We start from the raw sequence: 144,179 nt of genomic DNA, 5'->3' as shown, positions 1-144,179 counted from the left end.
CTCCTCGATGAACATTTTAAATAAGTAAGATGATAGAAGAGCCTCCCCCCCCCCCCCCCCCCGGCGCCCCGTTACTCGGCTTCTCAGTTTTTCTTCTTTCTTGCTATCATTAATATCCAGTTCTATACTTTGAGTTTTGTATATACTCAAAATTAATCGCCTGCCCTTTCAGTCAACTGTGCATACAGCATCCAATCAACTATATCAAATGCTTTTTCGAGGTTAAGAAATGTTATGTATGTTTTTCTGTTTACTTCTAATCGTATTTCCGAAATTTGATGTGCTAATAATGCTGCTCTAGTTCCTTTCCCTGATCTGAAGCCAAATTCATCACTGGCTAAGTTCCTAACTATTTTTTTTAATCCTTTCTTTAAATTTGGCAGTACTATTTTTATGCATGTGACAATTTTCTCTTTTGAATAACGCACTAGTTCTACTTATTGTGAAGTCAGGTGGTATGATACCTTCATCATAATAATTCACTTTTGATGTTGTCACTGCTCTTTTGTAGCAGCTCTTTAGACATGTTATCTACATCTATAGCTTCGTTTGATTTTTAACCTGTACATAGCAAGGAAGAACTCTTCTTTTCTCTTCAATGTACTCATCTAAAGTTCCATTTTCAGCACAGCTGTACAAGTCTTCAATCTGCTTTCCACCTGTCTCCTCCATATCCTATGTTAAACAGCAACTTCCCATTTTTCTCTCTCACCTTGTTAGTGCTGGTCCTCTATCAGTTCTGCAAAAGTGTAATCTTGGAGTAAGCTGCATCCTCTTTTCAATACTTACAATCATTTTCTACTTGTTTGCTAACTTTTCCCAAATACTTGTCTTTCTCTAAACGAAACTTTGTTGCTTTATATTGAGCATTTTTATTTTAGTGTGTTACTTTTGTCAGTGAGTTGCAATATTTCTGGGGTCATCCAAGTCTTTCAGGCTTCCAATATCCTTATTTCTAAAACGTCTGCAGGTCGATTTTTTGTATTTGACTTGAGAACATATCAGCTGCTTTCTTCTATACCTATTTCCACTGTTGTATGTTTGAATTCCTTAATTCATAGTTCCGCCATCTTGGACTTTATAGTTTTTTTAAGTTTTCTGTCATCGTCTATTTCTTAAATTTCTCACTAGCACCATCTTGCGTTTTTAAATTACCCACCCATCGCTTTCTTGACGACGTCATACATTCAAGGTCATTGACGACATCACTGCCCCTGGCATGTAGGAAAGCCTCTTCCCCTGGATGTAGGCAACCCAACAAACATAGGTCGAAAGGCGGCCAGGTAGAAAGCAACTATGCTACTGCTGTCCATTGAATGTGTATAGAAAGCGAAATATTCTTGTTCATTGCTTAGCATTCTGAGGCGTTCCAGGCCACGCTAGTAGGGGAGGTGGAGAAAATACAAAGAAGAATGGCGCTCTTAGTGTTAGGTTTGTTTCGTAGGCGTTACGAAAATGTTTGTCCAACTCCAGCAGAAAACTATACAACAGATGCGTTATGCGCCAAGAACAGTCAAAACTCCTAGAATACAAATTTCAAGAAGAATCAAACAATACATCTCCAGAAACAACCAAGACTATAAAATTAGAGTAATGGGAGCTCATATTGAGGTTTACTTTCAGTCGTTGCTTCCAAGCACTAACCGCGTATGGAAAAGGAATGGAGAAAAGAGTTAATGGTAATTTTAAACATTGTTATACGCTGAAGTCTCGCAACCGTGCGTTAACTTAATTATAGAATGTGCACATTCTATAATTAAAATAATGGTAAGGTAACACCACTGCCACGCGCCTTAAGGCGTCTTGAGGCATATATTATTATGTAGATGAGGAGCATCTGGGTTCTCAGTGATGCTAGATGGAAGATTAGCTGTCACAGTGTATTAAATTACGCTCAAGAGCCAAAAGTCATGGGAAGGGACTAGATGTAATAACGGCCGTTAGGTTCTAACGCCCACGCGGAGAATTTGTGTCCATACAGTCCCGGTAGAAATTGGTTACAGAAGCCCCACGGCGGTGATCCGACTAAAAATAGATCGTCTAACGTCCCATTTCGCTCTGAGACGCATCCTGACGTCCGTCCTCAAGACACTTGTGTTTTATCCTACGCGGCGGTTTAGGTGTGTGGAGACATTCTCTCTGCCATATTGACGATCCACCTTGGACACTTGTGACCTCAGAGAAACGAATTCTTGTGTAATCTCTGATAAGCTATCACGCACGCGTCTTGCTACATTTAATATTCTAGGCCCAAAGTGGGCTAACTCCTGACCTGACTACACATCCACAGAAAGGGACTTGTGGGGTGGCGGGTGGAATTAATTGCTGCTGTTATTTAATGTTTAGAATGTAATGTAACTGCAGAAAAGATGCGTTTCCCGGCCAATTAACCATATGTGGGGCGGCTCGTGGAATTAATTTCTGTTATTTATAATAATGTGGAATGTTCCTATTATTTATGCTGTCTTTTGCCGTTCTCAACACTGGCTCTCTAACTACAATATTGGCAACCAGAAAGTGATTAGCAAAACGTGAAGCCTGTAATTAGAATTCCTAGTGCCCACTTCATCTGAGAAATACACTTATAGCTACAGCTTAAAGCTCTGATGAATTAGGAAATTGTCTGGGATTCATAATCAAAAACGATCGTGTAAAAACGTTCGCTATATTCTGAAAGTCACAGATGAAAAAAAAAAAAGAATCCACACAAACTACCAGAGCAGTTCAGAGTCTAATGCGCTGATACAACTATAACTGTTCAAATTAAATGTTTAAATGAATGCTCGCCATAATTTGATGAATATGCTCATCAAACGCCACGCTAAATAATGGTAGAATGTCTGTCCCGCGACGGCACGTGAAAATACGACATACGCAAACTGAAGATGGATCATTAAAGTCATCCCAGAATTAACACTTCACTCGAAAATGATTTCATGGTTACGCATATCCCGACGAACTTAATACGGCATCAGAGGCTGTTTATATCAATGATACCGACGCGACGCGACTCCCGAGACAGGTGGCGTGCTATTCAGCGTCTGGAGAGAACTGGGGCCTTCCTCTCTCGCGCAGCGTTCTTACATATAAAACCGCGGTGCGGACGGCTAAGGGAACGCCTGATCAAATCGGCTCTCCCGACTAGCCGCTGGGCTAGTAATGCACCACTTTAAGTTATTGAATAAATCATCGCTTCCTTTGCTGATGGCCGATGAAGCTCTCAATTTAAATGTGCATTCAGCACACAGGTAAGTAATTATAATAAAAGTCTGACGTGCCTAAGTCAAATATTTTGGGCGAGAGAATTAATTTAATTACACTACACGCAGTAGACGAGCTCTGAAGTTGCCCTTTGGAGATACGCTATCGCTATAGTTTTATAGTTATTCAATTGAAACTTCTCATATCTTTATGATTATAGCGGATCTCCCTTCTACTTAAATTTAAACATCCTAGCCTTATTTATTTGCCTACTTAATCTATCTTGCTTCCTTAATTATTAAGACAAAAAACATAAAATCATGAATTTCAACTAAAATCTTAATTTGTGAGATCCAGAAGACTGTTTCTACTAAATTATTATGAAAAAGGAATCTAAATATAAATTTTTAAGTCTCTAGCTCTTTTCTGTGGCGCCAATGATTTTTACAGGAAAACGTCCAAATTTCGAAAATGGTTAAAGTTATTGAACTGACATTCAACACATATTGATTTAGTATTATTCCTGACATGCTAGAAACGTTTCAGGTTATTTACTTGATTTTTAAAAGTATTGCGCAACATTTATGACGTCAGAGCTAGTTACAGCGGACTGGCTGGCATACAATGGAAAGACTGATGTGAATTTTATACGACGTGAGTAGGCTGCTTCCCTACAGACTGGACAGATAATGTGTCTACACTCGCACCATACGTCGCATCTAACTTCAACATTCGGGCGTCATACAGACCTCATCTTCAAATGTGATAACCTTTCCGTGAATTTCAGCTTATTTCCCTCTCCTTCATTACGTGGTGTTGCGATTTTCAGAAAAAAAAGTGGTGTAATAGACGGAAGTAACGGAGAAGACCAGTGTGTGGCAGGTACCGGAGTGGAGTGCCTCAGTTGGTGACAGACACTTTGTAGCGCAGCGGCCGGAAGCCGACTGCCTATTTCTACCTCGAGTTGCCGCCGATGGGCGAGCCGGAAGCCCTCGGCTAACAGGGTGTCGTGTCCGCTCACTAATTGTGTATCCCAGGCGGAAGCTGCTCTCTTCTCTCCTCTCCATGTCCAGACCCCACTATATTTAGGCTCCCGCCGGCCGTGTTGTTACCTGAAACTCGTCTGTAGGCTCAACGTGAAAGTGGGCCACGTAGAGCGAGTGCTTTTCATCTATCGCAGGATTGTTCCATGCTCACCGCTAGTCACATGTTTTGATCACAGACATTCAGTTGTGAATCGCCTCAATCAGGTATCATAAGGTATCATTGCCGTAAGCAAGAAAGTGCAGAACTTTCTTGGCGCAAGCTAAGGTCCTTGTAGTCATCAATTGGTATGAAAACCTGCAACTTCGCAAAATAAGTGGGTGGCTTACAAATGTAAAAAATCGTTTATTTAGTTAGATAAAAGTGAAAAATATCACTTCCCAAAGGCCCAACACAGAGGAAAACTATCGTGTAGATGAGGGGTGACTAGATCATCTTGAAAGTAACAGCGATCAAAGGGTCGAGAATACGTGGAACACAAAACAGTCTATCCTTGCGAATTTTTTTACTAACTTTATTGAACTGAGTAAACAAATTTTCGATTGGAGACTGTTTTGGCTTCCACGTATTGTCGTATACCCTGTTTGCCTTAACGTTAAGAAGGGGACATTATTCGTACTGTACACCGCTAATTCCAGTGCTCACTGCGATTGAGACTGAATTTTCCCTGACGTATCTTGAATTTGTGCAGATAATTGAGAATGCGCTCGCAACAAAGATTTTCCGAATATGTCATGCATCACTTGCGACCACTTCGTCAATTACTGTACCAGGCGCTGGCTAATAATTCCGGAAGGAGTTCTGCAGTGACGTAACGTTCCACATCTCCAACGCTTCCGAAACACTTCTCGCTGGTATCGTTAATTTCAGCATAAAACCCGGCCTCAGTCCTTCTCAGTTAAGGCAACAAATGTGAATTATTCAGAATCCCCTTGTAGTCGCACGCTAACACCGTCGCAGTTTTAGAAGCCTGTCAGTGTTTTCAGTTATGTGTGTTAAACAACGGAACTAACACTATATGTGCCCCCGTGTACCCGTTCAATTACGTGTCATAGAAAACGAAACAGCAAGGATGAGATAATGTATAGCCATCTCCACTGTGTCGTTGGGTAACTGAAGTGCCACAGACCACAAGCGGAGAATTAACATGGGTCGGTGTAGCCAATATTTATGTGGCACCAAGGATGACCTATGAATAATTTAACATCTCTGTCAAAACTAACAAGCTTTAATTAGGTACATCCTTGTCAGCGTTGCTGTTGAGATTACTGCTGTAGCTCATTTGTACGGCGCAACCTCCTCTGGAGACAGAGAGTTTGAGATAAGAGCCCGCCCCAGGCGGAGGCCAAAGCGTTGAAGAATGACATCCGGAGCGCAGAGTGCGAAGGGCACCTCAAGAAAGAATTACTCGTCCTGACCCCTCATCCCAGGAGGTTTCTTTCGGGGGGGGGGGGGGGGGCGACTTTTTCGACTGCTCCTGCGTTATCTCTCGGTACAATCACCTCATCTCTTCTTCTTACAAGGGAACCTCCCCATCGCACCTCTCTCAGATTTACTTATAAGTTGGCACAGTGGATAGGCCTTGAAAAACTGAACACAGATCAATCGAGAAAACAGGAAGAAGTTGTGTGGAACTATGAAAAAAATAAGCAAAATATACAAACTGAGTAGTCGATGCGTAAGATAAGCAACATCAAGCAAAACATTAACGTAGACGTGCCGTGGTCCCGTGGTTAGCGTGAGCAGCTGTGGAACGAGAGGTCCTTGGTTCAAGTCTTCCCTCGTGTGAAAATTTTATTTTCCCAAAGTTATGATCTGTCCGTTCGTTCATTCACGCCTCTGTTCACTGTAGTAAGTTTAGTGTCTGTGTTTTGCGACCGCACTGCAAAACCGTGCGATTAGTAGACGAAAGGACGTGCCTCTCCAATGGGAACCGAAAACATTTCATCGCAAAGTCATAGGTCAACCGATTCCTCCACAGGAAAACATGTCTGATATATTCTATACGACACTGGCGACGGCATGTGCGTCACATGTCAGGAATATGTTGTCGATCCACCTAACTTGTACACTAGGCGAATGGGTAAAAAGATTCTTCTACCTTTCCCGATTTAGGTTTTCTTGTGGATGTGATAATCACTCCCAAAAAAGTGATCGCATCGGACGGACGGACGGACAGATAATAATTGTCTGAAAAAAAAATTAAACTTTTCACTGCCGGCCGAAGTTGCCGAGCGGTTAAAGGCGCTACAGTCTGGAACCGCACGACCGCTACGGTCGCAGGTTCGAATCCTGCCTCGGGCATGGATGTGTGTGATGTCCTTAGGTTAGTTAGGTTTAAGTAGTTCTAAGTTCTAGGGGACTTATGACCACAGCAGTTGAGTCCCATAGTGCTCAGAGCCAAACTTTTCACTCGAAAGAAGACTTGAACCAAAGACCTCTCTTATGCAGCTGCTCACGCTAACCACGGGACCACGGCACGTCTGAGTTCATGTTCTCCTTGATGTTGCATATCTTGTGCATGGACTACTCAGTTTGTATATTGTGCTTATTTTTTTCATAGTTCCACACAACTTCTTCCTGTTTTCTCGATTGATCTGTGTTCAGTTTTTCAAGGACTATCCACTGTGCTAACTTATAACTAAATCTGAGGGGGGTGCGATGGGGACGTCCCTTGTTAGCACTTTCTGACGTAGAGAGGAACACATAACGAACAAAAAGACATCAGCCTTCAAAAATGGTTCTAATGTCTCCAAGCACTATGGGACTTAACATCTGAGGTCATCTGCCCATGCCCGAAGCAGGATTCGAACCTGCGACCGTAGCAGCAGCGCGGTTCCCGACTGAAGCGCCTAGAACCGCTCGGCCACAGCGGCCGGAGCATCACCCTTACAAAAAACGTTAGTTCATAATTGCAATTGGAAATCTAAATCAATTAATTAATGGAACCTACATGCCGTCCATAATTATATTCTCTGTGTTCCATGTTAATATTACCACGAAAATGTGCACGTTCATGTTGCTATACTAAGCATGTACGCTGGCTCCCCGAGGCCAAGCTATTTCGAATAAACTTTTCCAATTGCAGCAGTGGTTGACAACCTGGCCTTAATTTCCCGTCGAGGTGTAAAATGAAATTTTCTTCCGGGAAAAACAAAAGGGTTAAGTTGTATTTTGGTCACGAAGCTATTTTTAAAAGAGCATTACTACACATCTCAACAAAAGTTTGGAATATCATAGAGTTTACTACAATGGCATCTTACAGAACATCCACTGAACGTTGTACAATATCTTACTAACAAGATAAACATAACTCATGCTTAAAACAAGGTTGATTTTGGTTAGTTACAAAAAAAATCATTACAAAACAAACTCCCTCCAAAATATACATCTTGAAAACAAAAACAGTGAAAATCTTTACCTCATGATGACGATTATCGGTCGTTTTTAGTGAGTATGTCCTCACAGCACACGGATTAATTCTTCCACTCTGCGAAGAATGTGCCGGATGAGACCATCAAGTTAATCTTGTGGTACGAGATCCCACTCCTCAATTGCTGCTTCAGTGAGGTCCTGAAGATTGTCAGGTGGATTCGGACGCTGTGCAGTGACCACCTTCAACAGGTCCCATGCATGCTCAATTACATTCATGTCTGGGAACTGTGCTGGCCAATGCTTTCGGTTGATGTTGCATCTTTGAAGAAACCGAGACAATGTTAAGAGTGCAGTGCGGTCTTACATTGTCGTCGACTAGGATGAAGGTGTCACCGACGTAACGTCTGCAGGGCCTTACAACCGTTTGCAGGACCAATTGGAGGTATCGGGTATTAGTCAAATTGCCGTAGATGGGAATTGGGGTCCGCCGTTCCATCATTACTTCCACCCAGAAATTAAACTTCCACTTGAAAACGGATGGGCTTCCTGAAAGTATCGGCGTTCCTGGCGTCATCTAGCGCTTCTCCAAACCCTACCACGTCTCGTATCCGGTCGCAAACCAGTCCTGGTCTCGCCAGCAAACATGACGTTACTCCATTCCGCAATGATCCAATGTTGACGTGCAAGAGCCCAAGGCCTTCGACTGCGTCGGTTCCGTTGGTTCAGTGCAAAACTCCTCATTGGTGTTCTGATGAAGACCACCCTGATGCAATCTTCTAGGTACTGTTTGGTCTGGGATATGAGTCCCTGTTGCCTGGGAGAGTTCATTTCCAATATTTCTGGCAGCGTTGGGCGCCTGCGATCTGACAGTTGGACGAAACGATCCTGCATTGGTGTTGTCATACGAGGAAGACCACAGCGAGGCCTATTGTTCACATTTTCCGTCTCTCTGCACTTTCTCCACACCTCAAGCACATCACTTTGAGTGATATGTAACCGATCGGCAACATCGTGCTGTATATGATCTGCTGAAAGTCAAGTCGCTATCGTCATTCAATCAAAGTGTCGTGTGTCTCTACGTGACATGTTACTGCAGTGCTGAACACAAACTGAATGAAGCTCTTGCTGGTACTGGACTACTCGCATTATGTCGCTCCGGCAGCGGTATGTTTACATGACTAGGAAATGGCTACAAAGCATGCCACTAGTAAACACCGTACAGTATACGGACTCTACATCTACATCTACATCTACATTTATACTCCGCAAGCCACCCAAGGGTGTGTGGCGGAGGGCACTTTACGTGCCACTGTCATTACCTCCCTTTCCTGTTCCAGTCGCGTATGGTTCGCGGGAAGAACGACTGTCTGAAAGCCTCTGTGCGCGCTCTAATCTCTCTAATTTTACATTCGTGATCTCCTCGGGAGGTATAAGTAGGGGGAAGGAATATATTCGATACCTCATCCAGAAACGCACCCTCTCGAAACCTGGCGAGCAAGCTACACCGCGATGCAGAGCGCCTCTCTTGCAGAGTCTGCTACTGGAGTTTGTTAAACATCTCCGTAACGCTATCACGGTTACCAAATAACCCTGTGACGAAACGCGCCGCTCTTCTTTGGATCTTCTCTATCTCTTCCGTCAACCCGATCTGGTACGGATCCCACACTGATGAGCAATACTCAAGTATAGGTGGAACGAGTGTTTTGTAAGCCACCTCCTTTGTTGATGGACTACATTTTCTAAGGACTCTCCCAATGAATCTCAACTTGGTACCCGCCTTACCAACAATTAATTTTATATGATCATTCCACTTCAAATCGTTCCGCACGCATACTCCCAGATATTTTACAGAAGTAACTGCTACCAGTGTTTGTTCCGCTATCATATAATCATACAATAAAGGATCCTTCTTTCTATGTATTCTCAATACATTACATTTGTCTATGTTAAGGGTCAGTTGCCACTCCCTGCACCAAGTGCCTATCCGCTGCAGATCTTCCTGCATTTCGCTACAATTTTCTAATGCTGCAACTTCTCTGTATACTACAGCATCATCCGCGAAAAGCCGCATGGAACTTCCGACACTATCTACTAGGTCATTTATATATATTGTGAAAAGCAATGGTCCCATAACACTCCCCTGTGGCACGCCAGAGGTTACTTTAACGTCTGTAGACGTCTCTCCGTTGATAACAACATGCAGTGTTCTGTTTGCTAAAAACTCTTCAATCCAGCCACACAGCTGGTCTGATATTCCGTAGGCTCTTACTTTGTTTATCAGGCGACAGTGCGGAACTGTATCGAACGCCTTCCGGAAGTCAAGAAAAATAGCATCTACCTGGGAGCCTGTATCTAATATTTTCTGGGTCTCATGAACAAATAAAGCGAGTTGGGTCTCACACGATCGCTGTTTCCGGAATCCATGTTGGTTCCTACATAGTATATTCTGAGTTTCCAAAAACGACATGATACTCGAGCAAAAAACATGTTATAAAATTCTACAACAGATCGACGTCAGAGATATAGGTCTATAGTTTTGCGCATCTGCTCGACGACCCTTCTTGAAGACTGGGACTACCTGTGCTCTTTTCCAATCATTTGGATCCTTCCGTTCCTCTAGAGACTTGCGGTACACGGCTGTTAGAAGGGGGGCAAGTTCTTTCGCGTACTCTGTGTAGAATCGAATTGGTATCCCGTCAGGTCCAGTGGACTTTCCTCTGTTGAGTGATTTCAGTTGATTTTCTATTCCTTGGACACTTATTTCGATGTCAGCCATTTTTTCGATTGTGCGAGGATTTAGAGAAGGAACTGCAGTGCGGTCTTCCTCTGTGAAACAGCTTTGGAAAAAGGTGCTCTAACTGGACAATGCATGAAGTACGGTATCTAAGTCATTGACACCTCTAGTATCGTGGACTACAATTTACGATAGTATTCCAATCTTTAGTTGAGCAGTGTATTATCACTATTTAATAAGACTGTGATACTGATTGCATATGACGGATACCGAGTGCTTATAATTAAACTGACGGTGTTCCAAGTGCTGCAGTGCAGGATGCATACATTGCAGGTCCCTGAAACATCGTAGGTGTGTTCGTTAATCGCTCTCGAAGTATGCTGAAAGAAACTAAGAGTTCCACTTTCTGCCACGATGTGAAAATATGACTCTGTAAGAAGTCAGAATGTGGTGTGGGTCCAGGAAAAGGGAAGGAATGGTCAAACACATGGTGACTGTGGTTCCGACACATGTATTAGGATATGGTACCAAATTACAGCCTGTGTTCAGCATGGTCTTCCGACTCAGCAACGGGCTGTTTCCATATTACGGCATAGTCGAGAATCGCTCGCAGCATATCCGATGAAAACAGAGCGATGTGTCGCCGTATACTATCCTTCAGATTAGGAATAGACGGTGAACATCCCTGATAGACAAGACCTTTCAGATATCGCCACTGCCAGAAGTCACATGGATTTAGATCAGGGGATCTGGAAGACCACAAATCTTGGAATTGCCTAGAGATGATTCGTCCGTTACCGAAGATTTCTCGAAGCAAATCTTTCACCTGACAAGTGACATCTGCTGTCACCCCATCTTGCATGAAAATAGTGGTGTGGACTGAGTTGTGTTCTTGCAAAGCTGGAATCACGTGCTACCCAAGGAAGTCATTACAACGTGCAGACGTCACTGTACACTTAACAGGCCCATGAGGTGTCATCTCCTCGAAAAAAGACGGGCCGAGAATGAAGGAGCTCGTGAAACCATAAAACACAGCCACATAAGCTGAGTGTAGTGGACGCTCCTCCACAGTAGGAACATTCACTGCTACATATGTGACTGTTGTGTGCACCACGACACCGAGCACAGTAAAATGCGCCTCTTTTGTCCAAAGAACCTCTTCTGCCACATGTCATCCATTTCCATGCGTGCAAAGAAACGAAGGACAAAGTCTATCTTGGGGCTACATTTGTTCCACGCTCTGAATTTCGTGGGGATACCAGTGTAAAATGCGCCTCAGAATCTTTTGAACCGTTCACCAGGAGAGAGAGAATTCCCGTGACAGCTCGAGCACTGGGTGCAACATGAAAGGCATGTACTGCACGGTCGCTTTAGCTACAACAACCTCGCCGTGGGAATGGGCCGCCTCTCTATCCCTGCTGTACCACATAATTCACCCGTTTCTCCAAATTTATTGATCATATTCTTTATCCTATACATGTTGACATGGTGCCCCTTCGCAGCTGTTTGTGTTAGTAATATTCTGACATTGGAGCACTGCTATTACTGCCGTTCTGATAAAACAACAGCAGTGCACACACTTTCTTCTCAACATTCGCCGGCCGGAGTGGCCGAGCGGTTCTAGGCGCTACAGTCTGGAACCGCGCGACCGCTACGGTCGCAGGTTCGAATCCTGCCTCGGGCATGGTTGTGTGTGATGTCCTTAGGTTAGTTAGGTTTAAGTAGTTCCAAGTTCTAGGGGACTTATGACCTCAGCAGTTGAGTCCCATAGTGCTAAGAGCCATTTGAACCATTTTGAACTCAACAGTCGTTGCGTTTTGTACGGGAAACTTCAGTCTTGTTTCTTCAGCACACTCTGTGAGCGCGGTGAATACTGAAGATACCTACAGACCTGCGATGTATACATCCCACACTGCAGTACTCAGAGCACAGTCATTCAATAATTAAAGACACAAATTGGTCTGTGGAAAAAACTGTTAGTAGGGCAAGTTTGGAACTTTTATGGCTTTAAGTTGCCATCACTGAAATGAGTCCTAACCAGCTGATGTATCAACAGTGTTTTGCTTATAACCTCAAAAACACTTTACCAAATAGCGATTCCACATTAGTTGAACAACGTTCTGTTATTCGTTTTTTATTTGCTCAAGACGAGAAACCGGTGAATATATACCATAGAATGTCTAAAGTTTATGGTGAAGGTTGTATGAGTCATACAAATTTTTACAAGTGGGTAAAGCAGTTCAAAAACGGTCGCGACTCAGTGACTGACGAACACCGTTCTGGCCGACCAGTTGCAGTTTCAACACCCTCACTTCAAAGTCGAATTGATGACATTATTCGTGCCGATCGCCGTGTTACTGCGGAAATGATAGTTGATAAGGTCCAAGTTAGTACTGGTACATTTCATAACATTATCTGTAACAAGCTAAAGTACCGCAAAACATGTGCAAGATGGGTCCCAAAGGAGATGGCGAGGCTGCAGAAGAAAACAAGGTTGAGATTGTGCACAGAGCTAACGGAACGTTATGAAAGAGAAGGTGAGCACTTCCTCAACAAAATTGTAACTTGTGATGAAGCTTGGGTTCACTATTATGAGCCAGAATCAAAAAGACAAAGCATGGAGTGGAAGTACACCAACTCACCTGTCAAGAAAAAATTCAAAACCCAAGCACCAGCAGAAAATGTTGACGGTGTTTTGGGATGCTGAAGGTCCAGTTTTTTAAGATTATCTCGAAGAGCAGCGTACTACTCTGATTTGCTTTTAAGCAAGTTGAAGCTAGCCATAAGAGAGAAACGTCGTGGGTCTCAGAGGAGAGGAGTGATACTCCAGCAAAACAACGCACGACCTCATATTGCTCAACTAACCCGTGAAACCATCGACAAAATGGGCTGGCAAGCACTGCCTCACCCCCCTTACAGTCCTGATTTAGCAGCTAGTGATTTCCATTTGTTTGCTACACTGAAGGAGGCATTACGTGGGAAGAGGTTGCAGGACAACGAGGACGTGAAAAAGTTTGTGCGAAATTGGTTCAAACATCAAAATAAAGAGTTCTTCGCAGCTGTAATAAAAAAAGCTTGTAGCCCGTAGGAACAAGCGCATAAATGCTCAAAGGGATTATGTTGAAAAGTAGAAAAAGTATTGTTTTGTAAAAATAAACGTTTTTTCCTCCAGACCAATTTGTTTCTTTAATTACTGAATGACCTTCGTATAACCACACGCTACCAAAAAAACATTTTTTTTTCAAATGCAAACATTAATGCGTGGCACAAGGTTGTGGAGGTCACAGCTTGTGAAATTAATGTGTGAGCAACATCTTTCTCACTTACCCATCCCGCTACACACTTTGTACTTTGTACCATGTCCACCTCCGGTAGCTGAGTGGTCTGCGCGACAGAATGTCAATCCTAAGGGCTCAGGTTCGATTCCCGGCTGGGTCGGAGATTTTCTCCCATCAGGGACTTGGTCTTGTGTTATCCTAATCATCATCATTTCACCCCCGTCGACGCGCAAGTAGCCGAAGTGGCGTCAAATCGAAAGACTTGCACCCGGCGAACGGTCTACCAGACGGGAGGCCCTAGTCACATGACATTTGAATTTACTTTGTACCATGCATCTTTGACAGTATAATCGAGACACAAGGTACATTACAAATGCTTAAATATCTCATTGAAATGCTTTCGCGGAAGTGTAGATATTTCCTATAACAGACCAAAACCTGCTTCATTATTGACTTCCCTACTATAAACAAAGTAATTGACAGCACAACACATCAGTAACTTTGTAATGGTTACTATACTGCTCTAGGGTCTACGCTGTGTTATTATGACTGTTATTATTATTATTTCTTTCCTTTCTCAGACGTTATGTCTGGTTAAAAATGGAAACTGCCGCGGACCTTGATCAAGCGTGACTTCCTTTTAACTGTACGGTATATGTTACATTGCATTTAGGAACTTTCGGGTAATTGAACATGTATCAATAATTACAGATTTCTGTAGTTGTATATATACGTTTGGATGTAGCTGTATTGCGTTGATGTACTGGTGGATATTGTGTGGTATGACTCCTATAGTTGATAATATAATTGGTATGATGTCATCTTTATCCTGATGCCACATGTCCTTCACTTCCTTAGCCACTTGAATGTATTTTTCAATTTTTTCTCCTGTTTTCTTCTGTAGAATTGTTGTATTGGGTATGGATATTTCGATTAGTTGTGTTAATTTCTTCTTTTTATGGGTGAGTATGATGTCAGGTTTGTTATGTGGTGTTTTTTATCTGTTATAATGATTCTGTTCCAGTATAATTTATATTCATCATTCTCCAGTACATTTTGTGGTGCATACTTGGATGTGGGAACATGTTGTTTTATTAGTTTATGCTGTACAGCAAGTTGTTGATGTATTAGTTTTGCTACATTGTCATGTCTTCTGGTGTATTCTGTGTTTGCTAGTATTGTACATCCACTTGTGATGTGATCTACTGTTTCTATTTGTTGTTTGCAAAGTCTGCCTTTATCTGTTGTGGTATTGGGATCTTTAATAATATGCCTGCTGTAATATCTTGTGTTTATTGTTTGATCCTGTATTCCCATCATGAATCCTTCCATCTCACTGTATATATTGCCTTTTCTTAGCCATGTGTTGGATGCATCTAGATCGATGTGTGGCTGTGTTAGATGATGCGGGTGCTTGCCATTTAGTGTTTTCTTTTTCCAATTTACTTTCTTTGTATCTGTTGATGTTATGTGATCTAAAGGGTTGTAGAAGTGGTTATGAAATTGCAATGGTGTAGCCGATGTATTTATATGAGTCATTGCTTTGTGTATTTTGCTAGTTTCTGCTCGTTCTAGAAAGAATTTTCTTAAATTGTCTACCTGTCCGTAATGTAGGTTTTTTATGTCGATAAATCCCCTTCCTCCTTCCTTTCTGCTTAATGTGAATCTTTCTGTAGCTGAATGTATGTGATGTATTCTATATTTGTGGCATTGTGATCGTGTAAGTGTATTGAGTGCTTCTAGGTCTGTGTCACTCCATTTCACTACTCCAAATGAGTAGGTCAATACTGGTATAGCATAAGTATTTATAGCTTTTGTCTTGTTTCTTGCTGTCAATTCTGTTTTCAGTATTTTTGTTAGTCTTTGTCTATATTTTTCTTTTAGTTCTTCTTTAATATTTGTATTAACTATTCCTATTTTTTGTCCCTATCCTAGATATTTATAGGCATCTGTTTTTTCCATCGCTTCTATGCAGTCGCTGTGGTTATCCAATATGTAATCTTCTTGTTTAGTGTGTTTTCCCTTGACTATGCTATTTTTCTTACATTTGTCTGTTCCAAAAACCATATTTATATCATTGCTGAATACTTCTGTTATCTTTAGATATTGGTTGAGTTGTAGATTTGTTGCTGCCAGTAATTTTAGATCATCCATGTATAGCAAATGTGTGATTTTGTGTTGGTATGTTCCAGTAATATTATACCCATAATTTGTATTATTTAGCATGTTGGATAGTGGGTTCAGAGCAAGGCAGAACCAGAAAGGACTTAATGAGTCTCCTTGGTATATTCCACGCTTAATCTGTATTGGCTGTGATGTGATATTATTTGAATTTGTTTGGATATTAAGTGTGGTTTTCCAATTTTTCATTAGTATGTTTAGGAACTGTATCAATTTAGAATCTACTTTGTATATTTCCAATATCTGCAGTAACCATGAGTGGGGTACAGTATCAAAAGCTTTTTGGTAATCAATGTATGCGTAGTGTAGCGACCATTGTTTAGTTTTAGCTTGATATGTCACCTCTGTATCTATTATCAGTTGCTCTTTACATCCTCATGCTCCTTTGCAGCGGCCTTTTTGTTCTTCATTTATAATTTTGTTCTGTGTTGTATGTGTCATTAATTTCTGTGTAATGACTGAAGTTAATATTTTGTATATTGTTGGTAGGCATGTTAAGGGGCGATATTTTGCTGGGTTTGCTGTGTCTGCTTGATCTTTAGGTTTCAGATAAGTTATTCCTTGTGTAAGTGTATCAGGGACTGTGTATGGGTCTGCAATGTAACTGTTAAATAATTTAGTTAGATGTGAATATGTCGAGGTGAACTTCCTTAGCCAGAAATTTGCTATTTTATCATTTCCAGGGGCTTTCCAATTGTGCATAGAATTAATTGCTCGGGTGACTTCATGTTGCAAAATTATCACTTCAGGCATTTGTGGTATCATCTTGTATGTGTCTGTTTCTGCTTGTATCCACCGTGCATGCCTGTTATGTTGTACTGGGTTTGACCATATGTTGCTCCAGAAGTGTTCCATGTCTGTTATGTTTGGTGGATTGTCTAGTTTAATGTGTGTGTTATCTATTGTCTGATAAAATTTCTTTTGGTTTGTGTTGAATGTTTGGTTTTGTTTCCATCTATTTTCACTTTTTTTGTGTCTTCTAAGTCATTTGGCCAATGAATGTAATTTCTGCTACTTTTCATCTAATTGCTCTATCACTTCTTGTTGTGAGATTTTACCTAACCTTTTTCGTTTTTTATCTGATATTTCATTTCTTATAAATTGTGTTAGCTGTCTGATGTCTTTTCTCAGTTTTTCTCTTCTGATCTGTAGCCTGTGTTGCCATGCTGGTTTTGTTGGTTTCTTCTGTGTGTTGGTTGGTTCTGATCTCTGCCTAGTGTGTATATTTAGTGCAGTGAGTGCTCCTATATAAACCAGTAGTTGTAAATTTTCCATAGTTGTATTTTCATTTATTTTGTTGTGTATGGTTGTGTTGATAGTTATTATTGTTGTTTCGACTTGTGGGTTATTTGGGGGTCTATGCAAGAATGGTGTAATGTCTGTATTTGGGTCTTTGTATTCTATATACGTCAGCTGAAATTTTTCTTCTATATCTAACATGTGTGTCACTTCGTGTTCTATTTGTGCTTGTTCTGGTGGCTGTCTTAAGATTTCGTTTTCCTTTGATTGTTTAATTGATGCGTGTTGTTCTTTCTTTGTTTGCTCTGGGAGGTTTGAGTCCATTACTGTATTTTCTTCTTCTTCTGATTGCACATTATTTTGTTCCAGTATTTGTTGTACTTGTTGTTTGATGTTTTCTAATTCTGACTGGGGTATCCTGTTATTTTTTATTATTACACGGATCTGATCAGCTAGTCGTTGTTCTGTTAAAAATTTTAATTCTGGGTATCTGGTAATAAATGTTGTGTATACTTGTGACCTGTATCCAGTTGTGTTGGTTCCTAAGTTTGTTGCTTGGTAATAACAGAACATGAGGTGTCGGTTAATTTCATCTGACCATCTCATCCTCTGTCTCTGTTTTTCTTCTAGAGTGGTTGCAGGAAGCATTTCCTGCAAAACACCTCTATTTGGATTTAAATCATTTTCCGTGTGGCTAGCACTATCGTTACCATTGTGGACGGGCATAGGGTTCAAGCGTCGTCCCCGACCGTGACAGCGCTTGTCCGAGGCTTCTTTAGTCCTGTCCTGAACCAACTAATCACACTAAAAGGGGGGTTAGCCCTATTAGCGGTTTGTTCTTTTCGTCGCCTTTTACGACTGGTAGAACATACCGGAGGCCTATTCTTTTTCCGGGCCTCCAAGGGTTTTATTATTGTTATTATTATTATTAATGACCGTGGTCAAAGCATTGAAGACTGAAGTATTCCAGTTTCTGCCGTTTCAGAAGTAAGCAGTCCAACAATCAAGTGTTTTACAATCAGGAAACATAGTGCACACATTTTCACTTGGTTGATCGTAGATGAGACAAGCGTCGCTAGGGAGAGGAGTGGTGCAGAGGTAGCATGTTTTGTAACAAGTATCTGCAATCAACGAGAGGACTGTTTCATCATTCTATTAAAAAAATAGAAATGAGCATTAGCAATTGTCTCGCAGACTCAGTTTCTTATTTCATAAAACACCTACAAAAATGTCCTGACAAACATAACTGCAGATTTCTCGAAAGCACCACAAAGCATACACCACCAAAGCAGCATTAAAAAACTACGACTGAAAATTCCATACCACAAAGTGCAATGTGCGTAAATAGGCAATGATGGAAATTTTACGAGGGCAGTAAGTAATTCAACACATTTTTTTCTGAAACTGGGGTTGTTTTATTCAGCATTGAAATACACCAGGTTATTCCCCAATCTTTTAGCTACACAACACTATTTTTCAACGTAATCTCCATTCAATGCTACGGCCTTACGCCACCTTGAAATGAGGGCCTGTATGCCTGCACGGTACCATTCCACTGGTCGATGTCGGAGCCAACTCCATTGATTGCCGTTTTGTTTCAGGTTCGAAGTGATGAACCCATGTTTCATCGCCGGTAACAATCTTTGACAAGAAATTGTCACCCTCAGCCACATGACGAGCAAGCAATTCCGCACAGATGGTTCTCCTTTGCTCTTTATGGTGTAGTTCGACAACGAGGGACCCAGCGGGAACAAACCTTTGAATATCCCAACTGGTGAACAATTGTGACAGTACTACCAACAGAGATGTCAACTTGAGCACTGACTTGTTTGATGGTGATCCGTCGATCATCTCGAACGACTGTGTTCGCACGCTCCGCCATTGCAGGAGTAACAGCCGTGCACGGCCGGCCCGCACGCGGGAGATCAGATAGTCTTGCTTGACCTTGCGGCGGTGATGACACACGCTTTGCCCAACGACTCACCGTGCTTTTGTCCACTGCCAGATTACCGTAGACATTCTGCAAGCGCCTATGACTATCTGAGATGCCCTGGTTTTCCGCCAAAAGAAACTCGATCACTGCCCGTTGTTTGCAACGCACATCCGTTACAGAGGACATTTTAACAGCTCCGTACAGCGCTGCCACCTGTCGTAAGTCAATGAAACTATACGAGACGAAGCGGGAATGTTTGAAAATATTCGACAAGAAATTTCCGGTTTTTTCAACCAAAATTGGCCGAGAAAAAAAATGTGTTGCATTACTTATTGAACTGCCCTCGTAACTGGTAAGAAATGTCTTCTGACAAAAGTCAAATCAAACTCTATAATCAAACGCAATGCGTTAAAAAATAAATTTAATATTCACAATAGTATTTACAAAACATGACTTTAAGAAATAACTTTGAGCAAGGGGAATCTCATTTTTCTATCAGGGCAATCCATATAACAATTCCATTATCTGGGCTTCGTTGCTACAATGTCAGTAACACAAGACAATGTTACGTGCTTGCACACTTACCTCAATCTCTCAACATTCCATAAGAATTCACAAATAATCTCCTTAGCTTCTTTCCCCATAACGCCATAAAAATATTCATATTCCATTTCCTGACCATTCTTCGTAAGACGTCTGCTACTGAACAATGCTCAACTCTGAATGCGTGTAACTTTACTTGCACTCCCAGGCAGAGGCTTCAATTTGCAGAGTGGAGTAAATCAAGTTAAGTCTTTGTATAATTCAGTATAGTCAGAGTTTTGGATAGTACCGGTACACGAGTTTTGAGTTAGGAATTTGTTTGGTAATTATTTTTGAGAAGATTTAGGAGTCGGTCTCAGGGAGATTCACTCAGATCGGGAGAAGCAGACGAGTAGTTAAGTTATACTTGTCGACCCTTCTGTCTAGGATAGTTCTCTGGATCTTTTGAAAATACGTAGTCAGATAGTGTTGGATTTTTGTAAAGCAAAAATACCGCTTGGCCTATTTTTACTAATATTGTACTTCTTTAATTTTAATGCGTTTAAACTTTTGTTTGTAATCAACGAAATTTCTGTGCAAATACGTGTAGTGATTATTGAAAACTTTATTACGTAAACGCAAGGCACTATAGCATAGGTTCTGCGAATACTTTATTTATTGTTGAGAATTTGTGTGAATTATAGTATCAAAAATCAGATTCTTTCTCTCATTTGGTTATTATATAGTAATTTGTTTTTCGATTTCATCATGTTTGGCACAACAGATAACAATGCCAAATTTCATCGTAGCGCAAGACAACAGAGGTTGTTCCAAAATAATGGTTCAATACAGGATGAAACAAACCACTTTGAACAATTGGTACCAATCAGTAATTTACACGAGATCGCAGAAACCATCGCGGACTGACAATCGCCAACCAGCTTAGTGACAACTGATGATACAGAACAAATGATGAGTAGTGAAAACTTAAATTCTGAAGAAGAATCTGTTATGGCTTAACCGCAAGCGCCGGCACGAAGACGAAGGACCGAAAAGGCGGTAAGGAAACGTCAGCCAATAGCCCGCTGACAAGGGCCGAGCCGTGCTAGGAGCGAATATAAGGGCCGCTCTTGCCAGCCTCGTCCGCCCAGGTCGATCACGGAATTATTTATCAGTGACGTGTGTCAACCTGCAGGAACATTCTCTATAGCAATGACTGTTAGTATTTGCATGTTACTTGCGACACCGATGCTACTCCAAAGTTAAGTATCAGCTGCTTTATAGAGATAAAACTACTAATGTTATTTGTTTGAATTGTTGTACAGGGTGTCCCAGCTATCTTGTCCACCCAAAATATCTCTGGAACAATAACAGCTATTGGAAAACGACTTTCACCGGTATCAATGTAGGGCTGGGGCCCATGAATGTACATATTTGGAAACATTCTAAAACGAAAGCATATGTGTTTTTTAACACAAAATTATGTTTTTTTTTTAAATGGACCTCCTATAGTTTTTCTTCAGTAATCCGTATCATGACAAAGCACGTACACAATGGCGTTGATTGCATCGCAATATTCCCATTACATCCCGAGATATTGAGACGCGAAGTTGACGCTTGAAACACCCGACATGCGCTGCTAGCGCACGTCCTGAGGCTCAGGCGTGAACCCCATGCTGCCCGTAATCGCGGTGTGATTGACATGCGTAATCACACTTCCATACTTATCAAGAAGTCCGAAACGAATAATACGGTCTGCTGCCATCCTGCATTAACGTCGTACATTCCAGCAGGTATTTATCCCATAGGCTAGGGGTGATGCGGTTCTGTAACATATCTGTGTACCGCAACGTTAGTCACAAAGTTAACTTCGCTTAGCGTTAATCCGTTACTAAAAAGGTAATGCCGTTCAACGTTAAAACTTTACTTTACTGTAGATCTAGCGCAAGTGACAGTTAATCATTCACTCGTGATAGTAAAATTCATGTTGATGGTTTTAGTGAAAAGAGCAAGTGGACTAAAAGTTTTACCGTTGTTTAGGTAAAAAGTTTTGATTTGGGAAGTTCAGGTAGGACATAGAAGATGAATGTAAACATATTTAACCAATTAGTTTTATTATCACATAATTATCAATGTTATGTTTATCTAATGCGTTAAATGACAAATTGTTGCAAACAAATATTTCTTAACATCACTGTGTAAAATGACCCTTTGTAGAAACTTCCACTGTGATACCAGCACTACATACTAAACATAGTGTTCACATCTCATGCTCAAAGTGATGCCCATTGGCTTGCATACATAGGGTCACTCTGAGGATGAAGGATGCCCTATTTCGTGCTACTGTTTCCTCTTTGATGGCTGTACAAGCATCAATAATGCTTTGCTTCATGTGATGTTGTTGGTTCATGTTGATAAACAGCATCCCTCACTGCTCCCCAAAGAAAATAATCCAGCGGTGTAAGGTCCGGAGATCGGGCAGGCCACCTAACTGGGCCACCTCGTCCAATCCACCAACCAGGGAACTTACGGTTCTGAAGTCGTCGTGCTCGTAAGTCGTTATGTGCAGGGCATCCGTCATGCTGATACGAATGGTCCGATAATGGTATCACCAATAATCCCACTCCAAACATTAACTTTCCACGGACGTTGATGCTCTACCTGACGGAGCCATTTTGGATTGTCTGCGGACCAATAATGCATGTTCCTTATATTGACAATTCCTTTGTTGGAGAATGATGCCTCGTCGTTAAAGAGAACATCTGCAAAAAAAATTTGGATTAGTCAGAAGTTTTTGCTGAGCCCACCGACAAAATGTTACCCTATTGCGGAAGTCATTTCCATGAAGATCCTGGTGTAAATGAACATGGTAAGGATGAAATTTATGACGTTTAAGAATACGCTGTGCACTTGATTTCGACACACCAACTTCACGTTCAATTTGACGTGTGCTGATTTGAGGATTCACAGCTATGGTAGCGAGTACAGCAACTTCAGCACGTTCATGTGTGCGTGTTCTAGGACGATGCCGAGGTCTTGGATTTAAGCTTCCCGTTTCACGTAGACGAGATGTGAGACGACCAAACATCCGGCGCGAAGGCGATGGCTTGTCAGGGAATCGTCGTTCTGCCTGAACAGCATTTCGTCCACCTACAACAGGGTACAGTACAGGTATGTAGAGTAGGGTAGAAAACAAACATATTAACTTAATAATCATAAGGTTCGCTAATAGTACTATCAACAAACAAGCAATCTCATAACGCATTTCCCGTCAACGTACATTCTCCATAGATCAGCAACATTTCTACCATATCTTCATGTGCGTACATTATACTGTACAGTATAAGTTCCACAACACAACGTTTATTCACAATGTGTACTACCTCCGTGCCGTCACTAGATTACTCTGATGCACGACTACACTGGCAAGCGGTGTACTGCACGCCAAAGCAACAATAAATGGGATGCTCGGAGGGTAGTGGAGTACAGGAGTTTGCATGGGTCGCAAATCGTAAACAAGGCGAAGTGGTAACTGTGGCAGTAGTGGGAACTACGTTGGACACTTGACTAGGTAGAGCCAGGCCCTGCGTGACAGGCACAATGGGTCATATAACGCATTAGATAAACCTTATTTTGGGTGTGCAGGATAAATAAGACAACCTGACGGGTGTACACCGATCGGTACTGGTTCGTATTGTGTACGTAGATACGTAAAACGTGCAAGAGGGAAACCATTATGTGCTTATGAGAGTTGATGGCAGCAGACCGTATTATTCGTTTCGGACCTCTTGACAAGTATGGCGGTGTGATTACGCATGTCAATCACATCGCGATTACGGGCAGCATGGGGTTCACGCCTGAGCCTCAGGACGTGCGCTAGCAGCGCATGTCGGGTGTTTCAAGCGTCAACTTCGCGTCGCAATATCTCGGGATGTAACGGGAATATTGCGATGCAATCAACGCCATTGTGTATGTGCTTTGTCATGCTATGGATTGCTGAAGAAAAAATATAGGAGGTCCATTTAAAAAAAACATAAGTTTGTGTTAAAAAACACATATGATTTCGTTTTAGAATGTTTCCAAATATGTACATTCATGGGCCCCAGCCCCACCTTGATACCAGTGAAAGTCGTTTTCCGATAGCTGTTATTGTTCCAGAGATATTTTGGGTGGACAAGATAGCTGGGACACCCCGTATAGCATCCCGAGAATGCTGCATCCCTTAGGTACCCTATAAGCGACGAGTGGGCAAGATATAACAGAGTCGGTAGGCAATAGGTCGCCACGCTCTTGCGAAATTTTACAGTAACTGGTGAGAGGCACCCACATGCCTTGCTCATACTGTGGTATCAAGCAGTCAGGTCTGCAAGATGAGCGGTCTGCCAAGGGAGTAGATTCATTCTTATTTCTCGAGTAACATCAATGACTGATTATGAGCTCTAGTACCCACAATTAAGCTACAAATTATTCAAAATGGTTCAAATGGCTCTGAGCACTATAGGACTTAACTGCTGTACTCATCAGTCCCCTAGAACTCAGAACTACTTAAACCTAACTAGCCTAACGACATCACGCACATCCATGCCCGAGGCAGGATTCGCACCTGCGACCGTAGCGGTCACGCGGTTCCAGACCGTAGCGCCTAGAACCGCACGGCCACTCCGGCCGGCTACAAATTATTCTCCTGTTTGAATATTACTCAACGGAAATGGATAACGCACATCTGACTATTAGGAATTTACAAAACTCATTGTTCACTACGCTCTGGCAATACCACATTTTCTTTCTTATCCAGCGGCTTTGATCAACACGTGGCCATGCACTGAATATGAATGGTGCACATATTATAAATTCTGGATATCATGAGTACACACTATTCGAAGAACAAGGCCACCAATCTTTTTCTTTTCACTATCTTTTTTTTTTATTCCGATAAATTCTATTATGATTCAAAGATAACCTAAGCACACCATTACATTCTATACAACAATTACAAATGAGAAACTCCGCCCAGTGGGCATGGCTTTACATTGGTGATTCTCTATCTTATGGTCTCGTAATTATCTAACGCTACAGTGCACTTTCTGAATAGGATGGTGGATCTTTTGCTATATCTCACACTTCGACTCTCACACCCATCATCACGAAAATTTACTCTAGACCGAGCGGTACCAAGAGGAACATGCATAACCCACTGCCTCTGAACCTATCTTGCTAGTCTCCCATGCAAACCACACATAAATTACATGAAATACATCACACTGGCAACATAGAATACATCACAAAGAATAGTCACAACGTTAGAATCACTTCACTTCCAGCTTTCCCACTTCAATTAGTATTCATCCCAGTTTCACACGACACTGCACTACTTCGTAACTTTTCTTTCCTACTATGGACTCTGGAGGATATATGCACGTCTTCCTGTGCAATGCAAGCCAAGTGGCGTTGCTGGATAGATGGTTGACTCACCTTGCTTCTCTCTCAGAGTATTAGAGTTTGAATCTGGCGTCATACGGAAACATAACACGCAAAGTAATATTAAGATCATATTCGTCACACATGCGAGTCCTCAACTGATACCTTAGACGAGTACTTCTCTTTACCCTTTGTCTCATACACAGATTGAGACTCACACAGTGCTCACCACGTGGAAGTCCTCGTCCCTAATTTCAAGTCCTGCACACGCCATTTCTTAAATATTTCCAACTTATAGTACACACACCAGTAATTCAGCTTAACTTAAGCACTCGGAAGTATTTCAACTTATTGCTACACGTGGTTTCATTGTGACCGTTGGTCACTTCTGAAGATTATTACGGTCCCCTTAATATTACCTGCCTGTCATTTAATTCTCCCCCCAAAAGTTCCTGAAATAGAGAAATAATTATTCCAAACTACTTTAAGTTTTTCACATGCATACCATTCTCTCCACTCTTTTGTCTTTACGGAGCACACCTAAGACAGGTCTTACCAACACAAGATCCAGCGCCAGAGTGCTGAAACATGGCCGTTCTTCAAGTCCTCTGGCACCTCCGCCGAGGTGGGGGAGCACCATGCTACCATATTGGTCAGCCACATTTCAGGCGCTCGAAGCTCAGGTAAATTTCATCTCTTTGGTTCCACCAAAGGTGACCAAAGGACAATCTCAAAGATGATCATACATTGCACATTCACTATCTGCGATTCATTTCACAGATCTCACCAAATTGGATTTAGGGATTTATTTTGTGGGAGTGCACATGTGATCAATTAAATAAATAAATTGTCCTTCTTTCCTACACTGGTATCCGGCTTTGGTGTATTAAGTGAAATGGAGTTATTATTACAAAAAATATGTTGTTCTGACAAGAATAACGAAGAATGTTGTACCTGTTTTCAATGGCGGGCGGTACTGTACCCTTTCACTGGTAACAGATACATCAGACTCTGGTTCTGCGCCAATGACTTTTGAACCTACACCTTCAGTCAACAATAATGTAGAACAACCCCACGCGAACTCGATAATATCGTCAGATACCTAAAGAAACGCAAGATTTAATGAGTAAGGAAATAGGCAAATCAGAGGAAGGGAATAGAAAATAGCAGGACGAGAACAGAAAATCACAGAAAGAAATAAAACTGAAAATGCAAAATTTATCAGTTGAGATTAGGGGGGGGAACTTAAAAATGATCTTCAACCAATCATTAGCAGTTTTGCAACTACATTACATAACATTGGATCAGAACACAAAGACACGGAAAGAAACTTGCATAATAACAAGGACGAACTTGAGCCGTGTTGCGGCTCGCGTTGGTACCATTAGTAGGTTGGCATCGTGGAACAGGGATAGTGACGTCTCCTTTTCTTCTTATATTTACTGGCGCCACTACGTTTGCTAGTGTTGTCTGTCCACGAGTGGCAGCGGCGGCGGTTATCGATATCTAGTACCATGATACTGTCTTTGGAAGGAGGTCAAGTGTTTTCCAGGTCGGAGTGTGTCAGGTAGTTCGGTTGGGACGGAGCAGCAGTGAGGTCCAGCAGTGCGAGAACATGTCGGGATTGCTGATGGCACGCAGGCACTGCCGGATCGAGGGGCTGTAGTTGCGAGGGCGACAACCTCGTTCTCCACTGGACCCACGACGTTTGAGTTGAGTGGACATTAACCCAGTAGTGAAACCACCACTATTTTGAGATCATGGCTGCTCGCAGGGTCGCTGAGACAAAGAGCAATGAGTGTAGCGTTTGAGGTTGGCGATATTAATTAGCCGTCCTCCATTTCTTATTATTAATCATTGAATTACTTGTGTTTATTGATGAAGTTCAACCAGCGGTATTTTTCTGCCTAGTGGTCGCTAATGCCCCAGTTACCTGCCCTGCAGGTCAGCGTGTTTTCGCGGCAGTGTACCTTTCCTTGGCTTGCCGCTGCTGTCTGGTAAGGAGAGTAGTTCGACAGCCTCCATGATTGTGGTTCGATATTTTGTTTCTTTTGGGCTATTTTGGTCGTAGTGGTTCCTTCTGCTTTTGGATGTTCTAAACACCAGATTTTGAAGACCCAGTGCTGCATGCCGGTTCCGCCTTGCCTGGGTTGTTCCATCCTTGTATTAGTTGTCAGACGTTAGGTAGATTTTGCAAGAGTGTTGGTCTGCGTTTAAATTGTCACTAGTTTGAGTTGCCATCGGATTAAGTGAATACAACTCTTGGATGCCTGTCTCATCGTTTACGAAGTTGAGCGACTTTCCCAGGTCGATCCCTGGAGCACTGTCTGAGGCTCATTTCTCTCTTGATTTGGTCAGATTGTGGTGATTGTTTTTTTTAATATTTTAATTTTGAATTATTACTATTGGGGCCTTTAGCCAACAAATAATTTTAATTTCTTGTTAATAAGGACTTCAGCCATAAGTGTAACTTGTGTTAAGAAATTTTAATTAGACAAATACCTGAACACTGAAATGTTCATGATTTTTCTTAAGAATTTGCTATCCATGCCTTCAGCCGTCAAATTGTTTTTGTGTTATTACTATTGGGGCCTAAAGCCGACAAATAATTTGAATTTCTTGTCAATAAGGCCTTCAGCCGTGAATGCAATTTGTCTTAAGAATTTTTAATTAGATATTGTCTCTTAGTAATGGAAATTTGATGATTGCCTTATTTTTTAAATATATTTTAGTATTTCTTTGAGAAGTTTAACTGGATCTTAATAATTTGCTATCCAGGCCCTCAGCCATCAAATTATTTATTATTATTATTATTATTATTACTATTGGGGGCCTTTAGCCGACAAATAATTTGAATTTCTGGTCAATAAGGCCTTCACCAGTGAGTGCAACTTGCTTAAGAAACTTTTTATTAGACATTGTGTCTTAAAAGTCAAATCTGATAATTGTTCCTTATTGTCAACCTTAATTGCAGTTGTTTCCAAATAAAGTGTACGTGATTTAAAAGAAACTGAGCAACCAACAGTAACCGAGTACGGCCCCATCCACACTGAATCCTGCCTTTCCCTAAGTCTCAGGTCTCAGAATTGTTAGCTAAACTCAACATTGTTGTTCCCAGTGCGATAGTAACACAGATAAAAGAACAGATCGAATTGCTTAACACTTAACACAGCTGCAAAAAAAAATCATCGATAATATGGAAACTTTTGACATTAAATTGTGAAGAACAGAAAGAGCAGTTAATCATAATTAAAGAAAAAGTTGATGACCTAACAATGAAAATGGCAATTTTGTCAATCAGTGCAGACAGAGATTCAAATGAGACACTACCAGTACAATTTTCATACACAGCGGAATACCAGTCATTGAAAAACTTTAAAGGCTACCAGGTGAAAGTCAGTCAGCAACAAAAGCGCAATATTAGCTCTGTGTACGAACAGCACAAACACGCAAAAAGAAAGCTTAATTGCAACGACGAAAATGACGAATTTGACCGTTCACATTCACATTCTTATTCAGAAAATTTTGAAGACAGTACAAATTGATGGCGTCTAGGTGATTTTCCGGGAGAACGGTACCATACATCCAGATATGACAACGAATTTAAGATGCAATGCAATAGCGAAAAGGCCGGTTCACATAAAAACTACAAACACTGTTTGACACTGAAACTTCCTGGCAGATTAAAACTGTGTGCCCGACCGAGACTCGAACTCGGGACCTTTGCCTTTCGCGGGCAAGTGCTCTACCATCTTTTTTTTTTTTTTTTTTTTTTTTTTTTTTTTTTTTTTTTTTTTTTTTTTTTATCTAATGAACCGCTGCAGGAGCAGGACGACGGGTAGGGCAGGGGTCGACACCCGAAGCCTGGCCATCCCGCCGCCACGCCCAAGCAACGTGTTCGAGTTCGAGGATCGAAGGATCAGGAAGAGGATGTAGTGGGTTTATCGATGTTGTTTTATTTATTTATTTATTCTTTTTTATTTTGTTTTTAAATTTTTATAACTTTTTTTTTATAGATTTATTTTTGTTTCATTACAAAGAAAGATCCTACAACTGCCGTAGCCGTGCGTCCGAGTCGTCTTCTCGTCTGTTGGGAGGGGTTCCCCCCTATTCCGTCCGTAGAGGATCAATATGCTCCAGGATTCTTCTTCATTTTCAGCTTCTCATACCCGGAACGCCCCAGTGAGCAGGAGGATCCGCAAATAATGAACCTAAATAATTTGCGAAACGGGTTCTGTACTTCGGGTGGCGGCTGAAAGCTGCATGTGTCGTCATCAATAGGGACCAAAAGTCGAGGGTGCCCATCTGAGCTACCGAAGCACGACTCACGGCCGGTACTCACAGCGTTACTTCCGCCAGTATCTCGTCTCCGACCTTCCAAACTTTACAGAAGTCTCCTGCGAACCTTGCACAACTACCACACCTGAAAGAAAGGATATAGCGGAGACATGGCTTAGCCACAGCCTGGGGGATGTTTCCAGAATGAGATTTTCACTCTGCAGCGGAGTGTGCGCTGATATGAAACTTCCTGGCAGACTAAAACTGTGTGCCCGACCGAGACTCGAACTCGCAGGAGAGCTTCTGTAAAGTTTGGAAGGTAGGAGATACTGGCAGAAGTAAAGCTGTGAGTACCGGGCGTGAGTCGTATTTCGTTAGCTGAGATGGTAGAGCACTTGCCAGTGAAAGGCAAAGGTCCCGAGTTCGAGTCTCGGTCGGGCACACGGTTTTAATCTGCCAGGAAGTTTCATATCAGCGTACACTCCGCTGCAAAGTGAAAATCTCATTCTGGAAACATCCCCCAGGCTGCGGCTAAGCCACGTCTCCGCTATATCCTTTCTTTCAGGAGTGTTAGTTGTGCAAGGTTCGCAGAAGAGCTTCTGTAAAGTTTGGAAGGTAGGAGACGAGATACTGGCAGAAGTAAAGCTGTGAGTACCGGGCGTGAGTCGTACTTCGTTAGCTGAGATGGTAGAGCACTTGCCAGCGAAAGGCAAAGGTCCCGAATTCGAGTCTCGGTCGGGCACACAGTTTTAATCTGCCAGGAAGTTTCATATCAGCGCACACTCCGCTGCAGAGTGAAAATCTCATTCTGGATACTGTTTGACACTGTATTTCCATTGCTGCTATCCGCCATCCGTGCACATCTATTGATGCTTGGTTTAAATCTTCATAGAGGCCATCCCTCCAACGCTTCTTGGGTCTCCCTGGAGGTCTCTTTACTGTAGGCGTGAAATCCAGGAGCTTCCGAGGCCTTCTGTGGTCTTCCATCCGGGCCAAATCGCCGGCCCACTGCATTCGTTTGGCTTTGACAGTTCCTGCTATGTTGGGCTGCTGGTATAGTTCCTCAAGCTCTTGGTTGTGTATGATCCTCCATTCCCCTGTGTGTACATCCAGAACCGGACCGAAGATCTTCCGAAGCACTTTTCTCTAAAAAACCAGGAACTTATGGAAGTCCTGTTTCCGGATACTCCACGTCTCACAGTAATATAGAACGACAGGCTGGATCAGGGTTTTATACAGTAGTATTTTGAACTGAGAGATTTCCAGACCGAAGCAGTTGTGCTAGGCCGTGGTAAGATCGGTTTCCTGCTTGTATTCTGGCATTGATCTCTGCTTCACATGTCGAGTTCTCAGTGAAGAGCGCCCCCAGGTATTTGAATTCATGCACTCACTTGTAGGAGTGGTCGCCAACCTGCAGTGATTGTAGATGACCAGCAGTTTGACAATTACCACGCGTCATAACTAGGTACTCTGTCTTGGCTTCGTTTATGTTTAACCCAAATTTGCTGGCAGCCTCCTGGTCATTTGCTCCAACTCCTCTTCAGACCTAGAGAGTAAACAGATGTTGTCTGCAGAGGCTAAGTATGCCAGTCTCCTTTGATTTCAGTCCCTTCGTTCTCTTCGAAGGTCTCGCTTGCGAGGGATAGGGGATCATCTCCTCACCTCAGTCCTGTCACAATTTCAAACTCCTCAGTTACGCGATTTCCCATCTTCACCTTTGCACCTGTTTCGCTCAGACAGATCTTTATCAGATTTATGGGTTTCTCTGATACACCAAACTCCTTTAAACTGCTGAGCAGGCTCTTGCGATGTATACAAGCATAAGCCTCCTTAAAATCAACGAATAAAATATGCAAATCTTTACCATATTCACTCAGTTTCTCAGTGAGCTGCCGGAGACTGAAGATGTGATCTACTGTTGACCTTCCTGGCAGGAAACCTCCCTGGTACTACCCAATCACCGATTCTGCCACTGGTTGAATTCTATGTATGAGGCAATTGGACAGGATCTTATAGTAGACGTTAAGCAGGGCGATTCCTAGATAGTTGTCACATTTCAGTTTGTCGCCTTTCTTATGTATTGGACAAATCAGAGCTGTTTTCCATTCTGCTGGTAGTTCTTCTTTGGTCCATATTGCCTGTATCAGTCGGTGTATTCTTTCTGCAAGTTTCTCTCCTCCTTTCAGGATCATTTCAGCCTATATTCCATCTTCACCTGGACTCTTATTCTGCCTAAGGTGTCTGATTCTGCTTTTTATCTCATCCAGGGTAGGTGGGGGATAATCTGCATCGGCTGTAATTGGGTACTGGAAATCAAACAGCAGTTTGGGTTCATCACAATTTAGCCGCTGTCGAAAGTACTCTTTCCATCTCTCGGCTATGTCCCTATCGTTCGTCAGGATCTTATCATGGGAATCTTTGACAAATTTCTGTTTCGCCTGGTGACCTTTGCAGAGGCACTTCACCTTCAGAAACATTTCCCTAGTCTTTTATCCTCTGAGGTCTGTTTCTGCTTCAATGATGATATCCCTTATATATTTCCTCTTTGCTCTTCTCAGACTTGCTTGAGTAGATTTTCGGACCTCCTAAAACTGTGCTTTGGTCGGTGCCAGATTTGTCCGCTTCAGCCACTTGCTCCTGGCGACCTTCCTCCTTTCCAGGACATCTGTACATTCCTTTCCAAACGAGATATTGTAGGCCACTGTGTTTACCATAAGCGTTTCCTTTGCCGTATCCCTAACTGAGCTCTATGTTTCCTCACATTAGTTCAAGGTCCTGATTCGCGTACATTTCACTGAGTGCTTCAAAGCTGTTACTAAGTTGCACCTGGTATTCGGTCTTCTTTGCTTCATCTTTTAGTTTCTCTACATGGTGCCTTTCAACTCTTTTTAACTTAGGCGCCGTTCTTCCTTTACACTGTGCGTTTAAAAGGCCTCTGACCAGGAAATTATCACTCCCACCTTCAGCAACCCGTGCTGTCTTAACGTCTAACACCCATCTCTTGGCTCTTAGATCAATGGCAACATGGTCTATTTGATTTATAGTTCTCGTTGGTGATGTAGCGAAGCTGATAAACCTCACCCCATTATCATTGCTTAGGTTGTGTAGACTGTGCCTACCTGTTGGAATATTTGATCTTTCCCAACCCTGGCATTCACATCACCAAGGAGGATACTCAGGTGTCCATTTGGTATAGCGTCCCTCACTGCCTCTAGCTGTACATAGATGTTTTTCACTTCACTTTCGCTCTCTTTCGTGGGAGTATGACAGTTCGCAAAAGCCGCCTTAACATGCTTTACGTCCACTGCTAGAATATTCTTGGATTGACTGACACGATCTCTGAAACATTAGCGGCCAAAGTCTTATTGGCGCAAAAACCAGTACCTAACAGATGACCTCGTTCATAGACTCCGTACAAAATAGTACAGATCTCAACGTCCATGCTGCCAGCATCCTTCCACCGGATTTCTTGCAGTGCAACTACACTCCTGGAAATGGAAAAAAGAACACATTGACACCGGTGTGTCAGACCCACCATACTTGCTCCGGACACTGCGAGAGGGCTGTACAAGCAATGATCACACGCACGGCACAGCGGACACACCAGGAACCGCGGTGTTGGCCGTCGAATGGCGCTAGCTGCGCAGCATTTGTGCACCGCCGCCGTCAGTGTCAGCCAGTTTGCCGTGGCATACGGAGCTCCATCGCAGTCTTTAACACTGGTAGCGTGCCGAGACAGCGTGGACGTGAACCGTATGTGCAGTTGACGGACTTTGAGCGAGGGCGTATAGTGGGCATGCGGGAGGCCGGGTGGACGTACCGCCGAATTGCTCAACACGTGGGGCGTGAGGTCTCCACAGTACATCGATGTTGTCGCCAGTGGTCGGCGGAAGGTGCACGTGCCCGTCGACCTGGGACCGGACCGCAGCGACGCACGGATGCACGCCAAGACCGTAGGATCCTACGCAGTGCCGTAGGGGACCGCACCGCCACTTCCCAGCAAATTAGGGACACTGTTGCTCCTGGGGTATCGGCGAGGACCATTCGCAAGCGTCTCCATGAAGCTGGGCTACGGTCCCGCACACCGTTAGGCCGTCTTCCGCTCACGCCCCAACATCGTGCAGCCCGCCTCCAGTGGTGTCGCGACAGGCGTGAATGGAGGGACGAATGGAGACGTGTCGTCTTCAGCGATGAGAGTCGCTTCTGCCTTGGTGCCAATGATGGTCGTATGCGTGTTTGGCGCCGTGCAGGTGAGCGCCACAATCAGGACTGCATCGACCGAGGCACACAGTGCCAACACCCGGCATCATGGTGTGGGGAGCGATCTCCTACACTAGCCGTACACCACTGGTGATCATCGAGAGGACACTGAATAGTGCACGGTACATCCAAACCGTCATCGAACCCATCGTTCTACCATTCCTAGACCGGCAAGGGAACTTGCTGTTCCAACAGGACAATGCACGTCCGCATGTATCCCGTGCCACCCAACGTGCTCTAGAAGGTGTAAGTCAACTACCCTGGCCAGCAAGATCTCCGGATCTGTCCCCCATTGAGCATGTTTGGGACTGGATGAAGCGTCGTCTCACGCGGTCTGCACGTCCAGCACGAACGCTGGTCCAACTGAGGCGCCAGGTGGAAATGGCATGGCAAGCCGTTCCACAGGACTACATCCAGCATCTCTACGATCGTCTCCATGGGAGAATAGCAGCCTGCATTGCTGCGAAAGGTGGATATACACGGTACTAGTGCCGACATTGTGCATGCTCTTTTGCCTGTGTCTATGTGCCTGTGGTTCTGTCAGTGTGATCATATGATGTATCTGACCCCAGGAATGTGTCAATAAAGTTTCCCCTTCCTGGGACAATGAATTCACGGTGTTCTTATTTCAGTTTCCAGGAGTGTATATCTAGTTCGTACCTCTGATTTACTTTGATAACACTGATTGCAGCTCCTGTCTTGTACAGACTCCTTACATTCAACATTCCAAATCTTGCCACTGACGTCGTCTAGTTTTATCAGTAATGTTCTGAGGCTTACTTGTAATCTGAAATCATGTTTTAATTTTTTACGAAGAGATGGTGCTGCCCTCTCGTCCAGCCTGCGGTGTTACCCTCACAGCTTACAGGACTGCTGGCTTTTCTTAAGGGGGGACGTTGATGAAATTGACCAAAAATGTCAACTTTCGACTTATTTTCTGTTTGTTAGCACAAGTCATGGACAATAAGTTCCCAGAGTTTCAATGTTGAAATCGCATCCGATGTGCCTGAAAATTGATTAAAAGTGTGACGCGGCCTCACAGCCACGCCGAGCTCAGAGGGATAACAATCCCTACATTCACAAGGAGAGGCTTCCAAATTGTATCCTGGATCTTGTCAAGCCCACTTACAGGTTTCTGGCCGATCCTGCACTTCTCAAAAAAGTGTGTTCATGACAAAACCCAAAATCCCAATGAGTCTCTAAATTCACTCATATGGAAACGATGCCCTAAAAACATATTTGCATCTGCTACAGTTGTCAGATTGCAACTTATGATGCAGTTATTGTATTTAATTATGGGAACGTCGAGCGGATGAAGGTATTAGAAAGAATGGGTTTCAAGATAGGAAATTTTACTCAAGACATCCTGAGAAAAATAGATTTAAGCGCGTCTCTTCAGCTGAAAAATCAGTTGAAGACCTGGTAAAGGAAAGAAGACGACAACAAGAAACCAGATGAGAAGCGTTGAAGGGAAAGACGACCCAGAGTAAAAATGTGGTGCCTTCTGAAGAAGTGACTTTAAATTGCGTTTCCTGAAAAGTTTGTTTTTTAAAGTATATGTACCTCTTCCTCAGATTCTATGAATTCTAGAATTATGAAAGTTTGTACACATATTTCTGTAAACCGAATAAACGTTGTCTCAAGAGCCATTTTTGAAATTCTGATCGCAACCTGAGATATGAGGCAAAGTGCTTGGAATTTTGCATGAATTTAAAATTATACTAGTGGAATTATATCTAAAAAATTATGAAAATTCTCCTATTTGCCCTATTCTAAAAACCTCATGAGAGAAACTTACAACATATAAAGAGATGAAACAGAGAATTTTTTGTAGAAATCTCTTGGATACTTTCTGAGAAAAAGGAACACATATTACTTTTTGAAAATAAAACTTCAAATTTCATTCAAAAAGAACTTGAGTATATATAATCAAAGGATTTTATATATACATGTGTTACTTTCATGTAAAGCGTGGAACAAAATTTCATTGCCATATCTCCAAAAGTGTGGATTTGGTGCATTTTTGAAATAGTGTGTGTTTTTCATCGACGTCCCCCGTTAAGGGATGGGCTCCCCTCAGGAGCTAGGTTAGAGATAGGAATAAGAAAATTGGAATGACGTCCTCGGGCCTCTAAACCTAATACCGTTGGGGTCGAAAAAGCAAGCATTGGCCAGTGGAGGCCGGCAGGGTAGGGAAAAGAGGGAGCCTGACACAAGCAAGTTGAAGCAACGTGAGACTCAGCTCGGGTCCCCACGGACGCCACCCGCGTACTTCTAGCTAAAGTCCCCTCGGAGCTATGTGAACTTCAGCTTCTCTTCGAAATTGTTCGTTGGCGTCTTCCGTTGGATACTCAATGTTTAGATTGAATAATATAAGCAACAGATTGCACCACTATCTCACTGTGTTCTGAACCACTACTTCCCTTTCATGTCCTTTGACTCTCAGGCTGCAGTGTGGATTCTGTATAATTGTAACTAAAGTTTCATTACTTCAAAGAAGTTATTCCAGTCTTGACAAAAGCCAGTATATGATGTTAAATCCAGCGATTTCGTAGTTACTCGTATACACAGCCGCTTCGACTACCGCCCGCAAGAATACAGAAGTCATTTCGCGTCACAGCGGCAGTCGGTAGCCCTCTTATTACGCGACTCAAATATTTAAGACGATCGAGCGACCCGCCAGCTGGGTGGATCTTGAATCTTCGTCGACGTAATGTTTTTGCGTCATTCCCTGACCCGTGTAATGTACGGTTCTAGAACCACTGGAGGTGCAAAGATTTACAGAAGGAAAGGGAGATTAGGTTTTAGCGTCCCATCGATGACCAAGTCATTAGTGACGGAACGCCAGCTCTGATTTCGGAGGAAGGGAAAGGAAATTGGTAATGTCCATTCCAAAGAACCACAGCAGTGTTTGCTTTGAACGGTTTTCGGATACAGCCTGCATGGGGATAACTGAACAGGGAATTGAACCGCAGTACGTCCCGATAGCAAGTCCAGTGCCTTTCCACTGTGCTACATCAGTCTCTACAAGTCGGTCTGGTTGTTCAACAATGACTATAAGAAAGTGCGAGATAGATTGTGGAATCAATGACAGCCGCGTCCATGCAGCAAACAAGTTTATCATGAAAAAAAAAATTTCGTACAGAATTTCTAAATTTACCTTAAGTTTCGAGATCAATTTTTTATAAAACCACATCGGAAATTTTGGGTAAATGGCGATATTTCACCTGTTAGAGCATAAGCGGTTTCAGGACCCGTAGTTCAACAAATCCATATTATCTGCTTTAATATTATCGTAATGGGCTGATGAAAGTTTTTTCTTCAAACATCTTTTGCAGAGTGGATTGCTGATACCTTATTACGTGATCTTCCCCTCGTATCTTCGTTTTCATCTCCATTAAACACGAGGCTTTTTCCTAGATACTTAAATTTATGCAATACGTGAACTTTTGTCATCGATGATAAAACCTTCCGAGTTGTAAGTCCACATCACATTTTTCTTCAAACTTCTTCAGTGCTCGAAGTTTTGATCCCCCTGCTGGGATCCCACTGATGTCCCTGCATGTATGAACATTGTCGAAGGATGGCCCACCAATATCAGCCTGAAGATTTTATACCCAGTAACTGCGCTGGAAAAATCTGTGACAACAGCCTTTTATAAGTGAATGCAACACTCCTCAGACAATATTCAATCATTCAGAGACACCAGTGGAATCCTGAAGAAGATCCCAGCGGAGCGTTCGAAACGTCGATCGCTGAAGGAGTCTGAAGAAGAATGTGAAGCGACCTAAGGCCTCAGGAGATTTTACCATCGATCCCTAAATTCCTCTGTTCTGATATTTTCATATATTGTACTTAATTTTGATGACCCAGACTTGTTGTTTGTCAGTATCTCTTTGCTTTTTAGTCCTGCTTTTGTGCTGTTTAAGTGTTTCTTCTGCTTTTATATTGCCCCTACACTGTATTACAGCACTGTTAAATTATTTTCAAGTGCTAAACTGTCATGTACGAGTTTACCCCTGCAACTTTGTTGTTTATTTTTTATTTATCGTTTCTGTTTATTCATCGAAGATAATTTTAGTATTATTATCATTAATTTTCAGGTCGTACTTTCAGACTAAGTTCTTCCGTTCGTCAGTTTTTTTTCTGAAGCTCGTCTGCACTAGAACCAAACAGTACAATGTCACCTAGTATGTTTCCTTGATACCTATTCCTTCCCAGTTTACGAAGTTTAAGGATCTGTAAACGTCCTCTAGATCTAATGAGAATAGTTTTGAGGAGATAGAAACCTTCTCAGTTTGAAATCTTTCTGTTGTGGTGTAGTCTAATGGAGGCTGAAAGATTCAGAATAATAACGTAGTCTAATACAATGCTTTGCTTCTAAAGGGCTTTTATAACACATTTTCTGAAGCTGAGCCGAAATCTTTCACAAAACCTCAAAGTGGAAGATCCAAACCAAATGCCCTATTCTACAGTACGTTCATGATAGGAGTGACTCCACGTCAATAAGACACACAATCAATCAAATAAACCCATTTTATTTTAATTCAGAACATACATATAAAATTACAATAGCTAAATACTACAACAGTCAAAAATTACATAATATCTTAAAAGTTCCGTTCTGCATCTCTGCATTTCTGTACGCGTGAAATCGCATACAAAGACACTAATTGCCCTACCGTTGAGGATATTTTCGTTCAGTTTTCCTTTTAAATATCCCATAGATAAAAATGACTAGCAGACAAGTCCGACGAACGAGACGGCCTCTGTGGTGTAAGTAGTTATCTGTGCTTCCTGATGACTGATAAAAATGAAATGTAGACTTAGAGAAACCTTTTGACAACGTTGATTGGAATACTCTCTTTCAAATTCTGAAGGTGTCAGGGGTAAAATACAGGGAGCGAAAGGCTATTTACAATTTGTATATAAACCAGATGGCAGTTATAAGAGTCGAGGGGCATGAAAGGGAAGCAGTGGTTGGGAAGGGAGTGAGACAGGATTGTAGCCTATCCCTGATGTTATTCAATCTGTATATTGAGCAAGCAGTAAAGGAAAGAAAAGAAAAATTCGGAGTAGGAATTAAAATCAATGGAGAAGAAATAAAAACTTTGAGGTTCGCCGATGACATTGTAATTCTGTCAGAGACAGCAAAGGACCTGGAAGAGCAGGTGAACGGAATGGATAGTGTCTTAAAAGGAGGATATAAGATGAACATCAACAAAAGCAAAACGAGGATAATGGACTGTAGTCGAATTAAATTGAGTAATGCTGCGTGAATTAGATTAGGAAATAAGACACTTAAAGTAGTAAATGAGTTTTGCTATATGGGGAGTAAAATAACTGATGATGGTCGAAGTAGTGAGGATATAAAATGTAGACTGGCAATGGCAAGGAAAGCGTTTCTGAAGAAGAGAAATTTGTTAACGTCGAGTATAGATTTAAGTGTCAGGAAGTCGTTTCTGAAAGTATTTGTGTGGAGTGTAGCCATGTATGGAAGTGAAACATGGACGATCAATAGTTTAGACAAGAAGAGAATAGAAGCTAATGAGGAGGTATTGAATAGAATTGGAGAGAAGAGAAATTTGTGGCGCATCTTGACTAGAAGAAGGGATCGGTTGGTAGGGCATATTGTGAGGCATCAAGGGATGACCAATTTAGTATTGGAGGGCAGAGTGGAGGGTAAAAATCGTAGAGGGAGACGAAGAGATGAATACACTAAACAGATTCAGAAGGATGTAGGTTGCAGTAAGTACTGGGAGATGAAGAAGCTTGCACAGGATAGAGTACCATGGAGAGCTGCATCAAACCAGTCTCTGGACTGAAGGTCACAACAACAACAACAACAACAACGTAGTAAGTTAAAATAGTCCTTAAAAAACTTTCATGAAGATGCAGGTTCGTAAGAATAATTAAATGAATAATTATAGAATGTCCGTTCAACGTCTCTCTTGGATTTATCGTCAGACAGACACGCAGCTATTGGACTACACTTGTGCTTGGAAACTCAACATCGCTCTTCTGAAACATATAAACATTGTCTGACGAAACAAGTGAGCTACCCTGAAGAGCAGGAGGAAGCGAAATGAAACTTCACAGATTGAGAGCGTGTGTGATGTTACTTCAGTGATTACTAAATCGACTAAATTTTATAACGATCTTCGCAATATGAACCACTTATCAGTATGACTTTGCATTTCCTATAGCATGTAGGCACATACCGATTATATTGGGAACAGTATCATTAATCCATTGTATCGTCTCCTGAGACTAGATAGCCGACAGCTGCTTGAACTGGTACTTAATATTTTGGTCACTGGCACTCGGGCCGAGTTGAAAAGCAAGTTGGTCCCACACACGTTCTACAGGGGGTAGATCTGGGAAATTTTCTGGCCACTGCAGTACCTTAACGTAACACAAACATTTCGCACAGATATGTGCCATTTGTGGTCGTCACTGTCACATGAGATATGCGTGCCTTACATGAACAACGCTGTCACATGAGAGAGATGTGCCATGTGTGGAGGTCACTGTTACATGAGAGATACCTGCTATGCGTGGACGATGCTATCACATGAGAGATACATACCATGTGTGGATCACATTGTCAAATGAGAGATACATGCCATTTTCAGATGACACTCACATGGGAGATATGTGCCATATGTGGACGATTCTGTCACATGAGAGATATGTGTCATGTGTGGACGACACTGTCACATGAGATATACGTGCCATGAGTAGAGGACATTGTCACATGAGAGATATATGCCATTTGCAGATGACACTGAAATGAGAGATATGTACCATGTATAGATGACACTGTCACATGAGAAATAAGTACCATGTGTGGACATCACTGTCACATGTGAGGTATGTGCTGTATGCAGACAACACTGTCACATGAGAGATACCTGCCATGTGTGGATGACACTGTCACATGAGAGATACCTACCGCGTGTGGACAATACTGTCACATGAGAGATACATGCCATGTGTGGATGACACTGTCACATGAGAGATACATGCCATTTGCAGGTGACACTCACATGAGGGACATGTTCCATGTGTAGATGACACCGTCACATGAGAGATATGTGCCATGTATGGACATCACTGTGACATGTGAGAAATGTACTGTGTGGGCGCCGCTGCCACATGAGAGATACCTGCCATGTGTGGACAACGCTGAGAGATATGTGGCATGTGTTGATAACACTGTTGTATGCCAGGTAACATATGAGCATGGAGGACTTCTGTGATGTACCATTGTGCTGTCAGAGTTCCTTCAGTCACAGCCAGCTGTGACTTGAAGTCCTACCTGATAGGTTCCCACACTATGACGACAGGAGTAACACTGTCATCTCGTAGAATCGAGAGTGTCTCAGGGAACACCTGATGAAGACGCCGAGTTTCGACGTTGAAATGATGGACTTTGGAACACGCAGACCATTGGCAGTTCACTTGATTCCACGAGATTACAACGAATCGCTGCAAAGTGTGAGAAATTATGTAGGGGTATAACTGCTGTGCCTCTCCAAAGCATTGGAAGACTGCTCGCCCTAGTCACCGACATACTCACTGAATTTGGAATTTACATTTCCCCAAAACCAGCAAAGCATCTGCCCATCAGCGCCAGATGGTAGGTGGGAGACCAATGGTACGAACTTCATTCTCTGTCTTCTATTCTCTACTTCCAAAAAAAGAAAAGCTAAACATGGAGGGGACGACTCAATCTACATCTACATCTACATCTACATCTACATCGTTACTCTGCAATTCACACTTAAGTGCCTGGCAAAGGGTTCATCGAACCATTTTCAAACTACTTCTCTAGCATTCCACTCTCGAATGGCGTGAGGGATAAAGGAACACCTAAATCTTTCCGTTCGAGCTCTGATTTCTCTTATTTTATTATGATGATCATTTCTCCCTACGTACGTGGGTGTCAACAAAATATTTTAGCATTCGGAAGAGAAAGCTGGTGACTGAAATTACGTAAATACACTCCTGGAAATTGAAATAAGAACACCGTGAATTCATTGTCCCAGGAAGGGGAAACTTTATTGACACATTCCTGGGGTCAGATACATCACATGATCACACTGACAGAACCACAGGCACATAGACACAGGCAACAGAGCATGCACAATGTCGGCACTAGTACAGTGTATATCCACCTTTCGCAGCAATGCAGGCTGCTATTCTCCCATGGAGACGATCATAGAGATGCTGGATGTAGTCCTGTGGAACGGCTTGCCATGCCATTTCCATCTGGCGCCTCAATTGGACCAGCGTTCGTGCTGGACGTGCAGACCGCGTGAGACGACGCTTCATCCAGTCCCAAACATGCTCAATGGGGGACAGATCCGGAGATCTTGCTGGCCAGTGTAGTTGACTTACACCTTCTAGAGCACGTTGGGTGGCACGGGATACATGCGGACGTGCATTGTCCTGTTGGAACAGCAAGTTCCCTTGCCGGTCTAGGAATGGTAGAACGATGGGTTCGATGACGGTTTGGATGTACCGTGCACTATTCAGTGTCCCCTCGACGATCACCAGTGGTGTACGGCCAGTGTAGGAGATCGCTCCCCACACCATGATGCCGGGTGTTGGCCCTGTGTGCCTCGGTCGTATGCAGTCCTGATTGTGGCGCTCACCTGCACGGCGCCAAACACGCATACGACCATCATTGGCACCAAGGCAGAAGCGACTCTCATCGCTGAAGACGACACGTCTCCATTCGTCCGTCCATTCACGCCTGTCGCGACACCACTGGAGACGGGCTGCACGATGTTGGGGCGTGAGCGGAAGACGGCCTAACGGTGTGCGGGACCGTAGCCCAGCTTCATGGAGACGGTTGCGAATGGTCCTCGCCGATACCCCAGGAGCAACAGTGTCCCTAATTTGCTGGGAAGTGGCGGTGCGGTCCCCTACGGCACTGCGTAGGATCCTACGGTCTTGGCGTGCATCCGTGCGTCGCTGCGGTCCGGTCCCAGGTCGACGGGCACGTGCACCTTCCGCCGACCACTGGCGACAACATCGATGTACTGTGGAGACCTCACGCCCCACGTGTTGAGCAATTCGGCGGTATGTCCACCCGGCCTCCCGCATGCCCACTATACGCCCTCGCTCAAAGTCCGTCAACTGCACATACGGTTCACGTCCACGCTGTCGCGGCATGCTACCAGTGTTAAAGACTGCGATGGAGCTCCGTATGCCACGGCAAACTGGCTGACACTGACGGCGGCGGTGCACAAATGCTGCGCAGCTAGCGCCATTCGACGGCCAACACCGCGGTTCCTGGTGTGTCCGCTGTGCCGTGCGTGTGATCATTGCTTGTACAGCCCTCTCGCAGTGTCCGGAGCAAGTATGGTGGGTCTGACACACCGGTGTCAATGTGTTCTTTTTTCCATTTCCAGGAGTGTAGATCACGCCGCAAAGAAAACCGCCTTTGTTTCACTGAGTGCCACCCCAATTCGCGTATCATATCAGTGACACTCTCACCCCTATTGCGCGATAACACGAAACGGGGCTGTCCTTCTTTGCACTTTTTCGATGTCTTCCGTCAATCCTACCTGGTAAGGATCCCACACCGCACGACAATATTGCAGCGGAGGGCGGAGAAGTGTAGGCTGTCTCTTTTCAGAGTTTGTCTCATCTTCTAAGTGTTCTGCCAACAAAGCGGTGTCTTTGTTTCGCCTTCCCCACAATATTATCTATGTAGTCTTTCCAATTTAAGTTGCTCGTAATTGTAATTCCTAGGTATTTAGTCGAATTGACAGCCCTTAGATTTAAATGGCTCTCAGCGCTATAGGACTTGACATCTGAGGTCATCAGTCCCCTAGAAGTTAGAACTACTTAAACCTAACTAACGTAAGGACCTCACACACATCCGTGCCCGAGGCAGGATTCGAACTTGCGACCGTAGCAGTCGCGCGGTTCCAGACTGAAGCGCCTAGAACCGCTGGGCCACACCGGCCGGCGCCCTTAGATTTGTGCGATTTATCGTATACCCAAAATTTATGGGATTTCTTTTAGTACCCATAAGTATGACCTCACACTTTTCTTTGTTTAGTGCCAATTGACACTTTTTACACCACACATAAATTCTCTCTAGATCATTTTGTAATTGGAATTGATCGTCTAATGATTTTACTAGACGGTAAATTACAGCGTCATCAGCAAACAATCTAAGGGGGCGGCTCATATTATCACCTAGATCACTTATGTAAATCAGGAACAGCAGAGGGCCTATGACACTACGTTGCGGAACGCCAGGCATCACTTCTGTTCTACTCAATGATTTACCGTCTATCACTACGAACTGTGACCTATCTGAGAGGAAATCAGGAATCCAGTCACACAACTGAGACGGTACTCCATATGAACGCAATTTGATTAATAATCGCTTGTGAGGAACGGTATGTGACCGCTAATAATTTCTCTTATTTTATTAAACAATAGGGGAACACAGCGGAAACATTCCACTCTTGCTGTACGAAATGTACAGTAAAAAATATAGGGTCGGTACTGATATAGAGAAGTGTCTTCTCGATTATTCAGCCTCTTCACAGCAACGCAGTTTGACTGGATGACCATAATTTTGTGGTGAAAGCAAGCTTCTTTCGTTTCCCATGCTGCCCTGAGAGCACTGTAGCATCTCGGTCTTTGGTGTTCATGCATAAAAGGAAAAATGTCATAGTTATTCTCTGAGGATGTCACTGGTAGCAGAACACGCTCTGTCCTCAGCTAGGCCAGGCACCTGCTCTGCCCACAAAAGTGCAAATCAGGCCGCAACCTCATTTTATCGAAAATTGCCCATCTCCGTCGGAAGGTTGTCTCTCCTATTGAGATTCACTGACTGCCGTCTGCCAGCAACAGGACCCTAAGACCAAACCAAGAGGGGACTTCCCCAGAGCGAAAAACGCAAAGCTTTCCTCAACAGCCCATACTTATAGTAATCTCGATAAAATAACCTTTTCGTGTCCATTCGACAGAGTGGTCCTAAATTAGTCCAGTACGTTATTCGTTTTACGTGTCCCAGATTAGTCCAGTACGTTATTCGTTCGACCAATATGTATTAACAGTGATGGTAAGACGCAAAGAAGAACCAGTACTCCATCAGAGAGATCACCGTCCTGGCCCCGCACTGACTACTACCGCCACGTAGAGGCGCGCTACTCAACCACTGCTGGAGTACTGACTCTTCTTCGTATTTTACTGTTCCTGTTAATAGATACCGGTAAAACTAATATCACACTAGAATAATCTGGGTGTTGTCTATCGAATGGGCGCATAAAATTCCCTATTAAAAATCATTATGTTTTAAATGGGGAACAACCCGACGCATTCCGCCGACGATGGGAGTCGTATGAAAGATGTGACGAGCAGAATTTGTTTGGGCTGACACCAGGTACAAGTTGCCAAAATGAAATTGCAAATATCTGCCGAGACACCAGAGAAAATGCGCATGACGACCCAAACGGGACACACCGAGTAAAATAAGTACTTTATTTTTGGAATGCAGTTTACAGTATGGTGTCGGAGCATGCCAATTGTAGGCCCATATGCATCTAAGCTCTGAAACTTTTCAAGACAGAATAACGATTTTTCTATTAAACATTCATCTCTTATACATTTTATAATGGAATGAGGGAAAGAAACCAGGCTGATGAAATTGAAACCAGCGAGCGGAAGTCTTTGGACTTTCACGATCTTTACACTAGACATTATTGCTATCGCAAGCTTCTGAGATTACACCACAAACCTTTGCTTACTGTGCGCTCTTCTGTGGAGGTTTCACAATTACGAAACAGTGACTGACGAACGTATGGCACTTAGCTATATCTTGCTGGAAATAGTAGTACTGCTTATCATGTTCTTTCATCTGAGAGTACAATTTGAAGATTCGAAGAACAATGGGCTCCAAACAGACCTCAGCTTTTTTATCGTGGAGTTTTCCAGTAAACTAGTAGTGTTTACTCTGACTATTCATGTGGGCAGAAACTTAGAAACAAAAATCTTCTTCACTCATAAAACATTTGCCGGATCAAGTTTAACATCCACTTTTCTCTTAAGGAACTACTCCAAATACGTAGTTTTGGTTTTTGGTAGTAGGATCTTAGGAACGGATTAACAAATGTGAATTTAACACCTGTCTGTTGTGAAAGCCGTCTGACAGCATTTTTTGGGCAAGCTCTAAATTCCCCGAAAAATGTTTGCAACCGCTTCTGGAGTTCGATCTGAAAGCCTACAGTTTCACTTCGAAATGAAGTTGCCTCCAGTGGACTGCCATTTTGTTGCCAATTTCTAAATATTTCTCTTTTGGGGAGTATTGGAGTTAAGCGATTGTTAAAAAAAAATTCATGAGTTTTTCAAATGAGCCAGTACGGTCAAGAGAATATCTGAAAAACTCAGAGAATGACGAAAAGACATTCACAGCAACAACTGAAGCTTTGTCCATTAATCACGCCCGTCACGTGATTCGAAGATCAGGCAAATCGAAAAACAGAAAAACCACAGCGTGTTATTATAGAGTGTGGCTGCTCTTATTTTGGACATTGTATACAATTTCATTCACTACTAGCAAATGGTCCATTGTACGAATGTCTTGTATATTCCAAATAGGAGACTGAGAAATGTACCGTTTTTATGTCTTGTCTGTCACCTTTTCTTTGAAGTGCAACTGACACTATTGTTTCAATTTTGAGCAACTTTCCTTCTCCGCAGACACCATATAAACAATTTCGGAAGTCCTTTCCTTTATTATCTCCCCTCAAGTCCTATCTCGAAATCTAGCAGAAAATCCAAAGGAGTTCTGGTCGTATGTAAATATACCAGCTGCAAGACACAGCCAATACCTTCACTGCGTAATGGCAATAGAAACGTTACCGACGATGGCGACACGAAATCGGAGTCGCTAAACACGGTTTTCTGAGATTCCAACGTCTAACAAGATGCAATAAATATTGCTCAAATCAAAAACCGTTGGAAACATGAATTATTTGGAAGTGGGTACCCTAGCTGTAGCGAAGCAGCTTACGTCAGTTACTAAAGTCAAGTATTCCACTCCAGACTGTTTACATTTAGACTCATTTAGGAGTATGCTGATGGTGTAGTACCACTTTCATCAATCATACAGAAAAGATCGCTCGACAAAAGATCCGCACTAAAATCGGGGAAAGTTGCACAGGTCGCACCAGTGCACAAGAAAGGACGTAAAAGTAATCCGCTGAATTATAGACCCGTATCATTGATATCGATTTTCTGAATGCTTTTGGAACACATACTGTTTACAACGGAATGAAATGTCTCGAAGAAAACGACGTACTTACTCACACACGGATTTGGGCAATATCGTTCTTGTGAAACATATCTGGCTCTTTATTCGTATGAAGTAATGAGCGCTGGTGACAAGAGATCGGAAGTTGATTCCATATTTATAGACTTCCAGAAAGTTTTTTGACACGATTCCTCACAATTGGCTTCTAATAAAGTTGTGTATCCAAAACTATGGTCTCAGATGTGCGACTACATTCGTGATTTTCCTGTCAGAAAGGCAACAGCTCGTAACAATTGACGGGAAGTCATGTAGTGAAACCGAAGGTAGTTTTATAGGACCTCTGCTGTGCTTAATCTATAAAAACAATGTAGAAGACGATCTGAGGAGCCCTTTTAAATTGTTTGCAGTGATGTTTTCGTTTACGTCCCACGTACGTAAGGAGGAAAAAATCATAGTAATAAAATAAATCGGAGCTCGCACGGAAATACTGAGGTGTTAATTTTTTTGCATGTGCTACTCGAGCGTGGAACAATTGAGAAATAGGGAGAAAGTGGCTCGATGAACCTTCTGCCAAAGACTTAACTGTGAACTGCACAGCGACAGCGATCATTTAAATGTAGATATAATCAATTCTATTGAAACACCGACATCTCCAAGCGCCTTACCTTTCTACATATCTCGAAGTGATATGGACAAATAATGTACTATTGCTGCCAAAATTCCCCGTGTTCATTATTAACCATCTGTGTTTCTGTTTCGTGTCTTCAACTATACAAACATCTCTAGACAACTTCTAATGCTGTACTTATCTCTCTGTTCTTAGGTTCTGTGCCTTCCTGACGAGTTGTGAAACCTATCGAATATAAGTTTCGGTTTTCTCACACTTCTATTGTTTTTAATTTTTTATGTTATTACCTTCTCATTGTTTCACCCTATATCCTCTCAAAAATACATTTGACTTCACATGAAAAGCTACAGAAAACAAAATCAGTATGTACGGAGTGTAATATAAACCCAAAGCCTGTCCAATAAACATCCAGTTACTAATCGCAGGACTAGGTCGCCCGGAAACTAACGAGGACACTACGTTCTATTTGATTACGCCCTGTTTAGGGCGCAGACAAGAGCTGGTATGGACCGGTCGTCATTGACACTATTTCTAGACGAGACACTGACACTATTTCTGGAATGTTTGACCTCCCAACGACACTATAATGTGGCCTAGGACGTGACGCGCCAAGAAAAATAATGGACGGCCGGTCACGACGCTAAGTATTACAGGCAGTTACGCGCGGCACTAAAAGGATAGACCGAATTTCGTATAATTAAGTGGTTTGATAGCAGCTCCAGATAGGCCGAAGAGACTAGCATTAAAGGCGCGTTGTACTTATCTGCACCAATGATCAGCGGACATTACAAGGCACACCACAGTTTCCTGAATACAAAATTGTTACACGACAATGTTTTCACTGCGTCAGCCGTTACAATTAAGGCGAGCTGTCATGAGATACAGATCGGGTTTTCAGAACAATCGAAGTTGCGAGGCACTGGGTCCGGAAGGAGTGGGGTTCAAATCTGTTTTCCTGTCTTCCAGATACAGTCTACCGTGGTTTCCGTAAATCATTTATGACCAAATCCGGCATAGTTGCTCTGAAAAAGCCGGCCGAGGTGGCCGAGTGGTTCTAGGCGCTTCAGTCTGGAACCGTGCGACCGCTGCGGTCGCAGGTTCGAATCCTGCCTCGGGCATGGACGTGTGTGATGTCCTTAGGTTAGTTAGGTTTAAGTAGTTCTAAGTTCTAGGGGACTGATGACCTCAGCAGTTAAGTCCCATAGTGCCCAGAGCCATCTGAACCATCCGTCTGCTCTGATAAGGGTACGACCGATTAAGTTTCCCAATATGTTCTTCAGTTCCAAGATGTGTTGGCCTCGCCGTCAACAAGTCGTTGAAACTTAATAAGCCAGCCTTTTCTTCTGGGTTCAAAACATGCTGGAACCGCTCTCGTTTAGCGACTCTAGACTTAGCGATAAGACATCTACATCTTCATCTACATGGATACTCCGCAAATCACATTTAAGTGCATGGCAGAGGGTTCATCGAACCACCTTCACAATTCTCTATTATTCCAATCTCGTACAGCGCGGAAAGAATGAACACCTATATCTTTCCGTACGAGCTCTGATTTCCCTTACTTTATTTTGGTGATCGTTCCTCCCTATGTAAGTCGGTGTCAGCAAAATATTTTCGCATTCGGAGAAGAATGTTGGTGATCGGAATTTCGTGAGAAGATTCCGTCACAACGAAAAACGCCTTTCTTTTAATGCCGGCCGGGGTGGCCGAGCGGTTCTAGGCGCTACAGTCTGGAACCGCGCGACCGCTACGGTCGCAGGTTCGAATCCTGCCTCGGGCATGGGTGTGTGTGATGTCCATAGGTTAGTTAGGTTTAAGTAGATCTAAGTTCTAGGGGACTGATGACCTCAGAAGTTAAGTCTCATAGTGCTCAGAGCCATTTTTCTTCTAATGATGTCCAGCCCAAATCCTGTATCATTTCTGTGACACTCTCTCCCATATTTCGCGATAATACAAAACGTGCTGCCTTTCTTTGAACTTTTGCGACGTACTCCGTCAGTCCTATCTGGTAAGGATCCCACACCGCACAGCAGTAATCTAAAAGAGGACGGACAAACGTGGTATAGGCAGTCTCCTTAGTAGGTCTGTTACATTTTCTAAGCGTCCTGCCAATAATACGCAGTCTCTGGTTAGCCTTCCCCACAACATTTTCTATGTGTTCCTTCCAATTTAAGTTGTTCGTAATTGTAATACCTAGGTATTTAGTTGAATTTACGGCCATTATATTTGACTGATTTACCATCTAACCGAATTTTGACGAGTTCCTTTTAGCACTCATGTGGATGACCGCACATTTTTCGTTATTTATTTCAACTGCCGCTTTTCGCACCATTCCGATATTTCTTCTAAATCGTTTTGCTGTTTGTTTTGATCTTCTGATGACTTTATTAGTCGATAAACGACAGCGTCATCTGCAAACAACCGAAGACGGCTGCTCAGATTCTCTCCCAAATCGTTTATATACATAAGGAACAGCAAAGGGCCTATGACACTACCTTGGGGAACGCCTGAAATCACTTCTGTTTTACTCGACGACTATCCGTCACTTACTAAGAAATGTGACCTCTCTGACAGGAAATCGCAAATCCAGTCACATAACTGAGACGATAATCCATAAGCAAGCAATTTCAGTATGAGCCGCTTGTGTGGTACAGTGTCAAATCTAGAAATACAGAATTGATCTGAAATCCCTTGTCAATAGCACTCAACACTTCATGTGAATAAAGAGATAGTTGTGTTTCACAGGAACGATGTTTTCTAAACTCATGTTGACTGTGTGTCAATAGACAGTTTTCTTCGAGGTAAATCATAATATTCGAACACAATATATGTTCTAAAATCCTGCTGCATATCGACGTTAACTATATGGGCCTGTAATTTAGTGGATTACTCCTACTACCTTTCTTGAATAATGGTGTGATCTGTGCAACTTCTTTTTGCGTGAGGTTAGGTTGGAAACTTGTAATACACTATTACCACTCCTCTCCATAACTCTTTCTCCAGGCAGCCAGTCATATATGTGACTTCAACAGCATATTGAGAAACGGGTTATGAAGGATTTAATTGGTGACAGACAATTAATGATGACTCACAGAATGTATAATTTATTATTGCTATTGTTCTTTCTCCAAAAACCAGTTCGATCTACACTTTGACTTAGGAAATTCGCGTGTACCGCAACACTCAATGAATTTCTTCACACTGAGACTTTTTCTATATTGCAATCGCGGTACATTAAACACAACACAATCTCTAGATGGTTGAAATTTCATCGCCGTTATCGAAACAAAAGAGCTGCCGACCAACTGGAACTAATTTCGACATTTCTAAAGTCTTTTCAGTAACACGCAAGAATTCGGAGCGATCACCAGTGAAGGCTATTAAAGGGCAATCTTCAACAATATTCTTTTACAGTCTGTCTAGCAGCCCTGCACTCGCACTTGGTAGAAGCTTTTCTTCTCACAAGCACAACGAGTCATTACACCTACCACATGTTATTCGTATTCTACTCAGGGTACACTAAATTTTTCGAGGTGTGTCGATTCCGGGTGCTGTGGTGGTGAAGCAAGAGATATTATGGAAATAGGGCGGTGCCTGTTCGGTCCACTCCTCTTTCCAGCAATCAACGAGGTTTATAACACTGCAACATGCATTTACGTAGCTCATTCAAACAAATACCAAGTTTGGCTTAGTACGTACGATGCCCCAACAGAACAATCAGTCCTGTCACGGAAAAGCCACGTATAACACTACCGTCTACTACTGCTGTACCATAACCTTAAAGCTGGAAGCAGGTTGTGTAATAAAACTATTTTATTAAAGCAATTATGGTACAACGCAACAGAGCAGTGTTACCCTCTGGGAGGAATTTTATTATGTTGACCGTGTTATACCTAATGGAAGTGGCTTATCGGAAAATGAAAGTCAGAATTACGTAAATATTCGAACAGTAACAAACAATATTTTTGCCTAGCTATACTGTTTAAAGAATAAGGAAAACGGTCGCCAGCCTAATTAGGCAAGAGAAAGATTAACGTTCTCGCTTAAGCAAGTTGGTATAAGTAACTATAACGGACAAACACAACCTAGACTTGGCCACACGCGAGTGCAATGAACTTTGACACATACATATGTTTTAAGATCGAAGCTAACAACTGGAGCAGCACAAACTATTTGCAAAAATATAACAGATACCGAAACACACTCTTACTTTCAGGGCTTGTTCAAACTGAACGTTCTTTATAACATTGCTATTAACATTCACTGCAGGATCATAAATTGGACATAGGTTAAGTCTCTATCAGTTAAATACTTTACTATTTAAAATGAAAGTTAATTGGAATCCACTAACAGGTTGTTTCTCACTATCATTTGAATAAAGAAATTATGGTTTTCATAATTAGTGGTCTTTCCGTTACTTGTTACCGAGCATTAACACAATAGACAAACTGTGGATCCTGTTATACTATTAATATGCACTTCTAATACACAAGAGAGACAAACACTTAGAAAACATGAGTATATAACGTTTCACAACTGCAGTTTTCCACTTTTACTACAGTGAGACACAAAATTAACATATATGTAAGATACTGACTCACCTTCTGCGATTTACATCAGGCAGTAATGTGATCATTTACTAAGCAAAACTTTATAAGCCTCAGTCTTAAGAACTTTTAATTTTGAAGTTGGCAACAACACTTTAATAAGCAGTTTTAATAGGAAAATTATTTTCAGTAAGCGTCATTTACTTTAACTCACTCTCTTGCCACATTAACTTTAACTTTCTTTTTACTATGTTCAAGAGGTATTAATTAGCAAAACACTGGCCTTTAATGTTCTTTCAGTAGGGACACTCGGTACTCACTTTAGTTCAAACGGAGAGGAACCTGACAGGTGTTATGATAAGGAAAAAATTAAGGTAGGTACATAAATTCAGTTATAAGTTACCTTATATTTGTGCACACTAAATCGCCCAATTAGCTGATCCTTCACTGTACATTATTATAGTACTCCTTTACAGTGATTGCGCAATGTGGTGGCAACTGCATGTTGGTAGGCGGATTTGCAGACATAATTTCTGGACTCTGGCTCTTCTTGGTGGCGATGATGAATACCAATTCCAGAATCGTTCCAGCTATTTATCCATCCACCCGAGGGATTGGAAAGCCTCTCTCGGAACCAGGACAATATGCCACCTTTACATGGCAGTGCACAGTTTGACAGCTCGTCCCCGACTGACTCTTGGTTCCACCTTTTCTACTTAGGCCAACCACAATTTGCGCGCGCTACACAGTTCCGTTCCCGAGGGGAACCACAACAACTTTTACATACAGAATAACTAAGAACCCTAAGTGAGGATCAGCAGTTTACATAACAGCAAACAAACATTTTAAATAAAACATAATATTTGCACATATTGACAGTTCTACAAAAAATTATTCACACAGAAATTACAATTATATATAGTAAGTTTTGTTCCCTCCAAATGGGACAAAGAATTTAAATGACAAATATACTACATTGCATAGAATCAAATCATGACATCAAAGTTTTACAAGGAAAGGAGTAAACAATTTTGTGTTATCGATTCAATAGAACACATTTACAGATACTCAATGATGTAACGTTAAATGAAACAAAAGCAAAATAAATCAGTACAGCATCAGAGCTATGGTGTTACAGGTTGAATCCAATTTTATACAGAATTACTGAGCTCTTTATGAGAGGACATCTAAAACGCAATGTGGTTCCCTTACGGTCGGGGATGTCCTGATAGTTTTGTAGAATAAGGTTGTTCTTGACCTTTTGAGTTGACTTCTCTCGTCGCAGATGGAACTTAGTGCAGGTAGCCAGTATGTTGAGGTCGCATTTACCGTGCATGTAAAAGGCACATAGTTTGTATTGGACATCGATGCGACTAGTGCGCGTATTGTTGAGCCAAACTGGTGCACACTATATTGCTACCATATAGTCTGGAGCTCAAGCTGAGGTATTTAGCCTGGTACCTGAAGACCCATTTGAAGAGCTGGCAAGTTTTTGCAAGATCTTGTTACGAGTTCTATGTTTGAAAGCTGTGGTGACATGTGATTCTTGAAGCTCAATGATCTATGCAGAGTGACACCCAAATATTTTGGATGTTACTGTTCGACAGTAGTATATTCTCAAAGTAAGTAATTAGTTCTCCTGTGGCTAACTTGCACTGGGTTATAGTCTCCAACGGTGAGAGCATTTCCCAACAACTTTTAGGTCCTTCGCCAAGATGTCCTCGGTTGCCTCTATATCTACACAACTTACTGTCACGCCCCAATCGTGGGCATATAGAAACTTCCGTGAGGTGGTTTCAACGTAGCAACAATGTACAGGCAGAGTAACAGGGGAGATAGAACAGATCCATGCAGTAGTCCATTGTTCAGCTGAGTGTTCAGTCTATTTCCCATGTTCACTTGGAAGCGTCTATCAGAAAGCATGGCATTGACCAATCTAATGACTGTAAGGAATCACTTTCATAAGTTTAATATCATGCCCTGTCTCCACACTGTGTCTACGCTGCCATAAGGTCGATAAGTACAGCTTATTTTTTCAGTTGTTTTTGGTAGTCTGCTTCCAAGAACGTTGTTTGTGAGAGAACTTAACCTGAGCAGATTCGATGAGGCCGAAATGCCTATTTTTCAATTCGAATGTGGTTAAGTATCTCAGGGCTAATCCTGTTATAAAGTAATCTTTCCAAAGGTTTGTAAATCATGCTAAGAAGTGCAGTATAAATTTTCGGGGAATCTTTTTTTTCCTGTTTGATGGTGATGATCTTAGCTTTGTTGAGTTGGTGGGGAACATTGCCTTTCTGCAAGATATCGGTGAAAATCATGGAAAGTCGCTCCCTTGTGTAGATACGGAAATGAATGAGAAATTGGCTTTACTTAATTTCATTTAATGAAGAGCCACTGTGATCTCTTCCACTCTAAAGAGGAGCGAGTAGTTGGTGTTTGTGTTACAGACTGCTTTCACGGTCTTGAGTTCTTTTTAACCTTAATTGTATGGCCTATGTCTTGTGGAGCTCCAGGCTGACATGATTAGTGTACACTGGGTGATATGAAGTCCCATATACGGTCGAGTGGGCTTCTAACCCCTAGCTTTTCTACTCGACGTCTTAAAATCCAAGTCTTCAACGGTCTTAGCTCACTTTTCGCGTCTAGCAGTATCGATGTTGTGAAGTAGTTCACTTGCTCTCCCGCGATCTCCGCATTCCTGTACTGATAACTGCCTTAGCAAACGCTTGGTAATTCCTAATTGGCGTATCCATCGTATGCGTTAGTTTCATGGTTAGTTTAAGGGGTGGCCGGATTCCATTTCTGTCGCCCCCCCCCCCCCCCCCCTCCGCAACGGATTGTGAACCCCAGCTGTCTCCGTTTAGTGCCATACATGTGAAAGAGAACGAAAGTTTGTTAGATGTTTGCGAATCGCGTAACCGGAACTGAACTTAACTTGGATACCAGCCCGGTATTTACCTACTGGAAAGTCGGAAAACGGCCTACTAACCACATCCAGCTTGATCTGTACACCGACCTCGTCGTTACTCTGCCGGTCGGATTTTTCGATCTGGGACAGGCGCACTTCTCCGTCCCGCAAGTTGTGTTTAACACGTGCTGCTATCCGAGCGGGTATCCCACAGAAAGCGGTGCAATATGCAGTTATAAAATTCTTTGTCAGTCTACCCAAAGAAATAAAATATCTAACTGATAGCAGCAGTGTTTTTATACAAACATGTTTTGCCTTCACAATTAATGAAAAAATCTATTATTTATATAAATATGGCTAAATACTGGCTATCATCGATCGTACAGATGGCGAATGGGATATGTTATGCCATGCCTGCTCGACCTGTTCAAGCAGTATGTAGCCATATATATACCACTGGCCAATAAAATTGCTACACCAAGAAGAAATGCAGATGATAAACGGGTATTCATTGGACAAATATATTATACTAGAACTGACATATGATTACATGGGTGTTGTGTGATATCCTTAGGTTAGTTAGGTTTAAGTAGTTCTAAGTTCTAGGGGACTGATACCCATAGATGTTCATAGTGCTCAGAGCCATTTTGTGATTACATTTTAACGCAGTTTGGGTGCATAGGTCCTGAGAAATCAGTACCCAGAATAACCACCTCTGGCCGTAATAACGGCCTCGATACGCCTGGGCATTGAGTCAAACAGAGCTTGGATGGCGTGTACAGGTACAGCTGCCCATGCAGCTTCAACACGATACCACAGTTCATCAAGAGTAGTCACTGGCGTATGGTGACGAGCCCGTTGCTCGGCCACCATTAACCAGACGTTTTCAATTGGTGAGAGATCTGGAGAATGTGCTGGTCAGGGCAGCAGTCGAACATTTTCTGTATCCAGAAAGGCCCGTACAGGACCTGCAACATGCTAGCGTGCATTATCCTGCTGGAATGTAGGGTTTCGCAGGGATCTAATGAAGGGTAGAGTCACGGGTCGTAACACATCTGAAACGTAACGTCCACTGTTCAAAGTGCTGTCAGTGGGAACAAGAGGTGACCGAAACGTGTAACCAATGGCAACCCATAACGTCACGCCGGGTGATACGCCAATATGGCGATGACGAATACACGCTTCCAATGTGAGTTCACCGCTATGTCGCCAATCACGGATGGACCATCATGATGCTGTAAACAGAACCTGGATTCATCCGAAAAAATGACGTTTTGCCATTCGTGCACCCAGGTTCGTCGTTGAGTACACCATCGCAGGCGCTCCTGTCTGTGATGCAGCGTAAAGGGTAACCGCAGCCACGGTCTCCGTGCTATTAGTCCATGCTGCTGCAAACGTCGTCGAACTGTTCGTGCAGATGGTTCTTATCTTGCAAACGTTCCTATGTGTTGACTCAGGGATCGAGACGTGGCTGCACGATCAGTTACAGCCATGCGGATAAGATGCCTGTCATCTCGACTGCTAGTGGTACGAGACCGTTGGGATCCAGCACGGTGTTCCGTATTGCCCTCCTCAACCCACCGATTCCATATTCTGCTAACAGTCATTGGATCTCGACCAACGCGAGCAGCAATGTCGCGATACGATAAACCGCAATCGCGGTAGGCTACAATCCGACCTTTATCAAAGTCGGAAACGTGATGGTACGCATTTCCCCTCGTTACAGGAGGCATCACAACAACGTTTCACCATTCAACGCCGGTCAACTGTGTGTATGAGAAATCGGTTGGAAACTTTCCTCATGTCAGCACGTTGTAGGTTTCGCCACCGGCGCCAACCTTGTGTGAATGCTCTGAAAAGCTAATCATTTGCATATCACAGCATCTTCTTCCTGTCGGTTAAATTTCGCATCTGTAGCAAGTCATCTTCGTGGTGTAGCAAGCGTTTATTGTGCAGTGCATATGGAGTACATGAAATGATTAGATTTACAGACCAATAGCACAAGCGGTTCTGAGGTACCACGAATCGTCCCACACTAAAAACTATATATTAGTATGTGGTGTAGTTTTCACCGGCACAATGCAGACGCTAACTTTGACATACAGTCGATCGTACAGATGGAGAGTACTTTCCTGGGATATGTTATGCCACGCCCGCTCGACCTGTTCAGGTAGTTCTGTAAGAATTGTTGGTTGACAGGCCGCACGAGTCACTTCACCCCCAATCATATCCCAGACGTGCTTGATTGGAGACCAGAGATCATACTGGTCAAGGAAGTTGCTGCACGTCTTTCAGAGCACGTTGAGTTTCATGGGCAGTGTATGAGAGACCATTATCATGTTGGAAAAACACATCACCTTTCTATTGCAAGAATGGCGAAAGCACGGGTCTAACATCATTCCGCACGTACGATGGTTAGCGTCCACTCCAAAAACACCGAAGGTGAACGAGAGTTGTAGCTCATGGCACTGCAGATCATAAGGTCAAGGACGGGGTCAGTGAGTCTTGGACGAATGCTCTCTACCTGACAGTGCTCACGAGGTCTTAGTCGTACGCGCCAACGACCATCGTCCATCGCTTGAGTGCAGACAGTATCTGCTTCCATCACTGAAGACCACGGCTCACCATTCCCGGTGATCCTCTGACAGCCCCACTCGGGCCGTGACCGCCGATGCTGTGACGCGATTGGAAGACGGCCTGTAGTCCCATAGCTAATTCGCAGTTCGCAACAGTTCACGTCAACACTTGTGGGCTCGTAAGCCCTGTTACCTGTGCTGTAGTAGCCGTGCGATGTGCCACTGCTGCCTTTACAATGCGAAGATTCTGGAGCATGTCTTCCTGCATGGACGTCCAGAACCTCGTCTACGGGTGTGAGGATGTTCATGTGACCACTGATACCAGCATCGTTGCACGACTGACGTAGCACGTGCAACTCCGAAAGGATTATCCCGCCAATCTAAAGGCCACACTTTGATCACTTTCGACTCGCTCATTTGGCTGTAGGAAGCGCGACTGCACCTCTGTGGCATGGTTGACTGCTTGCTTCACATGTTTGCACCGTGTAACGCCGGAAATGCATATCCTCCTATTTCCATCTATTGTACTTGTGGTGTCTCCGCCAGACACCACACTTGCTAGGTGGTAGCCTTTAAATCGGCCGCGGTCCGTTACTATACGTCGGACCCGCGTGTCGCCACCATCAGTGATTGCAGACGGAGCGCCGCCACACGGCAGGTCTAGAGAGACTTCCTAGCACTCGCCCAGTTGTACAACCGACTCTGCTAGTGATGGTTCACTGACAAAATACGCTCTCATTTGCCGAGACGATAGTTAGCATATCCTTCAGCTACGTCATTTGCTACGACCTAGCAAGGCGCCATTACCAGTTACTATTGATACTGTGAATCACGTACCATCAAGAGCGACGTTCACCATTAATGGATTAAAGTTAGGTATTCCACCAGCTACGTCAGTTTTTTTCTAAATTCTAATTTCCTTGTCCTGTTCCAGACCTCACGCCAGCCTGCGTGAGCTAAAACGCGTGCCTTTTGGCTTCCTCTAGTAACACGGTGTTGGCTCTCCTGCCAACCACAACAGTACTATAAATTTTTTCCTTATTTTGTTACCTGAAGATATGACATTTCTGTGTTTTTATATATTGTAATTGTTTTACTATATATATATATATATATATATATATATATATATATATATATATATATATATATCGGTGTATAATTGGTTTGTTTTTTAAATATTATTTGTATTTTTAAGCTGGGTCTGGCCTAGGGAAAACTATGCTATCGAACGATTACATCGATAGGTCGTGTGGAGAACCAAAGTGTTTAGGATCTTTGGTAGTGTGAACTCTGTCGCATGGAGCGCGAGCAGAGGGAGTCTGGCTGGAGAAGGGCGGTGGAGCAGGTGTGTTGTGTGACGCTCCAGCGAGTTGCCGCGCTTTCGGGGTTTGGTAGCATGTAATTGCGCTCGACTTGCGATGATACTTTCTGGCACGGTGTCGCGGACGGCAAGCATTAGCTGGCACACATCAAGAGCCCGTTTCGTCTGGTGACCGTGTCGAGAAGAAGGCGCGCCAACATCCAGCTTCTGCAACAGCGACGGCCGACAATGAGTGACTGTCGCCACCTCCTCGATCGACGACTTCAAACTGTTCAATTTGCCTCACAAAATTGCAGCAACGTAGCATGAAGCTTTGTTGCTCGTTGTCCCAATTGCATTACCAAGCAGGGTCCCTTCCTTTTCCGGAATGAACCCGAGTGTCGTTGAAATTCATACGCCAGCATTAAAGTAATATCATTCCATTTCACTGCTTTAATTTCAAAGTTCAGTTAAAGTATTCATAGCTGGCTACAATATTTAGATTACACAAGCAGAAATTAAGAGTGCGAGTTTTGGTACCATATTTTAGCGTACCTGTGACTGCAACTCAGCTTAGTACGTACTAAATTTTACTATTGTTAGTTGTTCAAAATAATTTAATTCAAGTTCAAAGTTAAGTCTATTATTTCTAAATTGCTTAGATTGAAGTTGCTTTTGAGATGATTTTATTTAATTTCGTAGTGCTTCAGAGACAAAGTTCACTATTAATTTCAGTCACTAAATTAACTTTCAATTTTCCGATTTTATTAATTCCTTTGGTAAATTAAGTCAGAGTGTAGCGAAAATTATTACTTCTGACAAACATTCAGTTTTCACACTGCACGTGTCAACCTTCAGTTGCCACGCTTTTAGTGCTAATTATATGTGCATTAACCTTTCTTTTCCAGTTATTATAGTAGTTGTCCATAGGACTGGCGACCGTAATTTTCCCCAAATCTCAAATATCTAATTAACGCCAATTATATGTTAACGTAACGACCGCACATTTACTTTCTTTATTAATTTTACCCATTTCTCAAAATTAATTTTCACCAATTTCATTTGCGTTTTTCCTTTCATTTAGATGTAACCCTTTCCTCCCTCTTTACCGAGAAATTAACTTCGGTGACGATTGCTTTTCCCAAATTTCCATTGGGTGCACGCGGTTTAATTCTTCACTGTCATTAAGGTCGATAAGTGAGGGGGAGGTTACAACCACACTGAACCTTCTGCCTGAAAGCATTCCCTATTAAAGGGTAGAAACAGATGGCGCTCTGGTAGCTATGGCATTACGCTATTTATTGGCGGACGACCATTATCAGTACATCTACTGTCCCCCAGGTGGCATATACCGTCTTAGAAATTAAAACCGTATCTTTCCAGGAGTACCAGTTATTTCCGGCAGTATGAGTATATACCTGAGACAACCAAATTACTCGAAAACGACACATCGTGCTTGAGTAGTCATGACTTCTTCTCTCTTCGAGCTTCCCAAATTCTCTTTATACGTTCACTGTGTTCTCTCTTGCGTTCTTCCGATCATCTTTTTCCCGTTATGTTCTCCGTGTGTTCTTGTTTATGTGCGTGTTTCTTTATGATGTTTCTAAACTGTTCTCTATTGTTTATGTTGTCTTGTATGATTCCCAATTCTTTAATGTCTTCTTCTGCTTCAGTGATCTACTTTCTCTTGGTTTTGCTCTTGTTTACTATCTCAAAGATTTGCCTTGTGAACCTGGTTCTATTCATCCTGCTGATATGTCCATAAAATTTCATCCTTCTCTTTATAATGGTGTCTGTTATTGTTTCTATGTCTTTGTAAATCTCTCTAGTTGCCCTCTTCATCCAAATTCCTTCCCGAAACACTGGTCCATATATTTTCCTCAGAATTTTTCTTTCACGCTTTTCAGTCTCTCTGATCTTCGTGTGACCATGAATCACTGTAGTTTCTGCAGAATAAAGTACTTCCAGTAGGACAACTGTGTTGTAATGCCTGAGTTTCGCAATGACAGAAAAAGATTTCTTATTATAGTGATTCCAAGTGAGCTTATACGCTTTTTGTAATCTTGATATTCTACTTTTACTGGCTATTGAGTTCAGTCCTGATGGCTGGATTATCTCTCCCAGATATCTGAAGTGGGCAACTTGTGCCACTTTCCCGTATTGAGTAGTAATGGGGAGATTATCTATAGGTTTGTTTTCCATATACTGTGTTTTCTCGTAGGAGATTTGTAGTCCATTTTTCTGTGAGGTTTCGTGTAGTTTTTCCAATGCAAGTTTGGCTTCCTCTCTGTTAATTGTTAGAATGGTAAGATCGTCCACGAAAGCCAGACACTTCACCCTGATTCTCTGCTCTTTTTTAATCCCAAGCTGAATTCCTTTTATTTCCTTTTCCCATGTCCTCATAATTTTTTCCAGAACCATATTAAATAGAAGGGGAGACATTTCACCTCCTCGGCGAACACAAGTGTGGACACGAAATGCTTCTGATATATATATATATATATATATATATATATATATATATGCAAACGAACTGGTATAGGCATGAATACTGGTATAGGCATGCGTATTCAATTACAGAGATACGTAAATAGGCAGAATACGGCGTTGCGATCGGCAACGCTTATGTAAGACAACAAGTGTCTGGCGCAGTTGTTAGGTCGATTATTGCTGCTACAATGGCAAGATTTAAGTGAGTTTCGACGTGGTGCTACAGTCGGTGCATGAGCGATGGGGCACAGCATCACCGAGGTAGCGATTAAGTCGGGGTTTCCCCGTACAACCATTTTACTAGTGTACTGTGAATATCAGGAATCCGGCAAAACATCAGATCTCCCACATCGCTGAGGCCTGCAAGAACGGGACCAACGATGACTGAAGAGAATCGCTCAACGTGACTGACGTGCAACCCTTCCGCTGCAGGTTTCAGTGCTAGGCCATCAGCAAGTGTCAGCGTGCGAACCATTCAACGAACATCATCGATATGGGCTTTCGGAGCCTAAGGCCCACTCGTGTACCATTGATGACTGGGCGACACAAAGTTTTACTCCTCGCCTGGGCCCGTCAACACCAACATTGAACTGTTTATGACCGCGAACATGTTGCCTGGTCGGAAGAGTTTCATTAAAAATTGTATCGAGCGGATGGACGTGTACGGATATGGAGACCTCATGACTCCATGGACACTGCGTATCAGCAGGGGACTGTTTAAGATGATGGAGGCTCTGTAATGGTGTGGGACGTGTGCAGTTTGAGTGATATGGGACCCCCTATATGTCTAGATGCGACTCTGGCAGGTGACGCGTACGTAAAGATGCTGTCTGATCACCTGTATACATCCATGTCCATTGTGCATTCCCACGGACTTGGGAAATTCCAGCAGGACAATGCGACACCCCACACATCCAGAATTTCTACGGAGTGGCTCCAGGAACACTCTTCTGAGTTTAAACAGTTCCGCTGGCCACCAAACTCCCCAGACATGAACATCATTCAGCGTACCTGGGATGTCTTGCAACGTGCTGTTCAGAAGAGATCTCCACCCCCTCGTACTGTTACTGATTTGTGGACAGCCCTGCATGATTCATGGTGTCATTTCCCTCCAGCGCTACTTCACACATTAGTCGAGTCCACAAAACACGTCGTGTTACGGCAGTTCTGCGCGCTCGCGGGGGCCCTACACGATATTAGGCAGGTGTACCAGTTTCAAAAACGACAAATAATACCACAAACATTGTGCTAGGTGAAAAGTTAATGTCAGTAAAGGCGACCTCTATCTGTGCTATAAGAGGCCACCTCCTAATCGCCATTGTTGCATTGGCTTTGTATTTTCAAATGGAAACGCCCCATTTTATTGCCTATCCGGATGTTACGCCAAAAAGTACCTACAGTTTATTCAAACCATTGCTTCCCATTAGCGATAGATGGCACTGTAATCGATGTATATCAAGTATGTCTGTTTTGACAATTAATAATCGACGCATCTGATTCTACATTTCACTTACGATGTATATGAAAAAACCTTTGTGTTCTAACTGTTGATATTTATGTTTCAAATTTACTTTTCTGTTGCAAATGTGATTGTACCATACGATACGGTTAGCCATTTGAATGACCGGTTCGAATCTACGTTTGGCGTGATCTAGGAACAACGACGTGGAAATACACACATCAAAAATGTTTTGCGTCACCTCGATTCAGACAGTTCCTGAACGTGTACATAAAATTGGAATAGAGATCAACATAAACATCATTTCCGCCCTTTTTATTGCTCATGGATACCACACATTGCATCTTGTACCACCATACAGCGAGACCTTCAGAGGTGGTGGTCCAGATTGCTGTACAAACTGGTACCTCTGACACTCAGTAGCACTTCCTCTTGCGATGCATGCATGTATTCATCGTGGCACACTATCGACAAGTTCATCCAGATTGTCCCACTCCTCAACGGCAATTCGGCGTAGATGCCTCAGAATGGTTGGTGGGTCACGTCGTCCATAAACAGTCCTTTTCAATCTATTCCAGGCATGTTCGATAGGGTTCATGTCTGGAGAAAATGCTGGCTACTCTGGTCGAGCGATGTCGTTATTCTGAAGGAAGTCATTCACAACATGTGCAAAAAAAAAATGGTTCAAATGGCTCTGAGCACTATGGGACTTAACATCTGTGGTCATCAGTCCCCTAGAACTTAGAACTACTTAAACCTAACTAAGGACATCAAACACATCCATGCCCGAGGCAGGATTCGAACCTGCGACCGTAGCGGCCACGCGGCAACATGTGCAGGTTGGGGGCGCGAATTGTCGTCCATGAAGACAAATGCCTCGCCAATATGCTGTCGATATGGTTGCCCTATCGGTCGGAGGACAGCGTTCACGTATCGTACAATCATTACGGCGCTTTCCATGACCACCAGCGGCGTACGTCGGCCCCACATAATGCCACCCCAAAACAGCAGGGAACCTCCACCTTGCTGCATTCGCTGGACAGTGTGTCTAAGGCGATCGAACCGCGGTATTGACTGTCCAGACATGTTTGAACTACAGATAACACGAGCCGTGTACCTCCTTCCTGCTGGAATGACTGGAACTGATCGGCTGTCGGACCCCCTCCATGCTCATGCGTGGTTGTTTACATCTTCGGGCGGCTTTAGTGACATCTCTGAACAGTCAAAGGGACTGTGTCTGTGATACAATATCTATAGTCAACGTCTATCTTCAGGAGTTCTGGAAACCAGGGTGATGCAAAACTTTTTTCGATGAGTGCAATAGTTTTCTGTTCCCATTGGGATTCTTGTTTTCAGTGAGTTCGCTTGCCTCTTACCACTGAGGTGTTGGATTTCGGTGAGTCCTCTTGGCCCTGACCGTAATCGTAACTGACAATGCATTACATGCACGAATTAATAACTGTATCGAATGGAAGATCGTCAATTTCGAGTATTTATTGTGAATTACAAATATCGTGAGAGGCAAAAGGACTCACCGAAATCAAACATCCCAGTCGTGAGAGGCACGCATCCCGATGGGAACAGAAAACTGTTATATCCACGTCGTTGCTCTTGGATCACGCCAAACGTAGTTTCTAACCAGACATTGAAACGGCCATCCATACTGTATTGTGCAAACATATTTGTAACACTAAAGTAAATTTCGAACAAAAAGAGTCAACCGTTAGAACACAAAGGTTTACATTTGCGTCGTAAATGAAATGTGAATTTCTTAACTGCAAAAACAAGCACCTTTGATATTTGTCGATTACAGCACCATCTACCACGAATGGGAAACAATGGTTTGAGTAAACCCTAGGTATTTTTTGGCGTAGAATCCAAACATAAACGGGAGGGTTCCCATTTGAAAATACGAAGATGACCTCGCCCACGCAGGAGTGTTGGTTAGAAGGGGGTTAGTATATATAGAATGTGCGTTTTCTAAGTTTATTCTGATGACACATTCCACGAGATAACGTTTACCGTAAATGTGGTCTATGGAACACGTAGCTAACCAACTAAACTTTATTAACAAATTAACCACTACAAGCAGACGATGAGCGTGCAAGACTCAGTACATCCTTACAAGAAATTATGTCTCAAAAGGCATGGATCTTCGTAGTTTTGTGTTAGGTAGCATTAAAAGTCAGAGACAGAGACGCTTTGTTAAAGAAAATGAACCACGGCTATCCATTCTTATGACAAAGAACACGCCAAAAGGAATCCGTGTATCACGCCCGGTAGGCCCCGCTTGCTGAGTAATGGCCTCCCGCAACTTTGTGACGTAAACTTCCTCGTGGGTGTCTCACAGTGGGAAAGCCGTACCAAGGACTCGGCGCATCACACTTAACTTTGCCAGCCGGGCTGTGCGCCGCGTTTGATGTCTCAATGCAACATCCCTTTGGCACTCTGTCCTCGGCATTCGAGTGGAGCGGCGCGCTTGCATAACTACTTCGTGCGGGGATTCCGGTAACTTCTTTTATCTGTGGGACGAACTCGGCAAGAGAATATTCAGTAACTATGCGGTCAGTTGGGAATGTCAAGGAAAATGCAGCTACGGGTGGTCAAGAAGGAGCAGCAGAGCACGTCAGCAACAAGCCGCCACCTCATCTCGCCTCCAAAATGGTAAAGTACATAACATCACAGTGTATTCATCCTCACAGCATTCCTGATGTATTCTTCCGTTCTTCAAAAAGTGAGAATATTCGACACGGTAATAACTCGTTATTGCAAGTGAGTAAAATTTTCGTTTTGTACGTATGAGCGTCGATATGGTAACCGATTTTGCTAAACACCTAAACGGCGTAATGTTGAGGACCTCGTTAATTCGATCAATTGGTTCGTGATAGCAGCAGTGTAATTTTAGAGAGTAATATGTGGAGATTTTCTACAGTGTTAGAAAAAAACAGAATTATAATGTTACACATAGCTGTGTGCAGCAACCGTGAAAATATTTTTTATAGTAAAGACAGCCCACTGGTTGCAGTGGATTTTGTAGTCGAATTGACCATGGTTTCGACTCCTAAGCTAAAGGAGTCTTCAGCAGAATTTATATTACATAGGTAAGAAGTTGAGCATAACAGCTCTCGTCATACAGTTTTAAGGCCACGTCACATAATAAAACATCCTACGTAAAAGCTTTACTGTCATTTCTAGTTAAAAGCTAAAGATGGCCACTAAGGGCTGCTTGTGTATACTGAAACAGGTGCCGCCGTGAGGTCAACCCCTTTTCTGTGACCCGATTATTAACAGTTCTTGTGGCCACTGAAGCACCGGTTGCACGTCGGATCGATGACGAAGATGAATCTGGGGTTCCGAGTGCCTCCCTGACGATTGCTGGGCCCTCTCCTTCTATCGTCTCTCTACGTCTACAGCTTCCCTCTTGACGTTGTGTTCGGCCATGGTTCACCGATTCCTACCGCCATCATCGAATAGTGGCATCGCTCCTGTTCAGATGTCGAGCGACTCGCCGATTAATCCAACCGGCTACTTTAAGCCCAATTACAGGTCCTGTCTCAAATGGTGACATCTGTGTGTATCGGTCACGCGCCTGTCCGTGAGCTGTAGTTACTGTCCAACTGAGTACACGGAATGAAATTCGCAGAGACTTTATGCGCTGGATCGAAATGTCCGGGCCAACGGCCTTGTCGCAGTGGTAACACCGGTTCCCATCAGATCACCGAAGTTAAGCGCTGTCGGGCTGGACTAGCACTTGGATGGGTAACCATCCAGTCTGCCGGGCTCTGTTGGCAAGCGGGATGCACTCAGCCCTTGTGAGGCAAACTGAGGAGCTACTTGACTGAGAAGTAGCGGCTCCGGTCTCGGAAACTGACATACGGCCGGGAGAGCGGTGTGCTGAACACGTGACGCTCCATATCCACATCCAGTGACGCCTGTGGGCTGAGGGTGACACGGTGGCCAGTCGGTACCTCTGGGCCTTCATGGCCTGTGCGGACGGAGTTTTTTTTTTTTATCGAAATGTCCCTTCTTCACTCTCCTTGCTAGCTGCGCGGTGAAACTGCGCTGCAGCTTCACACATTCATCCATTGGACGCAAAAAGTTTACAATTTAGCATCTCCCATCGATACCTGTGTGAACATCAGTTTGTGATCATTTTGCTTAACTCCTTCGTGGTGCGTCGTTTTCCTTTTTTTCTTTTCTTAGAATGTACAACGGTATGTATAAAAGAAAAACGTTTGTTTCGTAAATAAAACCGCCTTTTCCTGCTGCCACTTAATTTATTTTTCCCAGACGCGTTTCACCTTTTCCTTGTTCTAAGGCATCATCAGTGGGATCTATAACTATTCAGTTTTGTTGTTTTGAGATTATCAAATGTTTCACGTCGCGATTTTTAATGTTGAAAAGTAATTACTTACCATTTGCTGTGATCTGCGTTTCCTGTCCTCTGGTCTTGAGGTCGGACTACCACTTTATTATCGACATATAAGCACAATTTTGAGTTACGACCTTTTTCATACTGTTCACCATGTCTCTTCTTCTTTCTTGTGGTGTACTATTGCTCTTTCGCCACTAGATATAACTATTTCTTCGGGCACTCTGCTTTTAACAACGTAAATATTCCTACTTCATTGCGCATTTCCTCCTCTTTGGTGTGTTTACTTACTTGTTGCCAACCTAACGACGTATATGAAGATGGTATCTGTTCTGCCGGACATCTTCATATAGTTGTGCTTTTAACAACGTAAATATTCCAACTTCATTGCGCGTTTCCTCCTCTTTGGTGTGTTTACTTACTTGTTGCCAACCTGACGACGTATATGAAGATGGTATCTGTTCTTCCGGACATCTTCATATAGTTAAGGCTAACCGGCCGTTGACCTACTTCTTCTGTGCGGAAGCACACGCATTGCCCGAACTCTTACGAGACTCGGTAAGATTGTCTGCCGCGAGTAATAAGTGTAATGGCCGGGGGCACTACGAATGTAGTGTGTGGGCATTAAGACGGGAATGTGAGTCTCACGGGGATAAATCCCTGCAGTCGCACTGTCCTCTGTGCCCTCGGTGGCTCACTTGTCAGATGGATAGAGCGTCTGCCATGTAAGCAGGAGATCCCGGGTTCGAGTCCCGGTCGGAGCACACATTTTCAACTGTCCGCCTTGATGTATATCAACGCCTGTCGACAGCTTAAGGTATTGATTTAATTATCATTTCATAACGACGTATATGTTCTAAACCAACTTCTGTTCATGATTTTTATATGGTGTGTGTTTATGAGAGGTAGAGAGTGGGCTGAAGAGTGTGTAATTTTTTTTTGGGTGGTTGGGTGTGGTGGGGAGGAGGGGGGGGGGCGGGGGAGTTAGTGGTTTCAGTTGTAGGGTGTTGAATGTGAATATACTCGCTGTTAAAGAGTGGTTAAAACGTTTGGTGACAGCTGATTTGACTTTTCGTTTCAAAGTCCTGTGGAGGGGTTCATATGTAAAGATGTTGGGTGCTATATTAACCCCCTTTGGGAGCGTTATTCTATTATTTTATCTATTAGCGGAAAAAAAATGAATCGTTTGGCATGTATACTTGATCATTCAACACTTTTTGCCTTTCTGCTTTGGTTTTCTGTATGTGGTAATATTCTTGCAGGATTAGGCGTATTTTTTATTGTTGATTCTAATTATTTACATCTCTTCTCTAGTGGTTGGTGTGTGGTCACGTTGTCCTAGGTGTTCTGGAAATGTGGAGTGGTTTGTCCCATACTTCCAGGCTCTCGTGTGTTCTGTTTTTCTGACATCATCTGCAAATGTGGAGTGGCTTGTCTCATATTTTCAGGCCCCCATGTGTTCTTTGTACCTGACAAGTTTCCGCCGCAACAGAACGCTGCCAGGAAAAATATAATTTCACACGACAGAAGAAAAAGACAAATTCTGCGTTTCTCGGAAGTGCCACTTACTCAAGTCACATGTTTTCGGAAGACCTTACATGTACTCTCCTTTCCTTAACGCCTTTGTTTCTGTAATTCCTAAAATATTCGGATTTTTCTTGCACTACATTTTGTTACTGAGGACGTAATCACGTTACCTGGCGCTTCGATCGGCTTATCGCGAGCTTTTATCGTCATATTTCACGAGGGTGCGCTGAACACTTGACAGTACATGCACAACTGCTCTGAAAACATTCAAAGTGTGATGCGTGTTCTTTAGTCACCACTGTACTTGTTTACATCGCCGCATATTTCCGGTAACGGCTGCGGGAGACTATATGCAATAATTTCATGGTCATGTAGTAGGCATGTGCATGCAAACAAACAAAATATGAAGTATGTACCGTGGTGACTGTTGTGTAAGAGCACACGAGCACCTTAACCCCCTAACTTTAGACACCTTGAGGATTTAAGCGTAATGTAGATACTGTAATCTGAAATACGCGGCCCTAAACCTAATGCGTTATGCTCTACTGCTACTCGGTGAAACTTGGCATCAGGGTCGTGAGCACACATTCGATTGTGCGCGTTTGAAGGAGCCCATGCGCAACTGGCGTGACGTAATTTCCTTAGAGGCCAAATACATATGGATTTGATACACAATGTGCACAGTTCACAGCGTGCACTGCTAGCCCTCACCACACAACTACTAGTTTACGTCAGTGCCACCAAGTAGTAGTACGCTGCAATAGACTTCTATCTCTGATCGCTTGGCAGAAATCCCGCTAGATGGCATCGCTTCCTCAGAAATGGCCAATTCATTCGCTACTACTACTTTAATTTAATCATTCCGCAAACGGCAATTTGTGTTTCGAGTTGGTTGTCTACTGTGCAGGAATCGGCTTTCCTGTGCAGTGTCAACATGAATTCTGGTTGAACCTGCTTTAAAGTGTTAACAGGAAAGAAAATTACAATGGAAAGTTATTCGCAAGGGAACTAGGGCCTCCCAGACCAGTTCCGTTGTCTAAGAAAGTGACGAAATCAAATAAGTGTGACTAGAAGCGAACATGTAGCGAAGAAGTGTATAATTAAATGGTGGCCCTCGACTATGTACCCTCAGACTCAGAGTTGAAATATTAAGTTTTGGCTGGTTTCGCTGTTTAGGGGCTGGAATGCGTAGTTGCCGCATTACAAGCCAAATACTGCTGAGTCTACAGTATACAATATGAATATACACATGAATCGAATGGCCGAAGGTTCCTATCATACGACAATTGCGAATTTTGAATGTAACATAGAAATTTATAAATGAAAGATTCCAATGAAACAAAATCTGCAGATACTATTTTTAACGACTTTAAATGATGAGTACGATAGCAGAGGTAAGTTTAAAAATGCCGTTTATTACTACAAAACACTTATTGGTGTCGATGGTCCAGCAATTAAGTAAAATATGTGTTGAATAACAGGGAAACAATAGATTCTTACTTCACGTAAATAGCGAGATATTCACTTCTGAAAGCAGACTACGTCTTCATTGCAGAAGCCACAGAAACCTCACAAGTCGGCACTACAAAATATTTCCATCTCCCGCGACCACACGCAAACTCTTCAACACTCTCCAAGTATTTCCTGCGACTGTCTGTCGCGCCTTCCCATCTAGCACTCCACCGTGTCCTCTGCCACCCGATGCTTCTCCCCCACTTCCACCCAGTCCCTCCATTGACTTTGGAAGTCGCCTACGGTAGTAACGAGCGCTGTGATTGGCTACCACCATTGACTTTGGAAGTCGCCTACGGTAGTAACGAGCGCTGTGATTGGCTAGAGCGCTCCTGCCATGTCTCCAAGCCAATACACACTCACAAACATATTGAAACACATACGAAATACTGGATTTACATTTAAATAACTTTAAATCAGATAAATACTTCCTACAGCTGGACCATAAACACACTCTAACACACATTATTAAATACTTAAACAAATCAAGTAAACATATATCAAAGAAATAGAAACAAAAGTATGGCAGTGGCCTAATGTCTCTGTGCTTTATAAAACACAGTAAATATTTAACCAATTTCTTGATGAATCGTATATATCGCATATAAACAAAGACATAGACGAATAAATATATATTTATAAGCATGCTGCTACCGGTTTTTCGTGTAACTGTGGAGTACTTATGGCCTGACGCGATCGATAGTAATCGGCCACTTTGACCTCCAGTAACTCATGTACTTTTCACGTTACATGCCTGCAATTCATATCAGTTTAGGTTTACACTAATAGCTTTCTAAAGACATGTCGATCGACTAAATCGGATGAACCGTTTAGATTTTGGAAAATCGTTGCTGGGTGTTACTTGTATAATTTACAGTTAGATACCAAAATCTAAACTAATAAAGATTTTGAAAATCTGATTACACCATCATAATCATCGTGCAAATAATGGTAATGTGTTTCTTTTTAAGGTGTCATGATTCCTCTGGCTATTATTAATTTCTGGATGAACTGTAAAATGTCTGCCAATATAGTTTCACAAAGTCAGCCATCTCTGGCACTCCCGGCATACAAATCTGCTTCATCGACACAAATCCCATTCCTCAACACAGCGTCAACATGGAACTTCCAGCCAAGCAGTCGGCCCGGACCACACGCTCGGGCTACCCCCCCAGCTCCGGCTAATGTTCGCCACCACGTGGCTGCCGACAAGCCCCAGCTTGCGGAGCGGCCGGTGCGGCCACGCAAACTCCGAACGTGGAATATTTTCAGGGCGCCAGAACTCACCTGTTACTTCACAAGAGTAAGTTTTTCTGCGGGTGCGACCTAAGAATGTCTGATGTTCAGCTCGGATGTTAATTCGTTAGCTAATACATGCATTAGGGATGTTCTACATTTGTCCAGAAAAATGAAAAAGCATAAACATTTCCACTTACACAAATATGCGAAACAGAGAACAGTGAAAACTTAAACATTATTTCACTTCTTGCCATAAACTGTACTTAATTACGTACTAAACAACAAAATTCCACAAAAACAATTCTTTCTTTTTTCAGATAAGTTATGCTTATTATTATTGTTATTTCTTTCCTTTCTCAGACGTTATGTCTGGTTAAAAATGGAAAGTGACGCGGTCCTTGATCAAGCGTGACTTCCTTTTAACTGTACGGTATGTGTTACATTGCATTTAGGAACTTTCGGGTAATTGAACATGTATCAATAATTACAGATTTCTGTAGTTGTGTATATACGTTTGGATGTAGCTGTATTGCGTTGATGTACTGGTGGATATTGTGTGGTATGACTCCTGTAGTTGATAGTATAATTGGTATAATGTCAACTTTATCCTGATGCCACATGTCCTTGACTTCCTCAGGCAGTTGGATGTATTTTTCAATTTTTTCTCCTGTTTTCTTCTGTATATTTGTTGTATTGGGTATGGATATTTCGATTAGTTGTGTTAATTTCTTCTTTTTATTGGTGAGTATGATGTCAGGTTTGTTATATTGTGTTGTTTTATCTGTTATAATGGTTCTGTTCCAGTATAATTTGTATTCATCATTCTCCAGTACATTTTGTGGTGCATACTTGTATGTGGGAAAGTGTTGTTTTATTAGTTTATGTTGTATGGCAAGTTGTTGATGTATTAGTTTTGTTACATTGTCATGTCTTCTGGTGTATTCTGTATTTGCTAGTATTGTACATCCGCTTGTGATGTGATCTACTGTTTCTATTTATTGTTTGCAAAGTCGGCATTTATCTGTTGTGGTATTGGGATCTTTAATAATATGCTTGCTGTAATATCTGGTGTTTATTGTTTGATCCTGTATTGCAATCATGAATCCTTCCATCTCACTGTATATATTGCCTTTTCTTAGCCATGTGTCGGATGCGTCCTGATCAATGTGTGGCTGTGTTAGATGATACGGGTGCTTGTCATGTAGTGTTTTCTTTTTCCAATTTACTTTCTTCGTATCTGTTGATGTTATGTGATCTAAAGGGTTGTAGAAGTGGTTATGAAATTGCAGTGGTGTAGCCGATGTATTTATGAGTGATTGCTTTGGGTATTTTGCTAGTTTCTGCTCGTTCTATAAAGAATTTTCTTAAATTGTCTACCTGTCCATAATGTAGGTCTTTTATGTCGATAAATCCCCTTCCTCCTTCCTTTCTGCTTAATGTGAATCATTCTGTTGCTGAATGTATGTGATGTATTCTATACTTGTGGCATTGTGATCGTGTAAGTGTATTGAGTGCTTCTAGGTCTGTGTTATTCCATTTCACTGCTCCAAATGAGTAGGTCAATATTGGTATAGCATAAGTATTTATAGCTTTTGTCTTGTTTCTTGCTGTCTATTCTGTTTTCAGTATTTTTGTTAGTCTTTGTCTATATTTTTCTTTTAGTTCTTCTTTAATATTTGTATTATCTATTCCTATTTTTTGTCTGTATCCTAGATATTTATAGGCATCTGTTTTTTCCATCGCTTCTATGCAGTCGCTGTGGTTATCCAATATGTAATCTTCTTGTTTAGTGTGTTTTCCCTTGACTATGCTATTTTTCTTACATTTGTCTGTTCCACATGCCGTATTTATATCATTGCTGAATACTTCTGTTCTCTTTAGTAATTGGTTGAGTTGTTGATTTGTTGTTGCCAGTAGTTTTAGATCATCCATGTACAGCAAATGTGTTATTTTGAGTGGGTATGTTCCAGTAATATTATATCCATAATTTGTATTATTTAGCATGTTGGATAGTGGGTTCAGAGCAAGGCAGAACCAGAAAGGACTTAATGAGTCTCCTTGGTATATTCCACGCTTAATCTGTATTGGCTGTGATGTGATATTATTTGAATTTCTTTGGATATTAAGTGTGATTTTCCAATTTTTCATTACTATGTTTAGGAACTGTATTAATTTACGATCTACTTTGTAGACTTCCAATATCTGTAGTAACCATGAGTGGGGTACACTATCAAAAGCTTTTTGGTAATCAATGTATGCGTAGTGCAGCGACCTTTGTTTATTTTTCGCTTGATATGTCACCTTTGTATCTATTATCAGTTGCTCTTTACATCCTCGTGCTACCTTGCAGCAGCCATTTTGTTCTTCATTTATAATTTTGTTCTGTGTTGTATGTGCCATTAATTTCTGTGTAATGACTGAAGTTAATATTTTGTATACTGTTGGTAGGCACGTTATGGGGCGATATTTTCCTGGGTTTGCTGTGTCTGCTTGATCTTTAGGTTTCATATAAGTTATTCCTTGTGTAAGTGTATCAGGGACTGTGTATGGATCTGCACTGTAGTTGTTAAATAATTTAGTTAGATGTGAATGTGTCGAGGTGAACTTCTATAGCCAGAAATTTGCTATTTTATTATTTCCAGGGGCTTTCCAATTGTGCATAGAATTAATTGCTCAGGTGACTTCATGTTGCATAATTATCACTTCAGGCATTTGTGGTATCATCTTGTATGAGTCTGTTTCTGCTTGTATCCACCGTGCATGTCTATTATGTTGTACCAGGTTTGACCATATGTTGCTCCAGAAGTGTTCCATGTCTGTTATGTTTAGTGGATTGTCTATTTTAATGTGCGTGTTATCTATTGTCTGGTAAAATTTCTTTTGGTTTGTGTTGAATGTTTGGTTTTGTTTCCTTCTATTTTCATTTTTTCGTATCTTATAAGGCGTTTGGCCAATGCTTGTAATTTCTGCTTCTTTTCATCTAATTTCTCTATCGCTTCTTGTTGTGAGATTTAGCCTAACCTTTTTCGTTTTTTGTCTGATATTTCATTTCTTATAAATTGTGTTAGCTGTCCGATGACTTTTCTTAGTTTTTCTATTCTGATCTGTAGCCTGTGTTGGCATGCTGGTTTTGTGGGTTTCTTCTGTGTATTGGCTGGTTCTGATCTCTGCCTAGTGTGTATATTTAGTGTAGTGAGTGCTCTACATAAACCAGTAGTTGTATCTCTTCTATAGTTGTATTTTCATTTATTTTGTTGTGAATGATTGGGTTGATAGTTGTTATTGTTGTTTCTACTTGTGGGGTATTTGGTGCTCTATGCAAGAATGGTCTAATGTCTGTATTTGTGTCTTTGTATTCTATATGTATCAACTAAAATTTTTCTTCTACACCTAACATTTGTGTCACGTCATGTTCTATTTGAGCTTGTTCTGGTGCCTGTCTTAGGATTTCGTTTTCCTCTGATTGTTTAATTGATGCGTGTTGTTCTTTTTTTGTTTGCTCTGGGATGTTTGAGTCCATTACTGTATTTTCTTCTTCTTCTGATTGCACATTATTTTGTTCCAGTATTTGTTGTACTTGTTGTTTGATGTTTTCTAATTCTGACTGGGGTATCCTGTTATTTTTGATTATTACACGAATCTGATCAGCAAGTCGTTGTTCTGTTAAAAATTTTAATTCTGGGTATCTGGTAATAAATGCTCTGTATGCTTGTGATCTGTATCCAGTTGTGTTGGTTCCTAAGTTTGTTGATGGTAATAACAGAACATGAGGTGTCTGTTAACTTCATCTGACAATCTCATCCTCTGTCTTTGTTTTCCTTCTAGAGTGGTTGCAGGAAGCATGTCCTGCAAAACACCTCTATTTGGATTTAAATCATTTTCCGTGTGGCTAGCAGTATCGTTGCCATTGTGGACGGGCATAGGGTTCAAGCGTCGTCCCCGACCATGAGAGCGCTTGTCCAAGGCTTCAATAGTTCTGTCCCGAACCAAATAATCACACTAAAAGGGGGGTTAGCCCTATGAGTGGTTTGTTCTTTTCGTCCTTTTTTACGACTGGCAGAACATAATGAAGGCCTATTCTTTTCCCGAGCCTCCACGGGCTGTTATTACTACTGTTATTATTATTATTATTATTATTATTATTATTATTATTATTATTGACCAGCTGAAGTTGTATAAATATGTTGATAAGCATAACAGCAGATGCTATTAATTTCACTATCCCATATGTATCTGAATCCAAAAAATTGTGAACACCCAGAATGTACACACACGAGCCACCACTGATGAGTAGCTTTATTTTTTCGGGCTGATAATTAAAAATTTATGACTATCTTTCTTGTTTTGCTTCCACGATATTGAATAACGATAATGAAGAATGGACTAGAGAAATTGTGGCACATACAGTGGTATACTGAGAGTACCTCTTACTGTGCACCTTTTGCGCTTGGTGCGGATATGGAAATCTTTTGTGTGTATGAGTGTGTGTATATCCGTGGGTGGATGGGTGGGGGAGGGGGAAGGAGGGAGGAGGATGACTGCATTACACTTTGCACAATCTGCTACAAGTTTCACGGTGTCTCACCGACTACAGGTATAGATGTGCTAAGATGACGGTATTTGCTGGACATCTATGTCCTGGTGCTTCCTGTCGGAAGATTCAATCGGCATACTGGAGACATTATCGCTCAGAAGTCTGATGCGAGGGCCGAGTTGGCGCCCACAACCGAGGCAAGTATGAGTCGCTCCAGCAGGAGGGTTAGTCATGAGCGATCGTTTTGCAGCTAAGTTATTTAGCCATACTTGGTCATGCATCTTGCTTCCATCTGCAGTCAGTTTCCTCCATTTGCTGCGATCGTCAGCGAGTTGCTCCCACTAGTCACTGTCACTTTTAAATGCGCACATATAACGCTTGAAGGAATCCCTAAAGCGTAGTGAAGATCTTCCACGAGGTCTCTTTGCTCCAGCTATTTCACTGAGTGATGTGCGCTGGGGCAAACGGGAGTGGTCCATACGATGCAGATGTCCTGACCACTGCTGGCTACGTTGCGTGAGCATGGCAGTGATACTCTGTTATTTAGCAGTTTTCAGAACCATACCATTTATCACGTGATATTTCCAAGATTCTACGTAAGCGCCGCAGGTGAAAGGCGTTGAGCCGGCCGCTGTGGACGAGCGGTTCTAGGCGCTTCGGTCCGGAACCACGCTGCTGCTACGGTCGCAGGTTCGAATCCTGCCTCCGACATGGATGTGTGTGATGTACCTAGGTTAGTTAGGTTCAAGTAGTTCTAAGTCTATGGGAGTGATGACCTCAGATGTTAAGTCCTATAGTGCTTAGAGGCATATGAACCATATGAAAGGCGTTGAGCTTTCGTTCCTGTTTGGCATACGATGTCCAAGTCTCAGCTCCGTACAGGAGAGTACTCAGCACAAATGATTGATACACAAGTATTTTTGTCGACAACGTAAGATGTTTGTTGTCCCATGATCGTGTGCGGAACATTTCGAAAGTGCTGTCAGCCTTCATATTCTTGCATCTATCTCGTCGTGCAGGGAGAGATCTTCCGTCATTGTTGAACCAAGATAGCAGAATTTATCGACTCCCTTCGACAATTTGTTGACAGGCGGATCTGTGTATCCTTGTTCCAAGGCGACCGTCTTCTTTGCGTTTGTAGCCATGGCGAAGAACTTCCATACAGTAGAAAATTTATCCACAAGCTTTTGCAGATCGTCTTGGGTATGCGCTATAAATGCAGCATCGTCAGGAAATAAAGGCTATTTACGAGAAAGCCTTCTTCGAAGTGCTTGGAAATGGTTCAAATGGCTCTGAGCACTATGGGACTGAACATCTGAGGTCATCAGTCCCCTAGAGATTAGAACTACTTAAACCTAACTAACCTAAGGACATCACACACATCCATGCCCGCGGCGGGATTCGAGCCTGCGACCGTAGCGGTCACGCGGTTCCAGACTGAAGCACCTAGAACCGCTCGGTCACAGCGGTCGGCAGCGCTTCGATCTGAGTAGAGAAATGTTGTAGAGTTTCCCATCAGCTCTGGTATACAGATGAATGTCCAGGTTAGTTTCACCAGAAACGATTCTGAGGAGTACTGAGAAAAAAAAAATATTGGTCAGAGTGGGAGCCAATACAACGATCACATAAAACTACCACAAAAAAGTAGTTGTAGGAAAAACAGATGAAAGGCTTACATTTACTGGCTGCAACCAAAGTGAAGTGTTATTCATTCACAATAGAACTGGCTTGCAAAACACTCGTTGTACCACTTGTGAAATTATAACCGGATAAGACTGGTTAGGGCTAGACAAGACCCTACGGAGAGCGGCAAGTTCCGTCACGCGATCGTCTTGTCCATGCAAGAGCGTTACGGAGATGCTCAACACTCTCTAGCAGCGAATGCTGCAAGACAGCCGATGTGCTGTACGGGAAAGTTAATTTTTAAAACTGTGAAAGCGTTCGCTCCAACAAGAGTCGGGCAACATATTATTTCCTCTAATGGACATACTGCATTGTGAGAACAGAGAAAGGAAATTAGAGCTCTTATGGGGATCTGACGTCAGTCGTTCTACCAAAGCACTTTTCGCGAATTGAGCCAGACAGCGGGATGGTGGGGTCGGGGGGAAAGGGAGAGGGAAAAAAAAATGGAAATGATCGTATGTCATTGTTGGCCGGGAGGTTCCATGCGGGGGAGGTCGGCCGCCTAATGCAAGTCCTGTTTAGTTGACGCCACTTCGGTGACTTGTGGGTCAATGATGATGAAAATGATGATGGACACACAACACCCAGTCCCCTGCAGGGAATCGAACCCGGGCCCCTTGCGTGGTAGGCGGGAGAGGGGAATCATGATAGTACCAGATGCACCCTCCCGCGCGCACCGTAAGTATACTTGTGGTGTCTCGAATGCTCCATCGTTGTGTACCTGTGGGAAAATTCAGAATTGTTTGATCATAAACATTCAAGTAAATACGATTTAATGCGCGTAAGTCAATAAAGACATATATTTTTAGTATATTGACAGCGATATGCCTCTGGATTCATCAACATACAGTACGTAGCTAGGGATAACATTATAATGCGGTGTGACGTGCGGCGAACACGCAAAGTAAAATCTAGGGACGACGAATTTCATTCACTGGGAGAAATCTGGGCCAGAAGACTGCACACAATTCTCTCGCGCTTTGTATTCTCGAATAATGCTCGAGCGCTTGTTATCCCCAGCAAAACCAGATTAGCAGATGGAAGTCGGTTTCGTGCTACGAGATACGAAAACGAACGTGAGAGTGTACGAGTTGCACAGGAATATCGCATACGGATATATGGAAGGAAGACGACTTTCCTGGGCGGAAAGATGTGCCGTTTTATGTGACCAACGTTTGAGATAAGCTATAAAAAGATGCTATTGTCTACATACGAGGGTTGCCCTGAAAGTAATGCACCGCATTTTTTTCCCTCAGCTATGAATGCGAAACGTTACGTATTTGAAGTCTGCTGAGTGAGCGCGCCAAGTTCCCGTCACTTCCGACAGATAGCGTAGCTGCAGGACAGTTTCAAAATGGCGTCTGTAGGTGATGTACGTTACAAGCAACGTCCCGTCATTGAATTTCTCACTGCAGAGAGAGAAACTGTGGGAAAGATTCACAAACGCTTGTGCAAAGTCTGTGGAGCATCTACTGTCGACAGAAATACACTTCGTCGCTGGGCACAGAGGCTGAGGTCACCAGAAAGCGAGAACTCTCAGATGAAGCCTGGTTTAGCCATCTAGGTATAGCGTCGATGCCTTCTAACAACCATCCTCAGATAATCGTCTTGGGGTCGAAGCTCCTTTTTCCGTGTTTACAATCAGTAAAGAACATTCTTTATCTTCAACAGCCATAAAATCAAAGCCCACTGAAGATGCTTCAACTGCAGTGAAACATGTTTGGGCCAAAAAACAAAATTGTGTTTTGCTTAAGGTGGACCCTATCCAAAAACAAATGTACCATCCTCCGATTTAGTGGTCAAATGGCCAGTGGATAGACCGTGAAAAACTGAACACAGATCAAGCATGAAATCATGAAGAATGTGCCCTAAACTGTGAAAAAAAAAGAGAAACAGTGGACGGTCCAAGCTCAAGATGTATAACATTGTGCGCCTTACAAGAATCACGGCGTCGTGGTTGTGTGGTCATGGTGTAGGACTGCAAAGGGGAGATGCGTGTTCAAGTCTCCCTCATGCACCATTTTCTTTTCACAAAATTATGAACTTCCCGTCCGGTTTCTGATGTATCTGTTCTCCTTCTGTAGTCTTGCCTATTGACATACTATACATTGGTTATAGAATATGAGTCATTTAGTAAGAATGTAGACACATCAAAAAAAGTTCTTCATCACCCCGATTCCCAGAACTCGTGAAGGTAAACGTTGACTGTGGATATTGTATCACAGACACAGTCCCTTTGACTGTTCAAAGATGTCACTAAACCCACCCAAAGATGTAAGCAACCATGCATGAGGAGCGCCTGTTAGACGGAGGGAGACCGACAGCCGATCAGTTCCAGTCATTCCACCAGGAAGGAGGTACATGGCTCGTGTTGTCTGTAGTTCAGCCATGCCTAGACGGTCAATAATGCAATTCGATCGTGTCCGCATTTTTACTTGGCGCCAGGAAGGGCTCTCAACAAGGGAAGTGTCCAGACGTCTCGGAGTGAACCAAAGCGATGCTGTTCGGACATGGAGGAGATACAGAGAGTCAGGAACTGTCGATGACATGTCTCGTTCAGGCTGCCCAAGGCCTATTACTGCAGTGGATGACCGCTACCTACGGAGGAACGCTGACAGCAACGCCACCATGTTGTTTAATGCTTTTCGTGCAGCCGCAGGACGTCGTGTTACGACTCAAGCTGTGCACAATAGGCTGCATGATGCGGATGCGCAACTTCACTCCCGACGTCCATGACGAGGTCCATCTTTGCAACCACCATGCAGCGCGGTACAGATGGGCCAAACAATATGCCGAATGGACCGCTCAGGATTGGCGCCACGTTCTCTTCACCAGTGAGTGCCGCATATGCCTTCAACCAGACAATCGTCGGAGACTTGTTTGGAGGCAACCCGGGCAGGCTGAATGCCTTAGGGTGCAGCAACGTGGAGGTTCCCTACTGTTTTGGGGTGGCATTATGTGGGGCCGACGTACGCCGCTGGTGGTCATGGAAGGCGCCGTAATGGCTGTACGGTACGTAAATGTCATCCTCCGAAAGATTATGCAACTACACTCCTGGAAATTGAAATAAGAACACCGTGAATTCATTGTCCCAGGAAGGGGAAACTTTATTGACACATTCCTGGGGTCAGATACATCACATGATCACACTGACAGAACCACAGGCACATAGACACAGGCAACAGAGCATGCACAATGTCGGCACTAGTACAGTGTATATCCACCTTTCGCAGCAATGCAGGCTGCTATTCTCCCATGGAGACGATCGTAGAGATGCTGGATGTAGTCCTGTGGAATGGCTTGCCATGCCATTTCCACCTGGCGCCTCAGTTGGACCAGCGTTCGTGCTGGACGTGCAGACCGCGTGAGACGACGCTTCATCCAGTCCCAAACATGCTCAATGGGGGACAGATCCGGAGATCTTGCTGGCCAGGGTAGTTGACTTACACCTTCTAGAGCACGTTGGGTGGCACGGGATACATGCGGACGTGCATTGTCCTGTTGGAACAGCAAGTTCCCTTGCCGGTCTAGGAATGGTAGAACGATGGGTTCGATGACGGTTTGGATGTACCGTGCACTATTCAGTGTCCCCTCGACGATCACCAGTGGTGTACGGCCAGTGTAGGAGATCGCTCCCCACACCATGATGCCGGGTGTTGGCCCTGTGTGCCTCGGTCGTATGCAGTCCTGATTGTGGCGCTCACCTGCACGGCGCCAAACACGCATACGACCATCATTGGCACCAAGGCAGAAGCGACTCTCATCGCTGAAGACGACACGTCTCCATTCGTCCCTCCATTCACGCCTGTCGCGACACCACTGGAGGCGGGCTACACGATGTTGGGGCGTGAGCGGAAGAAGGCCTAACGGTGTGCGGGACCGTAGCCCAGCTTCATGGAGACGGTTGCGAATGGTCCTCGCCGATACCCCAGGAGCAACAGTGTCCCTAATTTGCTGGGAAGTGGCGGTGCGGTCCCCTACGGCACTGCGTAGGATCCTACGGTCTTGGCGTGCATCCGTGCGTCGCTGCGGTCCGGTCCCAGGTCGACGGGCACGTGCACCTTCCGCCGACCACTGGCGACAACATCTATGTACTGTGGAGACCTCACGCCCCACGTGTTGAGCAATTCGGCGGTACGTCCACCCGGCCTCCCGCATGCCCACTATACGCCCTCGCTCAAAGTCCGTCAACTGCACATACGGTTCACGTCCACGCTGTCGCGGCATGCTACCAGTGTTAAAGACTGCGATGGAGCTCCGTATGCCACGGCAAACTGGCTGACACTGACGGCGGCGGTGCACAAATGCTGCGCAGCTAGCGCCATTCGACGGCCAACACCGCGGTTCCTGGTGTGTCCGCTGTGCCGTGCGTGTGATCATTGCTTGTACAGCCCTCTCGCAGTGTCCCGAGCAAGTATGGTGGGTCTGACACACCGGTGTCAATGTGTTCTTTTTTCCATTTCCAGGAGTGTATATTGGCGAGGCATTCGTCTTCATGGGCGAAAATTCGCGCCCCTATCGTGCACATCTTGTGAATTACTTCCTTCAGAATAACGACATCGCTCGACTAGAATGGCCAGACATGTTCTCCAGACATGAACCCTATCGAACATGCCTGGGATAGATTGAAAAGGGCTGTTTATGGACGACGTGACCTACCAACCACTCTGAGGGATCCACGCCAAATCGCTGTTGAGGAGAGGGACAATTTTGATCAACAGTGCCTTGATGAACTTGTGGATAGTATGCCACGACGAATACAGGCATGCATCAACGCAAGAGGACGTGCTACTGGGTATTAGAGCTACCTGTGTGTACCACCTCTGAAGGTCTCGCTGTATGGTGGTACAAGATGCAATGTGTGGTTTTCATGAGCAATAAAAAGGGCGGAAACGATGTTGATGTTGATCTACATTCCAATTTTCTGTACGGGTCCCGGAACTCACGGAACCGAGATGATGCAAAACATTTTTTGGTGTGTGTATCACCGCCGCAAGTTAATGTGATAAATAGTCACAGCAGGCGAGATGTCGCATAGACCTCTCAAAGAAATGAAAACAACAAATAATCGGATGTGAACTCTGTTACAACCAAGTAATTCAAGAATAAAAACTTCCAAAAGGGAATGCAAGCGTCGTACATATGGTACTCGAGCAGAACAAACAGAAGTTCCCTTCCTTACACCGCGCCGTTGCAAACGGACGTTACTCCACGACACGGACACAAATTTGCATGGAAAAAATTAATTATTTGGCACGAGGGAGAATTGAACACGGACGTGCAGCTTCGCAGACCAACATTGTGACCACAAAAACACGACGCCGCAGTTACGCACATTCGCTCGATGTTGCACATCTTGAGCATTACTATTTCGAGTTTCCTTCTTTTTTCACAGTTCCGTATACCTTCTTCCAGTTTTCATACTTAATCTGTGCACAGTTGTTTACGGGTTATCCACTGTGCCATCGTACTGCGATGGGAAGTTTCCCTTGTAAGGAGGTCGTTGGTTCGAATTCAGTCTCGGGACTGAGTTTTAACTCCGCAGTCCTGTGTGTTTCCTATGTAGTCAGCAGCATTTTGATAAAAAATATATTTAACGTACGTCTTCTTGCATTCTTTAAAACAGACTGTGTTCTTACAAATACATCCACTAATAAATAGCTCAAACATTGATAATGCAAGGAGGAAACTAGACGCGTCGCAGAAGTTGTTTTTCTCGTGGTCTTCAGTCGGAGGGCTGGTTTCGTGCAGCTCTCCACGCTAATCTATACTCTGCAAACCTCGTAATCTGTGCAGCCTACATTCATTTCAATCTACACACTATATTTAAGGCTTGGTGTTCCTCTACACTTTTTACTTCCCACATCTTCCCTCCGTTACCAAACTAAGAATTTGGAAGGTAGGAGGCGAGGTACTGGCAGAAGTAAAGCTGTGAGGAGGGGGCGTGAGTCGTGCTTGGTAGCTCAGTTGGTAGAGCACTTGCCCGCGAAAGACAAGATGCCGAGTTCGAGTCTCGGTCCGGCACACAGTTTTAATCTGCCAGGAAGTTTCATATCTGCGCTCACTCCGCTGCAGAGTGAAAATCTCATTGTAAGAATTCCTTGATTTATTAGAATCTGTCCCATCAACTGATCAATTCTTTTAGTCAAATTATGCCATAAAATTTTTTCTCCCCCATTCTGTTTAGTATCTCCTCATTGGTTATTCGATTTACCCATCTAATCTTCAGCATTCTTCTATTGCACCACACATCGAAACCTTCTATTCCTTTTTTCTCTAAACTGCTTATCGTCAATATTTCTCCTGTGTACAATGCTACACTCTAGGTATATAGTTTCAAAAATAATTTGTTAACATTTAAATTTATATTACGTGTTGACAACTGCCTCTTTTTCAGAAATGCTTATCTCGCTATTGCCAGTTTGTAATTCAGTTATTATTACTTATTTTGTTGCCAGAACTGTAGGACTCATCTACTACATACAGTGTCTCATTTGGTAACCTAAATCCCTCTGCATCATCTGACTTAATTCCACTACATTCCATCACTCATATTTTGCTTTTGCTGGTGTTCATCTACTAACCTCTTTTCAGCAAAGTATCCATTCTGTTCGACTGATCTCCAAGTCTTTTACTGTCTCTGATACAATTACATGCAATCAGAATTTCTTTTGTTCATTCGCCCACAAATTCAAGGTCTTTCCAATTTCTCTGTCGTTCATTTCACCAACTCCTTATTCTTCATATTGAATAGCACGGCTAACAGGCTGGAACCCTCTCTCAATCCCTTCTCAAGCATTGCTTCACTTTCATGCCCTTCAAGTGATTGTTGTAACTGCAGTCTGGTTTCTGTACAAGCCATATACAATTTTCTACTCTGTGTATTTTATCCTCGCTAACTTCAGAAAATGACTGTAGTCCATCCACATTGTCTAAAGATTTCTCTAAATACACAAATGCTACAAAGTAGGTTTGCCTGTCTTCAGTCGGTTATCTAACATAAGTCGCAGGGTCAGTGTGGTTAGGTTAGCACGTTCCTAAATTTCTCCACACCTCAAATTGATCTTCCCAAGGTCGGCATCTGCCAGTTTTTCCATTGGCTCTGAGCACTGTGGGACTTAACATCTGAGGTCATCAGTCCCCTGGAAGTTAGAACTACTTAAACCTAACTAACCTAAGGAAATCACACACATCCATGCCCGAGGCAGGATTCGAACCTGCGACCGTAGCAGCAGCGCGGTTCCGGACTGAAGCGCTTAGAACCGCTCGGCCGCAGCGGACGGCTGTTTTTCCATTCTTCTGCCAATAATTCTATTGTGTACGACTTCGTAAACAATGGTAAGGAGAAGTAGACTGCAGAGTGGTGCAGCATCAGTCGTTGTAGGAAAACTGGACAAGAGCAGAAATGATTACCGAACAAGTTAACGCAGTAAACAGAAGATTTACTTAACTTCAATTTCTCCACGAGTAAGAACACCCATTACAAATAATTCAGCAAGAAACAGACTCCAGTTCACACAGTAGCAACAAAGCTGAAGCCCTCCATAGTAAAGCATAAGCGAGGGTGTTGGAAGCATAACTCGGTCACGTAGCGAAGTGGCTCCAAGTGAAATTAGGCTGTGTGGCTGCCGCCAGCCGTCCTATACTGCGGCAGCATAGGGCGCTGGTGGTAGGCAGCCACGGGGAGTGGTGGCTCAACAGGCACGCACCACTGGGTCCACCAGATCCCGCGTAACTGCTGTCGGCGTCTTATAGAAACTGCCCACTGTATGACGCCCATGGGGTTGTAATGATTCGTGGTACCACAAATTTGTGTCAGTATTTTGCAACTATGACATAAAGCTGACGATTCTGTAGTTTTAACTTCTGTCATCACATGCCTTCTTTGGAAATGGCATTATTATATCGTGTTTGAAATTATTTTACATTTCTCACATATCTCGCTTACCAGGTGGAATAGTTTTGTCTTGGCTGGCACTCCCAAGAATCTCAAAGAGACTAAGTGGTTTTATCTTAGTGCATACTAAATCAAGTTAATTGAGCAAGTATATTGGCAATGCAAGTACATGACTGATCCATTATTACTAAGATGTTGCGTGACCTTTTACCTTGTAACAGCACTAATTTATCTGTTTTACACAGCCTGTCGAGGACAGATCTGGGGCAAGGGAGTGTCTAGACAAGTGCCATGTGTGGCCGAGTGTTTTTCTGGTGGAATATGACATCTCGTGAGGTAGCAGGAAGTCTACAATGTACCGGTGTGTTGTCGGGGTTCCTTGAATTATCATCAGAGCTGATTAGAAGACACCTAGCGTTCCTCACATGTCAACGCTAGGGTTAATCTATTGATGCACTACTGACCATTAAAATTGCTACACCACGAAGATGACGTTCTACAGACGCGAAATTTGACCGACAGGAAGAAGATCCTGTGATATGCAAATGATTAGCTTTTCAGAGCATTCACACAAGGTTGGCGCCGGCGGCGACACCTACAACGTGCTGACATGAGGAAAGTTTCCAACCGATTTCTCACACACAAACAGCAGTTGACCGGCGTTACCTGCTGAAACGTTGTTGTGATGCCACGAGTAAGGACGAGAAATGCGTACCATCACGTTTCCGACTTTGATAAAGGTCGGATTGTAGCCTACCGCCATTGCGGTTTATCGTATCGCGACATTGCTGCTCGCGTTGGTCGAGATCCAATGACTGTTAGCAGAATATGGAATCGGAGGGTTCAGGAGGGTAATACGGAACGCCGTGCTGGATCACAATGGCCTCGTATCACTATCAGTCGAGATGACAGGCATCTTATCCGCCTGGCTGTAACGGATCGTGCAGCCACGTCTCGATCCCTGAGTCAACAGATGGGGACGTCAGCAAGACAACAACCATCTGCACGAACAGTTCGACGACGTTTGCAGAAGCGTGGACTATCAGCTCTGAGACCATGGCTGCGGTTACCCTTGAGGCTGCATCACAGACAGGAGCGCCTGCGATGGTGTACTCAACGACGAACCAGGGTCACGAATAGAAAAACCATTTTTTTGGATGAATCCAGGTTCTGTCTTTCAGCATCATGATGGTCGCATCCGTGTTTGGCGACATCGCGGTGAACGCACATTGGAGACGTGTATTCGTCATCCCCATACTGGCGTAGCACCCGGCGTGATGATGTGGGGTGCCATTGGTTACACCTCTCAGTCACCTCTTGTTCGCATTGACGGCACTTTGAACAGTGGACGTTACATTTCAGATGCGTTACGACCCGTGGCTCTACCCCTCATTCGATCCCTGCGAAACCCTACATCTCAGCAGGATAATGCACGACCGCATGTTGCAGGTCCTGTACGGGCCTTTCTGGATAGAGAAAATGTTCCACTGCTACCCTGGCCAGCACATTCTCCACATCTCTCACCAATTGAAAACGCCTAGTCAATGGTGGCCGAGCAACTGGCTCGTCACAATACGCCAGTCACTACTCTTGATGTACTGTGGTATCGCGTTGAAGCTGCATGGGCAGCTGTACCTGTACACGCCATCCAAGCTCTGTTTGACTCAATGCCCAGGCGTATCAATGCCGTTATTACTGGGTGCTGATTTCTCAGGATCTATGCACCCAAACTGCGTGAAAATATAATCACATGTCAGTTCTAGTATAATATATTTGTCCAATGAATAACCATTTATCATCTGCATTTCTTCTTGGTGTAGCAATGTTAATGGCCAGTAGTGTATATTGTCAGAATGAGTCCTCTCGTATACAATACCGTTCACCCGAGGTGGTCACCGGAGATGGAGCAGAACCGACATTATTAGGCGAAAGTGGTGTGGTATCAGTCTTTAGCATTCCGTATCACTGCAGTACAGCAACTCTGTACTCATCTGTGTGGCCCGCGTTGCGTTTGCAGCAGGCTATGCATAGACCGGCATTTCGGAGACTGCCTTCCGTTAGTCTCTGTCCAACTGTATGAAATGACATGGGGTAGTAAGTCTGTTACTTGTGCCTTTGCGGCATGAGGAGTTGCGAACAGGTTACAGCGTATTTGGGGCGCAGTACGGCCTTAGTCGACGGATATGGCACGACTGGATCTCTCAGCTACATGCACACTCACAATTGTTCCGAAAATTAGGAGTTTGTGTTACACACTATCGTATGAGGCGTACAAAATAAGATGATATCTCGCCATGCAGGAACTAAATCCAATATCCTTCTGGAACGTAACGATCTCCAACAGCACGCCCTATTTGTCATACAGAAATTGGTGATAAAGAGAAACTGTTTATTTGTCGTACAAAGTGTATGGACCTATGACTGTGCACCACAATATCTGTCCACACATTGATAAAAAAGTGTGCGTTACATCTTGACGCTCTTATCGCTCGAGAATGTGCATCTGACCCAACGTGTTAATTGCGGTAATTTATTATCCCAATCTGTGTCAACATCGCATCACCCGCAAATAAAATACAAACTGTAAAATGTGGGCTTAGGATCCACTGGCACAACTGCAATCTCATATTGCAGTCTTGTGGCCTGAGAACTAGCGCACGGTGTAATCGACATAGATGACGTAACTGATCGCGTGGCACCGACCACGTAACTAAACGTCAAAGGAAGCTAGCTGTCCATCTGCTTGAAGTTCCATCGTGAATTTTATGTTAGGATGTATAGAGTTTAAATGTTTCAGAAACTCTCCAGATTTTTCGTTTGATGTGGTTACGCAGCAAATGTGTCTTACTCGTACTGACAGAAACACACTGTCTCTGAATATAGAGGATTGTAGTGCGTTTGCTTCAAATTGTACCACGTATAGCTGCGCCATAAAACAAACTTTCCATAGCTGCGCCAATGGTTTGTTCATAATTTTTCCGCTAAATAGCAAATAATTTACGTCAGAGCGCAGTTAAAGAGTTCCAAGGCCTTTCGCGCAATTAGTTCCTGCGGTATGGACAGCATACCCGCCGATCTCACGGGACGTTTGATCCTGCCGCCACCGCGCTGCTGGAAGATGTCACTTTCCATTGCTCGCCGTTCTCCAAGAACGCCACACGTACTCGCCGTCAGAGGACGTGGATCTGACATGACATCATTGCACGCAGCTCTGATTAGCCGGTGCATCCTTTTAAGTAGTCGTGATTCAGAACGCGGCACCAAATAAAGTGTATCTTTAGACTTATGAAGACTGCAGTGAGGAAAATTACATTGAACTAGCACGACACTACTAAGTTTTATTAATATTCAGCGACTTATGTAAGGGTATCAGCATTCAGACTATTTGGTTCTATCCAGAAAATTACTGTCATATGTACAGGGTTATTACAAATGATTGAAGCGATTTCACAGCTCTACAATAATTTTATTATTTGAGATATTTTCACAATGCTTTGCACACACATACAAAAACTCAAAAAGTTTTTTTAGGCATTCACAAATGTTCGATATGTGCCCCTTTAGTGATTCGGCAGACATCAAGCCGATAATCAAGTTCCTCCCACACTCGGCGCAGCATGTCCCCATCAATGAGTTCGAAAGCATCGTTGATGCGAGCTCGCAGTTCTGGCACGTTTCTTGGTAGAGGAGGTTTAAACACTGAATCTTTCACATAACCCCACAGAAAGAAATCGCATGGGGTTAAGTCGGGAGAGCGTGGAGGCCATGACATGAATTGCTGATCACGATCTCCACCACGACCGATCCATCGGTTTTCCAATCTCCTGTTTAAGAAATGCCGAACATCGTGATGGAAGTGCGGTGGAGCACCATCCTGTCGAAAGACGAAGTCGGCGCTGTCGGTCTTCAGTTCTGGCATGAGCCAATTTTCCGCGGGCTACGCGTGAAACTTGCCCGCACGCGTTCAACCGTTTCTTCGCTCACTGCAGGCTGACCCGTTGATTTCCCCTTACAGAGGCATTCAGAAGCTTTAAACTGCGCATACCATCGCCGAATGGAGTTAGCAGTTGGTGGGTCTTTGTTGAACTTCGTCCTGAAGTGTCGTTGCACTGTTATGACTGACTGATGTGAGTGCATTTCAGGCACGACATACGCTTTCTCGGCTCCTGTCGCCATTTTGCTTCACTGCGCTCTCGAGCGCTCTGACAGCAGAAACCTGAAGTGCGGCTTCAGCCGAACAAAAATTTATGAGTTTTTCTACGTATCTGTAGTGTGTCGTGACCATAAGTCAATGAATGGAGCTACAGTGAATTTATGAAATCGCTTCAATCCTTTGTAATAGCCCTGTATATAACCCAGCACCACTGAAGAACCTCAGTTGTTAAGCGTACTAGTGTAAATATACTTACTGGTATGTTATCATTTTCTAGATGCTCGCGCCTCTGAGTCTGAGAATTACCGCCCCGTCTTTCGCCTCCTAACCACAATACCTATCTTTCGCTCCACGCCACCCTGAGCCACATAATGTTCCCTTCAGCGAGCGGGAATTTCTCAGTGCCCTCGCCGATTGTCCTGACACATCCCGTGGACCAGACCACAACCATTCCCAGATGATTAAACATCTGTCAGCGGACTTCCCAGCGCCACCTCCTTGCCGTCTCCAACCAAATCTGGTGCGATGGCGAATTGCCGTCGCAATGGAGGGAAGGTATCATCGTTCCAGAGCTAAAACCTGGTAAGAGGCCGCTAGAAGCAGACAGCTATTGTCAAATCAGCCTCACCAACCTTCTGTGCAAGCTGCTCGAACGTATGGTGAGCCAGCGATTGTGTTGGCCCCTTGAGTCTTGGGGCCTTCTGGCTCCATCCTAGGGCAGTTTTCGCCAAGGTCGCCCCACCACTGACAACTTGGTCTACACTCCCTGGAGTCTGCCTTTTCAAGGCGTCAACACCTTATTGCCGTCTTTTTGACCCCACGAAAGCCTACGATACCACTTTGGTGACACCATATCCTAGCTACTCTACGCGACTGGTGTCTCCAGGGCCCGCTCCAGATTTTTATAAGGAACTATTTCTCGCTCCGTACTATCAGAGTTCGAGTCGGTGCTTCACACACTTCGCCCCCCATCCAAGAGAATAGGGTCCCACAGGGCTTTGTTCTGGGGTCCCACTCCTTTTAATTGCCAATATTTACTTCGCACCAGCAGTGAGATCCTCAGTATCCCCCTTCTTATATTCTGACGATTTCTGTATTTCCTTCCCCTCCTATCGGTGTGGCTGAACTTTGACTGCAGGGAGCCATACGAAAGGCGCAGTCATGGGCTCTCACACATGGCTTTCAGTTTTCAGCCACCAACACTTGCGATATGCACTTCTGTCATCGTCGTACAGTCCACCCACATCTGGAACTTTAACTCGATGACAAACTTCTTAAAGCAGTGGAAACTTACGGCTTTTTGGGACTGGTCTTCGATACCCACTTAACTTGGCTTCCACATCTTCGTCAGCTTAAGGGGCTCCGGAAAGGCTCAAAATCATGAAAAGTTCAATTTTTACTTTTTTGCGTTTTCTGAATCTTTTAATAGATTTGTAATTTATTCAATTCCGAAGACTACAACTATTTTGAAATTTTTTTTGAAATGTGTTCTACATTGGCGTGACCCACTGTGGCGCTGTTAAACTGCTGTCAAATGGTGTTATTATTAACGTCCGTGTTCATCAGGTACATTTTAGTGATGTGAGATAAAGTATGTGTTGTGGCTAACCTGTGATGGTTCAATATATATCGCTGGTGTGATTGTCGATTGTTTCATGTTTATTTACTCAGTCGTTATCTCGAAAATATTCGTAATTAATTCTGTTTCTTGAGTCTTGAGTCTTGGAATAGAAACACTTCACTTTGGTGTGTATGATGCTGTTGCGACTTTCAATGATGGCAACATTGTAAGGTGCAAGGTATTTAGAAATATTGGAATGAAGATAGGTTCTAACATGGTACGAGTGATGCTTGCTTTAGACAAGGAACGCCTTCGGGCTGCAGACAGGGCTGTAAAGAGTCTAGAAATACAAGCAAGAGTAAACAGGAGGAGGAACAAGAGGAAGCTGGAGGAGGAGTTTGCAGAGGATGAAGATAATCCATCCTATGGACCTGGAATGCACTAAAAAGTTAATCCAATCTTTGTCGCTCGATTCCCAAAACTTTTATTTTCTCATACTAATTACATGTTTTCTAAGGATCTTCCAAACATATTTGTTTCAAACTTTCAGTAAATGTTACTCAGTACCTTCTGCATAATTTAACACAGCCTTTTTCCAAAAAACTGTATATTTTTGAATATATAAATAAAAAATTGCAAAAAAATGTTGTGAATTTTCATTACAATTGAAAAAATCATCTTTAATAACTGAACTAAAATTTTGTAAAATCCCTGTGTTAAGTTGTAGCCCATATTCCAATAAATAATCTGTAAAAAGTTCAACTTCCTATCCCAAATACTTTGTGAGGAAAAATGTAATTTATAAGCGTTATTTTAACATTGCAAGTATAGGGCGTTCTGGAGCCCCTTAAGGAAAAGTGCTGGCGGCACAGTATTCGATACCCATGTCACACCGACTGGCATGCTGATAGCGCTACACCACTGCAGCTGTACAAAGCCCTTGTGCAGTCCCGTTTTGACTATGGGAGCCCGGTGTATGGTTCAGCATCGCCCTCAGCGTTGTGGCTGCTGGACCCTGTGCGCCACTGTGCAGTTCGCCTCGTGACGGGAGCATTCCGAACGAGACCAGTGGACAGCCTCCTCGTGGAAGCTGCCGTTCCTCCTTTGCCGGTCAGGCGACAACAACGACTTGCGAATTATATCACCCACATTCATAGTTCGCCTCACCATCTAAGTTACCATCTCCTTTTCCCTAATACGGCGATCCACCTCTCGTAACGGTGTCCCAGATCGAGGATTCCAGTTACAGTCCATCTCTGGTCGCTTCTTACTGCACTCGACACTTTACCTCTACCATCTTTCCTGCAGGTCCACTCAGGTGTGCCTCCATGGTCCATGCCTCAGCGTCTGGACCTATCACAAGGCCCGAAAGATACAGTTCCCCCAGAGGTCCTCCGCTGGCAATTTTTTTCTATTCTCCAGGGCTCAGAAATGGTGTACACTAATGGCTCGATGGTCGACGGTCACGTAGACTTCGCTTGCGCTCATGTTGGTCATACTGAACAGCGCTGCTTTCTGGGTGGCTGCAGTGTTTTCACTGCAGAGTTGGTGGCCATCTCTCGTTCTCTTGAGCATAACCTTCCCTGTGCAGATGAGTCCTTCATCATCTGTAGTGACTCCTTAAGCAGCCTAGTTCTCGACCAGTGTTTCCCGTGCCATCCTTTGTTAATGACTATCCAGGAGTCTCTGTACACCCTCACAAACAGTGGACATTCAGTTTCCTTCATTTGGACTCCAGGACATGGCGGATCCTGGGCACTGAACTAGATAACAGGCTGGTCAAACAGGTTACCAGTAAACCAACTCTGGAGATCGGCTAACCGGTGACTGATACCCCATCGATCTTACGCCGTGAAGTTTTCAGGATCTGGGATGCTGAATAGCGTACCCTCAACACCAAATAAACTACATGTTGTCAAGGAGACAACGAATATGTGGTGGTCACCCATGCAAGCCACTCCAGGGACTCTGTTGTTCTTTGCCGGCTCTGCATCGCCCTACTTGGCTGATTCATGATCACCTCCTCCGTCGCAAGAATCTACCTCAGTGTTACTGTGGTTCCCACTTGACTGTCGTCCACATCTTGTTGGACTGCAGCGGACTTCTAACCTTCCCGCCACACTTGCAACGGTGCTGGGGGACAATACCTCAACAGCTGATACAGTTTTACGTTTTATTTCTGAGGCGAGATTTTGTCACACAATCTAAGTTTGGGCGTCTGGACTTCTCTCCCAGGCCTCCACCCTTTTCCTTTTAACTCTTCTTCATTCTTTCTTTGCTGTTTGTTCGCCTTTGTGTTAGTCTTTTCCCTGTTTGTGTTCCTCCAGCTTTGTCTTTTAGGCTGGAGATTTTAGTGTGTTTCAGATTGTCTGGCTCATCCTTTTTTCTTCTTGCGATCAGCCAGTCCCGGCTATCTGCTATAATCTTTTAATACTTTCTACCGCTTTTTTCCGTTTTCTACACGTTCTCTCCTGTATTGCCTCTTTCGTTTCGCTGTAGTTTTCCCCCTTTTTTACTTCCCAGACTTTTTGGGCAATGGTTTTACCCCGCGACGTGTTTGAATGTGGAAAAACGGGTTTATGACCATATAGCTTGGTCTATTTCTCTCCAGACCAATCAACCATTCAATCTGCTTGTATTTATTTGGGACCTCATTACTGACACAACAATTCCAAGGCTTCAGAAAGAGTAACTCCCGTGACGAGGGAGACTACGTCAGAATTGACCGTAATATCCTTCTCTCGAAGTCGCTTGACTGACGTGGTATGCAAATTGAGTGTAGTGGCGTTATGTGGTGTTCACATTTCTCCACATATTCACTAAGAATGCATTTCAGTTATTTTGTCAAGTGGTGTGTAGATGTGACAGTATTACTAACCACGGGTTTAAAAGAATGCCTTCCTTCTGTACTTGAGAGAAAAAACTGCTCCTATCATAGCACAAAAAAGATTAATATGTCTTGGGCAGAGTTAGGTATGTAAATGAAGGAAATTAGCTTTTCGATTTATCTGGTAGCCTCAAAAGCATTTAAATCTTGCTATATTCGCACTTTTCTACTAGTTAGTGTTACTAACCATGTAATGTAATATAATGCAAAGTGTAAAGTAAAGTAACATCATACAAGATGTCATGTTGCGTAACAGGATACATGTCATACAACACGGCATTTGTTGACAATATGACACAATGTGTCGTTGAAGATTAGAATGCATGCATCCCCACTTTGAGACACTTCCTATTATATATGCACCCCTACTCTCGCATACTTCCTATTGTAGATGCATCCCAATCTCTATAAGCACATAAACTGGTATCTATTTCTGCTTGCACCCCTAACCTTACACGCAACAGGGGTTGGGTTTTGGAGAGAAGTGGTAACATTGACGAAAAAAAAATCAACCCTCCCCCTTCGACGTAGAAATAAAAAAACATTTTAGCGTCCCCCCCAGGAACAAATCCACCCCAAACATCTTATACCCCCTTACTTATTACACGTATGCTCTTCAGCCATATGAAATTATATATAGTTAGCTATGGCTGGCGAATCTTCAGGATTTTGGGCACAGGATCAGGAGCTTCAGCCAACAAATTGCAACATGCAGTGTGCCAACACCTTGCAGCTGAGAGAGCACTCTAAGCTGGGGAATTAGAATTAACGCGTAAAAAAATGCGCATATTTCAAAATGTTTTGATTTAAATGTCATTGAAGCTGCCAGATAAGTTGAAAAACTAGTTCCCTTCTTTTACATCCCTTTCTCTGCCCAGGACATATTAACCTTTTTTGTGCTATGATAGGAGCATTTTTCATTCTGGTTTCTTATTTTCATTCTATCATAATTTTGACATTAGACTGCCATAGCTTAGCAACTGATGTAGAATTTTGTTGACACGGGATGCAATATAAGCTTTTTTATTGTCTTTCAAACCATGTTGCTTATATCGCGGCAAAGCTTTCACAAAAGATGAGGACGATCATTAATTACATGTATTCTTTTGCCTTCTTGCGAAATTTTAATCGATTGGCACAAGTTCGAAATACAGAAGTAGCATGCGTAGGGAGAAAAAAGAAGTGTGTTTTGCACGTAAAATCCGAATTAAGGTAGACGTTTGAAAGCGAGTTTCCAACTTTATCTTAAGAGTGTAATTTTTATTTATTTGATTGACTCGATCGTTGTGCAAAGTTTGAACTGATTCGTAAAACTTGAAATTACAGAAGTGGAGCGCATCAAAAACCTACCAGGAAAACATGCTTTGCACGTAAAATCTAGGGCGTGTAAAAACAGGATAATAATGCGTAGTTTGTTTATTTGATTCACGTTAGACTGTTCAGTTCACGTAAGAGCGAAATTTACGGGCTACATTTAGCTCGTATTTAAACCATCGTATTTCGACAAAGAATAAAGATTATCGGATAAAAAATATTTCATTTTGATTTAATCCATCTATCTACATTCGTGCAAAGTTTGAACCGATTCGTATACGATTAAAAATCTCCCAGTTCAGATACCTCCCAGAAAAAAGTATTTTTGCCTATATTTGCAACTAAAATCCGAACGGCGAACATACAAATGGTGCCATTACAGATCTTCGAAAAGCTATACAAATGAGCGCTAGTGACGGCCGCGATGGCCGTGCGGTTCTAGGCGCTCCAGTTCGGAGCCGCGATGCTGCTACGGTCGCAGGTTCGAATCCTGCCTCGGGCATGGGTGTGTGTGATGTCCTTAGGTTAGTTAGGTTTAAGTAGTTCTAAGTTCTAGGGGACTGATGACCACAGCAGTTGAGTCCCATAGTGCTCAGAGCCATTTGAACCATTTGAGCGCTAGTGTGGGCTAACCCAACAACTTTTTATTCGATGTTCCTTTCTCAAATAGGAATTAAGCGCAAAGACAACCCCCCCCCCCCTCCCCAAAGAGCGATTCTGCGTGCGGCCTTCCTCGCTGTAACGATACACTTCCCGATTTTTAAAAAAAGCGATAGACCCAGAAGATATGGTCGGATGCCTATGTATCTTTGCAGATATATGCACCATTGGCTGGTATGAAAATGATTAGCTGCATATCCCTGTGAAAGATAGAACAACCACCAGATTGCATGAGGGTTGTTCGTGTTTAGTGTTGTTACAGGGTCTGGTTGTGCTTATAAATTGTAGGAGGGCCGGGGGTGAACAACATCAGATTTTGAGTGTGAGACAGCGTTATCAGCTCATCACGGAGTTTAAAATGGGTTTCATTGTGGGTCTTTCTGGCTATTTGGTCGAATCATGCGAGATGCAGATTTGTGCGGCATTTGTCTGACAGTGGACCAATGTTAGAATGCATGAGAAATGAGGGCAGGCATATTCGCAGTCAGGATTCAGGTCGACTAAATCTGGCCACTACAATGGGAGATCACCATACTGTGGACCAAGCACACTGTAACCCACTCACTCGTGATCCTGCCATCCGAGAACAAGCAATGGAGTCCCTGCTACATTCTGTCATCCCACACCACTGGTTGGAAACTGGCAGCAGCTGGACTACAGTGTTACATGCCATGCATAGGCTGGCGTTAACACACAACACAAAAGGCTGTATTTGGAGTGGTGCTATGACCAGGATGCCAAATGGAATGCGTGGACTGCTGATGGATGGCGTCACATTGTGCTCAGCGATCAACCACGGTACTGCACTACCCTGGATCACCATCGTGGGCGAGTATGACAGTACCGTGATGCCATTTTTCAACATTAAAGCGCTCGTCTACACATGGCACGTGTCTCTATGAAACGTTTGCATAATGTTGACGTACTCCTGTGGCCAGCGAGATGATCTCTTCACGATAGAAAATGTGTGAGACCAGGTCGGACGTCAACTCAGTCCCAGTGCCAGTATGGGGGACAAAGTTGTGAGCCAACTTGCTTCAGAATGGCGTACAATGGCATGAAGCCGTCGGCACTCGGACCGTGCTGTCGAACGTTAACGTTGAGCGTGCCAAGTTCAACATGCTGCTGAACGCTCAGGAACAATGCGACTTGCGCACACGGTACGTGGGCCCCAACGTGGTATACGCGATCGCAACGCACTCCAGCGACAGTTGAGGGATGTTTATAGTTCGTAAATCACACTGTTTACTCAATGGGCGCGCGTAAAACTCCCACGTTAGCTCTGTTAAAACGCACATTTCCTCCGTCGTCCACGAAAGTGAAAGTACCAGGTCCAATCAATAAGGACACAGGCTTATAAAAGATCCATTACAAACAGGGCGTTACAATTTTGGAATACTTCTTCGCATAAGATAAACATTATTTCATCATTCCCACATTTTAGTAACACCCCCAGGGTCAGTGTTACTTCATCACTGTTCCTACCCAGTAGCAGAATCTTTGCAACATGTGAATTACGAAGCGTAAAAGAAAAAGGAGCAAAGTATGTTTATAGAAGTAGCGCAAGCTGTCCTGTAGATCAAGCCAATCGAACAAAGCCACCCCTCAAAAAAAATGAACTTATATTTACATAACATCATATATTATAGTATATATTTATATTAAACTAATAATAAAGAATCAGAACCTAATAAAAAGGCGAATGATAGGAAAAAAAATTGGGAGTATCAAATCGGAAACCACCACCCAACTGACAACGCAATTCAGGACAGTGACGCTACCCATTACGCTAAACCAACATCACATATGTTTTGTCTAATAATATTATGTTACCCCTTGCTGAAAACCGTAATCGTAGATATGTTACTAATTGAAATTTAATTACAATAAATTGTACCAAGAACAATACGTTTTGGGCGGTTCTTAGTGTGTCGCTGACTTCAAATAGCCTATTCTCATAATACGCAAGTTACAATAATTCTTTTGCCACCAATATGACGTTTCTCATTATTTTATTGGAACGAATCACATAGTTAACAACGGGTTTTCCAGTGATTCTCAATTTGCTGGTGCTCAGAAACGGCATGTATACCTAAACGCTTGAAATGAATGCCAATATGGCGCCTCACAACTCTGTACTGAAGGGAGACGACGTGCGTGTGACGTAGGTGACGTTGTGCCATCTCATTGGTCAACGCTCAGACGCACGCTCAGAATATCTGACATGCCAGATACTGCTCCGCACGTTCGGAAAGACTCCCGGACGTGCTATTCCACGCTATGACATCAGAAACTCGGCAGGATCAACGCTCAACGTTCGGATGCACGGTCCGTGTGCCGACGGCTTAAGGATGCCCTCCCCAACTGAATCATTGCACGCATGCAGCACAGAGCGGGTATAACGCCATACTGACAAGTGGACTCATACTACCAAGTTCTTTGTAAATTCGACTCGATTCTGGAATCACTGAAATGTCGTCACATACACCCGCGAACCCACAAAGTTTCATTTTATTTCCTCCTCCACTTCGGTTGCTTCACTATTTTTGTGAGGTAGTATATACCTCGCGGTTACATTAACTTGCAGAACAAGAAAGAATGGCCATATAACAGCTCCGTTCTCCGATCAGGATAAATTTACAGTGGATTGTGGAGTATGTACATAGACACCAAAGACCCTAAATGAACTCTCAGGAGATTACACAACACGTAATTTACGTCTCTTCTACTGGGACCAGAACTCGCACAGCGTTTCCGATGTCCACCACAAGGCGCATGGCTTATTGAAGATCAATTACGGCTGTATCGATACAACTTCCACGAAATGCTTACCGTAAACGCAAACGAAGAAAAATGGAAATCGTGCAGCGAAAGCCGCGTTCGATAGCCGCAAAAGGCTAAATATTTCAATCGTGTGACCTTACAACGAGGAGAAACTGTCAGTGCACCGATCTTTCGGTCAACCACGAAAGATGGGCTGTCCACGTCTTTCGTGCCACGTTCTGACACTAGAACCACACCGTCATCCTTAATGTGTAAACAGTTTTCTCTTCTGTGCCCCAGGCAGGATATTTATGACTGACAGTAGCGTGGTTTACTTGGAGAACAGAGTTACAGCACACAAACATACATGATCGAGACTGACATTTGGCAGCAATTCGTGTCCCCGATACATGTAAAAGTCAAATGTTTCATCAGTGGTCCCACTGAAGTATACGACTAAATCTTAAACAACGCTAGGGTCGCTTTTGTATGAATTAAATGGGTAATACTTGGGAGAGGAAACGTGACATTGACGTCGCTAATGGTGTGTACGAATTTGAGGGTTATTGGCTTATAATATCACTGAAAATTAGAACTTACTTTCAGGCATGTAGTATCGTCAGTTTATCAGGATGGCGATACAGTCCCGTTTTGGGTTGATAACATGTACGGACGTAGAAGGCTCCTTACCGCTATCCAGAAAAATTCGTTGGCTTTTCAGTGTCGGAACATGATCCTCCATTCAATTGTTCAGCTCTACTATCAACATTTTAGCGATTCATTCCTTTTCAAGGTGGTAATGCACGAATACAAGGCGCCCACCTCTCGAACACCATCGCTCAGGAAGCAGAAATCAACCAAGTAGAGTGGCCTGCGGTATCTGCTGACACGAGCCTAACTGAGGATCCTTGCGACCAGTTGACAATTGCAGTGCATTGAGGCAAGTACCCCTCCTCAAGCACAGCTTGACCTCAGGGTCGCCCTCGAGCATTAACATTCTGGCCAGTTTGTGGGCACGCCAGGAAGGGTCGAAGGACATTACGGTCTACAGGTTCGAGCAGCACTGTATTGAATGCCATCCAGCAACAGATCCTGATTTTACAGATGTGCGCTTTCTAAGAGACTACGTTCAGTTTGTTTATTGTTTTGTTCTCAAATTTCACAGTTAGTATTTTTTTTTAGTTGATTTCACTCTCAGCACACGTTGAAGTGAAGTCCAATTTTTTGCAGATATGCTTAGAGTGCATTCACTGGTCAATATATATTACATTTGTCCATTCCATTTGCACGATTGTTTAAGTATGTTGGTAATGTTTGATGTTTTTTTCGTATGGAAAGCACATGGTTGGTATCTCTCAGTACTTTTAAGTGTTAAAAAATATTTCAGGTTTTGTGCATTGTCTGACAAAAAAGTGATACGCCCAGGAGGCAAGGTCGGTTGTCAGTGTAACTTCGAAAACCCATCAGCAAGTATGTAAATGATTAGAGTACAATTCTCTGTGATTGGTAGAACGGCCAGAGTGCATCGACGTTGTTCGTGTTTAGTGTTGTTTCCAGGATTGGTAAATTTTATATAGGATGTGAAGAGCGTTAGTTGTTGAATGATCACTGTGAATGGATAAAGAGAGGCCGCATACCCCTGTGAGACAGCGTTATCAGCACCTGATAGAGTTTCAAATGGGCCTCACTGTGGGTCTCCATTTGGCCGGCTAGTCAAATCGTGCAATATCCAAACTTGTGGGACATTCAGACGCGTCAGTGGCTCGATTTTGGACTGCATGGGAACGTGAGGTCAACGTTCCAGTCACCGCGCGGGGTAGCCGAGTGGTCTAGGGGCGCCTCGTCATGGTTCGTGCTGCTCCCCCCGTCCGAGGTTCGTGTCCTCCCTCGGGCAGGGGTGTGTGTGCTATCCTTAGCGTAAGTTAAAGTTAGATTAGATAGTGTCTAAGCCTAGGAACGGACGATCTCAGCAGGTTGGTCCCACAGAACTTGCCAAAAATTTCCAAGGTTCCAGTCGACTATGTGTGACCCCACAGGGGAGGACATTCGTATTGTGCATCAAACACACGGGACAGCTTCACATCTGCGCCTGCCACCCGAGAACAAGCAATGGACTCCCTGCAACAACTTGTGACATCCCGCGCCAGTGGTCGGAGATTATCATCCCATGCATAAGCTGGTGTTAACAGCGCGACACAAAAGGCTGCTTTTGGAGCGGTGCCATGACCGGTAAGCTTGGACTGCTGACGAATGGCTTCACTTTGCATTCAGCGATGAATCACGGCTCTGCAGTAACCGAGATGACCATAGTCGGCGAGAATGGCGGAGATCCGGCGAGAAGTCCCCCTTTGCCAATGTTTTGAAGCGGCACAGTGGTGTTGTTGCTAGCGTAATGATATGGGGAGCCATCGGTTATGTCTTCAGTTCATGGCAGGTAGCATCTGAGGACTGAGGGAACTCTGGTGGCCCAACGGTTACGTCACGGGCATACTGCGTCATCAAGAGTTATCTCTCATGCGACGGTGCTTTGGTGCCAGTTTTAAACAGGACAATACTCGTACACACATGGCACGCGTTTCTATGGACTGTCTAGATGGTGCTGAGGACGTCAGGGATACCCCCATGTCTATCCCTGACAGAACATTTGCTAGACCAACTCGGACGTTAACTCACCTCCAGCGCTAGTATCCAGGCTCTCAAGGACCATTTATAATAGATGTGGGTCAGCTTGCCTGCGGAAAGGATACAAGGGCTTTATGGCACCTTTCCCGACGGAATCAGTGCACACATCCTGTGGTGTCACCGCCAGACACCACACTTGGTAGGTTGCCCGGCCGCGGTCCGCTAGTATACGTCGGACCCGCGTGTCGCCACTATCAGTGATTGCAGACCGATCGCCGCCACACGGCAGGTCTAGAGAGACGTTCTAGCACTCGCCCAGTTGTACAACCGACTTTGCTAGCGATGGTTCACTGACAAATTACGCTCTCAATTGTCGAGACGATAGTTAGCATAGCCTTCAGCTACGTCATTTGCTAAGACCTAGCAAGGCGCCATTATCATTTGCTAGTTATCTTGTGATGCATGTACCGTCAGACCGATGTTCACCAATTATGGATTAAAGTTAAGTATTCCAACAGCTACGACCTTTTTTGCTGAAGTCTAACTTCCGTAAATGTTCCAGACCTCACGCCAGCCTGCGTGAGTTTAAACGCGTGCCTTTCGGCTACCAATCATAGTGGCTTGGCTGTCTTGCCAAGTCACAACACATCCATTCTAGTTGCAGGAGGTCCAATGACATTCTGAAAAGAGAGCTCATAATGCAAAGTTCTTTATAAATTGGACTAGATTTTGTAATCACTTAAATAACATCACATATTCTCTCAAACCATGAAGTTTCATTTCTTTTCCTTCTTCCCTTCTGGGTGCTTCACATTTTTGTCAGCGAGTGTATTTATCACACTTCCACAGTCACCAGTCGCTATTGATTAACGTATTGTCCAACGTGTTTCGCAAACAGAAGTCTACATATTTCTTTGGCGACACTGAGACGTAACTCTACAAATATGAACATGGGAAATATTACACCACGAATACCTTGATCAAACGCCACAAAACTGGTACTCTAGTGTTTCCATAACTATCACATAAACCAATTAAAATTTATCCTTATACAAGCTTATTTCCGGTAAATAAAAAAACCATTCATTTAGACAAAGAATGGTGTGAGTACGTGGTCACCACTGGATGTACCTAACGTCATGGAACTTTTCATGTGGATTTCGCAAATACAGCACGCATAGTAGGCGCACACGTGCACCTTACAGCCATCTTTCGCGGTCTGAGAAAGGTGGAATCATCGACATGAGGAACATGGGAGCATGATACCGATAGGTTACATAGACATTTGGCTGTTGTTCAGTGATCCAGAACGAATGATGACGAGATGGACTCAGAAAAACAGTGTGGTGCCGTTCACTCGCTGACGCCATACCGCAGACAACAGAAACGGTGTAGAGCCAGGGTGAAATGCGACACTGAGTGGCTGCCTGTTACGATCAGCGATGAGTATCGCTTGTATCAGTGGTGGTCAGATCGCTTCCTGCGTGTCCATAGACGACTCGGTGACGGGTAGCAAGGAACATTAATAGCCTTCCAAATCCTAGAATCATGTTGTGGGCAGCCATTGAGTATGGAAACAGAATTGGTTTGTGAATTGTTGAGGGGGCTGAATGCTCACTATTGTGTCGCAAAAATGGTAAACCCTCTTGTCATACTACTCGTGACCAAGGCACCAAATGGTGCACCACACGAACCTTGACGAACGTGCGGATCCTTGACTAGTCTGCATGATCCCCTTATACACCACCCATAGAGCTAGAACCCTTCCGGATGTGACAGGAAGATGTACACGTTCATACCGGCCTACAGCCAGCAATGTTCATGAACAGACATAGCATGTGTTTGTTTCAAGATGATATTCGGAGGCTGTTAAGTTTCCATGGCACAACGATTACATGAGTTTATTCGCCCCGGTGCAGTCATAACTTACACTGATGTCCTTGATGGACTTCGTATCCCAGTGGAATGAAAATTATATCAGTAAATGCCCATGTGTGATCCACATCTCCACTGTCCAGCCACATTAAAGTAACACTAATAAAAAGCCTGAACAGCCACCTTTTGCAGCGCGAGACGTGCAAAAGAGAGTCAATAAGGTTCCAGAACGTTCCGACGGGGATGTAGAAGCAAGCCGATCCAATGCTGTGCCCAGTCGAGCTAGATTTGTCGGTTGAGGACACATGGCGCAAACAGCCCAAGAAATGTTGTCCATGAGATTCTCGATTGGGTCTAAACCCGAGGAGTTTGAGGCCACGGGAGTATGGTAAACTGACCCTAGTGCTCTTCGATCCACGCACGTACACTGCGAGATGTGTGACACGTTGCATTCTCCAGTTGGCAGATGCCATTGAGCCCACAAAAAAAAAACTGCTTTTAGGGGTGGACAATGTCCCCAAGGGTAGAGACATACTTGCGTTGGTTCACTGTGCCTTTCAGAGTGAGGAGATCACCCAGAGAATGTCACGAAAACATTCACACTTCCTTCTGCGTGTTTCACACCAACGACCATCTCTTCAGTGGACCATAAAACATGATTCACCTCAAAAGTCCACCTATCGGCAATCAGTGGACGTCCAGTTTCAGTACTGGTGTGAAAATTTCAGCCTTCGTCGATAATGTACAGCAGTCAGCAAGGGTGCAGGAACCAAGCACCTGCAGCAATGATCCATACACAACAACATTCACTGGACAGTCGTTGAGCAGACGCTGTCGGTAGCCCCTTGGTTGATCTGGGTGGTCCGTTGCTCAACAGTTGCACGTCTATTCCCTTGTACGCGTCTCCACAGCCATGGTTCAGATGGCTCTGAGCACTATGGGAATTAACATCTGAGATCATCAGTCCCCTCGACTTAGAACTACTTAAACCTAACTAAGCTAAGGACATCACACACATCCAAGCCCAAGGCAGGATTCGAACCTGCGACCGTAGCAGTAGCGCGTTTCCGGACTGAAGCGCCTAGAACCGCTCGGCCACAGCGGTTGGCAGCCAGCATTCACCCCTGTCTTACAATGATGAGCCAAAGAAACTGGTACACCTGCCTAAGCCGGCCGCGGTGGTCTTGCGGTTCTAGGCGCTCAGTCCGGAACAGCGCGACTGCTACGGTCGCATGTTCGAATCCTGCCTCGGGCATGGATGTGTGTGATGTCCTTAGGTTAGTTAGGTTTAAGTAGTTCTAAGTTCTAGGGGACTGATGACCACAGATGTTAAGTCCCATAGGGCTCAGAGCCATTTGAACCAAACACCTCCCTAATATCGTGTAGGGCGTCCGCGAGCACGCAGAAGTGCCGCAACACGACATGACATGGACTCGACTAATGTCTGAAGTAGTGCTGGAGGGGGTGGAGATCTCTTCTCAACAGCACGTTGCAAGGCATCCCACATAAGCTCCATAACGTTCGTATCTGGAGAGTTTGATCCCCAGCGGAAGTATTTAAACTCAGAAGACTGTTCCTGGAGCTACACTGTAGCAATTCTGGACGTGTGGAGTGTCGCATTGTCCTGTTGGAATTTCCCAAGTGCGCCGGAATGCACAATTGACATAAATGGATGCAGGTGATCAGACAGAATGGTTACGTATGTGTCACCTGACAGAGTCGTATCTAGAGGTATCAAGGGTCCCATATCACTCCAATTGTACACGTCCCATACCATTAAAGAGCCTCCACCAGCTTCAATAGTCCCCTGCTAACAAGCAGCGTCCATGGGTTCAAGAGGTTGTCTCCAAATCCGTACACGTCCATCTACTCGACACGGTTTGAAACGAGACTCGTCCGACCAGGCAACATGTTTCAGTCATCAACAGTCGAATTTCGTTGTTGACGGGCCCAAGCGAGGCGTAAAGCTTCGTATCATGCAGTCATCAAGAGCACACGAGTGGGCTTTCGGCTCCAAAAGCCCATATCGATTATGTTTATGGCCAAGCACTGAAATCTGCAGCAATTTGCGGGAGGGCAACAGTTCTGTCACGTTGAACGATTCTCTTCAGTCGTCGTTGATCCGGTTGTTGCAGGACCTTTTTCCGGCCGCAGCGATGTCAGAGATTTGATGTTTTACCGGATTCCTGGTACTCACAGTACACTCTTGAAATGATCGTACTTGGAAATCCCCACTTCGCCGCTACCTCGGAGATCCTGTGTCCCATCGCTCGTGTGCGCCTATAACACCGCGTTTAAACTCACTTAAATCTTGATAACATGTCATTGTAGCAGCAGTAATCGATCTAACAACGGCACCAGACACTTCTTGTCTTATATGGGTGTTGCCGACCACAGCGCATTATTGTGCCTGTTTACATATCTCTGTATTTGAATAAGCGTGCCTAATCGAATTTCTTTGAAGCTTCGGTGTATATAGCACCACAACTACCTCGATACCGATTATGGATAGTGCCACTTAGCCATGTACATTCTACTTTAACCACTGTGGCACGCAAACAGTATAGAAACTTAGCCGTTTCGGAAATGCTTCCGCCTTTGATTCGAAAGCCAATGATCATCACCTTTGGGACGTGAGATAAATTTCTTCGTTTGCCGCTGTGTCCAGAGCAACTAGTTCCGCGAGGAGGCTCCACACCGAAACTGATGACAATGCTGGGGGACAAGCAGAGGTACAATATTCATTATTGTAACCTCCAGCAACGCCTCAGCTTGGGTATGGAGCTGGTTAAAATCACCCGGGCCATCTTCTTCAAGCAGTCCCCTGATTGAAGGAGTATATTGATTTGAATACGAGACAGAGAACTTCTGCATCATGTGACTTTGAGGAAGATTTTTATAAATTAATGAATACTTTCCGCGTCTCCCCGACACGTTTCATATACTTCCCCCTCCTCCGCTGCTAGTACTGCTGCCTGCCGCTCACGTCGAACATGGGCGGTGGTCGTATTAATGTGACTGGACCCCGTATATAAAAGTTCGATAAATGTAGGGCTTGCACTTCATAGCGGAACACTCATTTTCCGTCACTGCATAAGTAACACTCTAAAAGTTGACTACAGAAACTGGCGTTCATCTGTGGGGAAACATATAACAGAAATAGGATGCCGTTAGGCCTGTTCTACGGAAATATTATGAGGATTCACCATCTGTGTGAAACCAACATATGTTCCTCGACGGATCTCGGTCTAATGCGTGACGCTCATATGCTGCTCAACTCAAGCCAGATGGAAGCGATACGTTTACGCGTCCTACCTCCTTCCTTCCTCTCTCTCTCTCTCTCTCTCTCTCTCTCTCTCTCTCTCTGTGTGTGTGTGTGTGTGTGTCACGCACACCCACGCACGTGCGCCCACACACACACACACACACACACACACACACACACACATCCGCGCCCCCCCCCCCCCATTAGTTTCAACATTTCACTGCACTTGCCACGGTTAGTAAATAGCAGCCACAGGTTGACCACCTCCTTGGACTCCCTCTTCTCACTTAAGTCCACCGCATTTCTTTCCGTGCCCCCATGTCAAGCCGACTTTTTACAAAACACAAGAAGCACCTCCTCTTGCGCCACTTATGGAAGCTTGTGTCTGAACATGTTCAAAATTTAGTGCGGTGGCGAGCTGAAAACCATATTGAAGCGAAAGGTGAACTGTGTAAACCCTTTCTGTGAGATAAAGCTTTGGTGTATTCCTAAAATACAGCAAAGTACAAGAGTAATCAATAACTGTTTTAACTTGTCAGACTCTTAACTCATAAACAATTTTTTTTACCTTCCTACGTTAATGAAGTATTCTATTCTTATTTTTATATGAGACATCGGACACTTAAGTAGGTGTCATTACTTTGTGAACAGCATTTACGTGATTTTTCAGGCAGTCGTACCTGTCTGTAACACTAAAACTGCCAGGAAGTTTCATATTAGCGTACATTCCCTTGCAGAGTGAAAATTGCTTCTAAATTCGATAATTTCATAGTACAATTATAAATATCAGCGTGTCTGTATCGGAAGAATTTAGTAGGATGGGGAAAACTAATAACCATTCACTACTAGTTTAATCAGGATAAAAATGTATGAATTGTCTCGTATTACAAAGCAAGCGCATGTACAGTAATAAAAGCTACCGTCGTAGTATTAAGTAATACCCACTATCCTGGAAGAGACGTTAGAGTAATCCTACGATAGGGCTACCTAAATCGCTGAGACACACAAGCCACCTTATCAGAAAAAGGTCTATGGTTTGTTTATGTAGGCCCATCATTCGTCTATGTGTACTAAATGTAGCTAAAATGTAAATGTCGTGGGACTAGGGCCTCCCGTCGGGTAGACCGTTGCGCGAGTGCAAGTCTTTCGATTTGACTTTACACGTCGATGGGTATGAAATGATGATGATTAGGACAACACAACACCCAGTCCCTGAGACGATAAAATCTCCGACCCAGCCGGGAATCGAACCCGGGCCCTTAGGATTAGCGTTCTGCCGCGCTGACTACTCAGCTACCGGGGGCGGACATGTAGGTAGAGTAAGGCGTTAATAACTTAGCAGAAGTCTATTTTTCATCAACCTTATCCAGTTCTCAAAAGTACTGGGAGTCTGGGAAATGCCTTTCTGTGTACAGCTGCTACAGGGAAAATACTTCGGAGTCACACAACAGTCCAGCTCAACTTGCAGGAAACACACTGGGATCAGCACAGGTGAAGTAGCTTTCGTTCAGTGCATTCGATGTCGCAATAGGATTTTGGAATATACACTATGATCGGATATTATGGAATACTTCGAAATATTTGATCTATTGACACACTACGAGCCCAGATTTAGTTCTTGTGAGACACAATTGGCTAGTTATTCAGACGACATAATTAGTGCTATAGACAAGAAATCTCAAGTTGAATCCAAATTTGTGGAATTCCAAAAGGTTTTTGGGACTGTTCCTCACAAGCTGTTTCTAATCAAATCCTGTGCTTGTATAGTATCACCTCAGTTATGGAACTGGATTCGTTATTTCCTATCAGAAAGATGACGGCTCATAGTAATTGATTGGAATTCATTAGTGAAGTATAAGTGCTCTCTCGGGTTCCCAAGGAAGTGCTATAGGTCTCCTGTTGTTATTCATCTGTATAAACTATTTAGGAGACAATTTGAGCATTCTTCTTAGATTATTTCCAGATGATGCTGTCGTTTACCACCCAGTAAAGTAATCAGAAATCAAAAAGAATTGCCAAGTGATTTTGACAAAATGTGTGCATGGTGCGAATAATGGCAATCGATTCCAAACTATAAAAAGTGTGAGGTCCCCCACATGGGTATAAAAAAATCCGAAAAATTTAAGTTACACGATCAATCGCATTAATTTAAAGGTTATCCATTCAACTATATAGCTAGAGATTACAATTAAGAACAATTTAAGTTCGATCCACGTCTTGAAAGAACACATAAGAGATTCAACAAATGGACTCAAAAGACTTCGTGCACTACGTTTGTCTTTCTTCGTCTTCTGGGCGACTGCTGCGACGTGTAGGATCCTTACCAGACAGGATTGACGGAAGATATCGAAAGAAAGGCAGCTCGTCTTATCGAAAAATAGTGGAGAGAGTGTCACGGATATGATATACGTTTGGGGCTGGCAATCATTAAAACACAGGCGTTTCTCGTTGCTACGAAATCTTATCAAGAAATTTCAATCACCAACTCTCTCCTTCGAAAGCGAAAATAGTTTTTTCACTCTAACCTACATATGAATAAATCGCCATGGTAATAAAATGAGAGATATTAGAGCTCGCTCTGAAATATTTAGGTGTTCATTTCTCCCACGTGCTACTCGAGAGTGGAACTGTTGAGTAATCATGTAGATGTAGATGTAGATGAGTGTTTATCACTTTCCCGTTTACATCTGCATATGATTATATGCAGCAATTCGTTAATTCAATCTTTTCGTAATTCCCATATTTTGCTTTGTACTCTAGATGACAGATTTTGTCTTGAGATAACTTCTGGTAAATTAATGTTTTCATCTTAAAGGAAATTATTTGTATTAATGGCACGTAAAGGTAGCAAAACTTGATTGACAATTCTGTATTTTTGTTTGTGGTTGGAATGTTTGTGCTTTAATGCTTACATTCGAACCTGATTTTGTAGTCTAGTTGCTTCATGCAAACATAGTATAACTTCCATATCTAGCGTTTTATTCTTTCAGCCTATTTGTGTTAGACAAAAGCATAAGAATACATAAAAACCAGTCAGTACTTCGATATACTTCTGATACCGATATCTTTGTTCCGATTGTATCGAGGCATCAATGTACTTTTGAAAAGAATGTAGGTATCTATCTGAAGTATTGAATTTGGTATTGGAACAAAATTTCGACACACTGTTGGTTGGAACAGCAACCGACCAATCACAAAAATTACTTGATTTATATTACACGGTGTCCCATCCAACTCTGCCACCTCATGTTGTTGTTGTTGTTGTGGTCTTCAGTCCTGAGACTGGTTTGATGCAGCTCTCCATGATACTCTATCCTGTGCAAGCTTCTTCATCTCCCAGTACGTACTGCAGCCTACATCCTTCTGAGTCTGCATAGTGTATTCATCTCTTGGTCTCCCTCTATGATTTTTACCCTCCACTCTGCCCTCCAATACTAAATTGGTCATCCCTTGATACCTCAGAACATGTCCTACCAACCGATCCCTTCTTCCAGTCAAGTTGTGCCACAAACTCCTCTTCACCCCAATCCTATTCATTACCTCCTCATTAGTTATGTGATCTACCCATCTAATCTTCAGCATTCTTCTGTGGCACCACATTTCGAAAGCTTCTATTCTCTTCTTGTCCAAACTATGTATTTCCGAAACGAAGCAAAACGTGAAAAAGGCAATTGACCAGGGGCTCACACAATGGGCAGGAATGCACAGTCCTTACAAGTAAACAAAAATCACTTTCAACACAAAGTTACGTTTTTTAAATGGTGCACGTACGCTTTATCTAATTACATGAAAACTAGAGGTACAGTTAGTGATGGCAGACTTGGTTTCACTGGTCTAAACCTTATACCTTCCGGAATACTTAGACTTAAATTAATGGAACGATGTCACAATTTCTGCTGTAATGCCGTAATTCGGACTGCTTGCGCCATCCCGAATCCTGCTGAAAGCAATCCTTCCTCTGTGCGTTACATCAGAAAGTGTGATGACGTTTCCACCCTATAAAGCCTACGTAATTCAGAAGGTATAAGGTTTAGCACAGTGAAAGAATGTCTGTCCTCACTAACTGTACCACTAATTTTCATTTAGTAGGAAAAATATATGAGCCGTTTAAAAAATCTTAACTTTGCGTTGAAGGTGATGTTTGTTTACATTTATGGATTGTGCATTTCTGTCAGTTGTGTGAGCCCATGACTTAAGTGCATCCGTGGCCAACTGCATTTTTCACATTTTGTTTCACTTCGGAAATATATGAAGAGGCAGAGTTAGGCGGGACACCCTGTGTGGTTGCAATTTTTATTTTTGCTGCTGGCAACGTCCTTACTCCGCCCAGGCCTGTCAGATAAATAGAAAAGGGCATATGAAATATATGTTAAAACGCGATAAATCTGCGAGTTTTATCAAGGGGAGAGACCTTCAAAGAATGTAGCATAAAACTGTATTGGCAATGTAGAGTACAAAATTTGTGAAAATGGAAACAATCTTTGATCACGAACTGTTTCTTTATTTTATGACCGGTTTGGATCTGTGAAATCGTCATCAGATGCGTCTGTCTTACCGAATTAGTAAACAAAACATGAAAAATGCGTAGCGAGGATACGCGCTGTCAAAATATGTAATAACATAATGTAGTGTAGGTTCACCGTCGTCATAGTATGCATTGTGGGTCAGTTTTGTATAATCACAGTTTTATTACGCTTTTACATATTTTAACGGTGCCTATATTGGCTACAGATTTTTGATGTTTTGTTTACTAATCCGTGAAGATATACGCACCTGATGGTGATCTCATTGATAAAAACCAGTCATAAAATAAGAAAATAATTTGCGATCACAGACAAAATTTTAGTTACTGATAAAAACTACTGAAACTTTAGCATTCGCTTTAACAAATGCCTTTCCAAAAGCGATATTTTCAAATTCAGATATTCATTAGTTACTGTTTATCATTTGTAGAAATTTTGTTCCCGACGTGATTCTATAACCTCTATCGTGTGAATCACTAAACGTACCGATACGTTCGTTCGTTCATTTGTTGGACTGACTTCTCTCTCTCTCTCTCTCTCTCTCTCTCTCTCAGAGAAAGTAGTTGAATACCGTTCCGGAACACAGTTTTTAAACAGTTTTCCACATTCACCTAGCGATGTGGCGTAGTGATTAAGATAACTGGGCTCACGGAATTCAAATCTCCCCCTATTCATTTAGATACAGTTTTCACTAGTTCCACGAAGTCAAATTAGACAAATGCTGGGATAGTTTCTTCCAAATCGATTCCATTCCCAGGTGTTTCTCCGTCTCTAAAGACCTTATCGTTGATGGAACATTAAACCTTAACCTACCTTCCTTTCTTCCTGTGCCACACACTAACATTACAAAATGATGACTTTTTTGTAAACTATTGGACCACCCATTCACAGTTGGATTCTAATGGGCTTATCTTTATTTCTCAGACAATTACATACTAGTTTACACCTTCATCCTGTTCATGAACAAGAGTGTAATGTTTCCATCTAGTTACTAATGTAAAACCGCTCGACGAACGTTATTTGAACAAACAAATGTTCCCCTTCACACGCTGTGCTATCATTTCAGCGATTGCGGGGAAACTAAAGTTAGAGATTCTCGCCACCATTAAACAGCTGCACCACCTCGCACTGCAAACACGAAAATAGACACGTAGGTGGCAGGATACGTTCACGATATTTCATGGAGTTCTTCCCAAATTGTGCTGTGCAGGTCAAACAAGACAGGAAATGAATACTGAAGACAAACAAGTTTCTACTGCCCTTTGTCTACCTACGACCAAATTATTCCATCTGGTATGCAAAATACACTCCTGGAAATTGAAATAAGAACACCGTGAATTCATTGTCCCAGGAAGGGGAAACTTTATCGACACATTCCTGGGGTCAGATACATCATATGATCACACTGACAGAACCACAGGCACATAGACACAGGCAACAGAGCATGCACAATGTCGGCACTAGTACAGTGTATATCCACCTTTCGCAGCAATGCAGGCTGCTATTCTCCCATGGAGACGATCGTAGAGATGCTGGATGTAGTCCTGTGGAACGGCTTGCCATGCCATTTCCACCTGGCGCCTCAGTTGGACCAGCGTTCGTGCTGGACGTGCAGACCGCGTGAGACGACGCTTCATCCAGTCCCAAACATGCTCAATGGGGGACAGATCCGGAGATCTTGCTGGCCAGGGTAGTTGGCTTACACCTTCTAGAGCACGTTGGGTGGCACGGGATACATGCGGATGTGCATTGTCCTGTTGGAACAGCAAGTTCCCTTGCCGGTCTAGGAATGGTAGAACGATGGGTTCGATGACGGTTTGGATGTACCGTGCACTATTCAGTGTCCCCTCGACGATCACCAGTGGTGTACGGCCAGTGTAGGAGATCGCTCCCCACACCATGATGCCGGGTGTTGGCCCTGTGTGCCTCGGTCGTATGCAGTCCTGATTGTGGCGCTCACCTGCACGGCGCCAAACACGCATACGACCATCATTGGCACCAAGGCAGAAGCGACTCTCATCGCTGAAGACGACACGTCTCCATTCGTCCCTCCATTCACGCCTGTCGCGACACCACTGGAGGCGGGCTGCACGATGTTGGGGCGTGAGCGGAAGACGGCCTAACGGTGTGCGGGACCGTAGCCCAGCTTCATGGAGACGGTTGCGAATGGTCCTCGCCGATACCCCAGGAGCAACAGTGTCCCTAATTTGCTGGGAAGTGGCGGTGCGGTCCCCTACGGCACTGCGTAGGATCCTACGGTCTTGGCGTGCATCCGTGCGTCGCTGCGGTCCGGTCCCAGGTCGACGGGCACGTGCACCTTCCGCCGACCACTGGCGACAACATCGATGTACTGTGGAGACCTCACGCCCCACGTGTTGAGCAATTCGGAGGTACGTCCACCCGGCCTCCCGCATGCCCACTATACGCCCTCGCTCAAAGTCCGTCAACTGCACATACGGTTCACGTCCACGCTGTCGCGGCATGCTACCAGTGTTAAAGACTGCGATGGAGCTCCGTATGCCACGGCAAACTGGCTGACACTGACGGCGGCAGTGCACAAATGCTGCGCAACTAGCGCCGTTCGACGGCCAACACCGCGGTTCCTGGTGTGTCCGCTGTGCCGTGCGTGTGCTCATTGCTTGTATAGCCCTCTCGCAGTGTCCGGAGCAAGTATGGTGGGTCTGACACACCGGTGTCAATGTGTTCTTTTTTCCATTTCCAGGAGTGTATGATTCCGGCGAAATAGCCTCGAACTTCGAGAAGAATGTAATAAATCGTATTCCAAAAACGCAGATGCCGACAGATTGTGAATATTACCCAGCCATCGGTTAGATAAGTAACGGTTGCAAAATAGTAACACGAATTATTTACAGAAAAGTGGACAAACTTCTATAAGTCTGCTTTGGGGCAGATCAGCTCGGAGTCCAAAGCATGTAGGAACACGTGAGACGATACTAACCTACGGCTTATCTTAGAACATGGATTGAACAAAGGCAAACCTAGGTCTACAATAGCAGCATTTATAGATTTAGAGAAAGTGTTTGCCTATGTTGACTAAAACATTGTTTTTGACACTCTGAAGATAGTAAGGATAAAACAGAGGGTGCGAATGATTATTTACGGCTTATGTAGAAAGCAGACTACAGTTATAAGAATCGAAGCGCATGGAATGGAACCGCAGTTGAGAAAGAAGTGAGACAGGATTATGCTCGATTAGTAGACTGCGCAAGCAGTAAAGGAAACAAGGAGGAATTTGGAAAGTGAATTAAACTGCAGGAAGAAGAAATAAAAACTTTGCGATTAACCGATACATTGTAATTCTGTCAGAGACGCCAGCGAACTTGCAACAGCAGCTGAACGGAATGAATAGTGTCTTCAGGAGAAGTTATAAAAATACGAACATCTACAAATGAAAAACAAGGGTAATGGAATGTTGTCGAACTAAACCAGGCCAATCACGAGGAATTCATATTAGGAAATGAAATAATAAAAGTAGTATATCAGATTTCTTATTTGGGCTATGAAGAAAGTTACAAACGCCAAGATCGCTAGTAAGGCATTTATTAGATTTAGAAAACCGGTTTCGGCAAGGTTATGTTGCTGTCTTCGGATCTTATGCTTTATAAAAGTACGTCAGCTTTTCCATCAGTATCGCAAGTGATGTGACACCACGTATATGGTATTGTGTGTGTATTGTGTATTGAACCAGGGACCTAGAAACGATGGAGAGGCTTCGTCCCCGTTGTAGCCCTCAGTAGTTCACAACCTCACAACAGGCTACAGCAGTCCACTCACCCCACCGCCACCCCACACTGAACCCAGGGTTATTGTGCGATTCGGTCCCCAGTGGACCCCCCCGGAACGTCTCATTCCAGACGAGTGTAACCCCAAATGTTTGCGTGGTACGAGGTGCATTCAAGTTCTAAGGCCTCCGATTTTTTTTCTCCGGACTGGAAAGAGATAGAAACATGCGCATTGTTTTAAAATGAGGCCGCGTTCATTGTCAATACGTCCCAGAGATGGCAGCACTGTATGGCAGATGGAATTTTACCGCCAGCGGCAAGAATGAGAACTGTTTTAAATACTTAAAATGGCGACGTTTTCCTTACTTGAACAGCGTGCAATCATTCGTTTTCTGAATTTGCGTGGTGTGAAACCAATTGAAATTCATTGACAGTTGAAGGAGATGTGGTGATGGAGTTATGGATGTGTTGAAAGTGCGTTCGTGGGTGCGACAGTTTAATGAAAGCAGAACATCGTGTGACAACAAACCGAAACAACCTCGGGCTCGCACAAGCTGGTCTGACGACATGATCGACAAAGTGGAGAGAAATGTTTTGGGGGATCGCCGAATGACTGTTGAACAGATCGCCTCCAGAGTTGGCATTTCTGTGGGTTCTGTGCACACAGTCCTGCATGACGACCTGAAAATGCGAAAAGTGCCATCCAGGTGGGTGCCACGAATGCTGACGGACGACCACACGGCTGCCCGTGTGGCATGTTGCCGAGCAATGTTGACGCGCAACGACAGCATGCATGGGACTTTCTTTTCGTCGGTTGGACAATGGATGAGACGTGAATACCATTTTTCAATCCAGAAACAAAGCGCCAGTCAGCTCAATGGAAGCACACAGATTCACCGCCACCAAAAAAATTTCGGGTAACCGCCAGTGCTGAAAAAATGATGGTGTCCATGTTCTGGGACAGCGAGGGCGTAATCCTTACCCATTGCGTTCCAAAGGGCACTACGGTAGCAGGTGCATCCTACGAAAATGTTTTGAAGAACAAATTCCTTCCTGCACTGCAACAAAAACGTCTGGGAAGGGCTGCGCGTGTGCTGTTTCACGAAGACAACGCACCCGCACATCGAGCTAACGTTACGCAACAGTTTCTTCGTGATAACAACTTTGAAGTGATTCCTCATGCTCCCTGCTCACCTGACCTGGCTCCTAGTGACTTTTGGCTTTTTCCAACAATGAAAGACACTCTCCGTGGCCGCGCATTCACCAGCCGCGCTGCTATTGCCTCAGCGATTTTCCAGTGGTCAAAACAGACTCCTAAAGAAGCCTTCGCGGCTGCCATGGAATCATGGCGTCAGCGTTGTGAAAAATGTGTACGTCTGCAGGGCGTTTACGTCGAGAAGTAACGCCAGTTTCATCGATTTCGGGTGAGTAGTTAATTAGAAAAAAAATCGGAGGCCTTAGAACTTGAATGCAACTCGTAGAGTAACTATGGTGTACGCGTATGTGGAGAAAGTGTTTGCACAGCAATCGCTGACATAGTGTAACTGAGGCGGAATAAGGGTAACCAGCCCGCATTCGCCGAGGCAGATGGAAAACCGCCTTAAAAGCCATCCACAGGCTGGCCGACACACCGGACCTCGACATTAATCCGCCGGGCGGATTCGTGCCGGGAACTGGTACACCTTCCCGTTCGGGAAGCAGCGCGTTAGACCGCGCGGCTAGCGGGGCAGGCTACGTGTATGGTATACTTGTCATTTTCGTGAAATTCACTACAAACCGACCTGTCAGACATAACAGAAAACGTACAAGCATGATACTAACGGGCCAGCTATGAGTGCTCACACATATCAACAGCTGATAACTGATTTGCTTCACTAACGACCTTGGCGTTTGAAAGTTTCCTCACTATTGTAGTTGGCCCTCACGTTGATACACTGTCAGAGAAATAGTGGGCAGTAAAATAAGTGACAACAGCACTAGCGCATGGGATGTGAAATGTAGAGTGGCAATAGAAAGAAAACATTTCTGAAAAAGAGAAATTTGGCAACATCAAGTACAAATTTAAGGGGTAGGAAGTCTTTTCTGAAGGTATTTGTCTGGGATGCAGACTTGTACGGAAGTGAAATATGGATAATAAACAGTGCAGACAAGAAGGGAATAGAAGCCTTTGAAATGTGGAACTGTAGAAGAATGCTAAAAATTAGATGAGTAGAACCGATAACTAATGGGAAGCTACTACGTCGTACTGTTGAAAAAAACACATTCGTGGCACAGCTTGACTATAAGAATGGATCGGTTGGTAGAACACATCCTGAGGCATCGATGAATCGATAGTTTTGTAAATGAGGGAAGTCTGGAAGTAAGTACTATTAAGGGAGATCTCGACTGTAATTTTATCAGACGGATGTAGTAATGTCAGTGGGAAAGAAATATAAACGGATAGAGTGCCAAATAGGAGGAACAAAGTTAGAACAGGTGGACGGTTTCAAGTACTTAGGATTCATATTCTCACAGGATGGCAACATAGTGAAAGAACTGGAAGCGAGGTGCAGCAAAGCTAATGCAGTGAGCGCTCAGCTACGACCTACCCTCTTCTGCAAGAAGGAAGTCAGTACCAATACTAAGTTATCTATGCACCGTTCAATCTTTCGACCAACTTTGTTGTATGGGAGCGAAAGCTGGGTGGATTCAGGTTACCTTATCAATAAGGTTGAGGTTACGGATATGAAAGTAGCTAGGATGATTGCAGGTACTAGTAGATGGGAACAATGGCAGGAGGGTGTCCATAATGAGGAAATCAAAGAAAAACTGGGAATGAACTCTATAGATGTAGCAGTCAGGGCGAACAGGCTTAGATGGTGGGGTCATGTTACACGCATGGGAGAAGCAAGGTTACCCAAGAGACTCATGGATTCAGCAGTAGAGGGTAGGAGGGGTCGGGGCAGACCGAGGAGAAGGTACCTGGATTCGGTTAAGAATGATTTTGAAGTAATAGGTTTAACATCAGAAGAGGCACCAATGTTAGCACTGAATAGGGGATCATGGAGGAACTGTATAAGGGGGGCTATGCTCCAGACTGTACGCTGAAAGGCATAATCAGTCTTAAATGATGATGATGATGATGATGATGAGGATGTAGGTTGCAGCAGTTTTTCGGAGACGAAGAGGCTTGCACAAGACTGACTGGAGTGGAGATCGTAGATCGAAACCTGTCGTAAAATAAAGAAATAATTTGTGATCAAAGACTGCAAACTTTCAAAATTGGGTCGCTGTGTACTTCTTTGGGATTGTATCGCACTGCATCACACATTATAGAGGTGTACGATGTATAGTTTTCACAACGCTATGTGTTTTTTTTTTTTTTTTACAAGAATGCTAGAAATTAAAATGAATAGACAATTTGGAAAAGACGAAGTTAGAAAACAGTTGTAAAAGACTAAGTTTGTTTATTTGTGCTGCAGAACAGATTGGTGTATTATTAGGGACTTGCTCTGCTTTGGCACCGACAGAAAACATTCGCGAAGTGTGAGACATGTGACCGTGACCCTGGTGATATGGAGGTCGTTTCAGCCTAATTAACTTAGAACGTCGACTAGCTTGGCCCACTAAACTAGGATAACTCGGAACAGCTTTCCAAGGCTACAAGCATGGCCTCATTAGCGGAAAGGAATGCTTGAGCGACTCCTCAGGGAATTCTGATTGTAGCTATCCAATAGCTGGGTGCAGCGCTCCAGGGCGTCATAGGGGATTTACAGTCACACGCTAAAATCGCATTTCCTTCGCCGTAGAGACTACTGCTGACGTCGCTGAAATTAATCCTAAAGAGGAAAGCACAAAAAAACAGCGAAAGGGAAACAATAACCACGTAATTTAATTTTGTCCATGATTTCCAACTGCAAACATGACTGTATTCGATTCAGTGGAAGTACGAATTAAAAAACGCCTTCAGTCACAATTTTTCGTGTTTTATTAAATACACGATACACCACCATCTGGTAACTTGTCTTAACACATGATTTATTTTTGCTCTTGAAAGCGGTAAAATGCACATTCCTGTCTTGAAAACGTTTGATGAAAGATTATGACTTACGTAAGCCAAATGCGGAAAACGTGCGAAACAATGGAAAAAATGAACAGTGTAAACTTACCACATAAACCACGAAAAGCGTTTTTAATTTTTTAACACCATCATACATTGATTACGGTACTCCATCCTGTTCATGTAATCACTTCACTCGAGAGGCACTTTTGCATACACATGTTTGTAAACACTTCACAGATGTTGTTGCACATTGTGCGATCAAAGATGAATTTTCATGGTGCCAGAGACCTTATTATTAAATAACTGACGTATGCAGGGAATAGCTTTAGAATAGGTCTTTAAAATTACTTAATTAACTGTGGCTTTCGAAATCTGTTCGTCGCTTAACGTAAATTTGGTTTTTTGAATTTATGGAAGTATATCTCCAGTAGTTCTAATAGATTTAGGGTCTTACCATTGGCTTCGTTATGCAGTAGTACCAAATTATTTTCTGGGCCGTTGATGACATGTTTAGTTTCCAACACATTTTGTGCAATAACATCAAACCTTACATTTCATCTCATTCAAGAGTAAAAATAAATCGTGTGTGACGTCAAGTTACACCTCATGATTGACCTACAGGGTCCGAAATGCATCCTGTATTTAATACAACACGAAAATTTGTGACTGAAGGCGTTTTTTTAATTCGTACTTCCAGTGAGTGATGATATAGAAAGTTTCATATAATAGAACTTCCAAAAACACTAAACTGTATGATGACTAGTAGGAAATACAGGTTTTGGTATATCGTCCGACTTGTTTCCGTCAACACTGTTTGACTTAAGTTGGCTGGTTCAAATGGCTCTGAGCACTATGGGACTCAACTGCTGTGGTCATAAGTCCCCTAGAAGTCAGAACTACTTAAACCTAACTAACCTAAGGACAGCACACAACACCCAGCCATCACGAGGCAGAGAAAATCCCTGACCCCGCCGGGAATCGAACCCGGGAACCCGGGCGTGGGAAGCGAGAACGCTACCGCACGACCACGAGATGCGGGCGACTTAAGTTCATGGTAATCACAGCAACATGACTAATCAGCAGAAAAATGTACACGTAATCCACAATTAACTAATATCTATGTGAATTATTGAAGTTTCTTGCCAGTAAGTGATTTTGACAAGACAATAAATCGACGGTATGCCTTTGACGTCAATAGGATGTTTAGTGCAGCTTCCCTTCCTTCCACAATTCTTCCCCTCCTTTGTCAGATATTATTGATACTATCCAAGACCACACCATGAATGAAATTGGCTGATTTCAGGGTGTATCAGTGTGGACTTTACAACGTGTCTATATGGAATACTATGCCACTCGCTTCCATGTAATAAAGCAGTCAGAATAAAGACCGAATACAGCCTGTAAGTAGGCTGTTTAGGTTTTTATGTTGGTAACGCCACGTAGCGCTCTATATGAAAATCACTGACTGTGCTGTGTGAAGGCTGTGGTTGGTTTGCATTATTGGAGTATATGCTATTGTAGTGTTGGGCAGTTGGCTGTTAACAATGCGTAGCGTTGCGCCGTTGGAGGTGAGCCGCCAGCAGTGATGGATGTGGGGAGAGAGATGGTGGAGTTTTGAGAGCGGATGATATGGACATGTGTCCATCAGATATACATATATATATATATATATATATATATATATATATATATATATATATATATATATATATAATGACTTTTGAAAACTATTAAGGTAAATACATTGTTTGTTCTCTATCAAAATCTTCCATTTGGTGACTATGCCTGTCAGTTGTTAGTGCCTTCAAGTGATTCATGAAAGGTATAGGTTACTGTTAGTCAGGGCCATTCTTTTGTAGGGATTATTGAAATTCAGATTGCGTTGCGCTAAAAAATATTGTGTGTCAGTTTAGTGTTGATCAGAATAAATAAAGAGCGAAATGTCTTAGTACGTTCAGTTCTGCTCAGCTGTTTGAAAATCAAATAATGTAAGAGGTTTATCAGCACAGTAATTCATTAATTTTTCTAAGGGGTGGTTTCATATGTGGACCCTTAGCCGAGGATACCTCACTGGAATCTTCTGATTTTTTTTCTTGTAGTTTGTGTAATTAGTGTAGCTATTGTTTATTGCTAGCGCGTAATTATGGAGAGAATTTCCTTTGTAGTTGTAGTTTTTCATTGTTGTACAGTAAAACAGTTGTGGCATGCATGTAGATTTGCACCAAGTATTTCGCAGCTGCGCTTGCAATTAACAAGATATTATTTTCAATGCTATGTTAATGTGTTTTCTTACTTTGCTCTTCAAATTGTGCTTTTCTATGTTATCGTGTGAAATATTGTGACAATAATGGCGTGTGAAAAACGTAATACTAGGCTCCAAAGTAAACTGAGCAATGGCAGTGAAGACGAAAGCAGTGTGTTAGCGCCACCGTGTAATGAATTAACTAATGTTCAAAGTAGTAATTTGGTAATTGTGCATAGGGAAATGGAGCGGGCTGCAAATAATGGTGTAGACAGTGAAACAATTAGTGAACAGGGAAGCATTATCGATCGATCGGTCGGAAACAGCTCGCCTCAGGAATCCGAAATATCAGGACACAATCTCGCAAATACTGTAGATTCAGGTTTTGGATCCTCACCGTTTTCTCAAATAAGTCGAGACACAATTTCTGCTTGTCAAAATGTGAATGTTGCCGGTGCAAATGCATTGCCGAAAAGCACTGAGGATCATGTTTCAGATACCAGTGCATTGTTATTACAATTAATACAACAAATGGGACAAAATCTTCAAAAGTTAGACACGATGGAACAATATCAGAGACAAACACAGCAAAAGCAACAAAAGTTAGACACAATGGAACAAAATCTTCGAAAGTTAGACACAATGGATCAAAATCTTCAAACGTTAGACACCACGCTAGAACAAACAGGTGAAGATTTAACTACTGAGTTACATAACATCGAATTGAAATGACAAAAAGTTTGTAATGACGTAAAAACACAAATTTGTGAGCATTTTCAACCTATTTTTTCGCGGCATGAAAATGCATTACAGAATCACGACGCAGCCATAAAAGAACTGCAAACAATTGTTCATGAAAATCACGGGCTAAAATTGACTCAGTTGCATCTACCGATTCGGTTACGCTACTTGCAAAAACTCAGGAAACCTTAAAGGAGACAGTAGATACTCTGAAAATTGGTCCAGAAAGACACATGGAGGAAATTAGTTCATTATCAGAGAAAGTAGTCGAACTTTCGGATCAGCTAAATAATTTATCTACGAAGGTAGATGATAATCTGAATGACACAAGACAGGTAGTCTTTTATGACACAGAAGAGTACAAACAAATTAGGAAATTCAAACAAAATCAGAATCAAATTAATACGCAACACCAAAGAGAAATCCGGGAAGTACAAGATCAGTTGGCACAAGTAATACAAGAATTACATATTTCAGAAGGAATAGGGACTTAGAAATACGGAAAAGCCACAAGGTAACAACACAGGGCATTTCGGAAATTATGAAAGAAATTGGCAAGGTGCACCGAATTTTGAGATGGACCCGCCGAAACGACGTAACAATGACCGACATGCGACTCGCCAACATGATGATTTTGACTATAAGCTGTTGATTACTACACGTAAATTCAAAACATTTAAGAATTCCAATAACAACATTCATCGACAAGCATGGCTTCATCAATTCTCTCATTGTTTCCCTCCCAACTGGTCATTAGAGCACAGATTAAAATTTATGTGTGGCTATTTAGAGAATGAACCAGCTGTAAGAATGCGATCGGTCATTCACGATTGCCACAGTGAAGGAGAATTTTATCATGCCTTCCTCTCAGCATATTGGTCTCAAGCTACACAAGACCAAGTAAAACGTAGCATCATAATGATGAAACATTTCGAACAATCCGAATTTTCCAGTCTTGTGAAATATTTTGAAGACATGTTGCACAAGAATCAGTACCTGTCAAACAGATACAGCCCCTCAGCACTCATACGCATTTGCTTAATGAAATTTCCTGAATATTTACGACATATTATTTTGGTAGGACGTTGCAAAGACGACATTGAAGCTTTTCAGGGACTGTTACAAGAATTGGAAATTCACACTGACAATCGCGGGATGCGAAAACAGGAACACAACAATTGCAGGTCACATCCGTCATAATTCCACAATGAAAGAAATAATAACTGGACACGACAAGGCTATTCTTACAATGCAAATCGTAACCAAAACACACACCACATGTATGAAAAACGTTGTCAGAGTAGAAATAATTACAGGGAAAGATCACCTCTCCGCAGTAATGACTATCACAGAGACAATCAGAGAAACTGACAATATGGGAACCAAAACAATTATTATCAAGGGAGACAGAATAATTTCAGACGCAACGGTCCACCGCGCCGTTACGATTCTGGGAGAAATTGTCCACCACATGACCGACAAAATAGAAACTATGTAAACTACCGACAAAACGACAGACCTGAATTTCATCAGAATTGGCGGAATTCAAACAGGGCAGGGCACTCTCGACAAGGTGAATTTGTAGAAGTTAGATCTGCAAATCCTAATAACGACGCGTGCCAACAAAGAGACAGACAATAACTCGCACCACAGGCAACCGCGTGCGCCGACTGGCTCAGAGAAAAATAACACAGACGCTAACCTTGAGAAAAATTTTAGCATTTTTTACCGACTTATACAACATGATAATTGCTTTGAAGTTGAAACTCTGCGAACTAGAAAGGGTAAAATATTGCACCACATTTCACATGTAAAACCGTTTATTGAGAGATAATCTGCTTTTAAACTTAGTCTTTGCTATAAAATTTTTCCCTTCACGTTACTAGTACTCTTAGTCACATTTAGAAACTGTTAACATGCTACTATGATTTAAAGTTAACTATCTAGTCAAGAACCTAGGGAACTTATTTAGACAAGTAATTACAAATGCATTGTTATAGTGAACAGAGTTATTGTGTGTGTACATTCTTGCTTGTTAGTTGCACGATTACGTAGCGACTATAAGGCTTACATACTTAGAACATATACTGCTAATGAGATTTTAATGCAACATTTTGGTTTAATTGAAGAGACATTCTTTATTTGAAGTATTATCTGTGAGATTAAAGATGACTTAGTATTTGGTTTCTTTGACAGCCACACGATTGTATCACGATGCTACTAATGCTTTATATCTGCACAGCTTTTTTAAATTCTTCTGGAAACATGTTTTAGTACTAACTTTTATGGTATAGCTACAATGAGACAGCCTTTTTCGTAGAACAACAATACGTTATAGTGTAGTACTTTCTTGATCACGGTACTGTACGTAATAACTACGATATCTATACGCATAGTATTTCGCTTTTGTTTATTATGAGGTAAGTACATTGACTTCCACAGAACTTTGCTTACGGACAACGATATTTACGACACTTGGCACATTTTTACCCTTACGTAATGACAAAGATTATGTTACAACAAGACATACAATTTAGCGCGGCAGTACACGTATTTGAGTGATTAATTTTGTACTTAAAACATTTATTTTTAAAGATTTTTGAATTACAAAGAAAGTTTTCAGTGATACATTTCATTCAATTGCTGTAATCTGTAACACCTGAGGGTACAATTACATTAATCCTCAAGGGGGTACACGCTTACTTTGTGTACCAAGTGTTTGGCAAGCACAAGGAGCCCTAGCTAATATGGTATTTGCTTATACAACTTTACACATTGGTACTATATTTCTCTAACACATAAATTACACAGCTATCTGATCATTTAACTGAGAGAGACAAACATTTTTTTTACTACGTCAGTGACACATGTTTACGCAATTACACAGCTGGATAACTTCATACTTATGAAATTGTATTTCGTCTGTACTTTGTAAACTGTCCATATTTTTTTTCGGTACCATTGTGATACTATGAGAGCTTTGAATGATGTATTTTGTATGGGATCATGATTTTCAAAGTACGTTTGAGGTAGATGACACTACTGAAGTGAGTAGAGAATTTGTTTTAGGTTTTGAAATTATTGGAGGAAGCTACGACGATTTAAAGTATTGGCTGAGGTGTTATTATGTTATTATTACGACGGCGATGTGTATTATGCTGTTGAGGTATGTTTCTGATCAATAAGCTGATGCTATATGGGGAATTTGATTATGCTACATATTTATAATGATGAAATATTGAATAAGTGTCGACGAGTATGTATATGTGTAATAAGGTAAGGAATAATGAGTAGTGGTTAGGGACTCTGATTTGTGAAAAAGGATATTGGAAACCAAGAATCGTACTTTAAGAGTTATGAAACTTGTGTACATGAGTGAATGTCACAACACTGCTATTCATGAGATTTCGTTTCTACACATCTCTACTGTAATTTTTCGATCTGTGAAATTTTTTTATATGAGACTGTAACTGTAGCGGAAACTGCTGTCAAAAATTTTTGGGTAAGAAAGCTAAGCAACCTTGATGTAATGCGTTGTGGCACCCAGCTGCGCCAGCTGCCTGCAGAAAAAGCCATTAGGTGGAGAAAAAAGAGGCCATCATCCCCACTATTGACACTTCTTTGTAGAAAGTATTGCAAATACGACACGTTCAAACATGAAAACATAGGATTACACTGTGGAGCTCTTAATTTATGATATTTATTAAAATGCCTAATGAAATGATGAGAAATATTTTATGTCTGTACACCCCCCCAAGAACCATGGACCTTGCCGTTGGTGGGGAGGCTTGCGTACCTCAGCAATACAGATAGTCATACCGTAGGTGCAACCACAATGGAGGGTTATCTGTTGAGAGGCCATACAAACGTGTGGTTCCTGAAGATGGGCAGCAGCCTTTACAGTAGTTGCAGGGGCAACAGTCTGGATGATTCACTGATCTGGCCTTGTAACACTAACCAAAACAACCTTGCTGTGCTGGTACTGCGAATGGCTGAAAGCAAGGGGAAACTACAGCTGTAATTTTTCCTGAAGGCATGCAGCTTTACTGTATGATTAAATGATGATGGCGTCCTCTTGGGTAAAATATTCTGGAGGTTAAATAGTCCCCCATTTGGATCTCCGGGTGGGGACTACCCACGAGGATGTTGTTATCAGGAGAAAGAAAACTGGCATTCTACGGATCGGAGTGTGGAATGTTAGATCCCTTAATCGGACAGGTAGGTTATAAAATTTAAAAATGGAAATGGATAGGTTAAAATTAGATATAGTGGGAATTATTGAAGTTCGGTGGCAGGAGGAACAAGACTTCTGGTCAGGTGAATACAGGGTTATAAATACAAAATCAAATACGAGTAATGCAGGAGTAAGTTTAATAATGAATAAAAAAATAGGAGTGCAGGTAAGCTACTACAAACAGCATAATGAACGCGTTATTGTGGCCAAGATAGACATGAAGCCCACGCCTACTATAGTAGTACAAGTTTATATGCAAACTAGCTCTGCAGATGACGAAGAAATTGAAGAAATGTATGATGAAATAAAGAAATTATTCAGATAGTGAAGGGAGACGAAAATTTAATAGTCATTGGTGACTGGAATTCGGTAGTAGGAAAAGGGAGAGAAGGAAACGTAGTAGGTGAATATGGATTGGGGCTAAGAAATGAAAGAGGAAGCCGCCTGTACAGAGCACAACTTAATCATAGCTACACTTGGTTCAAGAATCATAAAACAAGGTTGTATACTTGGAAGAAGCCTGGAGATACTGACAGGTTTCAGATAGATTATATAATGATAAGACAGAGATTTAGGAACCAGGTTTTAAATTGTAGGACATTTCCAGTGGCAGACGTGGACTCTGATCACAATATATTGCTTATGAACTGTAGATTAAAACTGAAGAAACTGCAAAAACGTGGGAATTTAAGGAGATGGGACCTGGATAAACTGAAAGAACCAGACGTTGTACGGAGTTTCAGGGAGAGCATAAGGGAACAATTGACAAAAATGGGGGAAAGAAATACAGTAGAAGAAGAAAGGGTAGCTTTGACAGATGAAATAGTGAAGGCAGTAGACGACATAGTAGGTAAAAAGCCGAGGGCTGGTAGAAATCCTTGGGTAACAGAAGAAATACTGAATTTAATTGACGAAAGGAAAAAATATAAAAATGCAGTAAATGAAGCAGGCAAAAAGGAATACAAACGTCTCAAAAACGAGATCGACAAAAGTGGAAAATGGCTAATCAGGGATGGCTAGAGGGCAAATGTAAGGATGTAGAGGCTTATCTCACTAGGGGTAAGATAGATACAGCCTACAGGAAAATTAAAGAGACCTTTGGAGAAAAGAAGTCAGATGGAAACCCAGTTCTAAGCAAAGAAGAGAAAGCAGAAAGGTGGAGGGAGTATATAGAGGACCTATACAAGGGCAATGTACTTGAGGACAATATTATGGAAATGGAAGAAGATGTAGATGAAGATGAAATGGGAGATGCGATACTGCATGAAGAGATTGACAGAGCACTGAAAGACCTGAGTCGAAACAAGGTCCCGGGTGTAGACAACATTCCATTAGAACTACTGACGGCCTTGGGAGAGCCAGTCCTGACAAAACTCTACCATCTGGTGAGCAAGATGTATGAGACAGGCGAAATACCCTCAGACTTCAAGAAGAATATAATAATTCCGATCCCAAAGAAAGCAGCTGCTGACAGATGTGAAAATTACCGAACTATCAGTTTAATAAGTCATGGATGCAAAATATTAACGCGGATTCTCTACAGACGAATGTAAAAACTGGTAGAAGCTGACCTCGGGGAACATCAGATTGGATTCCGTAGAAATATTGGAACACGTGAGGCAATACTGACCCTACGACTTATCTTAGAAGCTAGATTAAGGAAAGGCAAACCTACGTTTCTAGCATTTGTAGACTTGGAGAAAGCTTTTGACAATGTTGACTGGAATACTCTCTTTCAAATTCTGAAGGTGGCAGGAGTAAAATACAGGGAGCGAAAAGCTATTTACAATTTGTACAGAAACCAGATGGCACTTATAAGAGTCGAGGGGCACAAAAGGGAAGCAGTGGTTGGGAAGGGAGCGAGACAGGTTTGCAGCCTATCCCCAATGCTATTCAATCTGTATATTGAGCAGACAGTGAAGGAAACAAAAGAAAAATTTGGAGTAGGTATTAAAATCCATGGAGAAGAAATAAAAACTTTGAGGTTCGCAGATGACAATGCAATTCTGTCACAGACAGCAAAGGACTTGGAAGAGCAGTTGAACGGAATGGACAGTGTCATGAAAGGAGGGTATAAGATGAACATCAACAAAAGCGAAACAAGGATAATGGAATGCAGTCGAATTAAGTCGGGTGGTGCTGAGGGAATTAGATTAGGAAATGAGACACTTAAAGTAGTAAAGGAGTTTTGCTATTTGGCGAGCAAAATAACTGAGGGTGGTCGAAGTAGAGAGGATATAAAATGTAGACTGGCAATGGCAAGGAAAGTGTTACTGAAGAAGAGAAATTTGTTAACATCGTGTATTGATTTAAGTGTCAGGAAGTCGTTTCTGAAAGTATTTGTATGGAGTGTAGCCATGTATGGAAGTGAAACATGGACGATAACTAGTTTGGACAAGAAGAGAATAGAAGCTTTCGAAATGTGGTGCTACAGAAAAATGCTGAAGATTAGATGGGTAGATCACGTAACTAATGAGGAGGTATTGAATAGGATTGGGGAGAAGAGAAGTTTGTGGCACAACTTAACTAGAAGAAGGGATTGGTTGGTAGGACATGTTCTGAGGCTTCAAGGGATCACTAATTTAATATTGGAGGTCAGCATGGAAGGTAAAAATCGTAGATGGAGACCAAGAGATGAATACACTAAAGAGATTCAGAAGGATGTAGGTTGTAGTAGGTACTGGGAGATGAAGAAGCTTGCACAGGGTAGAGTAGCATGGAGAGCTGCATCAAACCAGTCTCAGGACTGAAGACCACAACAACAACACACCTGATTATGACTACTGTCTTTCTAGTTGAGAGATTTTTTACTGACTTATGAAATGGCATATGGCTATTGAACGATGTTTTTATACTTTGTACATAGTTGCTTATTTCATTTGATATCTGGTTTCCAGCTGTGTTGCAGCATTGGTTCTATAAAATAAAATTAAATGCATTTGCTAATGTGAACATTTTCTGTCAACAGATCTGTTAAATAATAATTTTGTGATCCACATTCTTCAAAAAAGGGCACTTGGAAAGGAAAGACCAATAAGAAGGGACTAATAACAGTAACTGCATACATAATTTTCTTTTCAAGTACTTGGTAATTTCCCTTATCTGCATTGTTGTCTTTAGTGTACTACGTTTTCTGCTTGTGGGTTTGTTATGTTTAGATATAAGTTATTGCATTTGCTGTTTGACAGGCATAGTGCTACTGAATTTCACTTTGTATTACTCTGTTAAGCCAGTTTTACTACTGATTTATTTTTCTTGTTTGCTGCACATTACCTTATATTAGTTGTAATATTGCATTTGCTTTGCTAATTTAGATATCTATTTGTGTTAAATTGTTTTATGCTGCTGCATTGCCTTGTGCCTTAGTTTATGCATCTGAGCTCACTAGATTTAAGTTAGCTTAAGAGGGGGTAGACTATATAAGAAACTAACTATGGGGGATAGGGAAAGAATACATTGAGAAGTTATACGAAAAAAGTTTGTAAAAAGAAAAGGTACTGCACAATGAAGAATAATTATTTGGAAAGAGGATATGAATAGAATACAGAAAGTAGGTATAGATAGGAATTTTTGGGAATAATGATGAATGAAAGGAGATCTCCAAAAACTAAAGAAAGTTTTGTTTGCAAAATACTGCACTAAAACAAACCCTGCCCTTTCCTTTTGTGTTATTTCGCTATGTGTTAATGTATTCTTGTGTATTTGTGTTTTTCCTGCCTTTATGTGTTTAGCTGATAAGAGTTATGTTGTAGAATTTTTCTAATAATATGTTATTTTCTTTGTAAAGATGTTTAGACATTATTTATTCTATTCTGTTTTAATGCTCATGTGTGAAATTAATGTTTCAAAAACTATTCTCATTATTTTATGCGTTTACTTATGTCATAATTCCTGTAACACTGATGTATAAGTCTATTTCTATTCTTTTGTAAAGCCTGTATTCCTACAAATGTTATCTGTATTGTTATGTTTTAATGATGTTTTCTGTATCTTTGTAATTGTATTCTCATGTTATAAAATTGTAATTGACACCAGTTCATCAAATTAAATAACTTGTAAGCATTATTTTTACTGCACACAGTTCTGTTGGTCATAGTATATGCACAATATGTGAAAAAAGGGACTGTTAGTGCTTGCACGTGTGTTAATAATTCAGCAAGGGACTCGTTAACAGCATTGCTGCTTCTAAAGACAATTCCAAAAACTTTGTGAGTGCATAAGTGGTGGTTTATGGACTTGCTATATTGTCTGCAAGACTCTTCAATGGTGATTGTGCAGCTGCATAGTCGCAACAGATAGCTGCTGGCCATCTCCACAAGGACTACAGTGTGTCTGCATCTTTGATGGCCCACCAAAACCATTATTTCTATAAGGACAGCAGTGGGTCTGCACCTCTGATCGCCCACGAATACCATACTCTCTACCAGGACTACAGTGGGTCTGCTCTGTGATGACCTACCTACCAATATTCTTTAACTTCGACTAACTCTTCTGTGGGTTTGCTCTGTTGTGGATCATTACATGTCTGCATGTCAAGAGTCAGCATTATCTTTCTGTTGGAAGGGCAACATTACTTCAAGACTGCATGGAAATACACAACTTCTGTGTGTACTTTCTTTTACTGCTCAGACTTTATGCATAAAATTATAATTAATACTGTGATGAATGATCAGGACTGTCTTTATGAACTGTGAGAAAATTTTAGCTTTTGACCAATATTGTATCAATAAGTGTGTGCATTTGATATCTTTGTTATTGTAATTATGAAAATTTTTTTTCAAATCTGTATTGGCCACTACCCAAAACATTTTGTAAATTTTTTTGGGGGGAGCATGGTGGCTATGATGATGATTAGTGTTTTAGGGCGCACAACAGCGAGGTTATCAGCGCCCGATAGTGGCTATGTAAGTAGACTGTTTAGGTTTTTATGTTGGTAACGACACGTAGTGCTCTATATGAAAATCACTGACTGTGCTGTGTGAAGGCAGTGGTTGGTTTTCATTGTTGGAGTATATGCTATTGTAGTGTTGGGCATTGTTGCAGTATATGCTATTCTAGTGTTGGGCAGTTGGCTGTTAACAGCGCGTAGCGTTGCGCAGTTGGAGATGAGCCGCCAGCAGTGACGGATGTGGCGAGAGAGATGGCGGAGTTTTGAGAGTGGATGATCTGGACGTGTGTCCATCAGAGACAGTAAATTTGTAAGACTGGATGTCATGAACTGATATATATATATATATATATATATATATATATATTATGACTTTTGAACACTATTAAGGTAAATACATTGTTTGTTCTCTATCAAAATCTTTCATTTGCTGACTATGCCTGTCAGTAGTTAGTGCCTTCAGCAGTTAGAATCTTTTATTTAGCTGGCAGTATTGGCGCTCGCTGTTTTGCAGTAGTTCGAGTAACGAAGATTTTTTTTGAGGTAAGTGATTCATGAAAGGTATAGGTTATTGTTAGTCAGGGCCATTATTTTTTAGGGATTATTGAAAGTCAGATTGCGTTGCGCTAAAAAATATTGTGTGTCAGTTTAGTGTTGATCAGAATAGGTGAAGAGCGAAATGTCTGAGTACGTTCAATTCTGCTCAGCTGTTTGAAAATCAAATAATGTAAGTAGTTTATCAGCACAGTTTTTCATTAGTTTTTCTAAGGGGACGTTTCAAGCCGACATGAATCGTTACCGTCAGTGAACGCACTTCAGTACTTTACAAGCGAACATTGAGAATTGACACCTGGAATCGGGTACCCCCCAAAAGATGATTTTTCACAAGAGACGTAAAACTGCACGTCTCCAATCTGCCAAATAACACTGTGCAGTAGCTGATTGGAGGTCCGACAGATGTGTTTTTACCTCTTTTCAGTTGAAGCAATGCGTAGACTGGACCGACTGCCCACGAGGGTGTTTCACCCGCAGTGTTTATGTGCGTGTGGGGGTGGGGTATGCATTTCAGGGTGGAGGTGGTTTTGTGATAATTTTGGTGACGGTTTTTGCACCAGGACTTGAGAGTACTCATTCAGGTTACTAACAGAATGAACCGAGATATTTATTTCAGCATCCCCAGTGACTGTGTGCTGCCCTTCCTTCTACAGCAGAGATGTTCACAGTGCTGGATGCACACGTTCCTGATTTGACGAATAGTCAAGCACCCAATCCCACCTCGAGTGACCCGCTAAGTCACCCGATACTTATGTCTGGGACTATTTGGAACAGCGGGTGAAGCATTGCAATCAACTTTCCAGCAACTTCGTTGCTGTGTGAGATCTAATCACGAAGTAGTGGCATCAATTGGATACGTCGTATATGAATAAACATATGCACTCTCTTCCTCGCCAGATTGAGGCCATTGTCGAGAACAGAGGCCATGTTAGTCTGATGAATCTTGGGGGCAAGGGACTAATTTTCTGTGTGATGTGTTTACAAGTTAGTGGGAAATGAGACCATTGGAGGCTACCTATAGTATTCTGTGCAGTTATTATTTGAGCAGAATAAACAGTTTATCAATTTTTCTCTTTATTTTTGAACTCATAGCATGCGCGGAACAAAAAACAGGATGAAAATTTACACTTCATAATGGTACAAATGAACACACTAAACAAGGAGGAGATATGCTCAGGAATGATTTGGACATGATAAATGCACCTGACGTGGGCCCACTTGGTGTAAGTATGTAGACATCAGGATCCAAGGCTCTTTGTAGCATCAGTTCTGTCCAGCAGCGTAAGGCTGAGGTCATGTGGCAGAAGATCTATGCAGTAGCCACAGAATTCAAGCACGTACAAGGGTCGCTCAATGAATAATGCTCCACACCTTTTTCTCAGAACATATTTATTCTAAAGAGTTAGAATTTGGTGAAATTACCAGTCAATTTTTCTTTTACAGGTGCTATTTTTCGACGTAATCTTTTTCACATTCCATGTCCTTACACCAGTGTTGTGTAAGAAAATATATTCCCCCTTGGTATCAGTTTTTTCCTGTGCTCGTATCCATGTTTTCACTACATGAACACGCTCCTATGATCTTCAAAGTGAGTCCCTCGTAGAGAATTCTTAAATGGCCCAAGCGCAGTGAAGTATAAGGGTACCAAGTCTGGACTATGTAGTGGATAAGGCAGTGACGTCCAACACAGTTTGGCGAGTTGTTCAAAAGTTTCAAAACATGGGTGTGGGCGCGTTTTATCTCTTTGGAGCAGGATTTCTCTTGGATTATTTTCAGACCGAACAGACGGGGATGGTTTTTGAGTTTCTTCAGAGTTTCCACATATTCCTGTAAATTGATGAGTGCCCCTTTTGGCAACCCAGCCACGAGAATGACACCATCACTACCACAAAAGGCCGCCATCATAAATTTCCCAGCAAAGGAACCTGCCTTGAAGTTCTCCGTTTTTTTATGATTACAGGTGGTGCCTCTCCAGTATCTGGTTTTTGTTTCCGGCTCAAACTGAAACACGACCTGTGACAGAAAGGCATCTCCATGCGCCTCAAACTGCTCTAACAGTTCAGCTGAAATTGCTTCTCTTTCGATCTTGTGATCTATTGTGAGCATTCGTGGAAGACATTTTGACGACACCTTTGAATATCCAAGAGTCTCGATCACTGCACACGCACTTCCAATGCTCACCAATAGCTGTAGAACCGGTTGTTGAGTTCGGATGCGCCGGTCTGCAAGAGTATTCGCATCCACGCGTTTCACCTTGTAGGGAACAGTGGCCGTAGCAGGGCATCCCGAACATGCCCGATCATGATGCTCAACTTTTGCACTTTCTTTCTTCTTCACCTACCGCACAATGGAATGTCTAGCAACTGTATCATTACGGTTCACCGCACATTAACGTTCATGTATATTCACCACTGTTTTGCTTTCCGCAACCAGGAATACAATGACAGCACTTTGCTTGTAACGAGTGTGCTTCGTAGACGCCATTTCGATGGTTCACTACGGCTCTGTCATCTGTCGTAATAAAGTCGAACCTCTGCTCACGTGCAGGAGAAACATCAGATTTGAAGCAAGTAAAGATGTTTCCTATGTAAACTAATGCCTGGGAAACATAATTTGAGGCATTATACATGGAATGACCCTCGTACGTTTCCATTGTTGCAAAGTTCAGCGCACATACCACCCGCAATAACCACCTTCAGCTGATCGTCGTAGTTGTTCTGCAGGCTCTTTGATAGCTTCATGGAAGGGCGTTGTATCGTAGAAGGCACCCATGGGAACTGTAGCTTTCTCAGCAAGTTGATGATGATATAGGGGTATAGATGATAAGCCAATGAAGACGTATATGCAAAGGTTGAACCACTCAAATGGATTCGCGTACGGGGTGGCGGCAGGGTGGGAGGCTGAAAAGTCCCTTCTGACTTCGTCCCGATCCACTTGAAAGTTTTCTTTTGTTTCCTCCTTGAACAGGATATCCGCATTCAGATGTGACAAACAGTACGGAAGGCGTGCCCTTACTACAGCGCTGTTAAAACGAGGGTGCCTCGTTCCGAGGCTGTGTATTTCACCGTTGAAGACGAAACACACAGCACACGGCCCACAACTTCAACAAACTCTGCTACAAGCGGTGCCGTCCATATGTTCGTCGCTAAGGACCGGCGAATGTTCCCCAAATAGATAGACGAAATGCTGTACACCTCCCAGCATTTCAACAGCATAGACATAGGGAGGATATCAGTGAAATGTTTGGAAGATAAACGGAGAAAAGCGTAAGTTGAGAGTTTCTGTCACCCATATTTATTCTGTACAGAACTTTTTGGCTAGGTTAGTGACTGAGAAAAAAACCTGGCTCCACATTTATGATCCTAAAACCCAGGGGCCCCATCAGTGAAGAAAATCCGCAACCAGCAACAGAGAGGGTATCACACTGGTAGACGACCTACGACAGGCCTTAAGTACGACTGAAGTATGACTGGAAAACCAGTTTCAGCTTCAGGTCCTCCAGCGCTGGGAAAAATGTGTCACTCTGAAAGCTGATTGTGCAGAGAAAGACCAACACCATCATTAACAACAAGTCAAGCCTTAAGGTCGCAACTTGATTTTTTTAGATGCCGTGATTACAAATTTACCCCTCTTAATGTGAACAGTAATTGTTCGATCATTCCCCCTCTCCTCATCTGATGTGGTCCTTCAAGGGCTACCATTTGCACCTAACGGTAATAAATACCTGATGCGCAGCCACTTTTTATACAGTTCAAGATGTTAAATATGGTGCTGGAAGCCGATTTGAACATCTGCCACATGAATTCTTTTAGAATGGATTAGAAATGCTTGAAAATTGGTCAGTCTTCTTTTAAAGGACATTATATTCACTTTTGACTGTAGAGATTTTTTATTTCATGAGATAAATTTCGGCCTTAAGATTATTATCAGGTGGTACTGTAAAAGATTTTACTTGGTTGGTTGGGTTGGGAGAGGGGATCAAACAGCGAGGTCATCGGTCCATCGGATTAGGGAATGATTGGGAAGGAAATCGGCCGCGCCCTTTCACAGGAACCATCCCGGCGATTGCCTGATGCGATTCAGGGAAATCAAGGAACACCTAATCAGGATGGCGGGTTGGAACCGTCGTCCTCCCGAATGCGAGTCCATGTGCTAACCACTGCGCCACCACGCTCGATAAAATTTTGCGTCAACACATGTCAAATTCTAAAGCCCTCTGGCATATACACAAGTCATAGCCAGAACTAAGCCTTTTCATAGTCAGAATACTGCAACATTTAATGAGGATGTTAATACAGGCCACACTTCATGAATTTTTCATCGTTTCACCAAGTACAGAGCAATTGTGAAATAAATAATCTCTACAGTCAACAGCGAATTGCAACTGTGAAATAAATAATATCTACAGTTGCAAAATTCCTTCTGTCTAAAAATGTTTGCCCTGACCCAGGAAGTTAATTAAGATCCGGACATTTCTTCAAGACCCAAGCTGTAATTACTGTGCACAATGGAATGGATAACTCTAAGAATTTACAACCTAGCTGATGATCCTAAAGTGGAGAATTAAAAGAAATAAATTTGATATGAATGGCAGGTGTTAATAGAAACAAGCTTGGGAATATCACAGTGTTTTATTCAATTAAAACACACATTAAATGGATCTTACTCTGAAAGAATATCAGTTCACTTCACAAATGTCCCTTATGTGAATTCTACTAAGAGAACCTATTGGTTCTAAGCGCTTCAGTCTGGAACCGCGCGATCGCTAAGGTCGCAGGTTCGAATCCTGCCTCGGGCATGGATGTGTGTTACGTCCTTAGGTTAGTTAGGTTTAAGTAGTTCTAAGTTCTAGGGGACTGATGACCTCAGATGTTAAGTCCCATAGTGCTCAGACCCATTTGAACCATTTGAACTTATTGGTTTTCAGCGCTACTTGAACAAGCAAAAGAATATGCCCCTTAGACGCAACAGGAACTGTGCTGAAACTTACCAACGAACTTATAAATAAATGAGTACAGTTACCATTGGTCTGATAGACGTTGAGAAACTCTACCAACGCAATTCTGACTTCAGACTGATCAACACAATGACTTTAGCAAATATGGACCAAGAGTTGTCCCATGATGCCAGCACTATTAATTACGCTCACCACAGTCATTCAGCATGAGACACCCACATTGTGCATGTGGTTCTGTGGTACAGGAAGAGGAGCAAGCTTACGTCGACACAAACTCTGGACCCTGCTCATTCCCTAAGATGTGCGCTAAATGTGAATGGCTCTTATAACGGTACAGCCTCCCCAGAACTCATATGAAATGTCCGATACTAACTTTTTTTATATGCATCCGGATAGTTATCGGACAATTCAGTGCTTCCTAAGGCCTTGTATGTGTGTCTTTATATGTATCATTCTATTATATTTGATATTCATTGCGAAGGCATGTGGAATGATCTGGGACGAGCGTTGTCGTAATTATCGGTGGATTGTTGTCATTGATAAAATTATGTACATGTACTAAATTAAATAACTAATCAAGAAATTGAAGTAGTAAGTCCTTAGCAATAAATAATTAGAGACAGCAGAGATGTTAGCATGAATAATCTATTCTTCTCATTAACAAAATGATAATCTAAAAATCCAATAACATAAGACCTCACTATCTTGAGAAACTGCTTAAAAGTTAATACCAAGCTATGTATTTTCATTTATTATTCATTTTTATGTCTTCCTCTGCAACTAATATGCTTTGTAATTACATGTCTAATTAACCCTCCAATTGTTTACATCTCACAGTTTTCCAATTTCCAGAATTTGAGGCCTTATTTGTGCATTTTATCTATGTAATCGTATAAAGCACGAGCTCTGTACTATCATTCAATACTAGTAACCAGCTCCAAACTGTAATTAATTAGGTAACTAAAATAATACAACAGACATTATTGTAGTTAAAGTTTAGAATGATTTTCTTAAAGAAAACTAAAGATATTAGTATAAAAGACTGACATTCAATATTGTATTTTATACCTTATTCGGCTGTAACATCAGTTTCTTTACGTTTTGAACATTTTAATTGTAACATCAAAATTGTACAGCATTAATAATGCTTTATTTTGGAAGCTATTATTAAAATTCTATATAAAGCGATGCAGCGATGCTGCGACAAGTCAGTTTTGAAGTTACTTTTGGAAGTCAAAGAGACCAGTGAAGTCTGTCCGTGTTTTGTTTACATGACAAGCGTGCAGTTCGGATGTCAATTAATGTGAATAAATTTTGTGAAGCATGAAAATTTCCCATTCGTTCATCAGTGGACCAGGCAGAAGAAACTTAAGTTAAATAACATTCACATGAATTACACTCTCCATCTCCGAACGAATTCTACTGATATGAACAAGATGCGCACACCTGCCAATCTCCCAGCGAACTCTCAAGATTTTTTGCTGAACCATACAGCCTAGTATTCCTTCCTCGCCAAACAAGACATGCCCACAAATTGCAGAATATGATCATTCAGGCAGCCAATGAGGAGGCTGCTTCACGCACAAAAATCTCTCCAAGAAAAATACGCCACAATAAAACATCAATAACTTTTCGATTCGCGCTTCTTCTTCCAAAAAACTGCCACCTATGCTCAGTCTCTGTGAAGTCACAAACGTTTTTACTAATAGCGCTTTTTCACAGCCAGCAACCTCACATCAGAGGTCCCTGAAAGTAAATGCTTCACTCGAGGCTATCCTCTTATTTTTCTGCAAGCTGTGTTTCTTTAGGAAAGCTTACGTATGTTATCTCCTGAAGGCCCTCTTCAGAAGACGAGATAACGCCAGCCTCGAACTGGCTGAGTCCCTTCCCTGGCCTCAGCTTGGCTGCAGGACACGGCTTGGTGGTAAACGCACAACGGCTGACACCATCCGTGCCTGGATCGGTGTGGCGACTTTCATGCAGTCAACACCAGACGCTGCGTGCCTGTGGTGACGTGGTGACGTCATAGGGCTGCTTTTCTTTTTATATGTCGGTAACTGCCTCGCCTGTCCCACATCCAGCATGCTTCCATTCGCACACACTCACAGAAAGCATAGAGAACACCAAAGATGAACTGCACGATGTTAAATGTATTTGATATGAATTCAGTTGGAAGTCAGTATGTACAGCCACTGTAAACCAATTGACTTTAATAAAACTGTATTTTCATATTCTGCTCTGTCATTATCCTCTAAGCAGTGTGCTGTTCTCATGTTAAATGTACAGGTGCATGGGAAATGACTTGCCCCTTTTCACGGTCAATGGAAAATATGGTACCCTTAAAAAAATTCTACATGACTGTGAAACCCAATCATGAGAAGCTAATCAACAGTCAGTCAGGTTTGAGGGGAGAAAAGATTGAATAAACATAAAGTATTTAAAATTTAATTCAATTATTTGGAACTGCTTTACATAATTTGATATCCTGTACTGTTTCTTTATTGTATCAATCGATTTTAGTTTACACTCAGACCATCTTGGTGTCAAAAAGCAGTTGTCAGCTTTGCAGCCTAAAAATGCAAAACTCCAGCGTATTTTTTAGTAAAATGCATGACACACAATGTCTATATCTGCTTTATTATCGCTTCCAGTTTCAGCTGATAACCATCCACACAGTGTAGTAGCTCATATACTATTTATGTATCGTGACATGTTGTATCAATATGGCAATATTATTAATATAGCCCCGTCAGAACTGTTGTATCCTTACTCAAAAGGTGATGCCTCAGATGTTATAATTGTGCTTCATATCTGACACATCACGTATTGAGTAAGTCTACATGTTCGCTTTTTTAATGTTCAGATGTTTTGCAGGAGCTTCATTAATTACATCGCCATATTGATATGATATGACATGACATGACACGTAAATAGTATATGAATTATTGTACTATGATGATGATTACTAACCCACACTGTTAGTAAAAAAGGACATTTTACAGTTACGTGTCAAGCATTTCACAAAATCCTTAACAGCTGTTCGCAATAGCCTTAAAAATGTCTTAACCTTTATCATAAATTTGAAATATTCCGTTACAGCAAAGTCTGTAGAGACTGTAACACTAAGAAGTAAGATCACATCAACTTCGCCTGACAGTGAACTTCATCAGTGTGTAAAACTTGTACAACTGGTTCTTCAAAATGAAGACATAGTGGCTTGTAATTACGATGAACAGTGGTGGATTGGCGAAGTTAATAATATTGACTGTCAAAACCAAGATGTGCATGTTGTATTTTATCACCCTCCAGGACCAAGGACATCTTTTAAAAAATTTGAGAAGGATCAAGTTTGGATGCCACTTAAAAATGTACTGAGGAAGCTGTCTCCCATGGAATGTACAACTGTGACTGGGCGAACTTATAATCTAACACCCAAACAAAGTGAACAAATTTCTCAAATGTTCAATGAGCGATGTTCTAAAAACAAATAACAAGAGAACAGTATAATGTAATTAGTAGGCTTATTTTCAATAAAAAAAGTAAGTAATCATAGATATGATTAAATTATGTACTGTAACCGATGTATTTTATTCCATAAGCCTAAATATCGCAGATGTTAAAAAACGTATTTTTGACTCGTGTTTGTAATTTTTTCCATAACTTCCAATTGAACCCCAAAGTTGAAATTTATACTGAATTTTGATATCATAAAGGTCTATTAACTGCGAAATTTTCAGATTTTTATCTGGTCCCCCAACAAAGATATTCCAGGCCACAAAATGGAAAAATTTTAAAAAATCCATTTTTTAAAATAGTGTATTTTTTAAGTGTAAGCTGCTCACCATTTATACTCTATAAAAATTAACTATGTTACACAGTGTAACAGCAGAAAAAACACTGAAGCTGAGAAATTAATCTTTCTTTGGAAAACTAATGCTCATAAATTGAGTTTTTTTTAATTTGTGGCTCATGACTTTGAACTATTAAAAATATATTAAAGAATACATTCAGCTAAGTGATAATGATGTTAATTTGTAGCCCAGAGTGTGTTGAACGAAATGCATTCTAAATGAAAGGCTTAGGACAATCCACTACTGAATAATTGTAAAAAACGTAGATGCTTGCAAATACGAAAAAACGCATGTGGGCTGGAACAAATATGGCCGCCATTTCAAAATAATAAACAATAAATTTTTTTAAAAATGTTTTTATGTCTACTAAACATTGGGAAATTCACCCAGAAAACACAAAATTTCTGAGGTTCTCAAGCAACCAATTATTTTTTTCTTGGACAACTTGGTATGGATTGACCCTTTTGGAACTAACCCAAATGACCTGCCTACTGCTTAAAACCGTGCAAATAAGACCCCTTGCCAAAGCCACAGACATTCCATACGCTTCGAATGTACATATATTTCGACCAGCAGTAAGCCAAAGAAACACACATGCGTTGCCAGTTGAACTACATCTACGTTTACGTACATACTCGACAAGCCACCATATGGTCCTTGGCGGAGAGTACCACGTGACAGTTAGACATTCCCTTCCTCGTTCCATTCCAGATTAGTCCAGTCAACGAAGCAAAAGTACCGACTTGCGACATCTTTTGGATTTCATTAACTGGGCTAAATAGAGCGAGGGAAAAACAACTGTCCACATGCTTCTACACCAGACCATACTCTTCTCACCTTGTCTTCATAGTCATCATCCGAGATGTATGTTGGTGGCAGTAGGGTCGCTCTACACTCTGTCGCAAATACCTGTTCTCTAAGCTTTCCCAATAGTGTTTCTCGAAACGAACGTCTCCTTGCCGTCAAGGATTCGCGTTTGGGATCATGCACAATTTTCGTAACACTCGTGTGTTGATTGGACGTACCGGTAACAAATGTAGCAGCCCGCCTCGTCCTATAAACCGACCTGGTGGGCATCCCAAATACTCGAGCAGTACTCGAGAGTGCCTGGTCACACAAGTGTTCTATATGCAGTCTCCTTAACAAATGAGCTGTACTACTCTAGAATCCTCCAATGAACCGCAGTCGACCATTCGCCTTGCCTGCAAGGGACCGTAAGTTCTCGTTCCATCTCATATCACTCTGCAACGTTACGCCTAGATACGTAATTAATATGACTGTATCAGGCAGCACATCGCTGATGCTATACTCTGTGACTACAGAATTATTTTTCCCATTCACCTACATAAATTTACATTTTCCGGCATTTTTTAGCAAACTGCCATTCATCACACCACGCAGCAATTCTATCCAAGTCATCTTCTGTCCCGCGACCATAACTAATGGACAACACTTTCCCTTCGTCAGCGAACGGTTGCAGCCTGCTGTTTTTCATTCTCTGTGATTTATGGTGCACTATACAATGTCCTTCAGGCATGCACACATGTTTGAAGGAACATACATTACTACGCTCAGTCAGATAACTAGTCCTCCGCGATGCCACTCAATACTCGCTCACAGGCGTTTAACTAGTACTCTGTCCATGTTCACACCACACAATAAGTGTGACGGCCAACACAGTGAACAACACTTAATCGTGAGCGACACAATATAGAGTGTCACTCCGATTTGCTAACGACAAAGGTGCTCTCCCAGTGAAGTACCGAGGAGAGACTTTATTCCCCGCTCCTTGCGTACACGCACGAGCGCACTCGCTCTCGTTGCGTGTTCCCACTACAAGAGCAACAACGGAATGGCCCCTTTTACTGGAAAAGTTCCACGGGTATATCATTCGCTGTCTTCCCTCACTCCTCTGACTCTTTGCGTCAGAAATATTCCGCCAATCAGCGTTGCTCTTTTAAATGGGAGAATGACGTTTGGTTTAAGTCGACCAATGCGGAAATCTGTAGCATCTCCGTTAGGCGTATATTGTCCTCCTGTGAGAACTCTGTAACTAAGCAGTCGGTCCGTGAAAAAATGCGTAAACTGGGTGCTCCCACACAATGTAGCGGAATTTGCTTTTAAGTTGAACACGGAGTTCGTTATCCCTTCGCTCTGGCAAAAGCTGTCTTCTGTCTGGGCGGTCGCTTCGCCCGAAGTAGGTATAATGTTGACCCAGCCCTCTGAAGGGATGGTATTCCCAGCGGGCTGGTTTCCTCTTTACAGCGAAAATTCCTATACCCGTCATGTTGTGTAGGCCAGCCTCGACTTTTTCAGTCTTGGTGCACACTTGCGATTTACTTATTAGATTTGCATATCGTTTAGATGAATTCATACAAAATTGACTCTACCTTATCGCGTTTGGGTTCAAATGAAGCGTCTTGATGTGCAGAATACGATTCTGAGGACGGAATATGTAAGAAATGAAGGTCAGGAGACCACGCCAACTTTGTTGTTGTTGTGGTCTTCAGTCCTGAGACTGGTTTGATGCAGCTCTCCATGCTACTCTATCCTGTGCAAGTTTCTTCATCTCCCAGCCGGCCAGTGTGGCCGTGCGGTTCTGTGCGCTTCAGTTTGGAACCGCGTGACCGCTCGGGTCGCGGGTTCGAATCCCGCCTCGGGCATGCATGTGTGTGATGTCCTTAGGTTAGTTAGGTTTAGGTAGTTCAAAGTTCTAGAGGACTGATGACCATAGATGTTAAGTCCCATAGTGCTCAGAGCTATTTGAACCATTTTGAACCATTTCATCTCCCAGTACCTACTGCAACCTACATCCTTCTGAATCTGCTTGGTGTATTCATCTTGTGGTCTCCCTCTACGATTTTTACCCTCCACGCTGCCCTCCAATACTAAATTGGTGATCTCTTGATGCCTCAGAACGTTTCCTACCAACCGATCCCTTCTTATAGATAATTTGTGCCACAAGCTCCTCTTCTCCCCAATTCTATTCAATACCACCTCATTAGTTATGTGATCTACCCATCTAATCTTCAGCATTCTTCTGCAGCACCACATTTCGAAAGCTTCTATTCTCTTCCTGTCTAAACTATTTATCGTCCATGTTTCACTTCCATACATGGCTACACTCCATACAACTACTTTCAGAAACGACTTCCTGACACTTAAATCTATACTCGATGTTAACAAATTTCTCTTCTTCAGAAACGCTTTCCTTGCCATTGCCAGTCTACATTTTATATCCTCTCTACTTCGACCATCATCAGTTATTTTGTTCCCCAAATAGCAAAACTCCTTTACTACTTTAAGTGTCTCATTTCCTGATCTAATACCCTCAACATCACCCGACTTAATTCGTTTACATTCCATTATCCTCGTTTTGCTTTTGTTGATGTTCATCTTATATCCTCCTTTCAAGACACTGTCCATTCCGTTCAACTGCTCTTCCAAGTCCTTTGCTGACTCTGACAGAATTACAATATCATCGACGAACCTCAAAGTTTTTATTTCTTCTCCATGGATTTTAATACCTACTCCGAATTTTTCTTTTGTTTCCTTCACTGCTTGGTCAATATACAGATTGAATAACATCAGGGAGAGGCTACAACCCTGTCTCACTCCCTTCCCAACCACTGCTTCCCTTTCATGCCCCTCAACTCTTATAACTGCCATTTGGTTTCTATACAAATTGTAAATAGCCTTTCGCTCCCTATATTTTACCCCTGCCACCTGCCAACTTACACAGGTAAATATTCGCATTCTGGAGGACGACGGTTCAATCCCGCGTCCGGCCATCCTGATTTAGGTTTTCCGTGATTTCCCTAAATCTCTCCAGGCAAATGCCGGGATGGTTCCTCTGAGAGGGCACGGCCGACTTCCTTCC

General features: G+C 42.8%; 1 pseudogene; it reads left to right on the top strand.

The window, feature by feature from the left end:
- The first annotated feature begins 66,332 nt into the window (after nucleotides 1–66,332).
- LOC126177881 (5S ribosomal RNA) lies at nucleotides 66,333–66,450 on the top strand (annotated as a pseudogene).
- The last annotated feature ends 77,729 nt before the right edge of the window (nucleotides 66,451–144,179 follow it).

This window comes from Schistocerca cancellata, chromosome 3 (genome assembly GCF_023864275.1).
Source record: "Schistocerca cancellata isolate TAMUIC-IGC-003103 chromosome 3, iqSchCanc2.1, whole genome shotgun sequence".
NCBI classification, from domain to species: domain Eukaryota; kingdom Metazoa; phylum Arthropoda; class Insecta; order Orthoptera; family Acrididae; genus Schistocerca; species Schistocerca cancellata.
Note: the sequence above shows the minus strand (reverse complement) of the source record. Positions and strands in the feature narration are given on the sequence as shown.